We start from the raw sequence: 134835 nt of genomic DNA on the forward strand, positions 1-134835 counted from the left end.
AATATTAAATAAAAAATATGAAAAAATATCCAAATAATTTTTCAAAATTGACATTTAAAATGTAAAAATTACCTATAAAATTAAAATTTTCAATCCCGATCCCGAATTTTTTTTTACTAATTTTAATAATGATTGATGTAACAAAATCTCAAACACCCATCTTCCCTTTTGAGCATTACGTAATGAATGAACAGTTCCGAAATCAGATCATTAGTGTAACTTTAAAATTTTCATTTATATTTTGAAAATTATCAGTTTTCTTCACTGTATAGTACTTTTTTATTTTTAAAAAATAATTTTTGAGTACAAATATATATGTATTTATTATATACCTATCAGAATTATATTTTTTTAACAACGATAAAATATGATGCATACATTTAGAAATTTGTTAAACTTAAATATTTTAAATAATATTCAATCATTTAAAGAAAACAATATTTGATGAATAATACTCAACAAAAATTATAACAACATTATGTCATATAACATTCCAATAAACTAATATATCTCAATACAAATAACGGTCTAAGATACAATGTCACGGTCAAGTCTAACAGCTGTTTCATTTCAGTAAAACAATAACGTGTTTGTCGCAAGCAAGTTGTTCCTCAAGCTGTCGTGTAGAGCTTGATGTTTTCATGCAAATTTCATCTGTGAATGTGGATAGATTGAAAAATTATTTATGGGAATTTTTTTGCAGCCATGCATTCTTTGAAAATTATTCATGGGTTCAAAGATAATCATTGTAAGCAAAACTATGATTAAATATAAATGGGGTGAAAGGTTAAAGAGCTTTAGATGTATTATTTAGTATAAGGGAAAACGGATTCTGGATAATTTTTAAACGATCAAAGGATGCTGAAAGTTATTTTATAACTCAAGAATATAAAAACTTACCCAAAGTTTTTAGTCCTGTGAATGAATTGCGCGTAACTTTTACATTATCTAAACTTTGCCTTTTATATGAGATGGGAATTCCAAGGGTATTATTAAATGAATTTTGTTTCTTATAATCATCATATCCTACGAAAAGATTTTTATTTACCGCAACTGGATATTTGAAAATTGGTCTGATTAATTGCTCGACGAGTCCAAATAAAACTGTTTTTCTCTCGTCAATATTATGTTTAGCTGGATTAAATCTAACACATAACTCTCCTAAAGTGGCACCGTGTGTCATTGACGCGAATAATAAAAGAATATCTCTTATTTTCGCTTTTTTTAGTTCCGACTTAGAACATTTCTCAATGGCACGTTTTTGAACATCTGTTGATTTTGCAAGTTGTTTAAGCTTCGGGGTGGGTCTATATATATTAGAATATTGAAAAGCAGGTACTAATACACACACATCTAACAAAACTAAATGCTTAACACATTGAAGTACAATTGTAATCGAAACATCCGCCAAATAAGCTATTCGATTTATATGACGAAATCCATTGATATAAGGCACAATCTGTAAAGAAAAATTTAAAAAATAAAATAATAATTATGTATATGTATATGTTTAAAAGACGAATACCTTTTTGGTAGTCAAATCCCAGGATTCCAAAGAATAATTCTCAAAGAAGCAATCAAGCAAAACAGGAGCCTTGTGTGAAAATTCACCCATATCATCAATTTCGTTCAATTTATCGTTATAGTATGGTACAACACATAAAGGAAGAACATTTTGCTCATCTAATAACATGCAGCTACCATATTCATTAATTTCTGACCTAATACAATTAAGCATCAATTCGAGTCTTTTAGATTTTTCAGTATCAAGCTTAGATAAAAATTTTGTGGACAACTCCAAAGAAAGCTTTTTAAGAAAAATTAAAACAAAGAAATATAAATTATCAATTAAACAATATAATATCAAGTTTAATTAATACGTACCAAATATTCCGTAAATTTTTTAATTATACTTTCAAAGCAAAATGTTCTAGTAAAATTCTCAAAAACAAAACATAGGTTGAAATAAAATGCATTTCGAATATACGTCTTGTTATCAATTTTAATTGGAAATCCAAGAATTTTGAGATTGTTGAGTGAGATGCTTATGAAACAGTATGCTAGTTGAACTTTTGGTATGACGTAGTTTGATACTTTATCTTTAGATGAGAAAAAAATTAAATACAATTTTGAAAAAATTATATAGATAAGGTCTAATTATGTTAGGTAGTATACATTTATTAAAGAAAAATCTAATGCAGCATTAAAACTCTTCTAAATAAAACTCTTACGTTGATAATAATGTACTTTTATAATAATCATTAATATATTGATTGTCCTAAAATCATCACAAAAATTGTCAATCAATGATCATTTTAAGAACCAATTAAATTTGTATTAAATGTTATACTTCACAAGTGTCCGCAGAAAAAATTCCATGAAAAAAAAAATTGAATTGGTTTTTACCAAACCGAACTAACTTCGACCTCTGGTTTAAATACTTATAATATCCACGATTGTTAATAAATGCGTGATTTGGTAGATCTGGTGTAAACAATGGGAATTCTGAGAATAACATGACTCGGTGTCTTAGACCCTCGAAAAAATTTCCTACCAATTTCTTTCGGAAAAAAATTCCATCCAAAATCTATCGATGTTTAAAAAACCTTATATAAAGATTTAAAAACGTTTAAATGATTTACCCATGAGTGTAAACTAAAAACGTAAAGTGACAGTTGACATTTTTTTTAGTGTACAAAAGTAAGTTTTAAAGGATTTTAAAGTAAAATTAGAGGTCACAGAGAGTTTAAGAATAAATCTAATTATTAGATTTTGTTTCGAAAAAAAATAAATTAAAAATATTTCTTATCTGTTGGATGTAGTATGTTAATGGCTCCTTAGCAGTAAGGAGCTTACTGAAAAAATAAATACAAAATTACCAAAAATTTCTTTTGTGATATAGTTTTTGGGAGATTGATCAATAATCTTCGTTCCAACTGTTGCATGAAACTGTAACAAATAACAAAAGCAATTAATTTGTTTTAATATAATAAATTTTAAAATTTACCTCGCTAAGGAATATGCATTTAATGACATCATCTCTTCTATCCATTTTCAATTGAAATATCACTAAATCTATACGTTTAAAGTTTTAAATTAACTTAATTCACTTTGTACGTATCAATTTGTTATCAAAAGAAAGGAAAACATAAGCATGTAAATAACAAATTACAGTCTTCGCCTGATTATTGTAAACATTTTTTTCCATTGGATATGCCAATTTTTTTTGTTTATTATCTAAGAGATGAATTCAATTTAAGCACATTTCTTTATTTAAACCATAATTATTAAATACCTTTATCAATTTTTTCAAATATCGTCGTCTATGTTTTTGAAAGAAAATAAAGCAGCATAAAGCATCATTACCAATGAATATATTTAATAAACTTACTCAAAAAAAAATTGTTATTAATAGTTTTTTGAAATATTTAGTGGAAGGCATTCCAAATGAATCATTAAAATAGAATAAAGCCTGATTTACAAATCATAATTTGAAAAAAGAAAAAATAAATAAAAAATGGTGTAGATAACTAAAATTACTACACTTAAAAGTAGATTTGGTTGAATAATGATAATTTTTTTTGAAGCTAGATCATTCATTGTTTAGTTCTTTGTTTGTATCATTTCTTTCAAAATTAAGAAATTATTAAAAACGCTGAAAAAAATGAAACTTATTGTGATTTTAGCTATTATTTTGTGTTATGGAAGAGTTAATGCTGATGGTAATGTTCAAAAATTATTTAATTAAATAATTTTTACGACAGAATTATAAAAAAAAAATTTACCGTAATTTCATAATACTTTTATCTGTTAAAACATTTTTAATTCCATCTTACAGATATTGAATGGATAGTTTACAAAGATTCTCCTTGCTTGCTTGCTGATATGAACATCAAAGCCAATTTTTCATATAATGCTTCAGGTAATTAAATAAAATTAAAGTAAATTGGATAATGAGTCATCCATACAAATAATCTATATTGCGTTTCAGATTCCAGTGTCAAGAACATTCTCTATGAAATTCCAAAGAACTTAACTAAAGTTGATTCATCCATGAGCTATTGTAATGAATCGGAAAGTCTTTTAGCTGTTAATTGGAGCAATGGAAATCGGTTTGAAGTATCATTTAGTAAAAACAACAAGTCATACGAATTATCGAAATTTCATATATCTCTAAATGCATCAGATGTGTTAAAAGATTCATTCGGTAAGAGCTGAGATGAAACACATTTGTTAATATTTTTAACAAATTTAATTTTATAGACAATGGCACCATCGAAATTATGTACGAACGTTTGATCAATGATTCATCTTTCGATACACCGGCAAACTTTTCGTTCCATTGTACCAGAGAACAAATATTAAACTCTACAAAAAATGATGGATTTTCTATTATTCTATCCCAAGTTCAGTTTGAAGCATTCAGAAGTAATAATAAGGACAAAAAATTCTCGTTAGCAAAAGACTGTGAAAGCAATTTTAAGCCTGATATTGTCCCGATTGCTGTTGGGTTATCACTTATTGCATTAATAATAATTGTATTAATTGCATATATTGTTGGAAGAAGAAGACAACAAGCTCGAGGCTATTTAAATATAATGTAATTTATCTACTCAAGAAAGAGTTATGTATGAAAAGTTAAGGAAATGTTTGCGAATAAAATATTGATTCATTTAAAAGTATTTATTGATGAATTATGTATCATTCAAATAGGTAATATAAAAAAAAATAATTTATGGAATATTAGCCAAATAATCTTTAATTGTTGTTGGATCCAAACGATGAAATCCATTGGAGTCACAAATTCCAACTTCTATGTTTGACTCGTTCATTTGGCCTTCAAAACCTTCTTTTAATGTCAAAATAGCAATATGAACGGCATCGTCCAGTTCCAGATCCTCAGTATAACGCTTCTCAAGGAAAGTTTTTCCATTAATAGAATTCTTTCCCATTGCAGTAGCCTTCCAAGCGAAATAAGCACCAGATGGATCACATTGAAACAATAAAGGAATCATTTCATCATTATTTGTGTGAGATGGCTCCATTCCACATATTAAAAGTGACACTCCAAATGGTCTAACACCTCCTGATTGAGTGTATTCTTGCATGACGCCTGCAATACGTTGTACTAATTGAGACGTTGGAATACTTTCATTGTAAATCATGTAATAATTCTGAGCTATTTTACGAGCCTGTCTGACGAGAAGACGATAATCTGGACCCATTCCACTATAAACGATTCCAATATTATCAGTGATATTCTCAATTTTATGAACTGAGTTTTCATCATAAAGCAAAGACTTTTGCTTATTTTCGGTAGCAATTACGATCCCATTAGATGCTGTTGAGAAAACGAAAAAAACAATTAAATTTTCAATATAAAATATGATAAAAAAAATACCTTTAATTCCAACAGTACTAGCACCAGCAGCAACTGCATTCAAAGCATATTCAATTTGGACAAGTTTTCCAGAAGGACTATAGAATTAATTTTTTTAGTATAATTAGGTTAAGATGATTTTGCAATTTTTTTATTTAGCTATTTTTTTGAACTAAATATACATTACCTAAATGTTGTCAATGAGAATGAGTATCTCTCGGATGCCATTGCATATAATAACAAGCTTAAACTTTGATAATGGACACAATTAGTTATAAAAATTTATTCCTGTTTTCGGCTATTGTTGTATGTTTATATTCTGCAAGCTAGAACCTTATAAATTTCTTTTGTGGTGAAAATGTTGACTTTTTTTGCTTGTGAGTTTATTGTTGTAAATATGAGTGTATATTTTCTACAATTTCACTGATTGAAGTGATATTGTCATAGAGATTCCATTCACTCAGAACTCTCAGATTCAATGCCAAATAATTCAATACTACCAATAAAAAGAAACTATTTGATTTTTTTCAACCGTTATCCTGAAAACACCAGTTATTAGGGACCGAATCAGATAATTTTCATTCTTTTTCTACACTTGTTGACTAAATATAGAGACATATAACGAGATCGATTTGGAAAAATCACTTACAGAAATACCGATTTGCTATTTCCGTTATTCCTTCTGAATTCAAAATTCAATTCAAAACCCGTCAGTTTCAAATTAAATTTGATCGTTATGACTAAAACGAATACAAAAGATTTTTTTCTCTCTCCATTCTTAATATCTTTTACTAATATTTAAACAGTATAAAATATATCAAATTTTACGCTCATACCATATAATAATAATAATATATCCAAGTAAATCAGTTTATTTATTAATTTTCAACGGTCAAAATAATTTTAAAAAATCTAAAACGCACACTAATACTTGCTACCTATCACAAACTTAAAAACCAATTAAAATAATTAATATAAATACTGAACATACCTTTATAAGTTCAATCATTTAATCATTTTCATAATCGCTAAAATTTATTTAAATCAGTGACGTTACTGGAGAACTTAGCAACACATAAAAACATCTACTACTTACTGCATTTACTTGTGAAAATATTTAAATCCACGGATCAATCTCTTGAGAATATTACTTTCTTCTTCATTACCTAATTTCATCAATTAACCATAACAATGGATTTTTCTGCATTTAAATCGGAAAATGAGTAATTTTTTGTAGTTGTACATTTTCAATTGCAATGATATTTTATAATACTTTTATTACCCTCAAATGTCAACTAACTTATGTATGAATAAATGAGTAAATCGTTTCAGATGCCTAAAAATCTTATAAATGTATTAGACATGAAATATAAGACGATGTAGATTATATAAAAATATGCCGGGTAAATAACTGGATACATGCAAAGATCTTTGCCTGATCAAGATACCCGACATCATTTTTAACTCTGGTATATCAACCTTAGCTTACGTATACAAAAAGTATTTATCATGTGTCATCCAACAGAGTTGATATGAAAAAAGGGAAAAATTAAGATATCAAAAATATATTTTTTGGATTAAAAAAATTGTTTCAATTAAGCATAAGCACATTTATTAAAAATGTCAATGGAATAAAGGTGATAAATACATTGTCGAGAAATTATAAAAAAAAAAAAAACAAATCATCACAATCTATATGAAACCTTGACTCGGTTTCTGTGGCTGTTGATTTTTTTTTCGTGTGTGTTAATACAATAATTTCAAAGTAAAGTACCATCTCATAACGTTATATGCATATTTAATTAATTTTCTTGTCACATGAGTTTAACCATTATGGCTTTACGATGACAATAATTACCGCTCATTAAATTCATAGTTTAAGATAGGATACTAATAAAATTGATGCCTTTTCAATGTTTTTATTAAGACAATAATAATCTTGTTCAATATCTCAATACACAAAGTTTTTTCATGTCGATTCATCCAAAGATAACGATGAACTGATTGACCCAAGTAAACAGATGAATTCTTAATTTCTAAATGCCAACTTAGTTTTGTTTTTAATACCGAATATATTAATTTGTTAAGCACCTAACCACTTTAAAATTCTTTAAACATTGGCAAACACTATAATGAGTAGAGTGCCTTGTTTCATAAATCACGATGAAAAGGATTTAAAATATTGACTATTAGGACTTTAATATGAACCCATCTCTTGTACCTCATAAGAAATTATCAAAAAAAAAACAGTATTTCTATCTAAATCCAAGATTTGTATTGTAGTGAAAAAATAGGCTAAGTCTAAAATATATTTTGAAAATTTCGCAGGTACCAATTAAACCCCATCAATTAAAACCTGAAGAAAAAAACTACTGATAACTTTCAACGGACTTTAGAAACCAACGAAACAAAAATAAATCTAGGATTTCAAAATCAATTGTTTAATGTCTGAATTAAAAAGATTCTGCTAACATTCTGACTAATTTTGTCCAATAAAGGGAGATACAATTGTTTTTCATGCCCATCAAACCCAATCTTAGAACTTCAAATCATATATACAATCTTTATAAATATCATTGATTTTGCAAAAAATACATAGGTAGTAAGTATCTATCATTCATATCATACATATATACACACATGCTGTATACAAGGTTTTTCAAATGTATGCACGTCTCTCTCTAATGATGTATCCTTTTTTAAAGTACTTTTCGGTCATACAATAAATAAATTTTCCCCACTTCCAGAAATATCTTCTTCGCGTTGATGTATATAGCTGCACAAACTAGCAAAAATAAAACAAGAATTCGAAGTTGCTGTTGTTGTAGTGATGCCCACCTATAAAATCAATGCCAATCGTTGAAATTACTTTTGTTTTCGTTAATCTTTTGAGTGGTATAGACATCATTTTTAATTTATAGAAACATTTTTTTTTAATAACGTGTCAGTGATTTTTTGTTCTGTAATATATAAAAAATATTAAGGTAAGCAAGGATCTTCATAAGTGATCAGAGGTGTGAAATTATATCAGTGCAATTGTAATTATCATTTTATTATTATTATAATTTTTTTTTGTAATTTTATCAAAATAATAAGAAAATACCTAAACGTGACAATTTGTAGTGCATGTATGTTAACAATATGTGGACAGATGTTCATTAAAAATTAATGACATAACTAAAAGAAGAAAAGATTAATTGATGAAGTTCCCCAATTTAAATTTATGTAAAATTAAAGTGTTTTTATCCAAATAAATATATTTAAGCACTTAAAATTGCTTAAAACAACGTCGAGTAAATCACTTGAATAAATGTCAATTATGCATGAACTTTAAGCGTAATATTTGGATAAGAAAACTCTTCTCTTTTTTGTCTTCTCAGTTTGTTTTAAAGACAATTTTAGACATGATTAGATAATAAAATGGGAAAAAACGGTCCATTGTCAATTGAAATGTTACTAGAATGATTTTTATGTAATTTGTACAGCACTTTACAATATCCGGTAATATTTGCAAGCGATTGTGTAATTGCATAGATGCAATTGTATAATCTGTCAGAAAAGATGTTTAAAGAACGTGAGAAAGAATTGTATTTTTTTTACAAACAACTGAATGAATCAAGCTTGAGATTATACAATCAAATTTCTTTCGCATCAAGTCTTATTGCATTTAATTTTTGTAGATGAAATTCACACTGATTACTCTGACATTATGCTGTTGTCTTGCAATATGCTTTGCTGCAATAAGCGAAGTAAAAAATGGTGGAAGTAAAACTGGAGATCCAAAAGGACGGTTCTTAACACTTCCAGTACCTTCAAAGTGCTCAACACGTAAGTTTTATATCTATCAAATAAATTATTTAAAAAAAAAAATGGATTCAATCGTTTGCAGTTATTGTCATGAATAATATCCCGTGACATTTAAAAGGAAATTTTATTGTTCATCGTCTAGCTATTAAACAATTATTTGTCACATTGAATTTTTTTTTTATTTTATCCACGTTTTACATATTTGTTGAAGGCATACATATGATTCGAAAAAAAAGAGATGCTGTAAAGTGTTTCATCTCAGGCAAACGGGTAACGAAAACCTGTTTGAGCACTTGACAAGAAGAAAATATCTCAATATTAATAAAATTAATGATGCAAAACATGTTTTTCGTGAATTTTTTTTTTGTATTTATAACACTATGTCATCATTAACTACATGAATTATACTAATTCCATCTTGACACATTACTATTAATCATAAAAGGTTGAAGCACTCGCTTATTTGTTCACTTTTCACTCACCACATTCATACCTAAATGAATTATTATTATGAAAATTTAAACTGCAAATATTTTTGTGAACGCTTAACACTTGCATAACTTTCGTCTTCATGCTGACTATTCCCTTACTATTTAAAGTTAAGCACGTTTTTAAAAATAATAATAAATCCATATCATCATAATATATTAAGATCATAAAAGTGACAAATGGATGTTAATATGATTAATTAACCGGTTAAAAGCGCTTCCTTCATGTTCTTATATTCTATTAACATGTTCTTGTTAATTGAAAATTAAGATTATGAGTGAATGATTATTTGGGACATCTTGCAGACCTTCACAAGCATCTTTAAACTTTTAAAAAGTGCTTTAAATGCCGGTATATATATATACATTTTTAAATTTGTATTTGCCAGATTTTCCTTTCATTTTAAAATCTACAACAATAATACGAAGAGACTGTAAAAGAAAAAAAAAAAGACTTAAAAAGTCGGTCAACACTGTTGATGTTCAAGATTATGCAATCGATCGAATATTATCTTTCGCACTATTATATTTTAAATGTTTTTTTTCTGTCTCTCAATTGACTTAAGAATCCATTCGTAATAAACCTGAATTTTATTATATGAATAACATTCACTTATTTATGTTAATTATACAGGTCCTAAAAAATTCAACTACAAAGGCCACAATTACTTCTACAGTGGACAAATTCCAGAACTCGCCAATAAACGTGTAGATTGGCTAGAGGCACGTAATATTTGCCGCGAATATTGTATGGATGCTGTATCTATTGAAACACAAGAGGAAAACAATCTAGTTTATAAATTAATTCAAGAAAATGATGTACCATACATTTGGACATCTGGACGATTGTGTGATTTCAGCGGTAATTTATTTTAATAAATAATCTTAGAAATACTTATTTAATTAAAAACTATAAATTCGATTATATTGTTAGGTTGCGAGGGGCGCAAAGACTTGTTGCCAAAGAATCTTAATGGATGGTTCTGGTCAGCTAACCGTGAAAAAATTCAACCAACAAATCGCATTCCTGTTGGATGGGTAAATTTGATAATTAAAAAGAACTTAATATTAAAAGATTAAATTTATATTCTATTTAAAAAAAATATATAGGGATATAATCCTTGGTCAAGCACTGGACACAAAAAGGTTTGTTAAATGCCATATTTCCTCAAAATCTATATACGTTTGTATAAAAATGTGACTTTTTATTTTAAGTGGAGACACATGTATACATTTGGATTATTGAGCTAGATGTTATATTTATTTGATTTCCAAGGCTAACTTGACTACTTATTCATTAATTTTTTTTTGTCCGAATCTTCTTGACATTTTTCTGCAGGTTCCGCAACCAGATAATGCAGAATTTGACATAAATCAGACATCAGAATCATGCTTGTCTGTCCTCAATAACGTATATAATGATGGAATTGCATGGGTAAGATCTGCATACATTATAATATAATGACCATTTACATAATTATCATTATTATTTGATTTTCGACATTTTAGCACGATGTTGGTAAGTATTTTAAGATTTCATAATACAGATATCATGAATTTAATATCTCATACACGATCTTCTCAGCATGTTATCATGAAAAGCCTTTTATTTGCGAGGTAAAATTATTATTTATTACTCTTCGTTTTTTGTACAGAAAAGTATTAATTAATCTTTTTAATTTTTGAAATCAGGATAATGATGAACTTTTGAATTATGTTGCTGCTACAAACCCAGGCTTACGTCTCTGAGGGTTTTAGAGAAAAAAAAAGATATAACAAATTCCATCCCATGCTTCTTTATTGAAAGGGCAGAGACTCATTTTCTACAGTAAAAAGTACCATTTTTTATTTATACTATCTGTTTTCGCTTTATATTTAAGTTGTGTCTGATACAAAAGTTTTTCATATTATTACTATTTTTGACACAAAATAAAGAGAAAAAAATATGGAAACTAAAGAAGAAATTTAAATATTAATACATGTTGAATTAATTTCAGAAAGGATTTTCAAAATAAATAAAAGACATTATTATAATAATAATAAATACAAATTCAAGAGATTTCCGTTCATTTGTGATCTTAAGTGCATAGTGTTTTTTTTTTGGTTTAAATTGTATGGCATTGATGAAAATTGACAAATAAAATGAATTTATAATTCATCATGAAATTCTTCTATGTTTTGAAGATAATCTCCATAATCCGTTGCTTCGCTTCCAACAAATATATCATATTTGTTTATAATTTCTTTGTATGATAATCTGTCATCATGATCGTCATCTGCTGATGCAAAAAGATGTGATGTTTCCTCCGTTGCAACCTTCAGCAAAAGACATAAATTTGAAATTTATTATTAGCTTTTAAATTTATTGCGAAGAGTTAACATTACCTCATCGTTACTTGGTACAATCCATGATAATATTTCGTTACTATTTAAAAATCCGTCATTGTCCTTATCAAAATCATTATCAAAACGTTCTTTTTCAGAAAGTAGCCATTCCTTGTCATGATTTTTGGCATTGTCACCAACAAATTCTTGAAAATTAATAAGTCCATCTTTGTTTAAATCCTTATCCCGGAGAGTTTGTTTAAGTATAATTGGAAGCATTTCTGACGATTCTTCTGGACTATGAAATAGTGTATGCTCATTAATTGACAAAAATCCATCTTTGTTCAAATCTGCGGCATTAAACATTTCTCTATCATCCTCTAATAGTTTTTTCTCTTCTTCATTATCAATTGTGTTGCGTTTAACTCCATCGTCACCATATATTCCATAAACATCTTTCACATATTCTGACCAAGAAACCTTTTCATCATTATTTTCGTCTAAATCCTCAAATCTATCTTCGGACTGAAATGGAACGAAATGTAATTTTTTTTTAGTTTGACTTTATTATTTGTTAAGTTTACCTCTTCCTCTGATAATTTTTTGAAAGATCTTAATATCCATGCTAGATTAATGAGTAAAATAATTGAATTAAAAGAAAACATATAACTATATTTAGTTAGTTACCTTTTAATTCGTGTCGATCAATAAATTCATCATTATTTAAATCCATTTTTTTGACTAGAATTGCTAATCGCCTTTTGGACTCTTCTACAGGTAAATCATGAAATTCCTCAGCTTCCTTTACGCTGCCAATAATGGCTTCATGATCAAATTCACTATGATGATGATCTGAAATATTTAATCACATTAATAAGACTTACTTAGGTATGAATTTATAAACAGCAAGTATATGCGAACCTTCATTATCATAATGCATATGGTCTCGTGGACTAAATGCTCCGTCTTCAAGTCTTTCTTTTCCAAAAGAATGTTTATGAGAAGAAACTTCTACCAAATTTATGAAACATATTGCAAAAATTCCTATGAATATTAGATGTACACGATTGTTCTTCATAGCTACTAGTGAAGAGTTTGCGTTATCTTAACTCCAAATGTTAAGATTTAAAAAATTATTAGATTTTTCTTTATTCTCAGTTGGATCTGTTTTGTTCACAAATTTGTTATGCCTGCCTGCCTACCTACTTTTTGTAGAAAACTCATTTTTGTAGACTTAAATATATGTAAGAATAAAATACTTGCAATGAATAAAATAAGAAGATTAATGATTTAGGTAGCTGTCATAAGTTATATTATATATGTTTATTCATCACTAATAAAAAACTTTTAACAAATGTTATCGTGCAAATATTTCTTTAAAAAAAAAAAAAATAGATTCGTTCATTGAAATACTGAAAAAATGTAAACATCTCATATAGGCAATTGCTTTTATCAATTATACATGATCATGAATGAGTAAAATGCTAACAAACATTTAGATATATTTAATAAAAATTGAGTAAAATGTTCCTTTATACTTCACGTTGTAATGTAAAAATTGTTTCAGTTTCTCCGCAGCTAGACACAACTTTATAGCCTAATTGTGCTAAACTATTGATCACTTGACACACAGTATTTTTGTACATTACACCATTTTCAACCTGTTTGCATGGTGAATTAAATCTTTTTGCAAGTGCCTGAATTTCTTGAGCTTCTAAACCAAAAACATGTGTATCACTAAAATTTAAAATCAAAGAAAAAAAAAATTGTTAGAATTTCAAAATACAGTAGAACTATTTTTAAAAGTTGTACCTAGCATAAAGTGATCCTTTAACAAAGATATAACAATAAATGTCATCGGAATGAGCTAAAACTGGTAAAGGAACAACAACTTTACTAGCGTGTGCTTCATTTTGTGTAGTAGCAGATTGAGGGGATGTTTGCTGATTTGGTGATGCTGACATATTAATGATAATTTTATATTAATATTAATGATAATTTGTGTAGCAGTATCTTTGTATTATTTTTTAAAAATAATTTTCAAATATTTCGGCTCAAGATTAATTAAATGCTTTATTCTGGAACATCAATTTTATGTGTATAATCGTCAGGTTCTGGCTCAGAAAATTCTTTTCTCATTGTCCACATATACTCATTGTAATCCTGTTTAACTGCTGTCGAAGAAGAAGCAACAACTCGATACCCAAGGACCTTAATAGGATTGCATTTAAAATGGTTAGTTTTCTATATTAATAGAATTATATTTTTTCTTTACTTCTAATGCAGATAGGATAATGCAAGGATGAGCTAAAAATACAATAGTCTGTTCGTCAGAATATCCTCCGCAAGCAAAACGGCTAGAAAATTGTTCTATGTCGACAGCTACAGAGATCAAATAGCATTTATTAGCAGTTTTTACATTATAAAAAAAATCAAATACAATATTGACAGAAGGATATTAGATTTTACAACTATTAACTAATTAATTGAGTCTCACATTCAAAATGGAGAACTTCAAACAAGTTAATGTTGTAGCATAACTACTTTTTAAGCTAATAAATCTTTTACGGTACTTACGTTTCAAGCCGCTTACCATCACTCGAAATTTTTCATTAGTTTTTTGGCTATAGCTTGCTAAATTTCCGCGTACTATTATGATTGGCATTTGACCAGTGTTTTAAATCTTAAAAATTTTAGGGACGAACTCTACAAAATTGTTAGTTTGATAGATAAATAAAACTACCTTTTGACAGGTAGTATAGTAAATTTATAAGGTATATTTTAAAGAATTGTATATTCACACCGCATGCCTGACTATACTTTCTTTCGTAATTACTTTAGTTACGGAATTCCTTAATTCCTTCTAATGATAACATACACATTTTTAAAAAAGTAAATCAATAATAGATTGTAAAGCTGTCGTCTTTTTGAAAATGAGATCTCTTAGATTAATAATTATGACAAAACGATATTAATTAAATAAAAAAGTTTTAAAGCAGTCGGTGTGGATACAATGAAAAATTCAATATTTTTCTTAATTTCGTTATTGTGTTATTGCTAATTGTGTTAAAAAGAAAATGCGACTTGAAACATTGAAGTACTCTTAATTAATTTTTTATAGAAACCTTAATTATAATACACGAATAGTAAAATTTCGTCTATTTCATAAATTAATTACTTACTGCAGACAATTTAAGAAACTTGGAGTAAAACTTTCTTTTCTAAATATTATTAATAATATTTTCTTTAACAAAATATTGTCAAAAAATCAATAGGCTGAATAAATTAGTTAATTTGTTAACTCTCCAAAAAAAACTTATAGCAAATCCATGGAAAAATTAATCAAATTTCCTATAATTTTTTACATCACTAACAAAAGTGTTTTACTAGAAATAAAAATTAGTTTCAAATAGTTATCAATTCGAATTCAAAGTGTAAAAATGGGAGACAGTAAAATAACATACGTTCAATGTGATGGATTAGTAAGTTTTTAAAGCATTATTGGATATGTTTTGATTGGAGTTTACTGTTTATTGCTTGTTTTAATCATATTTCTTGTTAAGAAAAAAAAATTAGCATGCGTGGATGATTGAAAAAATGTCAAAAAAAAAAAATGCTATAACCTGAATTGTTTATATTCATAATTTAATGTTTCAGGCCGTAATGAAAATGGTGAAGCACTGTCATGAAGAGTCGCAAGGAAACATGGAAATAGCCCAAGGGGCTCTTTTGGGCTTAGCTGAAGGAAATAGACTGGAAATAACAAATTGTTTCCCCTTTCCGAAATCTACAGATGAAAATGTTGATGAAGAGGAATATCAATTGGCGATGATGAGAAGATTACGACGCGTCAATGTTGATCACTTTCATGTTGGATGGTATCAATCCTCAGATGTTGGAAACTTTTTGTCTTTGACTCTTTTGGAATCACAATATCACTATCAAACGAGTATTGAAGAATCTGTTGTTGTTGTTTATGACACACAAAAATCTGCAGGTGGATTTTTAACATTAAAGGCTTATAGATTAACACCACAGGCCATTGCAATGTATAAAGATGGAGATTTTACACCAGATGCATTAAGACAACTCAAAATCGGATATGAGAAGCTGTTTGTTGAAATTCCAATTCAAATTAAGAACTCGCCACTTACAAATATCATGATGCTTGAGTTGCAGGAAATGGTTAAAGAAGAGGAAGGTTCTCATTTTCTAGATTTGGGTACGGCTGGCGTTTTGGAAAATCATATTCGTGCTATGATGGATAGAGTTGATGAACTTTATCAAGAAGCTAGTAAATTTAATAAATACCAACAAACTGTCATGCGTCAAGAACAAGATAAACATCGCCAATTGAATAAATTAGCACAAGAAAACGCTTCAAGAATTGCTAAAGGTGAATCTACAGTTCCAGAAGAAGATATTCTTAAGCAATTCCGGCCACTTCCTGTTCCACCACGTCTTAATCCTATGATTATATCAGGACAAATCAATACCGTTTCTCAGCACATTAATCAATTCTGTTCACAATCGCTTGCTAAACTCTATCTTACTCAAGCATTGCAGAGTGCAAAAGAATCGAAGGAAACTAAATGAACAAATTTATGACCGATATTTCATCTTTTGTAATAATCCTTAAATATGCAGAAATAAACTCGTAAAATTCCATAAAGGACAAAATTTTGACCTTTTTCTCGTGAAAATAAATTTACATTAAAATATAGGTACACAAGACAGTAAGATTCCTATTCAAAATTTTATTTTGCAATCAGTTCTTAATAATATTAAAAGAAGTTTTTAAAGTAAGATTAACATTTAATTTAATTTAAATACGACTAAGTCATTGCACGCACACATAAAGTTTAAAATAATGTATGAAACAAAAAAAAAAAAAAAAACAATTTTATGTAAAAATAAGTTTTTACATTATAAGTTGTAAGAAAATTAATACTTGTGCGTAATAAAAAATTACGTTATTGATTTTGTCTTTTAAAACATGTCAGAATATCCAAGCATGCAAAAACAAAGGATATAAATTAACAATCATATAAGGAACAAAAAAAAATTTGACTAAAAAGCGCTTGAATATAAAATGGTTCTGTCTTATAAACAAACTTATTCCTAAATTTCTTACAATTAAATGAAAGTAAATATAATGACTAGAATCTTACTCATCATAAAATTTAAGTTATAAAAATGTTCTTCACTCCTCTAATTATTATTATTATAGGCATTAATTTCAAAATGACTAGAAAAATGTTTCCTTTTAAACCATATAACAGTCGTAATAGTTTGGATAATTATTGAGAATAGTGTCAGGCGTTTCACATATTGACTCAGCAAGATAATCTGTTATTCTTGATGGTAACTTTAACATTTCTAAACGATCTTTGGTTCTAACTAATTTCATTATAGCTGCACGACATCTGTCCTGTAAATTCGCAAAATCTCTTTTTGTATTGCATAAAATCTGAAATGATAAAAAAAATGATCTCAAAAAACATGTAAAATCTGATTAATTAGTATCTTAATCTTACCATTTCTGTTTTTGCGGCCGTTGAACAGACGACTGGATAAAGTGGTTCACGAACTTCATTTAATCCACGAAATGCTACCCCTAGACATAACTCGTCCTTATAGTATGTTAAAGTTCCAGCGATTCCATCAAATAATATTCCAATTTTGGTGGCTTCATTTTCTTTAAATCGGTTACAAAACTGTTTCGCTACACCGTTATGCCAAATTAGCCCTTTATGTGATAATCCCCACTTAAATTTTTGGTTTATGATATTATTAATATTTTTTAAAATAAATATTCAAATGCTCAAGAGTCTTACCCCATTTTTGTCTTCTCCAAGAAGATTCGTAAATGAGTTTACATGTAATCTGGCAGCCTTCGTTCCGATACCAAACATCATACTAAAATTTCACATAAATAAAGATGTAAAAATGGTAAAAAATAATTATTTAAGACGTACCTTGTTCCGAACACTCGCCTACTGACTTTCAATTCCCAAAAATATCTTCCATTATTCAAAATTCTAGTGCCTCGAATACCTAAAAAAATATTGCATTCGTTAATAATATAATAAAAAAATAACATTAAACATATATTTTTACCGGCAGTTCCTTTACTCCAATTCGGATGAAAATGTGCAGTTCTGTTATTGTTGCTTAAATAAACTTCTTGAGATCGGTCTCGTTTGCTAAACGTCCATACATCATCACATCCATGTATAACGAGAGGATGGCTTTCATGTTTATCGTGATTATTATTACTTGCACTATTCGTCATATCGAGCATATCATGTGACATTTTCTAATTAAATTATTTCAGCTTCTTTACAAAATAAAATTAGATGAATACATCTAAAAAAAGAGAAATAAAAAAGGAATAATTTTATTTGAAAGCGCTCACAGTTTAAGAAACAAAGTACAAAAAAAATCGATATTTCATATGAAATCATGAAGACAGTATAAACTACTATATTGGAAGGATTTTATGGTAAAAGTATAATCAAGTAATTGATACTTACATATGCAATGAGTTGATTTGGCAAACAAAACTATATTATTATAATTATTATTATGTTTTATTTCATTCTAAGCCATATTGATCAAATTTATGTTATGAAAATCCTTATCGTTCATCTTGTTCCTAGGACAACACCATAATGCAAAGTTATGAAACTAGATATATATTATTATAAATATTAATTTAAACTTGTTCTGGTAATAATTAATTCCACTAAATAAGATTTTTTCTTTTTATTAATTTTAATGTCTACTTATCAAGAATTCTTAAAATGGAAAATGGGAAAATGTTTAGCAAACATTTATACAATCTATGTTGCGCATGATTGTATTAGTGAGGGTGGTTTTGAGCAGTGGGTGGAATGGGATGAAAATTTCGAAAATTCGATAAACAAAATTCATAAATTATGCTATTAGTAATAATTTGTATATTATCAGATAATATTCAGGTAGTTATTTAGGTAGTTATTTTACTAGCCATATGAAAAAAAAAAATATATATTAAAAACATAATCGCATGTCTACAAAAAAAGTCTTCAAAATTTTCGCATAATTTTTACGACTTTTTAGATTACTTTAAAAAGAAAAGATATACCTACCTAAAATTAATTAGTACCTAAATAATTTAATTTTTCCAGGAGAAATCATATTAAAATGATTAAATATTTGTGTCGCAATTGGTCTATACTAGCATTAATTATTTTGAGTGGAATTGTGGTTAGTAATAATGTAAATAGTCAAGAAACTAATCAAAAGTTTGGAAGTAATGCACCGACAATGACATTTTTATATTGGTATGTTATTATTAATTAATAAATTTGGATAGCACAATATGTGTAAAATTAATATTGCTTTAAAAACATAATTCTTTCATTAAAAGTAGCTTCGTTCTGTTCTGTAAAAGTTAATCTTTAAAGTACATATTGAACGTGTCAATGATGAATTGCTGATAATTAAATTATTTTTTCTAGTTATTCGTGTGGATATCGTAAAGCATTTGAAGAATATGAGCATATTCTGTTAGAAAAATACCCAGATATTCAAATAAAAGGAGCAAATTATGAACCTTCTGGACTTAACATGTATCTCTCAAAAGTTCTTGTAATTGCAAAATATCTTTTAATGGCCCTAATTGGAAGCTCCTTTGACCTATTTGGATTTTTTGGAATTGCACAGCCAGTGTTCTGGACTTGGGCTCTTGAGAATAAATTGTTCGCTATAATGATGACATTTTTCTTTGGAAGTAAGTATATATTATTGACGTAATTTATTTTCAAGTCTTATCGCAATTTAAATAAACAATTTTTTATAGATATGCTGGAAGCTCAGTTAGTTTCAAGTGGAGCATTTGAGATTTCGCTCAATGATATTCCGATTTGGTCAAAATTAGCAACTGGACGAATTCCTTCCCCACAAGAATTATTTTCCATTATTGAAAGTCATTTACAATTTACTGATAATTTTCTCGAAAAGAATCCTGAATTTGTGAAGTAATTTAGAATGAACAGATACATTCATTCATTAGTTAGAAGGATTAAAAGATATGTCCATCTAAATGAGAAATAATTACCTAAAATGACATCTTATCATTTATCATTTTTCGAGATTGTTTCAATAGATTATTATTAAAATCTTTAATTTTGTTATCCTAGTAACTTTTTTTTGTATCCATAAAGTTATTAAATTTTCTGATTTTTTAGTTATACTCTTGAACAAAATAAAAAAAAAAAAAACAGATTACCTATCTTTATGAAATTATGTGTTTAAAGCAGTTCTAAGAAAAAAGCTTTTGAAATAAAATTTATGAACACATTTATTTATTTTCAATTTTATTTTTACTTATAGCAATTTTTGGTGCATATTGAATTCTTTATTTTTATTTTTTAATTTTAGCTTTGAAATTATTGCTGCTGATTTCTTTGATAATTTCTATTTCGGTTTTGACGCGAACGTTGAGGAGGTCTTCTTCGTCTAGGCGCTGGCTGAGGATTTTCTAGAGGTATATTTGGTTGAACAAATGATACATCTCCTCTTTGTTGTGGATAGAATGTTTCCGTTTCTTTTTGTGAAAATGCTGATGCATTTGGAATTGTTGGTTGTGTAGGGCGTGCTCGAAAGCTTCGATCCATTTTTCTACATACGGTACATCTGCTAACCTTGCTGGTTTGATCAGCTTTCAATGTTTGAGGACGAGGTTTTCTAAATTGCTCATGATCCTCTATAACCGAAAGCCAGTATGATGTAATGCCATCATATATGTTACATGTACCACGACCGTGACATTCAATAACCGGTTGAGCTCTGAATTCTTCAAGACAGGAGCCAGGAGAAACTAAATTTTGATGTGAATTGCCATGAGTATCAGATGTTTGCATATAATAACTATATCCAATCCATGCTTCTTCCCAACTTTGAGGGCAGTCTGGTATTTCCATACTTTGACTGTGAAGAGCTATAAGTTTAGTAGTTGTTTCACAAACAGCGCAACGTGAAACGTATTTTTCCATTTCTTTAGATGGAATTGGCGTCATTGACATTGGCATTGGTTCTCCTGTTGTAAGCCATACACTGTCATCATTATTTTCTGCATAGCTACAGACATTATTTAAATTACAGAACATAAATGGCATGGTTGAGAATTGTCTTAAACATGATCCAGATTGACCCAAATCTTGTCCAACAGCACGACTACTTCCAATTACTGATACGAAAGAATAACCTTCCCATAGAAGATTTGTATTGGCAGGACATCTTGGAATAGCTATGGTTTGGGAATGACGGGTAAATACATATCCTCGACTTCTTGGTGGTGGTCCTGGTGGTGCCGGATCGCCATTTATACCAGGTGGACCACGGAAACCATCTACATAAGTTTGAATTAGTAGAATATAAACTTAAAATATTTTTAAATTTTATTACCTAAACCATCCAATCCTGGTGCTCCTCTAAAACCTGATGAATGAATTTTAATTTTTTTTTAAGAAAAAGCTCTACCTATTTAATAAACAAAAATTCTAATTTTATGTACCTTTTTCTCCCTTAAAGCCCTGTGGACCGGGTAATCCTACAAAATATATATTAAACAATATTCATCTAATATATTTAATAATGCTTACCAGTTATTCCTTGTAATCCTTGATAACCCTTGAAACCAATACGTCCTTGAGCTCCTTGGAAACCTATCCAAAAAATATTTTATAGTTTTAAAAGCTAATTAAATAGTTGAGAAAGTTATAAAAATACCTTGAGATCCTTTTTCTCCGGGTTCTCCCTATTATTTTAATCAGTGATACAAAAGTGATACATGAAAAATTAGTTAATTTAATCAATAAATTTATGTACCTTCACTCCTTTTATACCATCGTAACCAGGGAAAGGTCGTCTTATTGAGCTTGCTGCATATGGTTCTCCTTTGTGACCTTTGTCACCTTTTCTGCCTATAATTTAGTAATAACTCATGTAAAAAAAAGTAAAATTCGTCAAGAATATAACTTACCCATCAAACCCTTTTCTCCAACTTCTCCTTCAAAACCAATTAAACCTCTTTCACCTATTAGATTTAAGAAGAAAATTCAAATAAATTATTTGTAAAAATTGTTTTTAGAAATTAGTTTACCTTTTAAACCACGTGCTCCTGGAAATCCTACATTTCCAACATCTCCGGTTTCACCTTTCAATCCATCAATTCCATCGAATCCAGGTAAGCCAATATCTCCAGTAGGGCCTTGTTGGTTGAATAAATTAGATTGTATTATTGAAATGATTTTACAATTTGATTAAATTTTTTATGTTTAACCTTTTGGTCCTCTTCTCGAAATTCCTACATCTCCAATTTGACCAGGAAGACCTTCATCTCCTCTTAATCCCGGCAATCCATCTAAAATTTTTGGAAATAGTATTATCATTTTCAAAATATTTATTAGTATTTCCTTACCTAAACCAGGTAGACCAGGTGGTCCTTGTAATCCAATATCACCAGTCATTCCTTTAGGTCCATCAGCGCTGTTAATTATATATTAGGTAATTAATTATATTTCTACAAAAAAAAAAAAAACATTACCTTGTTCCAGTTTCACCAATTAATCCAGGTAGACCATCTTGTCCATAGTCGCCAGGTGCGCCTGACAAATAATATAAAATGTTAAAGATAAATGATGTTTTTATAAGTTTTTCTCTTTATGCTGTACCTTTTGAGCCTCTGATTCCTTGTCTTCCAGATATTCCATCTGAACCAGGTAAACCTAATAATTTTTCATTTAAAATAAATGTATTAACATAAACTTAATTCTTCATGTCTTCTATGATTTTTTTTGTTAAAATTAATCTTTAAGTATTATTTATTGAATTAGGAAATATGATATTACCTTCTTCACCAGGTTCAGCCCATTCAGCAATTAATCCACGCTCTCCTTTAAAACCTCTATCTCCTTGCATGCCTTTTAAATAAAATTTTGAATTAGTCATTTTTACATTTTTGGTAGAAAAATAAATATATTACCTTTCAATCCAGGTCTGCCATCCAAACCAAAAGCTCCCCTTTAATAAAGTTTTTTATATGAAAATGTTCATGAAAAAATTAATTTTATTTATTTTTACATCATTCCTAAATCTCCTTTTTGTCCTTTTCTTCCCATTAAGCCAATGTGTCCAGTAAAACCTTTAATACAATATTTTATTTTATTTAAAATATTAATTTAAAAGTTAATCTTGAAATATTAACCTTCTAAGCCAATATCACCGATATCTCCTTTTGTTCCCCATCTGTGAAAAGTTTGATATAAATATTTTATTTTTTAAGCCATTTTAAATTAACAAATTAGTTTCTTACCCTTGACTTGTAAGACCAGGTAAACCAGGGAAACTAAAATAAATTATAACATTTTAATTTTTTTAGAATATATTTTTTAAATTGTAGCATTAGGTAAGGTTTTTCAAAACCTCGATCTTGACAAATGTACGTGATCGTTACTGAGGCGTAGAAAGAATTTTTTTGAGGTAAAGGGGGCGGAAGTTTCAGAATTTTTTTCCAAAAAAGTTCCCCGTGACGACGCCTTAATCTCGGTATCGGGGACATTTAGTGCATAGGTATCAAAATGCTTACCCTCTATCACCAGTTTCTCCTTGAGGACCTAAAATTGGAAAAGAGAAAATATTGATTTTCCTCTTAATTGTATACTAGTGTATTTGGCTTAATTACCTGGTTCGCCTCTTTCTCCAGTCAAACCTCTTTCTCCCTTGAAAGCAAATCCTGCATCACCCATGTCTCCTCTGGGTCCCTTTAATTACAAAAAAAGTTACATCAAAATATAATCATTAAATAAATCAATTTAAATATATCTTACCATTAATCCCATTTCACCAATGATACCAGGAGAACCTTTTATTGATTAAATTTTGCATTTATAAGATGTATGTATAAAAATGTATAAAATTTTTACCTGGTATTCCTCTTCTACCATCTCTTCCCTGATTAGTAAAAAGTACGATTGTTAATATTTTGTTGTGTACCATTAAAAAAAATAATTTTATTAAATCTTAAGATATACACCTTAAATCCTGGGAATCCTGCCCGACCAATTTCACCAGTTTCTCCTATAATTTATTTTTTTAAATGGCGATTTATTATTAAAAATTATAACGCAACAAATATTTTATATACCTTGTTCTCCCATCAAGCCATTGTCGCCTCTTATTCCTTTCATACCTTTATTTCATTTTAAAAGTAAAGTAAAATTAAATTACATGTTTAGTATTAAAATTTAACGAGTAAATTTTTACCTCTTCTACCATTTCTTCCACTTTTACCAGGAAGACCTTTAAGTCCAGGTGCGCCATCAATAATCTAAATTAATAAATCCTCGTATAAATCATTAAGGCTAATTGGATTAAAATATTATCTTACCCTTCCAGCATCACCTTCTTCTCCCTTAAAACCTAAACGACATTTTTTTTTATATCTTTCCTAATTTCAAATAAAACTTTAAATTTACCAATTTTTCCAGGAAGACCATCGAATCCTATAAAAATAATTTTTTTTACTTTTCAATTTTGAACAACATTTCTTTTAACAAAATTACCTCTCAAGCCATTTAATCCTGGACTACCTTGTTCCCCTTTGGGTCCACTGAATGATGCTTCACCTAAAATAAACATTTAGAGTACATCAATTCATTATTTATCGCTTTAATTAAATTAAAATTTTCTAAAGTTACCTTTTTGTCCTTGAGGTCCAATGATTCCTGCATCTCCACGAATTCCTTTCGCTCCATCGAAACCGGGATAGCCTTAGAAATTTTCAAGTTACACTTGATAAATATCATATTACACTCATATATTAATAAAATTACCTGGGAATCCTTTATCACCCTGTTCACCTTTCAGTCCAAATAATCCAAATGGACCTCTCTTTCCTTTTATTTTGAAAACAATTCATTAATGTTGTTTTTTATTAGAATAACCAAAGTCTAATTACCTGTGAATCCTGAATTTCCCATATCACCCTTCTCTCCATAGCTTCCTATTTCACCAGGTAATCCAACGATACCCATGACACCTATTTAATCGAGAAATTTTTTTATATAAACTACTCTATCCTTTCACAAAACATTTAACTTGCCTGTATCTCCTTGTGGTCCCTCATCTCCTATAGGACCCAAAAATCCATCAAATCCAGTGTCTCCACGAATGCCTTTTAATTTATTATTACAATTTAAAATTGATTTTATTGAATAAAAAAAGTTCTTTTTTACCTGGTAATCCAGTTGCTCCAACAAAACCTTCATCTCCCTTTTCACCTATTGATAAAATATTCAATTAAATAATTCCGAGTGCTCAAAATAAGAGAACCATATATCTTCTCATACAGAATTGTTAAATAACGAAAGTTCTAAGAGCTTTTATATGATAAGATTTTTATATACTGAAAGATCAAACATTTACCTTTCAATCCAAAGAGACCATTTCTACCATCAATTCCAGGCAATCCTTCTTCACCGCGATCACCCTTAATTCGAATATTTTGTTAAATATAATATTTAATATTAAAAAAAAAACTTATAAATTAAAACTTACAAAAATAATGTCTCCTCTAGCACCTTTGTTTCCAGTGATACCACGTCTATAAGTAATATTGAATTTAGATTATATTTTATTTTGTAAAAAACAAAACATTTAAAGACCGTTCAAAACGTTAATAATGAATATAGTTCAAATTTGTCATAAAAATGAGTAAACCTCATCTAATATTGATACATACAAGCCTTCTGCTCCCCGTTCTCCTTTTTCACCTTTAACACCTTTGATACCAGGTTGTCCTCTTAATCCAATAAGCCCTGCAATTTATTTATATTTTAAACATTTTAAAAATGTTTCAATTATATAATAATACCTTGATATCCTTGGTCTCCTTTTTCACCTGCTTCACCTTCGTCACCATCAATACCCATCTCACCAAATAGAATTGCAACACCAGGTAGACCACGAGAACCTAAAAGAAGGAATGATATATTTATAAAAAATCATTTTTTAAGATTTATTTTTTTAGTCAAATACCTTTTAACCCAGTAAGGCCAACGACTCCATTTTCACCAGGCAAACCGGGAAGACCATCTTCACCTCTAGGTCCATAATTTCCTTAAAAAGCAATATTTTATAAGCCATGAATCATCCACTAAGAATAATATAATTTTTTAATTACCTGGAATACCAGGATATCCTTTTACACCGACAGGACCCTAATTGAGAAATAAATTACAGTTACAATTATGATTGAAAAAATTTTAATAAAATATTTATGAACTAAAATAAATCTAAACCAAGCATTTATTATTAATTAGGTTATTATTAATTTTAAAACTCAAAATAAAAAAAACTAAAAGCATTTACTTCTCGTATTTCACCAGGTAAACCTCTAACTCCAATTAAACCTTCATCTCCTCTTTCACCCTTTTCACCTAATGTTGTAATGAATTAATATGATGCATATTTGTAAATGTTTAATAATGTATTACCTTCAGCACCAGTCATTCCTTTGGAACCCTAAAATTTCGTTTTACATGAATCATATTGTGTATAAATAAAGATATTAAAAAATGAGCAAAATTTTACCGGTAAGCCAACTGGACCTCGGGGACCTTTGAAACCTCGCTTATCCAACAAAGGAGGCCCAACGTAACCCATTTCACCTTTTATTCCTTTTTCACCACGATCACCAACTTGTCCACTAAAAAGAATAGAATAGTTAAACTATAAATTATAAAAATGCTTTAAACTTACGTTCTTCCATCAAATCCTCTATCGCCAGGTTCTCCACCAAAAGCAAACATATCGGCATTTTCTTTACAATTAAAAACAAAATTATTAAATAATTGAATGAAATTAAAAATTATAAAAAAATACCTCCAGGAAGACCATTTCTACCATCAAATCCGTCTGTACCATTTTTTCCGGGTAAACCAGCCAATCCCTGTTAAATTTTCATGTTAGCAATTTTGTTTTAGAAAATACAAAAAAACGGAACCTCTAAGCCATTATATCCTTGATCTCCCATTTCTCCATCTAAACCTCTTTCGCCTAAAATTGTGATAAATAAATGAATAATTATTTAATGCTTATTATAAATTGAATTTACCTTCAAGTCCATTTTCTCCTTCAGGGCCTTGTAAACCTTGATTGAAAAAAGAAATGATAAAAATGTAATAGGTACATAAAATATAATTAATTAAATTTAATATTTCTTACCAGGATAGCCTAAGAGCATTTAAAATTGAAAAAATAGGAAATAAACAAAAATATTAAAATTTTAGTAAATTAGAGACTTTCATACAAGATTTAGTTCTAACCTCTATCTCCGATATCTCCAAGCTCTGGTTTAATTAACTCTCCTTCATATATAACTGTTCCTTTGTGTCCTTTTGGTCCCTGGACACCTTGAGTTTTATGAATTTTAAAAATTAAGAACACTTCATTCTAAAATAATATTTGTTCCTTACCTGGTAGACCTGGTTGCCCTGGAGTACTTTTGTAGATAAATTTTTTTATTAGTTTATTGAATTTTATTAAACATATATCTGGCTTTACCCTTGAATGCCGGGATATCCTAATAAAAAAGTTATTCCAATTAATTTAGATTTTCAAAATAATGTAACACAATATATGTCTTACCTCCTTTGCCTGCTCTACCTTTCATACCCTTATCTCCTCTTTCACCTGGTAATCCTCTATTTCCTTGCAAACCTTGGAAGCCTCTTCGTCCCGATTCTCCTCTATCTCCCTATTATTTTTCAATAAAATAAAAATTAATTTATCTAAGTTGATTGAGCATAATTACTACATTTTACCTTTGCTCCAGGTAATCCAGGTGGACAAAAACCACAATCATCTCCTCTTAAACCCTTGTCACCTATATTTAAAGTGTTATGTTAAAAGCTAAAATTTTAAAAAAATTAAATTTACCCTTTTCTCCATCAAAACCGTCAAATCCAGGGTCACCTAATTTAATTAAATGAATACATTTTAATTTTATTTTTGTTTTCAAAATCTTGACATATTTAACTGTTTACCCATTGGTCCCTAAAATTATAAAAATTAAAAAAAATTATTATTTTTTAAATTTAAAATATCATTTAGGCATTACTTGTTTTCCAGGCAATCCATCAGGTCTAAAAATTTAAAAATAATACATTTGAAATTATTTAACAAACGAAATTTAAACAAAAACTTACCCTGGTGGTCCTGTTATATTATAACCTATTCCGGGCAATCCTTTGTCTCCAGGAAGACCTTTAATTATATTTTTTAAATGTAATATATGCTTAATAATTAATATAAGATGTGATTACCTGGTTCGCCAGGACCACCTGTTTGGAACAAAAAGAATAAAATTTAAATTATATATGTATGTTCATTGTTATTGTTTAAACTATTTAAAAGTTTTATTAACCTGGTAAGCCAGGGGCGGCATCTCGACCCGGTTCTCCTTGTTCACCTTTATCTCCAATCTTGATGCAAGAAAAAAAAAATAAATAAATAAATAAATTAATCAAGTTGATTTTTCATAATAAGTTGAAACTTACAACATCTTCGCCTCTATATCCCATAGGTCCTTTTGGTCCTACTGGTCCTGGATATCTAAGCATGGCAAACAATAAAAATATTTAATCTTAAATATAAAATGAACATTTATAATGAATACCCAGTTAATCCAATAGGTCCAGTTAATCCTGCTTCACCATCATCTCCACTTTGACCTTTTTCAGAAGTTCCTGGACGACCTCTCAAACCATCAGTTCCAGGATCACCAGGCATACCCTAAATATATTTTATTAAAAGATTTATTCTCTTTATTATTGTAATAATTTACCTGATCTCCAGGAAGACCACTATTTAAAAAAATTTATATAAAATTATGAGAAAAATTCTTAGTTTTTTTGTGCCAAATATATTACCGTCGTCCCATGTCACCAGGTATTCCTAAAAGAAATAGTATTCAAATGTTAATAACCTCTAAACTACTTTAACTAAAGTTTAAATATTCACCTGATATTCCCATTGGACCCGTTTCACCGATTTCACCTATTTATTATTCATTTATATTATCAATTAATATGAAATTATTGTACTGAAAACTGATGTAATATACCTTGAGGTCCGATCGGTCCAATACTAATTTCATCTAGTGTAGGATCATATCTACCGGGAGGTCCAGATGGACCTTGTCTTCCTGGCATTCCTTCGTAACCATCATCACCTATACACATTATTTTAATATTACAAGAATTAATTAATTATTTAATTTATATAAACAAGAATATTAATATTAAATAATTACCTTTGTCTCCTTTCAAACCTTTTGATCCATCTCTTCCAGCATATCTAAAATTTTTATCAATATATTTAATCATGTACAACTATATTTAATCATTTATGGTATTACCCAGGAGCTCCTTTGGCTCCTTTTTCACCTGATGCTCCTTGTGGACCAACTTTTCCAGGTTTTCCACGGTCACCTTTATCGATCAAAATTGGCTTTTTTTAAAATGGGATCTTATTCAAATATGAATTTAATAATGTTACCCTCGTTTCCTTCTGCTCCTTTGTAGCCTTTTTGACCTCGAAAACCTTTATACATTTGTTAGATAAATATGATATGATAAAGAAAAAGAGACAAAGAAATTATGCTTACCAGCTGGACCTGTGATTCCTGGCTGACCCGGGGGTCCAGTCTATAGCAATAAAAAATATTTCAATTTATTTGATTTGATTAATTAATTGATAAAATATGAGTCATTCGCAAATGATGCACAATTTTGGGATTTGCTATGTAATTTTTTTTGGTTGTGTTTTCACAACGGACAAACCCTGATACCTTTGACTCTTCTTTTCAAATGCTTTAAATTTAAAATCACTTACTTCTCCTATTTCTCCTTTTGATCCTTTTGGACCTACTTCACCTTTTTTAATATTGGTAATATTTGGACTAATAAATTCAACAGATCCTGGTTCTCCCTTTTCTCTGTAATTAGTTTTGAAATTTTCGGTTTAATTTTATTTCTAATTTGATCTTTGTTTTTTGTAAAATCTTAAATTTTACTTAGATATTTAAAATGTTAAGTAGGTAAGTATATATGTTACAGTTAAAAATAGATAAATATTTACCCTTTGCAGTAAAGATTATATTCTCCAGTTGGCCCTTTGAATCCCTTTAATCCTTTTTCGCCCTTCCTTGCTACATATCCATCTCTACCTGGATAGCCCTTTTCACCCTTTAATCCATCATAACCTATAAAATTTCAATATTAAATATCGTTTTCATTGGATAATAACAAAAAGCATTACTAACCTGGTGTTCCTTGTAAACCATCTCTTCCTATGATTTAAAATTGATTTTATTCGTAAATTTTAATACTTAAATAAATTGCAAATGATCATACCATCTGTACCACGTTCTCCTTTAGTACCCTTAGAATTAATACCTCCTTCACCTGGATCACCTCTTAAACCTTGAATTCCAATTTCACCTGAAAAATAATAAGGAATTTATTAATAAAGAATTAATAAAATTTAATCTTGTAAATATTTTACCTTGTTGTCCGCGAAGACCATGTTGACCTTAATAAATTAATCCTATGAAATATCATTTCTACATACGATCAGAATAATATTAAAAATTACCAGGTGTTCCTGGAATTCCCTGTTGACCATCAGTTCCATTGCATCCATCAAGTCCATCGGGACCTATAAATAATCAAAATGAATGAGGAATTATTTAAAGAGGCAAACAAAGTTGGTAATGAGTAATAAATCTTTACCTCTTGGTCCTTCTTCACCGTGCAATCCAGGAAAGCCTATACGTAAAATTAATATAAATTAATGTTTTTCTTAAAATAATGGAAATGAAATGCGCACCTGCTCTTCCTTTCAGTCCAGGAAATCCTTGATCACCCTTTGTAAATATTATGTTAACATTTATGATTATAGTTTCTGTTTAAGAGTCTGAAACATGTAATTTGGTACTTACTCGGATTCCCTTTTCTCCGATGTCACCGACCTCACCTTTAAATATAAGAATATATAATTATTATTTAAATGTTTTATTGCGTGTATTTAAAATTTTACCTCGATCTCCGTCTTCTCCACGAACACCAGTAATTCCATCAGGTCCTATATCACCCTATAATTTTGAATAAAATTTGAATTAATTAAATAATAACAAATGATTCATATTGGAAAATGAATCGCATCATTTTCAGTTCGAATCAAGTAAAATTTTAACTGTTAACGAAAATTTTATGAAAAATAAATTGTTAAATGCTTTACAGGAGGTCCTTCAACGCCAGGTAATCCAGGTATTCCAACACTTCCAGGTGCTCCTTTTAATCCATCACAATCACACAATGTGGTATTACAAACCTGTAATGATTTTTATTTCGATTATTAATTTTATAATATGAAATCTAAAAAATAATATTTAAAACGGAAAAAGCTTTCAATGTTGAATTAAGTATATGAATTTTGAAAAATAGTGTAATAAATAAAAAAATACAGATTTATTTTAATAATTTGTGCTTACTTTTACATAAAATAAATTCAATAAAAATAAACAAATATTAAAGCTTTTAAGAATTAAATTTTCATACTTTTTCCACGGTTACCGTAGTTTGTTAGTTTTTCCATTGGTAAACCTAACTATCAAAAATTATTTTTCTACCAATATTCCTTTTTAAGATTATTTGTTAAAGTTTACTTAACTATGCTAAATTGCAAAAAAAATTACTTTTAAAGCTTTTCAAATTGATTGAAAAATCCAAAACTTTTTTGTAAAGCTTTTATATATTAGCTTCAAATTTTAGAATTGAAATAAAAATTTGAAATTCTCAAAACTTTTTAAATTTATTAAATCAAATTCCCAGAATCTATTGAATCATATTATTCAAAATAAATTAAATATATTTTAAACGATATTAATAATGAGAAATACATATTATTTCATTGCATTAGTGTATTCGACGAAAATTAGAATTACCTTAATTTGGTTAAAGTTAATTCCAAAATTAAAGTATAATTAGGAGTTTCAATATCAATATTCTTAAAGTGCAATGAATTTTTGTTCGAGGAATTCTAGCAATTTTAAATATTTTTTATCACAATCAATTTTTGATTTTGCTCTTTTGGAATAAATTTGTAAATAAAGCATTTCTATTATGATTTTTCGAATGTTTTCTGTTTGTAACATATTTTTTTACAAACAAATTGAAGTCGCTTCCTTGTAACATTCATATGGCTGCCAAATAGACCCAATTTCATTCTTAAAGAGCCTTGGCGAAGCTTTCTTTATTTGTGTTGTTGACGGTGAAATTTTAAAAATATTACTTTGACAACAAATAATTTGCAAATGGAACTTTAAATCACTTTCAAAGGAAAAAAATTCAAGCTCCATGCTTGATAGAATGCTACAATTCTGATATGCATATTGCTAAGAAAAAAACATTTTTTTGTTAATTTTTTTCCGTTGGAAAGTCAAAATTTATAACAGAATGAAAAATCACATTTAAAGCTTTTACAAAAACCTTTTTAAAATGGAGTATAATTTTTTTAAAAATAAATTGATCATTTTTAATGACAAGAAAACCTATTTAAATTGACAAAGAAGGCGTTTAATAATGAATAGTTAAGTGAAACTTTTAAAAAGTGTCGATCATTTGATGTAATTTTTTATTCTCTTTATAGAGTAAGAAATGTTTCGTTAAAATTCATTCATTACATCATATATAAGCGTTAATATATAGTAATAAAAAAAGTTGAGATTTAATGGGATGCAAATTCCAGATGAGTTTTTAAAAAGATTTTCATTATGTATTTAAACTAATTTAATGACTAGAAAATCCTTAACGTGTTCGAATAGACAAGTTTTGGAAAGAATTTACAGTGAGAAGAAAATCTCACATCAATTCCACATCCCAATCATTATTTTTAGAAAGAAAAAATATTTCAGCTTGGGAATAGCAGTTGCAGTGAAACATGAAACATAAACATTATACATATGATTGCATTGCTCATCTTCAAAAGATCGGCATCATCTTCTTCTTTATTTTTCTTGACTGTCTTCCTTCATAGCACATTTCTTTGTATATGTAAAGATGCATATCGATCATTATTTCTGTTGAATTCGCAGAATACATATGTTCATTTCGCATCATATTACAATGGCTAACATTTAAAAATGCACAAAAATGAATCGTTTCTGTTTAATAAATTAAACGGAAAACAAATTTTCTTCATAAGTATATATCTACATTTTTGCACTTTAAACAGATTTATCTACTATAGCGGAGATTTAACGTTGTCCTATAAAAATATTTATCATGATTATTTTACGACAAATGCATTCTAGAATTGCATCCGGAGATAATATTTAATGAGAAAATTCTAGTAAGTTTTTAATATGTAATTTGTCTTTATATGATTTTTTTTATCTAAAATTTAATGTTGCAACAGTGTTAAGAAATATATATATTATATACATATATATATATATATATATTTTTAAAAAAAATTAGCATCAAGAAATAATAAACTAAATGACAAGTTTCACTTGAAAGGTCAATAAAAAAATTTATGTGACTATATATTTTTGATAAGAATTTTGTTTTATATAAGAAAGATGAACAAATCTCAATTTCACATGGTCAGTAGGACAGTGATTTGATTAGAATTAAGTACTTAACGTTCACATACCACAGATTCTGATGAATGAATTAAGTATCCTAACAATAAAACTATCCATAAGAACTTATTTATCATATTTGTTGATAAATTGTTATATTCTAACATTTTATGGCACTTCTTTAATATCTTTTTCTTTTAATGATTCACTATTCATTCATTTGTATATTTTCTTAGAACACATAAAATAATTGCAAATGATATATATAATATTATTCTATGTGCTTCGTCGGAAGTCCAGTTTACAATTATATATAGCCTAATTTATTAAAACTTATCATTATCATAACACTTTTATATAAAAATAACTGATAACGCTAAAAGGAAACGACTGGACTATATTTTTTGTCTCAAAATTTTCATCCGATCGAATAAGCGACTCCCGCGAGACTGAGTGAAATTTCTTTTGAATTAAATTTGGTTTATGCTGTCTCTTCATCATCATACTCGCTTTGTTTTTTTCTGTTCTCAGAGCATTTTCTTTTCTAATTCTCTCAGAACTTAAAAATAAATCAGAAGAAGACTAAAAATGCATTTGTTTAAAATTCTCAAATATCATTTAAACTTTATTGTTTTATTCAATTTTTCTTGTCATTTAACATAAATAAGCATAAATATCTAGAATGGTTTTTATAGAATATTCAATATAATTTTGCGGCTTTTCGCTGATTTATTCTTCAAAAACTTTAAGTACTGCAATACAATTTCTTAAATATGATTCTCAACATATCAAAATATGAAAGGATCTCAGATCTACACTCAGAATACTCTTTATTGAGGACTACGTCGAAATTTTGCAATCGAATTTCAATCTTCGTCTTGCATCGCGAAACACCGGATAAAGCAAAAAAGTTCAAAATATAATCAAAAACTAAGTGGCAAAAAGCTATAAGCCTGGATCCTTAAAATTCGAAAACTTAATTATATTAACCCTTATTAAATTCTAAAACATTCATTTAAAATCCGTGAATTTTAAAAATCAGCTAACTAACTTCCGCGGAGTTTAAATTTCTCCATCTCTAGAAGTATTCAGAGTTTTTTAAATCGTGTAAGCTTTCGTGAGAACACCCTTTGAATATGAACGAATTGGTAATTTATCTATATTATTCATTGATTTCCTGGCAGTTTCTTTGTTATTCCCGTATGTTTTTAACGAACTTCTAAAATCCTGAGATTGAAGACTCCAATTTTCTTCCGAATTTGAACCTTTTAACCAGAATGTCTTCATATTACCTTTTCCTTTAATATATGTAAATCCTCTTTCGACACAAATAAATTGATTTGTTTTTCTCAGCAACTCGAATGTTGGACAAGAAATTTGTATCTTTAAGGGTTCTGATGTACTTTCCATTCGTGATGCTATATTAACTGTATCACCAAATAAACAATAATGCGGCATTTTAATTCCAACAATACCAGCAACAACCTGACCTGAATGAATGCCTATTCTCATCTTAAATAAAGCTCCGGGACGATGACGTATTTCAAGCACTGTAACCCTGTAGATAAGTGTTAAAGCCAAATATGCAATTTGAACAGCATGATCAGTATTTCTTTTCGGTGCACCGGAACATACCTTTTCAAAATAAGTGATTGCTAAACACCATCAGTAACAAAAAAATATAAGAAAATATACCATATACGCATCGCCAATTGTTTCAACTTTGTAGCAATCGAAATTGGAGATTATCTCATCCATCAAAGAATATAAGTCATTAAGCATCTCCACTACTTCAAGGGGAGTACTTGTAGAACAGATTTCTGTGAAATCGACAAGGTCAGTGAACATTATTGTTACACTGTCGTATAATTCTGCAATTACAGTTTGGTTGTGTATCAATGATTCTGCAACTGATCTGTAAACGTTTCAGAACATTATTTATCGCAAGTTTTGTTAAATAAAATATTCATAATACTTTGGGAGCATCCTTAATAAAAGATTTTCGGTTCTTCTTTTTTCTTCCATCAATTGATTTGTTCGTTTTTGTACAAGCTCTTCCAAATCTGATGCATATCTTTCCATTAAGGACATAATATTGTCAAAAATATTTGCCTTTCTATAAATTATTCAAAGATAAAAAACGAGTTGTAAAATTGAAAAAAAAATAATAATTTCTTACAATCCAAATTGTAATTCCTTTAACTTTAACCGAATCAATCTCATATCAGGGCGCTCATTAGGATCTTTCTGCCAGCATGCCATAATTGTGTCTCTTATGTAGTCGGGGGTTTTTAAATTGTTCATTGAGGGTCTTATATGCAATAACGGATTTTTCAGTTTATTGATTATATTTTCATAAACAGGAATTGTTTCATTATCAAATTTATATCCAAGTCCATACGGCCCTTTCTTTCCAAATGTTTCGTATAACAAAATTCCAAAGGAATAAGAATCACCTTTTTGAGTACCATCATAGATTGAGTGACCAGTTTGTAGCAATTCTGGTGCTAAACTCAAATTACGCTTAATTATATTCTCCAAATTTCTATGAAATTGATAAAATAAATTTAACATTATTTTATGTAAAAGCATAACTTACCCATCAACAATTACATAGTCGCTTTTGAATTTATTTAAACCAAAATCGGATATTTTGCAACACCATCTTGAATCAATAAGACAGTTGCTAGTTCTTAAATTTCCATGTGCAACAATTTCACTGTCATGAAGGTAAATCATTCCTTTTAATATATCAAAAATTAGGGAGGAGATGAATATTTCATCCAATTTTACATCATCGTTATTTAGAATATTTTCCAAACTTCCTCGCGTGTAGTATTGTGTTATAATATAAATGCTTTGATTTTCAATCGAAACTCCAATAAAAGAAGCCAAATTTTCATGTCGTAACTACGTAAATCATAGAAGTAGATAATTGTTTAGAAAATCAGAAAAACAATGCTTTTTTCATATATATATATGAAGGTATAGGTACTTCTCTCATAAGTTTTAATTCTTTTTTAATATTTCTTGTCAACTCCAAAGATCGTTTGCAAATTTTTTTTATTGCTACCAAGTTGCCCTTATATGATCCTATACTTAAATAATAATTAATTTAAATTTACGTTCACACTAATTCGTGCAATATTTATTCTGTTATACCTACGGTTGTGTAATACTTTTTATTACTTGAATCTCCTGGATTAATACTCATAACACGAAAATGATGAGGTCTATGTCAAGTATTGTCTTCAGTACAATAGTCATATTTAATTTGAGAAATTTCTTTAAGATCTACTTTCCAAATAATTGATTGAAGTTTTTGTTCATATCGATACTGCCTAATGATACCAAAAATATAATAAAGAATTTAAAGACATTCGTTAAAAATATTTATAAAAAAATAATAAAAACCTGATTAGAAATACACAGATAAATGCCAATAAAGTGATCAATAAGCTAGATAGAATTATTAAACTTTTGTCAATTGGGCATCCTTCAAATCCGCAAATAGGTTCATCGTTTGGAGGGAAACCACAATTCCACATGATTTGTTTACCAGGAATTAACTTAAAGATTGGCAAACTACTTTGATTTTGAATAAAATTCCCAATTTTTTCCATTCGGTATGTTCCATTAATAAGCTGAATTCCGATTAAAGAAAAATTTCCTTCTGCATTTCCGTTTTCATCGATAAATACATCAAATCCTTGTTTAGATGAAAATGTATTATTAAATACATATTTTTGCATTAATGATCGTCCGTCTTTAAGATTTCCATTTTCTTCCAAAATTTTAGTGGCAGCTTTTGCATAAACAATTACAGCATCGTAAAGGTATACAGCTCTCGCCATGAAAAATATGGGATAAATTCTATCATGAAATGGTACGTTAAATTTTTCTTTAGCCTTTTCTCTAATTGCATGATAAAAATTTGTCAACTTTTTAGTTGGAGATGAAAGTGCAATTTGTAATACTGATTGATAGACTTTTGGATTTAATGTTATATTTTTTGATCGGAAACGTGATAAAATATCTGTGAAGAAAAGAATGTAACAGATTATCGGTTCACGTATAATATTCATTATTTAAATTATATAATTTTACAGTAAAATGATGAAATTAGAATGAATAAAAAGTATGTGTTGCTTACTGTATCCATGAAAATTATTTAAATGAAGTTTTGTTTGATTACTGCTAAATTCATCATTAATCATAATTATCATGTAAGTTCCTTCATCCAAAATTTTACGTTCTTCTAATCCTATCATGAAAGCTTCGAATGCATAATGTCCACCAACAAACACATAAACTATTAAAATACATAAAGTTAATTTCAAAACGATTCAAAAATGATAAGAAATACTTCTTGTCTTAAGATAAGTTTCCTCTATGATTTTATCCATAGTTCCTTTCTTATTACTTAAATAATCACTAAACTTTTGAAAATCTGTCACGTTTAAATTATTTGTATGCGATAATGCCTAAATATAAATTATTTGAAATTTATTTTGAAAAAATATTCAAATTGCAAACCTTTATAGCAGTGCTTATATCCATACTCCATTGTCGAGTGTCACTGATAATTACAAATTTATTCCAATGATAAGCTTTTAATAAGGCAATGACACTTTTTGATATTTTTTCTGGAGGACCAAGAGATGTTCTTGCGAAAGTCGGGAAAAGTGTTTTGTTATTAACCTTAATATCAGCACATGACTTTTGGATATTTTAGAAGTAGAAAGAGAAAATAATTTTTTTTTATTCTATTAAATTTTAAAATTAAAAAAAATTACAAATGATATTATTGGAAGATTCCATGCTGCTGCAACCAATGCTTCGTTATAACAGTTTTCATCAGGACCTATGAAACCCACTACATTTTCCTTCAACATCAAATCACTCATGTTTCTAGAAAAATGTGTTTAATACTTTTGATAAATAGAATGAAATTCGATACAAAGTACATACTTTAAGATTTCGTAAGGAAGATTTTTTCCAATATTTACTGCAGTATATTCCAAAACTTTTCCTGGTAAAATTCTATTGTCTGAATTTACATAATCAACAGCTAGTGGAAGTGCACCCAAAATTACCTGATTTATATTCAAATTTAAAGCCATATAAAAATAAATATGATTATCCTTTGAGATTAATATTGAGCTTAAGAGTAATTACCTTAGACGATGTGTATTGAGACAAAAGCCCCAAACGGATTATAGAATCGTTTTTATTAATTTCACATTTATGTAAAAATACTCCTTTAATGTTAAGCACACTTAAGTATAATGTTAAAGTAATGAACGTTATAGACATTTTTTTCTCCTAATTTATTTCTTGAAAAGCTCTTCTACTTGTTGAATATCTGAAAAGATCTGAAATTGAACTGAGACAATTTATCAATGCTTCTACCGTTTTTATAGACAAATTTCATACATTTAGTTCCTTATAAAACGGTTTTGAGAGACAAAAAAGAAAATTCTCTGAGAGAAATGATATTAAATTTTTCTAAATGAAAATCATTCTTTATTATTGCGAATTCTCTCCAACAAATAAATAATTGAATGAATGTAAAATCTGATTATTTTTTCCGATGCTTCTAAAATGGAAGTTTATGAATAAAAATTCATAATTTAAAAATACTTTTTTAGAGTCGAACGATTTACTACACCAGCATATTGAGAGTATACTTGAGATTTTCCAGTTAAAGCAATAAACTGCTCAGATACTTCCACAGCAACCTTAATTTGAGCTTCTTTTGTACTTGCTCCCAAATGAGGTGTAGCAACAACTTTGGAATGTTGAATTAGCTTCTTGGTAATATCACTAACTGGTGGTTCTTCTTCAAAAACATCAAATGCTGCTCCACCACATGTGCCATTATTTAAAGCATCTAAAATTGCTTGCTCATTGATGACTCCGCCACGAGCTACGTTCACAATTTTCACGCCCTTCTTGCATTTATTTAAAGTTTCAGTTGATATTAAATCTATAAAATTAAAATAATACTTATGTAATAAGATTGCTAATTTTAATAATTTTTATTTTTGAATAGCTACTTTTGGTTGAAGGAAGCAGAGGAACATGAACTGTAATATAATCTGCTAATGGCCAAATTTCTTCTAATTCCTTTTTTTCGATTCCAGCTAATGCAGCTTCTTCTTTTGTGGTTATGGGATCGTAACCAATAATTTTCATTCCAAAAACTTTCATTCTCATTCCAACTTCTCGTCCTATTCGACCTAAGCCTAAAACAGCAAGTGTTTTGCCATACAGTTCTGTTCCGCTAAATAATTTGCGGTCCCATCTTCCTTCCTTCATACTAGCATACGCTGAACAAAATGGACGAGCTAATGTTCCAATCAAAAAGCATGTCAATTCTGTTGCAGCTATAGTATTACCACCTGGTGTACTGAAAATTAATATGAATCATTTAGCAAGCATTTTTTCAAATACAACTAGTAACTAGGAAGTAATTTTTTATCAGGTCAAAGATTTTTTCATTTCCTATGACAATTGATAATTGAAGAATTAGCATTAGAAAAGTAAATATTTTTTAGTTTCTTACTTCAAAACAACAACGTCGTTATTCGTTGCAGCTTCTACATCTATGTTATCAATTCCGACGCCAGCTCTTCCAACAACTTTCAACCTTCCTTGTGACCCCGAAGATAATACATCAGAAGTTATTTTGGTGTCTGATCGAACAATTATTGCATCATATTTCTAATGAGAAACAAGTGAAAATATCGAGCATATAAATTTATGCAAAGTATATGGAAATTCATAAATGTTCTAATACATTTACAAAACTGAACATTTCAAAAAATATTCAATTTTTATAGGTATTTGCATTTATGACTTTCAAACTAATGAATTCCACGTTGGCATGTAAGTACTTACTTTAGCTTCTTCAATAAGAATATCTTTCGATAATTTTAATTTGTAATCAACTTCGATTCCGTTTGCTTTTAATAAATCAACACAAGATTGATCTACAGCATCACAAACAAGAACGTTTTTAATATCAATAGGCATTTTTCTATGAAGAACTTAGAACTGATCATGCAAAAAGACACAAAGCTACTGATGTATTTAAATAATGTAACGAGAATAAGTTCTGAGTGATAAGAGAGACTTAATGAAATGAGAAAACAAGAGAGCATAGTATGCACTTTACACTCAAAACTGGTTACTGCATTCAATTATCGTGTCATTATTCCTTCTTCTTGTTTTTGAAATAAGAACCCTGAAAATGCTATAAATTTTTTTTTTTAATACCTAAACTCAATAATTACTGAGTTTTGCAGGTAAATTAGACAATATTTTCCATTTATTTGCTTTATATGCATTTATTTTGAAGAAATATTAAATAAATAATCTATCAAACTTTTTCGTGGTGTTGATTTTGGCATATTGAATTTGATTCCATTTGTGGAAGTATCATGTCCATCTAATAACATCACAAGAATAAGTGAATATAGCAAAATTCCAGCGATAAGAATTAATCCTTGCATTGTTTCCTTTCTATTAAATTTGTGACTATTTTCTTTTTCCATGCTTTCTATTTTTGAATCAACAGTACATTCTTCATGTTCTTTAGTTGTAGTTGATACCTTTTTTTTAATAACTTCACTCAGTTCATCAATTTTATTTTGCATTTTTTTGATAGATAACTTAGTGATTCCCTTTTGTTTAATTTGATTCTTCTTTCTAAAAAAGTTCTCTTTACTTGGTTTTTCATAAAAATTTTGCTTACACGTCAGTACAGTTTTTGATTTATTTACTTCGTTAGCATTGTTGACAATTCTTGAATCAATTGAATTCTCATCTGATATTTGGATTGGTTCTCTCTTAAGAGTATCTTCATGCTTTGTATTTTCTACTATATACTTAATTTTTTGTTTATGGATGACCGCTGATGGATGCTTGATGAACTGACTTCCTCCATTCAAATGTTTTCCGTAGAAACCAGACATTTGGAAATTTTCAACAAATGATTATAAAAATGAAAATGAAAAGTCTACTTTGATTAGAATATCTGGATAAATTAATTATTATAATTGAATAATATTGTAATTGTTACGAAAAATATATAATTGATGTTGCTGTAGAGACTGTTACATTCACTTTTTGGTAATGTGTTACAATTATCATTTTGAAAGCATATCTCACAGTGCTCATGATCATTGATACATTTAAATTTTTTTGTAGTGGATAAACTAGAGAAGCATCCACGTGACACATGATTAAATTCGTTTGTCCATGTAAAGCATCCTCGTTGTTCATATGTAATGTTACCTTCACAAGAGACATTTTTCAAATTTTGTGGTTTATTTAAGCAATCCTCATTTTCTTCAGATGTACATTCAATGCAATATTGCTCAGCCTTTTTCTCGTTATTACAGCCATCTTCTTTGCAAAGTGAGCATGAATTGGATAATTTACATACGTTAGAATCCAAAGTGCATCCTCTGATTAGTGAAATATTCGAAACTTGAAAGACGAAACATGATTCTTCCTGATGATGTAAAACATTTTTTGTACATGGCGTTTTAGAGCCATCAGTAAATCCCCAAAGACATTTAGGATCTGTTGACGTATCACATTTAATGCAATTTAATTTAGGTGGCCGCATAATACTATTCATATTGCAATTTGATGTTTGACAAACATCACATTCATTAGGATTTGCTTGACAAAGATTACTAAAAAAGTCTGAGTCCGATAGACATCCTCGAGAAGTAACATTATTTTTATCTACTATAAGATAGCATGAATCACGAAAATAAAATTTCTCACAAGGATGAATCATATCATCCTTTACATTTCTTGAACATTCTGACGATGATAAACCTCTGCATTGATAGCAGGAAATTCTATTGCTGGGAAATATACCACCATTGCACAAATTTTCTGAACATTGTTTACAATTCACAGTTTGAGGGGAGCACTCAACAGTAGGATCATCGATTTCCAGAGAACAACCTCTGTGTGTTGTAGAATTTGGTTTTACATAAACTTTGCAAGTATCGAAATAATTGTCACAAATTTTCATAGGTAAATCCTCTTTTAATGTTGCACAGTTCGAATTTTCAAATGAATTGCACGTAAAGCATGTTTGCAGTTTTTCCTTAATGTTGCAATTATTTCCAACACAAGTTTTACAATAATGATTTTTTTCACATTCTTGCTTTAGACTATCATTTACCCCTAAATGTGATAAGCATCCGCGTTTTACTGTATTACCTGCAAAATATAAATTTTCATAACTTGTGACTAATTAATGAAAAAAAAATTTTTTTTGAACCTTTTTCATAATGATAACAACCCGTTTGGTGTGAATTTCTACAATCCACTTGCTGTAGATTTGAATCAACAATAATACATGATTGTCCTAATGTTGAATCACATTCTATGCAAGTGTGATAATTTGCTGGATCTCGATTTTCACAATTTTCATCATCACAAAATAAACATTTTGGATTATTCAAACATACACTTTCACGATTACATAGGTCTGTATTGTTGCATGTCTGGTAAACATTAATGCTTTCATCCATTTCTGAACCGCATCCTCGATAAATTACCGAATTTCCGTCAACAAACGTAACACATTCATCACCTTCCTCGCATAAAATAGTTGCAGTTGCATTTAAATTTGATGGACAGTTTTCATTGAATTTTGAATTGCAAGAAAGGCATCTAAGACAATCTATATAAAATTTAATTAAAATTGTTAGGTATCATCGAAATAAAATTTTAAACTTACGTGATGTCACTACTAAAATAAGTAAAATTAATATTATGTTTCCTATTTTTTTGATACACATTTTAATATGAATTTTTGAGATCTTTTCCTTTGGACCTCCAATAAAATAATGAATAATTTTTGGTAGAATAGAAAATTTTATCTTTATAAGACATGTAAACATGCATTTTCCATTACTCGTTCAGCTAATTGTACAAATTCGATAAGATATTATACTAAAGAGTATCAATTAATCATTCAGCAAAAGTTCATAAATGACATTTAGTTTTTTAGGTATTATACTGGCAGAGAAACTCAGAAACACAATATTTATTCAAATCTGATAACATAATCAAAGCATTTCAAGTTATTCATAATAGATGATTGATAAATGTCAAAAATCGGCTATCATGTGCTTGTCAGTTAATCAGAATGAAAATATAAATTATCAGCACAATCCGAATATAATCAACTGATTTCATTATTTTCTCTTTGCTAATAGATAATAAAAAACTAAATTTAGAGATCAATTAAAAGTTTAAACATTATACCTTAACAGACTACAATGTATATTAAAACAGAAAATAATAATTCAAATGTAGCCGAGACACAAATTCTAATGTTTTATGATAATTTCCCCCTAAAACATTGAAAACATGTAAGCATTAAAAACAACATTGTATATAAAGCAATATTTCGATAGCATTTCTTCATTATAACATTAAAGCTGGCAGCAAGCAGAACGTTACACGTTACTAGTTTGATGTGAAGAAATCTTATTTTTTGTTTATGAAAAAAGTCTATATAAAAAAAGTTTAAATTTGTGTTTTTTCTCTTCGTTGACGATTTTAAAATGGCTGCTGCAACATCAGTAATTGTACTTGATAGATCAAATAATACAACTTGTACAATTAATTTACATGGTAAGTATAACAAAATAATAATTTTAATATTATACCCGGCTCATGGAAAAAAGTTTTCTTGTCTGAAGATGAAAAATATGAAAAAGTCTAAAAAACAAAAAAAAGTGTTTCAGTGTGAGTACGCGCAGATTTTCAGATTTGGAACCAAACCAAACTAAGAGTTTTAAAAAACGCGGTTTTTTTTATATTAACTAACTGGAATTATTTTGAGAGACATATGAAAATTGAATTTAGTATTTGTGTCTTTTAGGTAAAATGTATGATGTAAAATTATTCTATTAAAGTGTATGTGTGTAGATCAAATGTCCAATTTAATTATTATATGATCCTACTTAAAATTACTTAATGGATGATTTAAAAAAATCCTGACAAAAATTTCAAATCGATTCGCCAATTTCAAAGGTCTCATGTGGTAATCAATTTAATATGAAGGAATGACTTTTAGTTTTTCATCACATTTAATTAATTAGAATTTCAAAACTAGATTGCAACTAAACCTTTTTAAAACTAATACATTATACTTTCAAAATCATTGACTCTGCAATCAATGAAAACAGGTCTTATAGTTGAAGGTCATTTTAAAATCTAATAACTGTTAGATCAGATTGAAAACTAAATCATTGATGTTAATTTAAGTATGAAATTAATTTATAGGATTTTTGGAACGAAGACTTTTATCTTTAAAATTTTTAAAAACAATTAAAATAGAACAATTTATTGTTTATAGGTGCGACTGTAGTATCATGGAGAGTTAATAATCAGGAACAACTTTTTGTTAGGTAGGTTTTCAATAATGAATTTATTTTTAAATCGCGAATTTTTAATTAATTAAATTTGAATAATTTAACATTACTTTAGCAAATTGGCCGTTTTTGATGGTAAAAAAGCTATTCGAGGAGGAATTCCATTTGTTTTTCCACAATTCGGTGCATCACAGTTTGGTCCAAATCATGGTTTTGCAAGAATTGTCAGATGGACTCTTGAGCGTGGACCGGAAAGACTTCCTAATGGTGATATTGAAGCAGTACTAAGCTTATGCGATAGTGATTTTTCGCGTTCAATGTGGAACTACCCGTAAGTTTTCCTATTCTCCAATTTCTCAACATAAAACTGAATTTATGTTTATTTTAGATTTAGAATTACATACCGAATAATATTAAGAGAAAAAGAATTACATTTTCATATTGGAGTTTTTAATCCAAGCAAGGAATTAGCTTTTTCCTTCAATCTTTTATTGCATACATATTTAAAAGTACCAGACGTTCGTAGATGTCAAATTACAGGTCTTCATGGTTGCACTTTCATTGATAAGGTAAAGAAAAATTTCGTTTGTTCAAATAATAAGTAATTTAACGTTTATCAATGTCAAAACAGACAAGAGATGGTGCAATCTATCAAGAAGGGCGAGAAGTTGTAACTGTAAATGAATGGACTGATCGAATTTACCAACATACTCAACAAGAGCACATCATTACTAATGTTGTGTCAGGAAGAAAAATGAGACTTCAAAAATACAACTTTCCAGATACAGTCATTTGGAATCCATGGTTAGATAAAGCAAGAGAAACTCCTGATTTTGGTGATGATGAATATCCGAATATGGTAATATAAAAATATGATAACTAAAAATAAATTAATAATAATATAATTTTTTTTTCTCATTATTTTAAAAGGTCTGCGTAGAAGCTGGTCATGTAAGCTCTCCTGTTTTATTACTTCCAGGAACAGCTTATGAAGCTTCCCAGATTTTACAAGTAATTGTAAATCCGAAGCGGTGAAATTCAAGGAAGGCCCAGCGCCTTCAAAATCAGAATCAGCCTCCTACTCCAATTCAGCAGCCTCAACAACCGTCTTCAACACATTTACCACATACAGCACAACATCTTTCATTTAATCCTTTTATTAGATAAACATAGTTTCATGTGTTTAAATAAAAAAATAACATTAAAAGATTTTATATTTCAACTACATATTTAAAGCATGAATGAAAATTCAGAGAAATACAAAACGTGATTCATTGTAAATAAATTCTTAAATTCCTTTCTCATAACATTAAAGAACGTTACATGAGATGCAAAATCTTTTTTTTTTATTCAACTAATTTCAATTGAATCAAGTCTTAGACAAAATTTAAATTGAAATTAGGGGAAGAATTGTTCACACCTGCAAGGCAGTTGGTTTTTATATATTCGGATATATTCCTAAAATCAAGTCGAGTTTATGAGAAAATTGATTACTTCTTAAAAATTGATCTGATTATTAAATCGATCAAATTAAAAATTAATTTTTGTAAATATTTAAAATTTAGTACTTGATATTCAAAGATATTCGGATGATGTATTATGTAGCTGCATCTAAATGATATCTATTTTTATATGACTATGAAATTGTGTTTGAAATTTCAAAGAAATGTTGATAAATCAATATTAAAATTTTAACAATTTCTAATACTACTATCACTATCGATACTTTAGGAACAAAATTTAAGTCAAAGTAAAAAATTATAAATTATCCAATAAAATTAAAATTAGACATTTCAAATAAAATACCTACATAAACATTTTTAAATTCATGAAAGTAATTTTAAATAATGGAACGATTTTTTCACAAATTTTAATTAATAAATCCAATGTATACGATTGAAACATAACCATTAAAATAAATCTAGAGTGATCGTGAAATTAATAAACTAATTACATGTTATTAGAATTTTTTGCTCAATTTTGTCTACTATTAAAAAAAATATACTTCCTAAATATAATAATAATAGAAATAATTATGCACAAACCCCAATATCTTCCAAACAGAAATAAAAATAAGAATGTTGTCAATTTTAAAACTTCCAATAAGTGTTAATAGGTTTCTCAAAATTAAAATTAAAATCACAATAAAAAAGCTGATATTATTTGTTTGAATCAAATGGGTTAAAAATTAAACATGCACAAGAATTTAGAGTATCTATAAAATTACGAAATATTTCTGAATAAATTACAAACAGAGTTAAGTTGTAAAAGCAACCCTAAAAATCATTTTTTTTTCTTCTTCTAAAATTCAAGTTATTGTAATTTAATACATATTCAAATACCTATTACCTATTTTAAATAAAGTTCAAGAATTATTTTTAAAAAAATATTTATATCTTTCAAAATCATTTTCAGATTAACAGCATAAATATGACGTCCATTAATAAATTCAACACATTATAATTTTGATTTCATTACATTTTATTAGACAGTATAAATTTTCATTTAACTTACAATTTCATATGATACAGTAATGGAAAACCTTTTACATTAAAAAGCTATGTTTCTACAATTAAAGTTTAAAAATACATTAACAAATATTCATAAGTTCAAGTTCATTTAATAAATACTTATTATAAATTTTCGGCATGATCCAGTTTAGCTTACAATTATAAAAATCAGTCTTTAAATATTAATTGATTTCGGTCTTTGTTTTTGCAGTTGAAAATTCATATAAACATATTTCGTTGCATGAATTAAGAAATGTTATGTGCTTTTGAGGAAGATTTTCTTTTAAAAAAACTTGTATCATTATACTATAAGTTTGACTAGCGCGTTATGTATGGAAATGAATCATTGCGGAATATTAATCTATTTATAAACAATCATACCTTCATTAAAAAAATTATAAACAATTATGTAAATATTGGATTTAAACAATTAGTTTCCTTCGTTCAAAAAGTTTTCCTGAATTATGCTGAGTAATTTTTTCAAAATTTTCATTCCGAATCTTTAATAAAGAATAAGTATTGTTACTCTTTATCTTTTGTCTCATTTTCAAAATGATAATAGTGATGATGGATATGGACAAAGCGAACAGAAGACGGTTTAATCAAGTTTTTACTTTTGTCAGGTTGAGTTTCAACTTTTGTATTATCATTAATATTTGCATAAATGCTAGGTGATTCTTCATTTTCATCCCCTTCAGATGAGCTAATTAAATTTTCACATTCTTTTAATTTTTCTATATCATCTATATAAATGTTTGGATATGCAGATAAATTTTTGTTCTTAATAGTATTAATGGCATCCTTCTGCAATTTCGAGCAGCGTGGTAATGGTTTTTCGTTTCTAGGCGATGATACTTTTGTGGCCAATGGACTTTTAGAATCATAAAGAGCCTCAGACGATAATTTCTCAAATTTAATTTGATTAAGAACATTTTTATCTGAAGTTGTTTTTATTTTTGTAGCAGTTTCCCTCTCAAGAAGCCACTTTTCAATGTCATTTAATTTTCTTGCTAATTTCTGTTCTGGAGTAAGCGTAGGATTTAGCTGATTCAAGACTGATGTTTTAAGAGTTAATGCAGGTTTGTTTATTATACATTCAAATTGGTTTACTTTGTTCGCCTCATCAATTTTAGAACAAAGTGTGCTGTGCAGATATGAATCAAAACCACAGTGATTTATGTTGTCATGTATATTTTGAGCTTCCATCATAGTGATGGTGTTTGATCGTTGTCTGCTGAAATTTTCGGTATTTGGTGTTTTCCTAAAATGAAATGAAATTAAATTAATATTTGCAACATATGAAAATATGGAAGTAAATCATCTTACCTATTGCTTTGAAAACATAATTTATTTTTTTCCATGCTTTCCCGAATTATTTCTATGAGTTCATTTCGTCTTAGTTTACTTCCATTATTTAATTCAGTTGTTTTATTAAGTTTTTGATTTTGATTTTGTCTCCATTTATACTCATTTCCCACAGACAGAGAGCGAATACGGGCAGATTTTTCATTATACTATAAAAAACAAAAAAAGTTATATATTAAATGTCTGAAAATTAATGATTACAAGTCATTAACTACCTTTTGTTTTTGAAATCGTTGCTTTCGAACATTTCTTCTCTTATTAGAATTATTTTTATTTTGATTTCTAGATTCGTCAATTCGTTCTAAATGTGATTTTTCTGATAAATTTGCATCTAAACAATTTTTTGTGTCGACATTTTCGGTTTTGATATTTTTTGATAAAATTTTGTCAATCGTGGGTTTAAAGCCTTTTAAATTGTTAATCGATTCGTATATATTATTTTTGTCTTTCTCAAAATTCTCACAATTTCTCGATATATCTTGTGCATTAATATCATTTTGTAATTTAATCACTATATTTTCAGATTCAGGTTCCTTTGGAAAAACATTAGTCCTTAAATATCTTTGGGTAGATACTTGTTTTCTTATTTTTTGATTATGATCATTACTTTTTATAATATCTTGCGGCGACATTGTTAACTTAACATTAATCACTTTTTTGCCGTAAAGAGGAGCAACTATATTCTTGCCTATTGAATCATAAATTGTTGATACTATGCTAGAAATATCTTCTTTGGTTATGATTCCATGCCCATCTAAATCATAAAGAGTAAATGTGAAGTTCATTGGTTGTGATTTTTCAAAAGAATCTTCTAGTGATACATCGCATGATATTTTATTATATTTCGATCTGTTTGTCTCAAGTTGTTCTAAATTATGCGTTGTTGCAATACTGTGACGTTTCTGTAAGCGTTCTTGATGATCGTTTCGAAGTCTCTCCTTTTCATCATATTCCTTTAATGGTCTTTTACTTTTCATTAGATTTCCACGGTTCTGTGTTGGTTTAACATCATGAACATTTGTTGAATCTAAATTATGCTGCAAAATATTTTCTTTTTGTTGCATAAAAATTTCCCCATATTCTGAAGTATGTATGAGTTCTTCTGAGTCTGTTGAGCATTCATGGATAGCTGAAAAACAAAGACAATGATAAATATAAACATGCCCTCTATTAAAATATTTTGTTTCAAGAGCAAAGCATAATGAACTTTATATATATATATATATATATATATATACATATAAATGAGAAGACGCAATTGATGCAGTACATTATCCTAAATGTATCTAAAAATTCAACTATTTTGTTTTAAAATTTTTTGAAGGAAAAAGTTGAGAGAATACAAAATATAATGTATATAAGACGATATATTAATGCGCAACATAGTTGAACAGAGTAAAAACGTTTCTCAAAAGCTGACATGTCGTATTGCTTCATGTGTGTAAGAATAAAATAAAAGAAAAAAGGCCGATATGTGATTTAAGATTTGCTACAGTATTATTTTCGTTTTTCTCTTCTTCTTTCATTTCTTTTCTTTTTAGAAGCGGCTTTTATGCCTATTACTTTTGTATTTTTTCCTTCTTTCTCGTCTCCTTCTAAGGGTTCCCGATGTCCGATACCCGGGAAGTCTCAGTCTAACTTCTTTAAATTTGTTGCATTCTGTTTTAAAAGTATTTTTTAGTTGGATGTGGAACTAAATTATCAAATATTTTTAATCTATCTTGTATGTGCCTAAGATTTTGATACATCTCAAACAATCAAAAAATTCATTTTAAAGAGATTTATTACTGAGGAGAGGGATCGGGGTTAAAAAAACGATTTTCCTCGTTACGTAATAAGTGACAAAGAGGCCATGTGGATCTCTAAATAAATTTATGTATTTAACAATAAAGTATGTAAAAATTTTATATTAGCAGATGGGCAACTCTCCTTCATAATTAGGTTTTCAAACAAGATTTTCGACTGAATTTTTCACTGATATTTTTTTATTAATTAGCTAAATATTACTATTTATCGCAATTGACGAAATACATTATTCGATTGCTGACTAAAAATTTCAATTCACTTTTAAGCATCCAAACTAAATTCCTGTCTACATCTAGATCAAAAAAAAAAAAACCGTGACTTCAGGAAACCCTATCTCCTTCATTCTCATCACCGATCCTATACTTTATCTTTCTATTTTTTCTTTTCATCGTCCCGATCTTCATTTTTTCTCTTTTTATATTATGCTCGTTTTTTACAGTCATATCGATTTGCTTGCATTTTGTCCACAATCTTTTGTATCTAAAGTATTGATTGTTAATGGTCGTTGCAAACTTTTGTAAAGCACAACGGAAGTTACTGAGAATTTCTTTTACAATGGTATTTTTTTTTTTGTTTGTAAAGTCAGAAAAATATTTTAGTGCTTAAATATATCCAAAATGAAAGAAAAAAAAACTGAGAATTTTAAGATTGGAGGAGTCGTAAGAAAATTGTTATTTTTTATAGTTTTACATCTCGATAGAAAAATAATGATCAAAACTCGCTTTGCCCATGTGTGTTAGAGTAAGCAAGAAACAACCTGTTGCGTGATATTTCTTTGAAAGCGGTATCCATTGACAAGATAAAAAAACGGAATCGTGAAAAGAAATCGTTTGATAAAAGCGAGAATATTCATCAGAAAACATACGAATGAACATTACAATATTTCTTCTTTTTAATGCGTTCGGTATCTTAAGTTATTTTCTTTTCTTTCATTTTCCATTTTCGTCTTTATTCTTTGATTCTTCTTAATTCTTTTTTTAGCTCGAAGAGTTGCCTTCTGTTATTTCATCTTATTTACTTTTTTTTTTTCCTTTACATACACAGACTTAGCTTATTGAGTGAATGGAACGATAACTAAAACTGAAACATAAATGAACATAAAGCCAATTTTTAAGCATCTTCTCATTTTTCTCGTTTTATGCTTTTTTCTTCTTCGAATTTTTTTAGTCTTTTAGGGGTCGTTCGGTTATTATGTAGCTCAGAAAATGAACCCTCCATCACTCCTCTTTTCCTCTTACAAAATTATTTCAGAAAATTAAAAATTTTAAAATTCCAGAGCTAATCATCGACATTCACAACCACCACCTCCACCCCCTCTTTCCGTTCACGTTTCGTAATTAACGAACGGCCCCTTATTATTTCGCTTTTAACATTTGTCGGCGTTCAAACATAATGATGATTTTTTTTTCTCTTTTTGATGGAACGAAAAAATTTATAATGTATAGATTTTATAAAGAGATTTAGAGAAATTTTACTAATTTCAATCTACTTCACTTTAATCCGAAAATGTTTTTCTTTCTCCTAAATTCTGTTCCTTTACTACTTTGCTCTAAAACATTCAAGATTCCAATCGAATTTTATAGAATATGTCTTTTACCTTTATACTGTCTAAATTGTTTCCACCATTTCACTAAATTTGCCATTGTTTCTCTAATGTGTTCCACTCAAATTTAAATTTTGTCTTGTGTAACTTTTTACAAGATTTTAAAATCTCAATTATTATGAGTATTGTTTTTCACAATTAAACTTTTTATATTATTTATTTATTTATTTTTCAAAAATTATTATTTTTTTAATTTTTTTTGTAAACACTGTTTCACTTAACTTTTAAATATAAAATCATTTTTTTAAATTTAATAATTGCTCTTAATAAATCCCTGTTGTAAATAATTTCACATTTCAAAAAATATTTTTACAACAATATTTAGGTGTGTATTCAATAAAACATCTTCTTCGCAGAAGCTTCAATGTAAAACTGAAGAGATCAAAGCATTTTTTCTACTTTTCTTTATCCATTATTATTAAGAGAGATTTTTTTTGTTACTTGTTTTTCTCATATTCACACATTTTTAGTATGTTATTTTGGTTTTTAGCTCTTTTTTACGCTCTAAATTTATTTATGCTCGAAAATCTCATGTGAATATATCAAATTATATTTTGGTCTCTTTGAGAAAGATTGTCTTAAAATAGAGGTGATGTATACTTTAGGGGGAATAATGTTTGAGCATTTAAAAAAATTTATGCAGTTACATAAAAATTTATTTAATATTTATTAATAATGTATTTCATGCTAAAACAAATAGGTAAGATAATTGTAATTCTTTCACGATTGATTATGGCATTCAATGTAATTCAGATTGTATATTAAGGACTTTATGAAGAAACGTTAAAATATCTGTTGCTTCTTCAATTTTCTTCGTAACAGGTTTTCCAAAACCATGACCTAGAGACAAAAAAAAAACACAATCGTGGTAATGATTTACATTAGGGTGATAAAAATATAATGCAAACCTGATTTTTTATAAACTCGTAGTAAAATAGGGTTTCTTTGAAATTTAGATTGTTTGACAGCATTCTGAAGAGTTGCTACAAATTTCAATGAATGTAGTGGACTCACTCGATCGTCATGGTCAGCAGTCAAAATTATAGTGGCGGGATATTCTTGCTGATAGTTTTCTGGTATGTGAACGTTATGAAGAGGAGAATATTTTAAAAGATTCAAAAAATGCTGTTCCTCATCTGGTGAACCATAATCACTAATCCAAGCAGATCCGATTGTAAACTTGTGAAAACGTAACATGTCGAAAACACCAACCTAAACGTTTTAAGAATAAAATCATTTTAAAATATAATCTAAGCATTATTTGATGAACATACTTGAGCGACCGCAGCACCAAATAAATCAGGTCGTTGATTAATGCAAGCTCCAACCAACAAACCGCCGTTACTTCCTCCTTGTATCGCCAACATTTCCTTCTTAGTGTAATTATTATCAATTAAATATTTTGCTCCAGATTGGAAATCATTAAAAACGTTTTGTTTATTTAATAAACGTCCATTATCATGCCATTTCATTCCGTATTCATTTCCTCCTCTTATATTTGCATAAGCTAATGTTCCATCGAAAGTATCAATGAATGCAAGAAAAGTTACACTGAATGTTGGCTGCAAAGATATTCCAAAACCTGACAACAAATAAATTAATTAATAAATTGCAATATATCGTTTAAAATTTTTTAATATGCTTACCTCCATAGCCATACAGAAGAGTTGGTGTTGGCTTAATTTCTTTTCTATTTTTTCTAACAATGAACATGGGAATTTTTTCTCCATCTTCACTACTTGGATAAAATATTTGCTCAACTTTATAAGCATTTCGATCAAAGTTAGGAATTTTAGTTTCCTTAAAAATTTTAGGCTCACAATTAAGGTTGTCAAAGTCAAAATGATAGACAATTCCTGGAACTAGGAAACTAACGAATTGGAAAAATATTTCCGAACTATCTCTGTCTCCAGAAAATCCTTGAATGCAGCCATAGTCTATTTTAAACTCAAAATCAAACTTTCCTGTTTCTAATGAATGAACATGAAGAACAGATCTCACATCTACCATATAATGAAGGACGAGTTTATTCTTATTAACACAAACTGCCCAATCAAGAACATTTTTTGGATGGTCTTCAATTATCGTTTTCCATTCAGCATTTGGATTATTAAAGTCTATGGCAATAATTCGGTAGTTAGGAGCATTATCATTTGTCCGAAAATAAACGATATTCTCATCATTAGTGATGTATTCATAGTCGTATTTAAATTCTGTAACGACTTTAACAAAATCCAATTTTCCTGTAATTTCAGGAGTTTTGCGTAAATCGGCAAAATAAACTAAATTTTCATTACATCCAAACATTATGTAAAAAATCAAATAAGAGCCACAATCAGATACTTCGCTGCTAAATCTCCATTTAGGTTGTTCAGGAAATTCAGCTACAAGGATATCATTCTCTTGTTTATCTCCAATTTTATGATAATATACTTTTTGGTTTTCATTTGCATTCGTTTCGCATCCATCAGCAACTCCAAAAACTGGAAATGTTCCATAAAAAACTCCTTTATTGTCATGAGTCCATGTAGGCTGAAAAAACTTGCTGTACTCTAAAACATCATCAAAATCTTCATTTGTTTCGACATTTCGGAATTTAATGGTAACCCAATCAGATCCAGATGATGAAAGACCGTATGCAACTCGACTTCCATCTTTTGAATATTTCATGCTTGTTAAAGCTACCGTACCATCAGATGAAAGAGAATTGGGGTCTAAAAATAATTTACTTTCGCCAGACAAACTATCTAAGGAGTAAATGACATTCTGATTTTGTAAACCAGTGTTGTAGGAATAAAAGTATTTTTTTCCATGCTTTGAAGCAACACCATATTTTTCAAAATTCCATAGAGATGTCAGTTTCTTATTAATTTTATTCCATGCATCAGTACTTTCCAAAAATGGTTGTGAGATTGCATTCTGATCATCAACAAACTTTTTTGCTTCTTCCGAATCAGGATTCTCAAGACATCTATACGGATCGCTTATCTTAAAGTAAATTAATATCATATTAATGTTTGTTTATAAAAAAAAATTATTTAGCATTACTTTTTTTCCGAAAAATGTTTCTTCAACTTCTTCTCTTTTAACTTGTGGATATTCGATAGCACTTGAGTCCATGATTGTTGAGTAATCTAATCCAATTATGTTTAATTTCCGTATATATCTATTACGATTTAAAAAGCTTTTTATAAAGATTGCAGATTTTTGCTTGATCATTTAATGAATTGACTTTTTTATAGCAAATTTTTATAAATTGGTAAGTCAGTTTTTAAATTTTAGAATCCGTTATTTTTATATAAAAAATTTAATCATGCTAGTTTTCTAATAATCTATGCTTTAAAGCAAGAATTATATTTATCATCAGACGAAAAAATGCTGATAAATAACGAAAAAAAAAGAAAAGATATGAAACTTAAAAATTTATTTAATAAAGTTTCCGTACCTATGAAAAGATTTTCGTATGAAGTTGATTTCGAATTATCACTATTCTAGTATTGTACTTCGTGACTGTCAGACATCTGAGTGTCAAAGTTAAAAAAAAATTAAAAAATCCTTAAGTGTGGTATATTAGTGTTAAAAATGGACGAAATTTTGCTTGATGAACAATTAAGAACCCAATTAAGCTTGCAAGATCAACCTGTGGCTATAACTCAGGCTCAGCAGCAGCAAAATCGTAAGAGAAAAGTTAAGAAAGCGTCTCAACAAAATGCTGCAAAACCTTCAGGCGAACCCGTCGATGTTAGTGAAAGTCTGAAGAATGAAATTGAATATATGCCAAATACCATGAAAACTCCGATTTCTATCCTACAAGAACTTCTGAGTCGGCGAGGTAAATTTTCTTCGCCGAAAAAAAAATTCCATTTTATTGATTTTAATATTCGCACCGTCGACATTAATTTTTTTTCGAATTTTCTATGATTAAAATGATTTCTTTTTTACTTCAGGAATCACTCCTAATTATGAGCTCGTTCAGATTGAAGGAGCTGTCCATCAACCATCATTTCGATATCGTGTATCTTTTAATGATAAAGATGCGATGGGAGTTGGACGAAGTAAAAAGGAGGCAAAGCATGCCGCTGCTAAGGCACTGATTGATAAACTCACTGGCACGAATATATCAGACCAATTTTATCAGCAAAAGAGCAATTTTAATGCTAATGGCTCTTCCACTGCTCAATCTAATTCGAGTGCAACATTTGATGAAAATAATCAGATGGGAAATCCAATTGGTGTTTTGCAAGAGTTGTGCATGCAAAAACATTGGCCAGCACCAAAATACGAAGTTGAGGTACAACTTTTAAAATAAATTATTTTTTATCATCAAGTAATTGCTTTTTTTTCTCTTCAGGTTGAGATAGGCCTACCACATGAGAGACAATTCACGATTGCATGTACTGTTTTGAAGTTCCGTGAAGTCGGAACAGGAAAATCAAAGAAAATTGCAAAACGTCAAGCTGCTCAAAAAATGTGGGAGCGATTGCAAAATCAAACGCTTGATCAAACTGAGGTCATTCAAGCTTGTATTGATGATGCCAATGATGAGGTAATAGCAAGAGATTTTTCAAAATTTAAGAAAAAAAAACATGATGGGTCTTGAGTGGAGTTTCTTAAAGAAGATTAAATTTTGGAAGGTCTTTCAATGTTATATACTTGCACCAACATCGATGATCCATCATGTTCCTACATGTTTGGTTGGTGCTCATTTTTTGGTGCTATGAAGATTAAAGTTTTATTAATTATCTTAAAAATGTGGAGATTATCAATGATGATCATATGTAATATTGAAAGATTAACCGAAAAACAAAACGAAAAAAGTTGATTTTCCACTCAATTTTCATCCAGAAACATTATCAAATTTTTACTTATGATTGCTTTTCTTTCTCTTCTTTACTTTCATACGAAAACTTTAATCTTCATTGGCATTGTGTTAAAAATATAATATCAACTGAATCAGATGAGGGTTGCAAATGCTTTTTCTCGTTATTCACATTTAAAGGAAGCTAATATTCCAACGCTGACCAATCAGCACAGCTACAAAGTATCGCAGTTTCATAAAATGTTAAAAAATATGTATGGAAAATCATTAGCAAAACTTCAGGTTCAAAAATTTAATATTTTTTAAAAAATAGTTTGTTGTATTTCTGCCCTTTTTTTGTAATGCATACAGAACACGTGTCTTAATGCAAAAGATGTGAATTATGTGGTATTTTTGCAAGAAATAGCCACTGAACATCAATTTGAGGTGACATACGTTGATATCGAGGAGAAAACAAATTCTGGACGTTACCAGTGTTTGGTACAATTGTCAACACTTCCGGTTGCTGTTTGTCAAGGTAATTACGATAATTATTTTTATTATTAAGTATCAAATTAAAAAATTATTTTTTTTAGGCGCTGGAGCTAATTCTAAAGATGCACAATCAAATGCTGCCAAGAATGCTTTAGAATATTTGAAGATCATGAGCAAAGTATAAATGTGAAGAAATGACAACTTGAAAAGTATGAGAAAAAATTTTTTTTAATCTTCTTACTTATTACACTTATTAAATTTTTTTTTCTATTTTCATTAGGTGTGTGAATTGCTCGACTTCAAGTATATATTAAATTCATATATATATAAAAAAATTTTAAAAAAGAAATTCATGCTTCTTTAAAAAGTAAATTTTTTTAAAAACCATACATATTAATCAAATTACATGAAATTTCTTATTGCTTTTATTATTTTTCATGATTTGAATTTCAACCAATAGAAGAGTATATGAAAAATATTATATTAACTAAACACATAATAATCAATTCAAGTATATAAATATAAGTGGATTGTCAAATTTTAATTTTTAATAATGATGATTAATTATTATGTGTGTGGATAATACAAAGAGAAAATTCATAATATCTTGAAAGAACATCAAACTAAGGATCTTGCTGATCTAGGAGAATTTCCATTGTATTGTACAAGCTTTATAATTGCAGATCACTTAAATTATAGTTTTTATCTGTAACTGCAATTATTAAGAAGTTGTAAGGCATTAATGTCACACATTTGAGTAAAAAAAAAAAAAAAACAAAACAAGTCTTATAAATACTTATTTCAAAAATTAAGAAAAACTTAAAACTTTTTGTCTTAGAGTGTTGGGAGAAAAGTTGTGGAAACTTTTTTGAATTTTTGAAATAAATACCTACTGATAATTAATGAATAAATAATAATAATCATTAAAAAATGAATGCGTTTTTATTCAATCAAATTCAATTTCAGTATATGTAGTTATTCATGTTTTTAAATTACTTTTCTTCGAACATTTTTCTTTTTGATGCATAATGGATACTTTGCAATAATTGCAATATAATTCAAAATGAGATATATTAACAAAAAAATTAAGTTTATCTTCTATTAGATCGATAATTGCTGTTACGGTGATGTGAATTATTACGAAAATTGTTGCTGCTATTACTTCCACTCCGTTGGTTTCTGTTAAAGTTTTGCTCATTTCCAAAGTTAGGATTTTGATTATTCATAGTTGTAAAGTCTTGTGGATCAAAATTAAATGGTTGAAGATTTGGAGGAGCAATTCCTAATAAACCTGGTCTCAAACTAGCAGAAGGACCAATAAAATTAGGTGGCTGATGCATTAAATTAGGTGGTGGTTGTTGCATTATATTGGGTATCATTGGAGGCATTTGATGAATATTTGGTAAGACTTGAGGAGTTGTTGCAATTGGCATTTCTTTAATTTCTTCAAACTCTCCTTCAGCATTCACAAACACACCAAGTCCGATTAATATTTGACCAAGTCGAGGATTTTGTGTGATAAATGTTGTGTCAAAAATTTTACTCGATGATTTATCAGAATGAAAGACTTTCAATTGTTTCGACAATTCAGCTAAAATATCATTAACAATCATTTTCTGGGATGAACTCAATTCATTATAATGCTTTGAATTTTGCAAAATTGTTGATATTTGTAATCTCTTAGTACCAGCATTACTTGCATTACTGTTATTAGAGTGTACGCTGTCTGTAGTGCCAGAATCATTAAGTTTTCGTTTTCTCGGATCTAGATTAGAACTACTATTTGATTGATTAGATTCACCAAGGTTACATAATTTTTTCAATCGTGGATCCTGTATACTTTCCATTTTTTGAAAACTTCGTTTAATTTCACTATAATCAGGCTTGGGAATTTCAACTATTTTTACTTCATATTTGTTAAAAACATGTGTTCCAAATGAAGCTTCAATCTCAGTTGCTGGTATGTAGTTTGTCATTGGAGCAAATGGAAAGCGAAAATCAACATCGCCATTTTCAGAGTCTCTTAAAAATGGTGGAACTCTCATATCCTTATCTTTTCCTAATTTAATAATATTAATGTCTTCATCTTCTGACGGTGATTCGATCTCATAAATTGATGTACGTCTCAATTGTTCTAACTTTTGAATACTACTGCTACTTGAACCTTCCTTATATGTTGGAGAGCTTAGTTCAACGATCGTTTCACTTGGTTTTTGAGTTGAACCACGGACTCGAGGATCACGATGTGATACTTTTTCAGCTGGTGCAGCTTTCTCCATTAACTGTTGAATGGAAGAACTTATGTCGACTTTTGATAGCACCGATGATGAGTTAAGAAAAGCGTTCGTATCAAAAGATGGTGGAAGTAGTGGAACATTCGCTGAGGGCATATTCAATTTAATTTCAGATTGATCATCTTCCGATTGAGAATCTTTTTTTTCTTCAGTTTCACAATCGCTTGCATAATCAATTTTCAATCCGCCAGGTTCATCCTCGTTTTCTTCATCATTACTATTCAAATTTGAATCTCTTAAATATTGCGAATAATCAATTGTGGATGACTGTGGAGGACTCATTATTATAGATTGTGTAGAAGTACTTGGTTTATTATCTTGCCCTTCCATGTCCGATTGATTTGGTGACATGATAGTATCAGGAGATTTGAGAGGTGTTGCAACATCATTTATATTGTTCATATTGAAAACACGCATGTCAACATCTGCAGATGTTTCCTCTTTTTCGGCATTATTCTCTTGAGTAGGCGAATGATCATCAGTTTCTTCAGAAGTTTTCTTTGCTTTGTTATGCATATTAATTGCAGTTGCTTGAATCTCGCCTATGGTAGCGAGACTTAAACCAATGTCATTTATTTGAGAAACTGTTAAGTTATTAATATGATTTACTATTCTAACTCCAATAGATGCCATAGTTTCGATCTGTTTATCACTCAAAATTCCTCTCATCTCCGACAAAAGCATATCACCTGGCTCACTGAGAGCAGTTGCTTTAGTTGATGATGAACTACGCGATTGTTGTGAAGTAGATTTTCCTTGTTGATCTTTCTGTTGCTGCCATCGAGATGATCGGGAACTTTCTTTTCGGTTCTCACTCTTGGATGAAAATTCTTCTGGTGGGTTTAGCTTCATTTCAAGTAAAGCAGGAATCTTGCTTGAAGCTTTTTCATTTTCTGGCAGTGGTATATTATATTCTTGACATAATTTTACATGAGTCTGCGAAATCATTTTGGTTGCATTTTCTCGACCAATACGCGGAAAATCTCCTAAAATTTCTTTCGGTGCCGTATCCAAATGTTTTAAAAGTATCTGCTTTAAATTGTCGCTTAGAGGCTTTCCATGCATAAATTTACAGTCTTTATTGATGCACTTAAGACCTAGATAATAATATTTGCAAGGGAAATCTCCATGCATGTAAGAGCATTTTTCTTTCTTAGCACAACATTCCATGAGCCAAAACTTGCAAAGTTCCATTTTTTTGGGTTGACGCACTTCATGCAATCGTTGACAATCGTCCTAGAAAAAATAATATTACATTCAATTAAGACTTGTAATAAATAAAAAAAAAATGTTGTAGCATACATCTGGGCAATGACCATATTCTGCAAATCTCAAACAGACTTCCTTTTCAGCATCGCGATTTCTTCTCTCTTTTCTGTCGCGATCTCTATCATTTCGAGAACCATATTTTTCGCGTCTTTTATTTCGTCTATCTTCATAAGCCGATCTATGATAATCATCTGAATCGTAGCTACTATATGATGTATAACTATGATCGGAATCTGATCCGGAATTGTCAGGGCTACCTCCTACCATGTATAAATTATCACTATCACTCAATTTTGATCGTTTCTGGAGAGTTAAGAAAATAACAAAATAATTCATGTTTAATATACAATAATTAGCAAGGATCTAGAAACATAAAAGAGATAAGTAAAATATCATACTTTAGACGAAGCGTTATCACGTTTTTGATCTTTTCGCTCTTTTCTTTTACGTCGCTTTCTGCTGCTACGACTGGATTTCTGTTGCTGTTGTTCAGGTTCAGGATCAAGTTTTCTAATATTTGGCATAGGCGGTTCAAGGCCTTTCTCTTTCAAAACATTAGCAATTTTAGATTCGATACTGCACATGAAATCATCTTCTTCCTGATTAGATCTTTCTTTTCGACTCGAAGTTTTCTTAGTGTCATTGGATTTTCGCGACGGCGGCGGCGTTGGAGATTTTTCAGGCTTTTTAATCGTTTCATTTTGTGGTTTTTCACTTACAACAATTTCACATTCATCGTCACTTTCAATTTCGCCATCTTCTAAATCCTCGCAATTCATGATACTGTAAACAGAGATAAAAAATATTTCATTCATACATACATTTCAGAAAATGACATTAGACGATATAGATTTGCTATAAACTGGATGTGCAGCATTATTTTTCTGACATTAAATTCTAGTAAATTAGACTTCTCTAAACATATATAAATTAAATTAGGTGCTTAGTTGATACAGTCGATCAATAATTATGAGAGGTCTTGTATGTGTTGCTGAGTGATGAAAAAATATGACTCATACATAGATGAAAATTTACTAATACATATGCATAGCATCATGGTACTTTCACTTTTCCTAAATTTCCCGAAATTTTCAGTATTTTACTCGCTGGAAGTCATTTTGGATTTGAATTTATGTTTATGGGTCATTTAGGAATGTTTTTAATATATTTTGGAAATGTAGTTAGGCAGAATTAAGTCGTTTAATGACAAATTTATGTAATCGAAAAAAAAAAACATTTTTTGTTCTTAATACCTTTCTTCACTGGCCATATTTGTGATTTTAAGCAATTATTTGACTGCTTTTTAAATGAATTTCTAGTCTGGATTACTTAATAAGTCGAAAAGATTAATGAAAAAAAAGGTCAAGATTTCACGAAATGACGCTTCAAATATAAATTTCAAAATTGCTCGTTTTCTTTGTTTTCTTCGGTTCAAATTTATATTCTTTACAATGTTTGCTCCCTTTAATATTCTTTAAACACACAATAAATTATTCTATTAGACTTAAACCATGTTTTTCCATTAATTTCATTATTATAATAGAAACCTTCTTGAATGATTTTTATGAAATTTTTAATGTGAAAACATCTCAAATGATTTGTGAAACTTTTGAAACGTTTTGGACATTTATGTTCAAATTTGTTTTGACAGTTTTACTTTTTGACATACATTTAAAGTTTCTTATCCAATAAGCACAAATGTTTTTGTTTTAACATAGATTATTTTTTTAATTATTTGTACTTTGTTGGTAGGTATTTTTTAAGAAACAAAATTCTTTGCAAAACTTAAATCTCAGCTTCTCACATGCAGGTAGTTTACTTGGTATGGATTTATCGTACACTTAGGATTATTTAATTACGATAATGAATAACAAACCTTTCTGAACGGAATAAGTGAGCTACCCCCCATAAATTTCCAAATTTTACAGTCGTTTTGAACTTAAGATGCACATTTATGGTTTTTAATTTGATCTTAAAGAAAATACAAACGTAAGTTGAATAATTTTTATTCAAGTGTAAAAAAGAAAATTTACAATGCTGTTTATAATTCTACATATAGACTAGTTATCAATACTTTGGTAATACAAAGAAAAAGAAATAACTTATAGATATAGTATAAAAAGCAGTTAATTATTAATTAATTATTCCTTGACATAGCTTCTTCCAAACAATTTAAGAGATCATTAGAATCAATTCGTTCACTTGCCTCAATTTTCAGACATTTTAACTGAAAAAAAACAACAAATTAAAAAAAAAATTAAAAACTTGTGTGTCCAAAAACTCACCAAAATTTCACAGATTTCAGGCGATATTGAAGTCATGAGTGAATTGTAATCGAGAGAGTGTGTTTGTAGCTTCTTAAATAAATCTTCTTTACCAAGAGACTTAAATGCTTGATTTCCTTTACTCAAAATTTCACACATTGTTATACCGCAAGCATAAATATCACTAGCATATGAATAATTGATTTCAGACTTGCTTTTACAGCTTGAAATAATTTCAGGAGCTGTATATCTTAAATGAAGTAAATGGCCATTGTATTCATAATAATCACTAGTCTCTGTTGAAGCTTTCGATGTAAGTTTTAAAACGTCTTTCGTGACGATACAGTTAATTAAAGATATGTCGCTAAAAAGAATTTTTTTGTTAATTTTGTCGTAAAATAATAAAAATATTATAATATTACCGATGAATAAGCTTTGCTTTCTTGTGAATTGCGTTAATGCCACTTGCAAGTTGATGGCAAAATTTCAGAAGTTCTTGGAATGAAATGTCAACTTTCTCAGTTAAAAGAGATTTCAATTCATCATCATATTCAAGAATCATTCCATAAATCTTCGATTCTTTTGATAATCCAAAAAGCTTCACTACGTTTTCCGAATCAATATTGCAGTAAAGATCAATTTGTCTTCGAAATTCATTCAACGTCCTTTCATCTTGATCTCTTCGAATTGTTTTAATCAAAACTTTAGTTTGTTGTTGCATTTTGATCTCGTCTGTTACAGCATTCTCTTTTATGATGATTTTGGACGGAAGATCTGCATCACTTAGAAACCCTAATAAAATTTCCATTTTAAAATTGCTATCGATTCCAATTTTTTTAATTTCTGTAATTTTCTCATGTCTAATATCAAATGTAAATGATGATGATAATGACTTGACAAGAGTCTTATGCTTTGATTTTTCCTCATGAGTCTGATAAATGAAAATGATCGGTTAAAATGAGCTTATAATGAGTTTAGTTATAGTAGAAAAATATGAATAATATATATATTAATAATCTTTGGTAATGCTTGCACTTACATCATTTTCCTCGTTTAGCTTTAGATTTTCCGGATCAGTTTCACTTTGTCGTTTCAAACCTCGTCTTTGGCGGCACCAGATCATTAAAACAATAACACATATGATATAGATAATGGCAAGTGAACAAGTTATTAAAACTGCTTTGTTTGACAACGGATTATTGGTTTCGTCAATTTCCTCATTTTCTTCCTTTTGCATATCAGCTTCTACAAACAACAAAATGGAATAAAGTTTAATATTTATGAACAATCTACAGCGAGAATTATTATTATTTACGTTTAACTGTTAAGAATGTTTCACTTCTTTTGAATCCTGCAGAATTGCCTATTGTGCATCCATATCGACCGCTGTCATCTAAGTGAGATTCTTGAAGAAACAGTGATCCATTGTCATACATTTGAAAACGTCCATTAGAACTTATCATTTTTGCGTCGAAATCCCATTTTATCGTTGGCATTGGAGATCCTGATGCAGTGCAGTGTAATATTACTGGTTCTGATTCAATGACTACTAATTTTTCTGGTGGAATTACTTCAAAAGCAGGCAAGATTCTTACTTCAATTTGATGGGAGATTTGCGTGTTATCATTAGATGCAATGCACGTAAATATGCCTTCAATTTAAAAGATTAAGCAATGATAAAAAATAAAATAATAATAAGCAACAACAAATGAAATTTCTTATCACCTTTCATGCTAATTTCAACATTATTAAAAATTAATGTTCCATTAACATCGACTACATTATTTGGAAGTTCTTCATCTTGATTCTTTTTCCAAAAAATGTTCTTGCTGCCAGACGCCTTGCAATGAATTTTTCCAGTTGATCCGAGCTCAAAATTTTTATTAGGCATCATATTTGTGGTGAATTTGAGAGCTTAAAAAATACAAAAAATTTATTAACTAAATTGTTTAAAAAGATAATGCTCGAATTTATTTACCTTCGTTCTTGTGCCTTTTATTTCTGTATAATTTAGAAACTGTTTATAGAAGAAAGAGAAAAACATTAAAAGATTTTTTTTTTGTAAAGAGAAACGGAATAGCATCTTTCAAACATATGTTTTTACACGCTTTTTTCCTTTGAAGTTGTGCGAATGCATTAAAATATATACGTTGATAGAAAAAAGTTCAATGAAATTCATGTTCTTTAATGTAAATAGTTTATCCTCATAATCTTCACAGATTTGATTACATTTTAGATGTGGCTTTCTTATTATTTCAGGAAATGTAAAAATAATTTCCACATAACTGTTATGAAAAGATTTTTCATTAAAAAAGTCATTTTTGATTCAATTTTAAATAAAAAAAAATCATGTACTTAGTTCAAATATCAAATGTATAGAACGAGAATAAGAGAGAAAAAGTTTGAGTAAAGCAAGCAGCCCTAACATCAACAAAATACATAAAAAAGTCGTAAAATTTTATTACTCTGTGAAGAATGCACAAATAGGTAGGGTTCGTGGTAAGTTGGAAAAAAGCAGTACTTGATATGAAAATTTCAAAGTGTAAAAATTATTGAAGCTTGTTTTTTAGTCAGCGAATATGCCCTTAAATATAATATGTCTACAGCGTCTATATATCTTACCAACATCTCGGTTTTCGATTTTTTTTGTGACTGCAAACTTTGCTCCAATGCTTTTTAGCTCAATCACACATTTGTAATAAAGTGGTAAATTAGTATCCAGTCTCTTCAAAACTAGTTTATTCCTTATCACCTCATATTGAGAATCATTCCTTATTAGTTTATCTGAAATTAAATTCAATTTAAAATAGTATAAATAAAATTACATTTAATTATTATGGGTTTTTCTAATTTACCATCATAGTTGTACCATTCGTACGATATGTCATCTATAGTCGAAATTGTTGAATTGCATAAAAAAAGGATTTTTCCTTCATTTGTTCTTTGCACATTAATAAATTGAGAGTCAACAGTCGCGTCTTCAAAGAAAGAATATCAAATTAGACATGAAAACAATGCGCAGCTTATATTGTGACTTACAAAATAGACAAAATGTGAGCAGACATAAAGTTTTCGAATTCACCAGACTCATCACTGATTTTTCTGATAACTTTTTAATTTTGAACGATAAATTTTCACTTTAATCTTTTATAAATACTTTCATTCATAAAATGTCCCAACTTAATATTAGATAGATTTAGGCAACTATAATTTTTTTCGTTGTAAGTTCATGTTGTCAATACAATGAATTGTTATGTTCTGAATAAAATTTTGACTTTCTCTGTGTATATATTCTTCTCATTCTCAAAATTTATGTTTGCTCTCTTACGCAGTCTCGTTTTTTTCCTAAAAATGCTCATAATTTATGACTCAGACAAATACATTCATACGTAACGTTTAAAAAATTCTAAATCGTTATGTTAAAACATTTATTTTTATTTGCTAATTCTCTCAACTTTTTGCTTAGATATTAAAATTTATTTTCAAATTTTTCATTAATTTTATGATGATCTATGAAACAATAAACTCCATATTTTTGTCTTTCCATTCATTGAAAAATTCATGATGCAATGAAAATACATGATTCGCTAAAGCTCTTTTACTGAATTGCTTGTGACAATAAATACAATTGAAATGTTTTGTTGTTTCCGTGGTGTGAAGTTTTTCGTGCATCTTTAAATATCGAGGGAGTATAAATGTTTTTGAGCACATAGAACACCGAAATGGTTCATGGCTTGATTGATAATGCTCTTTTAGTTTCTCGCGTGTTGAGAAACTTTCCTTGCAAATCTTACAAATTTGAACTTCACTGTGTAGCTGCATGTGAGTTTTCAGATGATATTTCGAAGCCATCTCTTTGTTGCACACGGTACATTTAAAATGTTGCACTTGAACTCCATGAAATCTTGAATGTCTTATTAAAAGAGTTTTATTTATGAAGCTTTTCTCACAATAATTACAACGGAATGGCCGATTCCCACTATGCGTTGTAAGATGTGTTATGAGAGCTTTTTCACATGCCAATTTCTTATCACAAAGCTTGCAAACATATTCTATTGGATTCAAATGACGTGACATGTGTTTGTTAAAACTGTTCTTTGACATTTCCATCATACAAAAGCGACATAAAAAGTTTTTATCATCACTCGATGACTGAAATTTACATATGTGATTTTTGTTTTCTTCGTATGATGAAAACCATAGATCACAATATTTACAATGTCTCACATCTACAGTTCTGAAATCTTTTTCCGGACGCTTCCGCTTGCGATTTAAACAAGAATGTTTTGCAATGCCCGTTTTTGTAGTAAATTTTTCGCCACATATCTGTATATAGAAATAAATATATTAAAATTTAAAAATAATATTTTAAGACAATTTCTAAATCTACCTCACAGACAAAACGATAATCTTTGGTATGAAGTAAGAGATGTGTTTTAAGACTTCGGGCAAAAGAAAATATCCTTCCACATAAATCACATTCAAATCTACCAACTTTCTTTACATACTTCTTTTTTGGACACTCCTTTTCTTCTTCTAATGATTTTGATGTAATAAAGCCTGTTTGATCATCTAAAAGTGACATTTCTGCATTATTTTCTTCTTCCACTTTAAGCTCTTTAAGAAAGGATCTATTTGGTGATTTAGGAGGTAAAAATTCCTCATTTTTATGAATCTTTTTAATATGCGTTTTTAAGTTTCTTGGATTTACAAATGACTTTGAACAATATTGACAATCTAAGATGCCTTCATGCAAGTGATTACTAAATGTCTTCTTGCTTAATTCCTTATTACAGATCCGACAAATGAAATTTTTTGGGTCACATTGTAAATATATGCAATTATGTTGCTTTAAGGTTTCCTTTGATCTAAAAACTGTTTCACAATATTTGCATGCTGCTTTTCCTAGAATAATATTAAGTTACTTCTTTCAGTTAATAATATCATAAAAATATTAGTGAAGCTCACTAACCAGTTAATTGGTGAAATTTGTGACATTGCTTTTTACTGTTGCTAGTTTTAATATCAGAACCAAATGTATCTTCAAAGTTCATCGAATCCTCATTAATTTCTTCATCTTGGAACTTTTCTTCCTCAACATTATTTGTGTATTGATGATCTGCATAAACATTATACACACTTTCGCTCTTTATTTCATCTAAATACTCGTCTAAATATTCTTCGATAATGTACTCTTCCTCAATATCTTGTAAATTAGAAGCATTACTGTAAATTGGAATTAAAAATAAGTTATTAACAAAATTATAAGTTTTCTGTGGATGAAAACTTACTCATTTTGAAATGTTTTTAAATCAACATTAGAATTTAATATTTTATCAATTTGTGACTTTTCTTCTTTATCTTCGACAATAAAAACATCTCCTTTACTATTTTCCACTATTATAACACTGGACTTTATCATTTTTAGCTCTGAATAATTAATTGAAAGCTGTTTAATGAATTAAAGTTTATTGAAAGTCAACAACAATAAACTGAGCAAAAGTAGATGTGATTGTTTGGCAAAACTTAAAACGCATTTTTTCCTATCTAATATTTATGATTGTTGCAAATGCTATGTAGGTATCTAAAAAGTTGTAGGTAATTAATAAGCATATATTTTATATACATAAAAGAGATAAAAATGAAGATTTCATTTGGACATCAGGACAGATAAACTTACTAATGATGTTTTTTTTGTAAAGCTAAAACTGAGCAATATTTTCAGCTAATAATAATATTCAGCAGCAACGTTTTTGTATTAAACTTAATTTATCTAATAATTTTCAGCTAATGTCGGGCGAACGAAGCGAAGCGAAGTGGAAATTTAACACGTAAGAAAACAGTTAATTGTAGAAAAATATTTTAATAAAAATTTTCAACGTTTTTGTTAAAAAAACTTTTTAAAAAACACGCTTTTATTAAACTTAATTTATCTAGTTTAAGTGATTTTAAGCATAAATTCAAAAAGGAAATGGCTCCAACAATAATAAGAGTGAAGCGAAAGTTTGACGAAACTCAAGAAATTGACTCGAGAATTATATTAAACTGTAAAAAACAGAAATTAAGCGATAAGGTAAATTTTCCAAACTTGTTTACATAGAATTATTTCGATAATCTGTGATATTATAATTTATTTTAAGGATGTTGTTTCTCATTTTTCATTTGTTGGAACTGTTGAAGAAGTAAGTTGTTGAAGAATGTTAATTTTTACACTTAAAGTTTAATTTTTTTTCCAAATTTTAAGGAAAATGTCATTCCAAATCATATGCTCAAAATATCAAAAAAAGATGCCGAAGTTATTGTACAAACCAAGAGTAATCTCAATAATTCTGGATTAAGCAATCGTGTGTCTGAAAATTTAGAAAAATCAAAGGAAAAGCGGTTTAAAGTTGTCAATTTTATGAGAAATTGTGACAAATCTGCTGATCAGGCACTAAATGAAGAACAAATTATACTTGACGTTGAAAGAGATTATGAATCCACTAATGAGAACAAAACGGCAGATGATCTGAGTGCAACAAATTCGAAATCATATGTCTATGACATTTATGTGGCACAGGATGACTTTTCATCTGTACTACAAGCTGATATTATAGATCTAAACGATTTAAGGTAAAATATTTCAATGCAGCTTTAAATCACCCACAGACCAGAACACCATGCAAATGTCTCAATAATCACCGAAAATGAATATCACGAGTATCCAGAAACATCATTTGAAAATATTTGTGAGGTGTTTGGAATTCAGAAACAACACAAACATTTTCAATCGGCGTTTCTGGAAACCCGTGTTTTTCATTTTTGGTGATTATGGAAAAATTTGCGCGAACGTTCTGGTCTATAAATGATTTAAATATATTTCATATATATTCGAAATATTTAACGTTTTTAATTTTATCTTTAGTATTTTGGAATACAACGATTACTTATATTCATGTCCGCGATTAACTAATGAAATTGATGACAATTTACACGACGATTATGATGAGGATTCAAATGATGAAAACAATTGGCGAAATGACTATCCCGATGAAGAGGATTTGTCTGATTTTAGTGTCGATGAGCGAGCAATGAGAAGAGCTATGCAAAATTTTGGAATCGATAATGATTTGTCTACTAGTGATGATGATGATGATGATGAAATTCACGAAACTAGTAATGACGGTTTCGTGTACTCTATAAATGCTGAAGATAACGATTTTCACGACGATTATGATTATAATTATACTGGTACTAGTTATGCAAAATATCGAAAAAGAATGTTGAAAGAGTTGCAAAGTGATTATGAAAATTCTAGTGATGATGATTAAGGAATACTTAAAATTAAGAATAGTTGTCAATTTTTAATATCTTTTTTCTTATTGTCTTTATTATCGGTAATATAAGAAACATATTCAATACATTTTATCAAGTTTTTTTTTTTGAATTATTATTAATTTCATATTTTTGTTTCAAAAATGTAAAAAAATTATTTCAGATATGACGAAACATCTTTGAAAGAAAAGCCTAAATGGACCCAAGCTTAAATAATATTATTTAGTCGAACTCAAAATATTCGATAAAATTGGAGAATACCTTGTTTTAAAATTATTATTTACTTGGGATTAACATAAATTATCCGTTTTATGATTCGAGCATTTTTGGTATAATTCTATTTCTCATAGTCTATTATTTTTTCTATTTTTACTTTTAATTAATTTTTTGAACACAGAGAATTCTTGTTTTTACTGGATTTTTTTTTTGCTCAAAAATTCCCGTCTCTATTTAATCATTAATAATAAAAAATGAGGGAGGGCTTTGGCTAAAAAGTCGTACTGATAATAAATTTAAGGCTTCAAAATGAAATGTCTATCCAATCAACAATCACAATAACTTTATTAGCATTTATATTCACACTTTATGGATTTAGAAAATAATCAAGTCATTTATGGATCTTTGTGATTAATAAATAATTGATCCATTCAAAACTAGATGTCTTGGTATTTTTCAAAATTGCGATAAAATATTAAGCTTTGTATTTAAAACAAAGGAAGTGTATGTAATTGAGAATAGAGTGATCAAGATGAGCTTTAAGTATGTTACTATTATTTTTTTATATCTTTTCGATATTTTCTAAAGCATTTATACATAATATCAGCTTGATTTTGTTAAACCCAATAACATTAAGTACGGCTAGCATATTGAATACTATTTCCTTCATTACTTGCATCGAACGATAAGCGAGTACTGTTATCTATTTTTTTTTATTTATTAATAGAACACTTAAAATGATTTTTTTCTTCTTCTCTTTTTAAATTAGATCGATTAACATGAGAATGGCTAATTTGAAATTACACGTTTTTAATGTAAATATCGTATACTGCATTTAGTCTTAGAATGCATTATTGCATAATTTTTGTGTAAATATTAAGTATCTCTACAAAAGTCTATTTAATTTTTATTTAAAAAAATTCAATTTTTAAACGGATGCTTCTGCTGCTATAGATACGTTAACACTTGATCCATTTGGTGATGTTCCATTATTGGTAGAATTATTCATTCCTTTACAGTAAAATTTTTTATGAGCGATGAATGAACGAGAATATGTGAAAGAAATATCACAATTGCTACAATACTTTGAATCGTTTGTTGACTCTACACAGGGCGGAGATGATGTATCCTCCAATTGCACTAAATTCACGATATTCGGTGATTGGCGCAATTCTTCTGAAGTTGGCTTTTCTGGGGATTTTGAGTTACTTATTAAGTTTGAAATTGTCTCATTTTCATGTTCAATTTTAATTATATCATTTGAAATCGGTTCATTTGATATTTCGTCTTCAATTTCTCCAGAATTGTCAATACTTCTTACATCATCTTCATTAATTTCCTTTTTTATCATACTGTAAATGATACAAACTTATTAATCATACTTTCATGATATGTAAGAGCATAAGTTTACTTTGAACATATTGCGGTATTCATTTTAGTTTCCTGTTTTTCACAGTTAATTGCAATTGTTTTTGGCTGTGGCTTTAAGCAATTCTTTTTGTTATTTTCTTGTGGTGATGGATTTTTACTTGCTGGAGGAATTTCGGTACTATCATCATCCAATATGCACGATATATAATTTTCTTCATTGAAGTCTCCCGTTTTTTTGTCTATGTGCATTCTTATATGAGTTCGCATTCCTCTATAAAATCCATAAATATGTGAAGAAAAAAAAATTATTACTTTTGAATCGACTTTTTTATTTATTAATTATCCTACCTCAAAGTGTTTCCTTTGTATCTACATATAGTGCATCGAAATGCTTTTACACCACCATGACTTTCCATATGTCGCCTTGCTTCAGATGAATTAGGACTAACAACTTCACAAATTGGACATTTATAATGAGCCCCTTGTATACAATTTTGAGATGGATCATGAATAGTTTTACATTTCGTACATTTCTCCTTTTGTAATGATTGTATTGTAGATACTGAGCTAGGCTGTGCTTGGAGATCATTCGATTTTGGACAGTAGAACTTTTGGTGAGCATTTAGATTATCAAGCGATGAAAATTTAATTCCACATGCTAAACAAATCAGTTGTTGATAAGTTTGAGGAAGATTTGAAATAGTTGATGGTGGAGATATGGGTGGATTTGATTGTTCTGTATTGCTTCCTTCGCTCTCTTCTAGATTTCTAGACGAACAGTAGTGCTTCTTGTGTGCAACATAATTCTCGTATTTACAAAATACAATATTGCACTCTTTACATTTAGAAATTCCAGTTTTAACAAAAATTTGAGCAGGAATTTGTGTAGGTGTTGCGATTCCTGGTTGTGATGGAGATATTTGCTGTGTATTAGTAGGCTCATTCGTACTAGATAATCTTAACGCTAATTCCATACTTTGTTTAACCAATGGCGGAATGACATTTAGTGCTGGATCAGATAAGCGTATTGCTATGTCTGTTGGAAATAATGGTCGCATTAAAACAGAATGCGGCGTAGAAGAATTCGGTGACATTGAAACACTACTACCACGTGGACTGTTTGATCTTCTTGACGGTGTTAATGATGGGCTTCCAGGAAGCGATGGTGCACAAACAATCTGTTCAGGAGTAATCGAATCACCACTAACAGATAAATTTTCTTTTCCTTCCATCATTGAATCAAATTCCATTCGAAATTGCTCAGCTGATATGGCTGAAGATATAGATAAGCTTCGTTCCCGTGAATTTGGAGACGTCCGTCTTACTGACAAATCTAAAGGTGTTGTTGATTCACGACTATTTTTTTTAAATAGAAAAAAATATTTTAACGTGTAAAAATTTAAAACTTAAAAGATAAAGAAACGTTCATCATACTTTACAATTCCATCACGTTTGTTTAATAATTTTAAAGCTTCATTTGCAATATTTCCTGTACTATTTGGTTTAGAAATTTTTATTTCATTGATAGCTGCTTGTGATACCGATCTTGGGGATGTTTGTTGAGTAGTAGTATTTGATGAACTTGCTACAACAGTGGATGCAATAGAATATGCGATTGGTTGTAATGTGCCATTTTGAAATATAAAACAAGTTGAATCAGGATTTGTCACTTGTGCTACAGTAGATCTGTTTGATATGAAAGGAGATTTTGAAAACATGATTTAAATTTATTTGCTTGATTTACTTACAAAGGTCCAGGTATAATGCTTGAGTTTCTTATAAGTGAATACGGAATTATTATGATAGGATTTGTTGGTAATGCCAAAAATGGTGATGTAGAAGTTGGAGGGGTTTTTGATGCTTCTGGTGGAGTTTGAGATTCAGACTTTGAATTAGCTGGTGCGTTTGGAACGATGACTGGTGAGAGAATAGCTGGAGCTTGTCTAAATGAAAGATATATTTTTAAAATACTGTCTATTAAATTAATGAAATATTAATATTTACCCTTGATGCCGAGAACTACAATAATGCTGCACTCCACTTTCAGATAATGAACCCTGAAAAACCATAAAACAAAAAATAATTTAATAAAGATTCATTACCAAACATTTAATTGAATTTGCAACTAAAATTGGACTAAGATTTTTTTAAAAAAAACGGCAAATTCGTTTAAGGGGACTGTCAACTTTTTGAAAATTTAGTATTAGCAATTGAGTTTTCTTTATATTTCCACTAAAACTACAAATCTGTTAGATATATTCAGTGTAGTTTATATCTAATATAGTGTAGCTAACTTAACTAAATTGTGTATTTAATGAAAAAATTTTGAAGTTTTAATTTTTAGTGTGAGTAACACATGAAGAATTTTCTATCAATTTTTACCATATTGTAACACATTTGAGTAAAATAACTAATCTAATGTTCAAATTTTGCTTTGAAAATTAAGTTCTTCAAAAAATGAAAAACTTGGAAAACGAAATAAAACATACAATTGACTCCATGAAATTAGCTATTAAAGCAAATTAGAGCTCTATATTGTCTGATCTAGTATCTGACGCGAGATACTTTTTATACATAATTCGTATTTGATGAATTTTAGCCACATATTTTTGTATACGAAAATATTTCATTAAGTAAAGTATATTGACGTAAAAAAATTATTCTAAACAACAGGCAACTTATACATACATGATAAAAGATAGCGGAAATGGTGGAAAAACTATTGAATTTAAAGAAAGTTCTATTTTTTTAGAAAACATCATCTGTGAAATCGCCCATACCTTTACTCCTTGTCTAGATGAACAATAAAACTGCTTGTGAGCTCTATATGTTTTCGTACTTGAAAACCGAATGTCACAGTCAGAGCAATAACGATCAATGACTGGTTGAGAAGGTCCAATTATTGAAGCAGGAACAATTATTTGACTAGATGTAGTGTCATCACCATTAGAAGTAGCTATTGAGCTTGGAGTAGGTGATGTTTGGTGCATTCTCATATGGCGATTCAATGATACCTTTTTATCAGCACTATACGAACATTGAGTACAAGCATACTGTTTTCCTGTTTTGATAGCTTTAGTTGGGGGCTCAGATCCATTCGTCTCACAAGATATGTTTGATGATTTGTTTGGATTTTCATCAGCATCCTTCCGATGAGAACAGTAATAAGTCTAGATATTGAAGAAATATTTATTAAAGCTTATTTAGTTTTTTATTTATTTATTTGTCTATGTAACATTTCAATTTAGATTCAATAATTCTTAATAGGTTATTATAATTATTGATAAATTATGGTTACCTGATGAGCTTCTAATGTCGATAGTGATGAAAAACGGATGCTACATGGCGCACACATATAAACGTTTTGTCGCGGTAAAATTTCTAAATTCTTCACTAACATTTGATTTATATTATTGATATTTTCTTTTGATTTTTGTGATCCATCACTTTGCTGTGATTGAATTGGTAAATTAACAGTCTCACTAATTGTATCAAGATCCTTATTGGGATTCATATATTCTTCATCAGCATCTTCATCATCGCCTGATTTTATTTCAGATTTTATATGTATTTTTAAAAATTCCTTTGCATCTGGATTAGTTGCGGGATCTGAAGCAAGTGCTATATTTAATCTAAGTGCAGGAATTATTTGTGTGGGTGATTTACAAGTTTTATTTTCCTCAAAACTTTCTGCACCCTCATTATTTTCAGATAAACTAGTCTTCAAAAGCTCTTTTTCTGAATTCTGTTCCTCCATTTCGTCCATTTCATTACTTGTTGTCTGTTGTGCTGTGCTTCCTTCATTGGGAAATTCTTCATCATCGTCTCCTAAAGGAAGTATACAAAAAAATCTAATATTAATTACAGTTTAAAATATAGAAAAAACGACTTGGTTTTTCATTCCAAGAAGCAAATTAAGAAGCCATTATTTTGAATTCAAAACAAGACATTTATGAAGGGAAGTGTTTCTTTTTTGTAAAGCATCGCATGGCGGAAAGAAACGACTGCTTTATTACACAAAAGTTTAAATATTTTACATGTTATTTATTTCAAAAGTGCGCAATAAATACTAGCTTTTAGCGACATCATATCATTTCCTGCATGTATTTTATTCAAATAAATGTTTCTTTTCCTTGACGAAAAACTAGCCTTAGTTTTTATTCAAATCATTATTATTTCGTTATCACCCAATTTTTTCATGCATTAAAATATTAATCCAAAAAATTTATACTTAGCAGGAAAGTAGGTTGGTATATAAATTAGATAAAAAAAATGCATACGTTTAATGTGTTTGAAATGCACGATCATAGTTTAAACTTAAAAAATTCCCTATCGACGTAAGATGATTCCCCCCGCTCGTGTCCTGATAAGAGACTTAAATAAATGAATAAGACACGAAACAGAAGAAATTCGTCAGAAAACGTTTGAATATTGGAGAGAAGGGAAATGGCACAATATTATCAATTCCACAATGAACGTTTGAGATGACCTTAAGACAAAAAAAAAGAAAAAAAAAAAAAAAACGAAAATGCAAAGATTTTTAAAAGTATTTTTAATGATAATATTCTTAGGAATGGAAAAAATGAAAATGGAAGTGTGGAAGTAAAGGTAAGTAATAATATTGAATTCGAATATTGTTAAAACAATTTAAAAACAGAAAAAGAACAATATAGGAGAGAAAAGAATTATAATCAAGATTAAAGAAATGTAATAAAAATACTTAAAACAAAAACGAATGCTTAATGAACGTGGTGAGCGAAGAGGCGAGAAAAATTGATGATGACGTTTGATAAGAAAAAAGACGTAAAAATCATACTGAAATGGTCTTTCAGGTGATTCAAGAATTGAATTATGAGCGACGGACATAATGGAAATTTCTGGCATACCACGCAAAATTACGGCACTTAAGAGCTTCAATCTAAGTAGATTTTAATCTACAATTTTTGAATTATATAGTGTATTCTTGAACATGTCATCATCATCATCATCTCTATTGTGATTATTACATCGTGTTCAAAATTAAACACATTAACAATCACACCAAACATAAATGAATAAGATACTGTTCTTTTTCTTCAGAGCTTTTTCTAAGAGCATCATAGTTCTGAATAAAAGTTCACTTTCGTTTTAGCTTCAAATGATGATGTATTTTAAAATAATCAATAAAAACTCTCCACATACTTAAGTTAGTCTTAATATGGCTTAATTCTTAGTAATGAGAATTAAAAACAACAGCACTATTTGTAAAAAGAGACAAAAAGTTTTTGTTAAAAAAAAAATGATTTAAAGGCTGGTTCTATTTTGTCCTGCAGATCTTAATATTGTCTTTATTTTAAAATAAACTATTTTTGACATTTTTAAATTTTTTAATAACGCAGGAAGAAAGTCATTCGATATTAAAACAATTATTGACGATTTCTTAACCGCCAATTTTTTCACTCTAGTTTATTAATAAAATGAACAGTCAGAAAATAAAAATAACATAGACTATGTGTATGGAAACAAAAGCACAGGATGATATAAAGTAATAAAAAATTTGTCATTTGTTTGGATCTTACGACATGAATGTTTTCTTGAGATAACAAATTATCTGATACAAAATATTTTTTTTCATAATATTATGAACATAAATTTTATACAGACAATTAAATGTTTCATATTTCTAAATAACCATAGTAAAATATTTTCTTCTGATTTAACACAAGGAAAAACAACAAGAATATCCTTATCTTTCAGTTCTCACTCGTAGAAGTATTCAAAACTCTTTTACTATAATATTAAATAGTATTAATATGGTCTACAGAAGAAAGATATAATAAATGTATGTAAGGATAACAGTAAAAATTGCTAAATCCAGACGAATGAGGAGATGATTAGAACGACGAAAAGCGATACTATTGTGCTTGGCAGCGACAATGATAAGAAAATATAGCAAATACAACTTTTGCAATATGAAATTAAAGCTTGGTGAGTAACATGATCCTACTTTTCGTCCAGTATTTTAATTGTCTGTAAGGTACCCTAAGTACTAAAAAAATTACTTAAATTTAGTGAAATTTTATATGTAACTGATTCAGATAGTTTTTTTTTTTTTAATTTTTGAAACTGGTCGTCTAATTGTTAAAAAATGAGAAATAAAGTATAACCAATAAATATCAGTGTTACTGCTTATTGTTTAAAAATAATATAATTTTGTTAATAAAATAGCTTAAATTAAATTCTGCTCCTGATTATAACGGCTATTTTTACTAGTTTGGTTTTTGATTTTCTGCCTTATATGTTCAAATTTAATCATGCTTTTCATCAGATTTTTGAAACTTTTTTCAAAAAGGTAGCTTAATAAATCATTTTGTTCGTTCAGATGGATTTAAAAATCTTTAAGTATCGCATCTTTAAAATAATTAATGATTTTTTATTTAAGTACAAAATGTACAACTTTTGACGGGAAGTTTTTAAAACGTCCTATAGTATGAATTGATGAATGAACCAGAAAACTGTTTTTCAAAAACTTCTTAATATTTGTTAATTAAGACTTGAATCCTACTGGTTAGCTTCTTGTATCTAAGAGTTGTAGTAATTTTATGACTCAAATACCCCGAAATCTGACTCGAATCCCAATTCCTGATTCACCACATTTTTGAGTGAGGTGGGAAACCTACTACTGGGTCTTGTTTTCTAGTTTTAGAAGTGATTTGATCCTACAGGATCTGGTTTTTATCACTTGATATAAATACCTAATCAAAAATGTAAAATGAATTTGGAATAAAATTTTGGACGCTTTTGGCCAGTTCAATTTTTGAATCTTACAATGCTTTTGATTTTAAATATTTTCCATTGCAGTGCTTGATTCAAGTGATCAGGAAAAAATGGCAAAGTTATTGAATTATGAATTCAAAAACTCCCAACTTTTGTCATTTCTCTGTCTTTTGACGGCAAACGAGAGCCTTTTCAATAAACCGCATAATATCATCAACTTCTATGTATACATAGGCATATAATAGAGTGAGCAATTCACCATTGATGATAGATTAGAACTTTCCATTGGCAAAAAAATAGTCAAGTGGTAAAACGATAGAACGAGAAAAGTGAATAGATGTGCAATCCTTTGTCATTCAAACATGATTTTGAAGTATAGGAAAAGAGATGATTGAAATCAAGATAGAAATTTATATACAAATGATTTCGTTGAACAATGAGCTTATTAAGTGATGCACTTAAAACAATAAAAGAGATTGGACATGCCATATACCAAATCGCTTTAATATATATCCAATTTCGTATGTATATTCAAATATATTGTATATCGTCAATTGTTTTTTGCCTTTTTACTTTTATACATAAATATATGTATTTACATATATGTATGTACATATTTTGCAAAGATAAATTCAATGTGTTAGCTTCATTGCACAAATGTATATGTTGATGATGGCAATAGAAATAGTGAATAAATGAGATAAGCACTGTCAGAAATACTAGTACGAAGAACAATTTTATAGAGTGAAAAAGGAATAAATTTAATGTGAATAGCAAGCACAGAATTTTGCACAGATAACAATAAGAGATGCCGTATTAAAATTGAGAAAGAGTTTGAAGTAGAGAAAGAATTTTTCTCATTTCTCGTTTTGCATTTTGTGCAATGTAGTGAATAGATAAGAAATGTTTCGATTTTCTACTCTGAAGGATTCTTTTTTACATTTCCACATTACCCTGAAAAGAAATAGAAGCAGCATCGTCCAGAGATTCTTCAATATATGCAACGCAAATATTACTCAATCACATTTCAGATTCCATGTATTTTTTTTTTCTTCTCTTTTTTTTCTCTTATCATCTTCCTCTTACTAAAAGTTTGCATTTATTTTCTATTATATTCATTATATTGAAAATAACATTTTTGGATTTATCAAAATGAGAAAAGGATAAACATTACATTTTGCTTTTAAGTCAGTTCAATTTATTCTAAATTTCGGTATTCATGTGATATCCGGAAGGGAAGTCAAAAAATCATTATTTAAACTTTCTTGATTTTTTTTTCTTCTTCTTGTGAATTCATACGTAAGTTATTGTTGATGTATGTGGAGCAATGAATTGTATTTACTTGCTAGCGGCTTCTTTAATGGTTTATGAAAAAAATATTTGTAAAGTATTAAGTACGCATCAATGCAGCACATTTAATCACTGATATCTATCATTATAAAGCGTCGCTGATTGGCGTAAATCATGTGAGAAAAAGAATTTTTTCTTATTTACAATGGATATAAATTTTTAAGATCCGCCTACTTTTGCACTTTTGCATTTCATATAATTTTAAAACCAGTTTTATTACGGGCAATGGTAAGATGCAGTTTTTTTATGAATCTTAATTTTAAATATTCGAATTGATAACTTACACCCTTGTTAAAGATTTTCATTAATAAAAGATGAAAAAGCTTAAGAATAATACTGTAATATTCTTAAAATATAAAATATGAAGTGCAATTTTTGCTTCTTCATATTCTTGCTCAACAAAATATACAAAATGCAATACACTGAAAAGTATAATTCTTTGAAACAAAACTTTCAAATATGTAAATTTTTGGCTGATTAGATTGATTTGATACAAAAAAGTATACTTCTTATCTATAAAAATGTTGTTTAAATCAAACAGTACTTCTTGAAAGGATTTTGAGTTTCTCTAGAATAAAATAAAAAATAATAAGTTTTGAAGCCTGATCGAAATATGTGATAGCCTTTCCGTTTTTCGAAATATCGAAAAGAAACAAATGAGAGGAATGAAAAGGAGGAAAAAAAAAACATATACTCTTTTAAGTTGATGATGATAAGAATGAAATATTTATTCTGATTTTCAGTATTGTTTTCAGACGAACAATGCAACTTTTCCATCTGATAACAATTTTCAAATGCTTTCAAGTATGCTGCAAAATGAGAAACTTTCTGTAAACTCTGAATCGATTTTTTCGGGCACATAAAATTATTGTTGTGTACAGGAATCATAACTTTGTGTTTCATCTTGGGAATATTCAAAAAACAAGTTAATTTTTTAAATTACTGTAAAGAAGCGCATTTAAATTAATTTTGTTAGCTTACTATATTGCGGCGTCATCGCAGATATGTCACAAAAAGTTTGGGGACACAGTAAATTTACATTTAATAGGATAGGCTCCAGCAGTTACAGGAAAAAACTTTACGCGAGAAAATTATATTGGCTTGTCGCGATTGGAGACTCAAATTTACCATACCGCATTTTAATAGTTTAAAAACTTGTAGATTAACTACACCTATTAAATATCTTTGAAACATCCTGACTCCCCTTTCGCCATGATGGGAAGAAAGAATTTATCTGTTATAAAGGCTTAAATGCGTAAAATGTAGGACTTTTATATATTATCAAAACTTTTGAAGAAATGGACAGACAAATAAATTTCAGATTCAATAATAATGTCAATAAAAATTATAGTATGGGGTCGCAAATTTCAATTCATATATTTATATATGAAAAAATAAAACCCAGTAAGAATAATTTTCAAAACTATTATTAACACACTACAATAATAACTAGGACCATCATGTCCAGTCCATTAAAATAAAAATTAAGCTTAGCTGTTATACAAAAAATCATCATCGATGCATTGCAGTGCAGGTGTACATAGTCAATATAATGATAGGGTTGAGATTTAAATAAAATTACTATTTTAATAGAGTGTGAAAATTCTTACACAATATGAAGTCATTGATATTTATTATATTTTAAGCCAATTTGTTACATTTAAAACATAATGAGATACAACATATGGAAGAAAAATTGCAAGTTTATGATATGATATGCTATTAAGATTTAATAAAGTATAAGTGAAGAAACCTTAGTGAAATATATTTGAGAGCAAATTGTTTTAAGTCAAAGTTCATTTTTTGTTCAAAAGAATGTGCACCATTTTATCTTTGCTTGTTCATCTTAATGCTGCTCTTGTTTCACCATAATTTATAGAAGTTGCCAATAATGAAAGACATCAAAATAGCATGTATCAATTTTTTCAATCGCATAAATTTCTCGATTCGTATATATGTATTCACACTAAAAAATAAAGCCGGCTAAGGAAAGTGCCTACTTCGTGTAGAAAACAAAATGCAATTTGCCGTTTGTGTATTTCTGCAGGCTAATACAAAACGAAATAAGGAAAAGAAAGAAACGCTGGTGTGAAATCTCATATTTGATGCAATAAATTTCAGTCTAGTTGTGCAAAGTGCACGAAAAACATCGAATTGTGAGAAATCAGAAAATATAAGCGCAAATGGAGAATGAAGTGAGAAAAGATAAGTAAAAATATAAAAATTGTTAATACTTGAAACACCCATAATACTGAATAAGGACTATAACATGAAACCAATAAAAATACACTTTTATCTCGATTAAAGCGATTATATTTTGATCCATGAAAGTGTGAAATCATATTATGGTCTTCATTTCATAAGCAAAGAAAATATAGCTTCGTTATTCTTTGTATTATATATTTGAAAAACTATAACGAGGAGAGATAATTTCATAGAGTTTGCTAATGCCATTAAATTTTAGTTAATTTAAGTGACTTCAAGAATTAGTGAAAATTCATTGAAGGTTTTATTTGACAAATTCAGATATGAAGGATTCATTTTTAATTCTTTACATTTTTGAATAAAGATTTCCATAATATTTCAAGCCAATATTATATTAATATATCTGCAGTTCGTTCTCTTGTACACTGTTTGTCTTTCCTTCCTTTGCAACTCTGTTATCATCACATTTGCTTGCTTATCAGACATTCCCATTTATAATTCCGAAAGCAAAATGAATGTTCCCTCAGTATTGTTGCTATATTTCTCTGTATATATGTATGTATACATTCAACAAAAGCATTCTTTTAGTGCGATAAGAATTTTTGCGCTATCAGTATCTGGTACACCCTCACTCACTTCCTCCATCCAGAAATTATACAACAACACTATAATATGAATATATTGTTTGTATGTATGAAGCAAGGGAGAATTGTGGGTAGACTGACAGTATAGATAGTGCTGAATAATGAATTTTGTTTTTGTTATCTAGATTCAGCGCCATCGTTGCAACTGCCTTGTCTATGAAATATCAATACGTACATACAGTCAACATTTCCATCGCCACTTGATTGATTGTCGAATATTTGTATTAAAAGATTTCCATTTATTGATAATATTGACGATGATTTCGATGTATGTATCAATGAAAATTCTCTTATCTCTTCACATAATTTTTGTTATTGATGCCACCATTCCATTGTTGGAAATAAAATTTCCTTAGATAGTCTAAATTCATCTGGTCGTCTAAATTAAGTGATAAAAATAAAACACAAAAATTCTTAAAGAAACTCTTAAAAGTCGAGCAAAAGATTTTTTAATCTAGGAATTTATCTATCTATCCATTCATTCATACCATATGATTTAATTCATTTATTTATGAAATATTTTTACTATCAGCATATACCCAAATTTATATTATACCGAAGTGTCTGTTGTATATTTCTTTTATCTAAATTACCACTAGAGAGCTCTACTTTTAATGGAAATGACCCTGGATATGTATTGCAAGATAACATCGATCTAGAAATTGTGCTTGTGTGTGCTTTATACAACTCCACAAGAATTTTCGTTTCGTTTCATTTCGTTGTTATTGTTGTTGGTGTTTTTTTTTCCTTATCAAGAGTTTCGATCTCTCGTCGCTTATACAATTTCTGCTTGCCGCTCTTATCTGGATATTTTTATCGAAAAAACGAGAAATAAATGAGAATTTTTCATTTTGAGATTGAAATGAATTGATAAAATGCGATTCTGAGTATTTTTGTGTGGCTTATCTATCAAGTGAGATCGGCTTGGAATAAATTTTATATTATAGATGGAGAGATGACTTGATTCAACTGACAAGATATGAAAATGTTGATTCCCCATTCTTTTGTAAAAGTTTCTTGTTTAGCTTAGTACAGATACTTCAATTTAGGTATACTACGATATAAGGTTGAAGAATTTGAAAATGAGTCAGCAAGATAATTCACAAATAGCTATGTTGCCATATTTTGAAGCATTATTATTGGTTTGTTCAATCTTTAATTGAGATTTTAAAGTATAATATTCATATCAATCTAAAACCATTCATTAATAATATCTTGTTTTGATAAAATGAAATTTCAATGATGTCTGGTTTTTAGCTTCTCTCTCTTGTTGTTTGTTTGCAAGCTATTGAGCAACCAATCGACAAAATAAAAACGAATAAGTAAATAAATAATAAATTTATCGTAAATTCATTTATTGTAATGGATTCCAGCCAGAAATATCGCACTGAGAACAGAATGTAGATAAGTTTATTTATTGGTTATTCACAGTTTAATACTAAAAAATGTTAAAATGAAAAACTCTCTCAACAGGGTCGACATTGAATCGGTATATAAGCTTTTTTACGTTATCATGTGGTCAATATTGTTAGTCACTTAATACGCGCCTTTTTTGTTATCTCTTTTGAGCTCTGCCAGTCTTACTGTCTCTATTTCCATTACCGATTTAGAGATATTGAATTCACATTCTGCTGCCTGCTTTGTATTGAACGTAAGTATATATTTTTGGATTAAATTTTTATTCTATCTTATATTTTTTTTTCTTTTTCATCTCTTTCCAATAAACTTTATGTATGACGAAACTCTTAAACCATCAAATGAATGAACAAGTAAGTTATAAAAAACCTTCTCTTTGTGCATCATCATTTGATTTTCCCTTCTTCCATTTGCTTAATTCTTAATCTTGTGTGCTGGTGTGTGAGATAAGATTCTTCTGAAAATTCATTTGAATTCTTTCTGGCGTTAAGTAAGAAAAATGTTCCTTATCAGTTCCATTAAGAGAGAGCGGGGGAATGAGATGAACGATTTTTTTCTGAGTCCAACAACCCATCAAGACTGATTTTGTATCTTAATCGAAATGCCGGCTTTTAAGTTTTATTTTTAAATTGAAATAAAAATGAAAAAATCTACAGAAACAAAATCATATTCGTCTCCATTTGGATTCATCATAATTGAAAATCGATATAAATAAGTTGGTTTTATAATTATTGAGATTTTTATCCAGAACACTGATTTTTTTTTCAAATTCAAGACACAATATGTTATTAAGAAAAGTGAAATAGATTTGTGTATTTTTTCAAGAAATCAATAAATTATCATTTTACTGATCATTTTATGTTCTGGTTCATTAAATTAATTCCACGCTGTCATTTAATGCTACTTATTCCAGAGTTCATAACAATAATCACAACTTATTCACGTGCAACAGTGTCATAATGAAATTTGATGATGATAAAGAGTATTTTTTATTTGATTAACTTGATGTTGCTTGCTGTTTTGTTTATTTAAAATAGATTATATTGTTTCGTACCAAAAATTTAAACCATTGACTTCTAATGATGAGTTTTTACAATTGACGAAATGTTAGACGACGTAGTAAGTGAGAATAAGTGAATGAAAAAGGAGACAGCAAACGTTAACAGACAATTTTATCTTTCGGAAGGATCTTTTATCGCAACATTTTCTACATGGCTGGAGTTAATGGAATTATTTACTGAATATATTTTTCTATTACATGTATATGCTTATCTTTATGATCCCAGAAACTCGATTTGGATGAACAGAAAAAGGATTCCAAATTTCTATTTTGTTGTAAATGTTTGGAGTATATACATTACTGCTTCTTCTATCATTTATCTTCTAATCTTAATCGAACTTCTCATAAACATTATGATTTCAAATTTTAGTTGTATATGATTGTAAAAAAAAATATTTTGAATATTTTGCATATATTTATATATATTGAATAATCTCCATCAACAGTTTATATAAATAAATAATTCTGCATCAAAATTTCAATAGAAGTAAAGCCTTCAAACACTTCAAATTTTCTAAATTTCTTTGTAAGAAATATTTGTTGATAACAATTGTTGATAAGAATTTTAAGTTTTCAGAAAACACTTTTTCGCGCTATGATAACAACAAAAATTAAATTTATGTGTCCGTATTTTTGTAGTGCTATCAATTTGATGGCATCACTGAAAGCGATAAGAAATGTCGTTTCGTGTAGTATTTTTATAAAATGAAATTGTCAAATACTTTGTTTAATATCTTTTCTTGCTTTTTAAACCGAATAAGTCAGTATATGTATATATTTATTTAAACAATAAATTATTTTATTGATATCTTTACTTACTTTTTAAAAGAGGTTTCGGATTAGACTGCTTTCTTCTAGACATTATGTTATTGAAGTTTAAAATATTCCGCTTTACAGGGTTCATTCAATTTTGATCAGTTTTTGCTGAACCATCAAAATAAAATCACTTAATGTCCAATTATTGTTTCATACAATTTGAGTTATAATAATATTTTTACTCAAATTTTGATTTCACATCATTTAAACACCAATTTTTTTTTTGACCTATACACATTTGAGCATAAATTTCAGATTTTTTAAAAATGCAATTCTTTACAACTTTATTTTGTTTATTAATATATGCATTATTTTTTAAATTTAATTAAAGCACCTTTTATTCTTAAACGAATTATTTTTATTTTGTTAGTACGTCTTTTTTGTAATATTCTTGCTATAAGACTACTCCATTCAACAATTTCCACGCAACTAAAAATCAACCGACTGAGAATTTTCTCTACACCACATTTTCGAAATTTCGAAATTATGAGAATGCTTATGAGAGAAAATGAGAAAAAAATGCATGACGATGAGAAATGTTCTCAACAAAAAACACGTGTTTGAAATGAGAAACACGGAAAGAAGATGTAAGATTTTTTCTCATCTTAATTTTTACTTTGTAATCACACACTTGATAGTTTTCCAAATATATTTTAAAACTCATGACTTCAAATCAATTTTTAAAAAAGTTTAAAAAGCAACATTTTTTTTTCTATGGCATATAAATTGACACATGTTATCAAAAAACATTTTTCTGGAAGTCCATTGTCTTAGTTTATAAGTGCTTTGTGTAAGGAATAAAAAGTAAAACTATTTAAATTACCCGATAGTGAAAATGGAATTAAAGTTTTCTTTTTGTCATTTTAATTTTTTTTTATTCAGTAGATAAGCTTTAGCAGTCAGCAGTTAATTTATATTGATAAAAGCAAAGAACAATACAAGAAGTTTGTGACTAATTTTTTTCTTTAACATTTTACAAAATGTTTACTCGTACAACTTTACCATGAGTAATATTTTGTCACGAAACAAGTCTTGTCGACATGTGAGGCAAAAAACTGTTCTTGGTATTTTTTGCATTAGTATGATTTTTACCTTCCCAGCAAATAAGAACTCTTTCTTTTTAAAGAAGTTAGTCAACACTTCGAGTTATTAAAATGATTTAGGTGTAAGAATTAATATTTTTTTGTTTTATATTTTAGAAGATTTAGTAGCAGATTTTCTGTTCTTTTTTTGATGCAACATGAACATGATATAAATTTTACCTTTTGCTAAATAATGTCAATTTGTTTTTTCCAACTTTAAACAGTTGCATGGCCCAGGGTATAAAAATCCAACGTCCCTAACCATAATTTGATCATAATTTAATATATGAAAATTTTCACTGTTAAGGATTGCATGAGAATCTTGTCTGTCTGGGAAGGAGAATCAAAAAATGTTCAAATTATCGATAAGACTGAAACTGTGTTAATTAACTCTTTAAAGGAAACTTCAATACACATTAATGTTATAATTTTTATCACAATATTTTGTTGTTTTGCTTACAATCAAAAAGAGACATCACGTTTTAGATGTTCGAAAAAAGTCGTGCAAAATTTATCGCTGAACTATTAAAATTTCTACAATAACTTGTATTTCCCTCAATTTTTAAATATGCTCAGTCAACTATAAACAATGATGAAGCGTTGATATTATTTTTTATTTTCATCTCAAAATCAAGGTTTTGTTTAATCCAAGTAAGGGTGTTTTAAAGAGTTATTATATATTTTTTTGTATGAAACAATTGTAGAAGAATTGATGCAATCTTAAATAAAAAATATTTATTTCATGGAATAAAGCTCTTATGTGGAGACAAAAATATCGTTATTTTAATAACTCTGCCGTTACAAGAAAAAGAAAAAATAAAAAAAAAGCAAAGGAAGAAACATTTATAACAAAAAAAGCAAGATTAGAATAAGAACTGTTAGTAAAATCCTCTTGCCATGGATGATGATACAAAAAATACATAAAATGGATGAGTCAAAGATAGATAATGTCAAGTGTAATTTATATTCGTCAATGTGGTACAAACTGATAAGAACTCAGGATACAAACAATAATAATACTAAGGAGAGAATATCAAAACACGATGTAACAAAATTTATATATTTATATCAAGTAATTTGACAATTTGAAAAAAAAACGTCGAATACTGTCAAAGTATTCAAATCAACACTGTGTTTTTTATTTTGTAAAAAATAGGCTTTAAAATGTCACTTTATAGAAATACATAATGTGTAAATCACAAAAGTGTGTAAAGTTATCATACCTGGAAAATGAGAGAAGCTATTAAATTTAAGCACAATCAGAAATCAAGTGTTTCTATCAGCAGTAAAAAATCTAATTTAAATTCTTGAAAGTATTGAGAGACTTTAATATTTTAAGACTCTTAGACATATACGCACACAAAAAGACAAGGAAGAATCATACACAACAAAGTTCGCTTGAAAATGATATATCGTTAATAGCAGACATTAATGCACTTATCACATTTTAGTTATCTTAATTAAAAATTTATCTCTCCGGTTTCTTAGCTCTAACGAAATGGATGGAAAAAGAAAAGATAAAACATTAATGGATGGAAGAAGTCGGAGGTTGGTAATAAAGGCAAAAAGCATACTTAAGTAGATTGTAAAGCAATGATTAACGCGATGTATGAATAAAAATATTATGACCTTCTCTTTTTTCTCATTTTAAAAAAGGAGATATGTACAAAATCCTCCGAAATAAAAATTCGATTCTTTTTTGTTCCGATTTTACCTTAAAGAATGAGTAACAATTCAATGGAAATATTTTCTTATTTTGAAAGAATTTATATACATATCTTGAAATTGAAATCAGTGATTTCTTTGTATCAACAAATTTTCTGTTGCAATTCAGAAAGGCTATAAAGTGCATGCGAATGAATATTATGCAATTAGTATAACTGTTTGTTCCTTTCAATTGTTTTATGCTTTCTTGTTGCAGTCAACACATATTTGTTTTGTTTGATTTAACATTATTAAAATAAAACCTTTTGTTTTCTTCAAAATAAGTTTTAAATTTTAAATGAGTACCTTCCGAGGTACCTACCTATTGAAATTTCATCACTTTGAGGAATTTTTATAAAAAATTATTATCTTTTATTTTTTTTTAAAAATTGAGTTAGAATTTGTAATAAAAAAGATAAGCATATACATGCAATAGAAAAATATATTCAGTAAATAATTCCATTAACTCCAGCCATGTAGAAAATGTTGCGATAAAAGATCCTTTGGAAAGATAAAATTGTCTGTTACCGTTTGTTGTCTCCCTTTTCATTCACTTATTCTCACTTACTACGTTGACTTCCAGCTCATCAATTGTAAAACTCATCATTAGAAGTCAATGGTTTAAATTTTTGGTACGAAACAATATAATCTATTTTAAATAAACAAAACAGCAAGCAACATCAAGTTAATCAAATAAAAAATACTCTTTATCATCATCAAATTTCACTATGACATTGTTGCACGTGAATACGTTGTGATTATTGTTATGAACTCTGGAATAAGTAGCATTAAATGACAGCGTGGAATTAATTTAATGAACCAGAGCATAAAATGATCAGTAAAATGATAATTTATTGATTTCTTGAAAAAAATACACAAATCTATTTCACTTTTCTTAATAACATATTGTGTCTTGAATTTGAAAAAAAAAAATCAGTGTTCTGGATAAAAATCTCAATAATTATAAAACCAACTTATTTATATCGATTTTCAATTATGATGAATCCAAATGGAGACGAATATGATTTTGTTTCTGTAGATTTTTTTCATATTTATTTCAATTTAAAAATAAAACTTAAAAGCCGGCATTTCGATTAAGATACAAAATCAGTCTTGATGGGTTGTTGGACTCAGAAAAAAATCGTTCATCTCATTCCCCCGCTCTCTCTTAATGGAACTGATAAGGAACATTTTTCTTACTTAACGCCAGAAAGAATTCAAATAAATTTTTTAAAGAAATCTTATCTCACACACCAGCACATGAGATTAAGAATTAAGAGAATGAATCGAAAAAAAAGTTGGGATGCTATAGTTATATCTTGAGCTCGAAACGCTTTTCTGTTCAATAAAAACATCTACACCAAGAAATTTCAATCCTTTAAATTACTACTGCCACTAGTCAATACAAAGGAATTTTAATTTTTTTTAACCACTTATAATCCTTTTTATTTTGTTTTTATTGTTTTCACATGATTTATTCTAACAATAGTTGATATAAAATTTATATAACTTATTATTTGATTTGGCTGAATTAAACTCACTCAAATATTTGATCTACGCCTTACACTCAGTAAGAATACTAAATTTATACTAAAATTGATTTTTGTAGAGATAAGCCACACAAAAATACTCAGAATCGCATTTTATCAATTCATTTCAATCTCAAAATGAAAAATTCTCATTTATTTCTCGTTTTTTCGATAAAAATATCCAGATAAGAGCGGCAAGCAGAAATTGTATAAGCGACGAGAGATCGAAACTCTTGATAAGGAAAAAAAAACACCAACAACAATAACAACGAAATGAAACGAAACGAAAATTCTTGTGGAGTTGTATAAAGCACACACAAGCACAATTTCTAGATCGATGTTATCTTGCAATACATATCCAGGGTCATTTCCATTAAAAGTAGAGCTCTCTAGTGGTAATTTAGATAAAAGAAATATACAACAGACACTTCGGTATAATATAAATTTGGGTATATGCTGATAGTAAAAATATTTCATAAATAAATGAATTAAATCATATGGTATGAATGAATGGATAGATAGATAAATTCCTAGATTAAAAAATCTTTTGCTCGACTTTTAAGAGTTTCTTTAAGAATTTTTGTGTTTTATTTTTATCACTTAATTTAGACGACCAGATGAATTTAGACTATCTAAGGAAATTTTATTTCCAACAATGGAATGGTGGCATCAATAACAAAAATTATGTGAAGAGATAAGAGAATTTTCATTGATACATACATCGAAATCATCGTCAATATTATCAATAAATGGAAATCTTTTAATACAAATATTCGACAATCAATCAAGTGGCGATGGAAATGTTGACTGTATGTACGTATTGATATTTCATAGACAAGGCAGTTGCAACGATGGCGCTGAATCTAGATAACAAAAACAAAATTCATTATTCAGCACTATCTATACTGTCAGTCTACCCACAATTCTCCCTTGCTTCATACATACAAACAATATATTCATATTATAGTGTTGTTGTATAATTTCTGGATGGAGGAAGTGAGTGAGGGTGTACCAGATACTGATAGCGCAAAAATTCTTATCGCACTAAAAGAATGCTTTTGTTGAATGTATACATACATAAATACAGAGAAGTATAGCAACAATACTGTCGAAATATTCATTTTTAACCATACATCAGAATATTTTGAAAAGTCAATGGATTTTAAATTAAGAGTCTTATTCAATTTTACTATTTTTAAAAAACCATTGCAATAAACATCAATTTTTATCATTTAGATATTTTGTTTCTCTTCGTATAATAAAAGAGATATTTCTCTCAGAGAGAATTTAGTCTCTTTATAATTCTCTTTCGAAATTTCCTTAGTTTATTCGGATTTCAAGTTATTAGTGGGTAGATAGATGCTTCGAATCATCATAGTTTCTATAAGCCAAAAATATTCTTCATCATTTTATCTGAAACAATTTTTCTTTCTTTTTCAGAAATGACATCAACATAGTTTTTTTCGCAGCGATAATTTGTAACATTTTTAGTGTCATCATTTCTGCAGGTAGACATACCAGCATTTAATTTAAAAAAGTGTTATCATCATTCAGTTTTTTTTTGTTTCCTGTTCCTCAAAAACGTAATTTTATATGCTATGCTGGTTGACTTTTAAACACTTTTTTAAATGTAACAGAGAGATAATCATGGAAGTGTAGTACATTCTTAAACTTGTACGAGCGAAAATGTATTTTCCCTTCTTTAACGTTTGAAATTAATCATTTTAGCCTTTTATTTATAATATTTAAATTCATAATCGTGCTCCTCAATAATTTATTTTGATAAAATGTTATTTTTTTCAAACTCAGAAAAAAAATTCAATTTCCTAAAGTTAATCTTTAACATAGTAGATGAAATGAAAAATTATCAAAGACTTCCTTCATCATTCTTCAATAAGCAGGATGAGTTTCAACAGCAAAAAAAAAAAAAATGTTTACCGTGAAAAATGTAAACTCCCCAATAAATCATTTTTTGCCTAAGAATGTGATAATTTTCATAAATTTTTCTTTTCAATGTAAAGGCAAGCATGAAAATGAAAAACGATCAGATTCATACTTTATTTATTTCCAATTTTTATAAGCAATTCATCAATGCAAGGAAACTTCCGCTGCAAGATATTTATCATCCCCTCTTTTTCAATTTTTCTAAGAGTAGAATATACAAAATTAAGCAAAGATGCTGCATAACAAACATTCACTTGTAGAAAGCATACCATTTATAATTTTTTGGTATAAATTTAAAATTTTGCCATTTATCTTATCGTTTTTTGTTTCTCCAATACACGAAGAAAGCTATCTAAAACTGAAATGCAAAATAATTCCATGAGATAAATTTTGGTAATCTATCATAAATTAAATTATATAAAATATAAAAAATAAAGAAAAAGATTTGTCTTTATGGAATTTCCCATCATCATTTCTACAGCTTTAGAAAAGGGTTTACTGTCATAAAAGATGTTACTTTTAATTTCCGAGATAAAGTTACTTTCCGACAACTTTCAGGAATATAGTATAATTGAACGGAAATGGATTTTAAAAATGATGGACTTACTTCGCAATCCTTTATAATACTCAATTCATTATATTTTGATTATATATTACGAGAATGCTTCGAAATTTCATCCACATGATTCAGATTTTCTTTGATTAATTGTAATAAGACGTGTTCTGAAATTCAATTTTTCTTGATGCTATGATATTTTTTTAAAAGTATAAAAGTATATAAATTTTTTCTAAGTGAGTGTACTGAAATTTTAAAAATCACTTCTAAAATTTTATAAATATCATTAATGATTCTTGAATATTGCTATCAAAATTACGTCAATATATTATTTTTCGATTACATGGTAATGGACTGGTTTGTTCAATACCGATATTTTTATGTTGTTTGAAAGGTTGGGTTTGAATTTCACTGATAAAGGACATTTCATTCGCTTTTTATTGACGCACAAAAGATGCAAAAAGATGCTATAAAAGTCTCAAATTTTTTTGATGATAGAAATAAATGTGGGTTGAAAAAAATATTTAATATCATCCTCAATCACAAGAAATGATGGAATGTAAAAAAAAATGGCAAGGGACATCTTTAGAATAATTGAATTGTACCATCAAATCATCAAATGCTCACTTTTTCTTATGATTGACGTGATATTTCCTTCATTTTATCTTTTATTAATGCAAACACAGAAGAAAATTTATTATGACAAAATATTTATCTGCTGTCAGAAGTCAATCATCCTTTCAATTTGATGTGAAAATATGGACAAGAAAAAAATATCAAACAAAAATGTTAAAAAAAAAAAATTGAACATTTATCCGAGGGGTTATTTTTAAATACATTTCTTTATTTTATAAGACTGAAAACATTTACCTACCTAACTTAAATCATTATCTTTTAATCTAATTAAATTTGGTTAAGTGCAACGAAATTATATTGCTTCTTAATCTCTCTTTTGAATATTGAAATTTGTATTAATATTGTAAGGTAATAAATATCCACAACAGCCAGTATATTGGCGTGGAAGTCAAAACTACATTTACAAGTAAAAGAATTAATTGATTGTCATGTAACACGTTCATGCATTGTCATTTACCATTTTGCACTATTTATTCAATTTAAGGTTGATTTCTTTATTAACATACAGGTTTTTGCAATGAAACTTCTTTCTTGTATTGTTTTTGATTGGTTCTATACCAAACGTGAACAGATTATACAGGTTGTGTCTGAAATTCTAAGAAATTGATTTATGGCTTTGATAGAGACTTAAACTTTTCCAACTAATCTTTCTCAACGTTTTCCTTATTTTTGTTATACAACTTCTCAATGTAATAAGTACCAGATAGATGATTTCAACTGAATACACGAATCTGTGGAATTATTATTTAAAGTCATCGCTCCTCTTTTTCAAAATACTTAGTATATTTAATTAAAGTTTATACTTGTATACAAGCGGTGTATATTGGTGAAGATTGTGCTGATTTCGATGTAACAAAAATTCGTTCTAAAGGAATAACTATCGAATTTGAAAATCTTGAAAATAAATGAGTGAATAAGAAATCGAAAAAAATTTGAATAATATCATTACCAATCAATTGTGGTTGGGATATAGTGTATGCATTCACATACATTCTGCTACATTTGTTGTATTTTTATCGGTTTCTTATGAAATACAAGAGCGTTATATTTTACTTTATATTAACTTGTAGATTTATGGTATGAAAATAAATATTAAAAGAGTTGAAATTGTCATCATTTAAAGTCTATCTTAATTGAAATTAATTAGGTTTTATTAAAAAATCTACTACAAAATTTTATGATTTTACTCTAGTTTCCTTTTTCTGTTTAGAAATTAATTTAACTAAGTAAAAAAGCTATACGATTTGAATGATTTTCATTCATACCTGATTCTTTATAGTCTTTAGAATATTTTCAATAATTCTACTAAATGGTGATTGCACAATCCAGATAATACACAAATGAAATGACATTTTCACTGCCGACCGCACAACAGCACTTGATGGTTTTCAATTTATTCTTTCAATAGAACGTTATTATCTCAAAAGCAAACGCAATGCTACCATTCATCTGTCAATAGTTTGCAATAAGTTTTCATTTTTAGTTTTTAAAATTCATCCACTCAACTTATCCACAGGAGACATACATATATATTTTTGATAAACACAAGAAATTTTAAAGTTTATGCAGTGTCACGTATAAATTCAATGTATTGAATTTATTCAATATACATATGTAGTTTAAACTAATTTTTGATATACTTTAAATTATGCGGCGGATATTTTTTAATATATATATATGGTTTTTTGTTAATAATTCCTCGAACGGAAAGCTTCCTAGCTTAAGCGCTATAATGAAAACAGAAAAAAGTTGAAAGATTTATGTTTACAAATATAACGGAACATAAATTCAAATGGTATTAAAATAAATTTCTTCCATCTTTGACCATAAAGAAAGACACCCTTTTTAAAAATATACATGTTTTATACAAAATTCTAATATTTCATTCCTCATTGCATTTCCTGAGGAAATTGAATTTCTTGTTTAATGCAAAATATGCTTTGAATTTTAAATTAAAATGTTTGTCGAGTCATAAAGCTTTTCATATTTTAAACTGTGATTCCTGCTTAAATAAAACTTCCACGAAGTTCCTTAAAATTGGAAAACAAAAAAAAATGTACTTTTTAGTTAATTTGTATAAATTTTGATTCTTTATAAAAAGAAATATGCAAAATTTGGTGTTTTATCCTCATAAAATGAATACTCATACAGTTCAGATTACCATAAATTAGATCTTTATAACTTACTCAGATATAAAAAGAATTTAATGAGAAATGAGTTTAAGATATGAGCATTTTCAATAATAAATTTAATGTATGAATTTTTATTAAAAGTTACTCAACTGTGATTATTAACAGTAGGGAATGCATGATACTGATAATGAAATTGAAGGAACGAGTGAAAATTTAAACAACAAGTATTCCAACATATTTAAGATAATAATAAGTCCCATAACAACACGTCTGTGCTCCACCATTCCTACAGTAAATGATAATAAACATGTTAGACGTGAATAAAAGAGCAACATTAATGTAATCACTAGAAACACATTATGCTTTTACTCTTATTCTCTTATAGCATAACTCTGGTAGATACGAGAAGTGGTGGGAGAGACAGAAAAATTTCTACGATTATTATTATGAGATATTTGTTAAGTCGCATAGAATGTGAGAGATATTACACTCTAAATGGAAATTTAAAACACTCGATTCAAAGTTTTTCCCACATCCAATGATTCTCAGCTCCCAACCAGACCACCCTATATTGTATTAAGAAGAAGTAACAAAAAATAAAAAAAGAAATGTTCTTGTTGCTTCATAAAATATTTGATATTCACCAAAGACTACAATCGAATGTGAAGAGAATGAAATGTGTTATCAATAAGATAAGGAAGCAGTCAGTTCTCTCATCTTTACTGAGTATAAAGAACTTTTTTTTTCTTGTTTTTAAAAACGAAAATATGAAAATAAGAAGGGAAAATAAGATGAGAACATTTTAATGTGTGTATGTGTCTGAAAAAAAAGAAAGAGAGACAGAAAAAAGGAAAAACCAAACTGAATGTGAGAAAATGAATATATAATTACATATATTAAGATTTTGTGCAACAGATAAAAGATGATATGGAAGAAAGAAAGGAAAGTTGAATTGAAATAAAAACGAAAATTTTATAACAAATGAAAACTCAAGATAAATTTTGATTTATTTAGAGCTTGAAGATGAATTCTAATCTCATCTTACTCACCACGCCATACTTTTATATTGCAAAAGTTTTATTTGCTATATTTTCTTATCTCTCTCGCTACCAAGCACAATAGTATCGCTCTTCGTCGTCATAATCATCTCCTCATTCGTCTGGATTTAGCAATTTTTACTATTTCTCTTACATATATATTTATTATATCTTATACAGCATTTCACATTTAGATTATTCAGGATTCACAAAAGAGTTTTAAATACTTCTACGAGTGAATACGGAGTGATAAGAAACATTCTGTCATTTTTTGTGTAGCTTCACATTAAATGTTGTATGTTTAATCAAAAAAAGAATGATCATAGCTATAGAAGCTTTTTATTGCGGCTATTTGCAGAAATGATTGTGGTTAACTGCCTGAATGGCTGTGATACACAAGAGGAAAAATTTTTTAATCTGATGATTTTCTTATCTTAAAAGAGCAGCCATTGCCATAAGATTCAAAATGACGACAACTCGCACATTATTCTTTATCACCCAAGTTTTCCCTTTTCATAGTCATACCATACAAAGTACATCTCGTATGCTTGAAAAATATTACTCACTGTCCTGATACTCAAGAATGAAAAGGATTTTTATGTAAATGTATATTGAAATCTCCATCATTCTTACTGCTTTCCTGATATCATACACAACGATCTTTTGCTTCCATTCTCTCTTTGTGTTAGCCCGTTTACAGCATTCAATGTGTTGACTTTTATAATAAAAAATAATTTTATGTATTTTGTGAATGTCATATAACACAATTCTTATATCAAAAGAGAGTAAGCAATGGGGGAAATTCGAATTCAGAGGACGGAGTTGATGGTATTTGAAAATTTCAACATTATATACAGTTCCTTATCTTTACTCGACCATTCTCTCCTTTTGCATTACATACTTTAGTGCTACTTTTCACTGTTCTTGGTGAGCCAAAACTGAAATCGTATGTATTCCAGATGTTTTCCCTTAATACGATATGTATGTTAAAAATACCTATATTAATAATAATCCCTATTAAATATTTATACCCGATTCATACAGAGACAGTAAAGTATGAACAATTTAGTATTTTATCAAAATAATAACATCGAAATATCTTTTTTACAATTCTTGCAGTACCTATTAAAGGTCAAATGTTCAAAATAAAATTATTACATCTGAATTAAATGTGTCCACAACTTGTATTAATTCCTATTGATTTTTTTTAAGAATTTTAACCAAATCAATTACATAAAATCGAAAAATACGCACCCTGACTTTAATTTGCTATGAATAAAATATTTTATGAAAATAAATTCGATATGTCGCGAAAAGCAGTCATTGCATGAATTGCGAGTGTGAGGTTTTTACGATAAGAACCAGAGTGCTGTGGTGCTGTGGGTTTTGATAAGGATATAACAACATAAAAAAATACTATTATATTGCTTTACTTTTCACTGTATAGAAAACCAATATATATATATGTAAGTATTCTCTATAAAATATTCTAGTGCTTTGCGTGGTCCATCAATACAGAAATGAGATGAAAAATCTAAATTCTACAAGCCTATCTTTATGATGTGTTTCGCAAAAATGATCAAGTTTTGAGCATTTAAAGAAACTCTTTTTAATGTTATTTTAATTCAAGTTTAAGCAATTAATGTCCTAGCGCTTTTAATTGCATAAAAATTGAACTTTAAAACACAATACCATTAAACTGAATGCTTTGTGAACTAACACTTATCATAGTGTGCTTATATCAGAAGTGAAGCATTAGGAGAAGGATTTTCATATCCACGTAAAATTATTGGAAGCGTATGGAAATTCTTTCAATTGTCGATGCAAAATCCGCAAAAAGTGTGCAATATAAATTGAGGATTTCATGGAAAAAAATCCATTAGCTGCTAATCGTTGCCAATAAATCAAGATTTTTTCCTTTCATCGTATATTCTTTCTGAAAAAAGAATGAACGTAAAGAGTGCAGTGCAAAAAGCGACAAATATTGAAATAGCAACGAATTCCAATTTCCAAGATTTAATGGATATTTGAACATTTAGCGAAATCACCATTTATGTGAATAAATAAATGGATTTTCCTTACTTTTTATGAATGTCTTCGATACTATTTAGATTTTCGTAAACGCTTTTCAATTTTTTCACATTTTTCACATAGCAGTATTAAATTTTTTTTTTTTCCTTTTTTTATATTTAAAATAAAAAATGTGATTTCTCTTAAGCTTTGACGTGTCTACATTTTATGTATATATTCTAAAAACTAAAATGACTTTTGCATAACTCTATCTCCATAAACTTTTCGTAAAACTACAATTAGAAAATGTAGCAGGATGACATATCAAGTTGCACAAAAATATGTTATCTCATGATAACACTTTTCTTTCTTTCTATATTACTCTTCTTTAAAAAAAAAGGAGGAAAAAAAAGAAGGAAAAATATTGTTGCAATTTTTCGTATCAATACAGTAAAAAACTTTGTGAATTTTAAGCATTTTTCATTCATCTGATAACTGCATTCTATGAGGAAAACTTTTCCAGTTTTTTCATGCTGGTCTTATCTGAAGTGAAAGGCGAAAGCTTGTGCTTCCAGCAAAATGCTGATAATTTTTTGTATAGCAAAATCGTATGGTCTTACGTTGCTGCTTTTAGTATATATACCTTCTTTTTAGTTGATTTTAAAAACAGATAGTAACAGCATACAAATATATGAAATCCAAAAACTTAAATTTAAATAAGTTTTTATTTATTTTCTCAGAACCATCTTATAATTTTATTACTTTAAAATATCTTTTAGTGATTTTATTTAATTCTTAAGTCATTCAGTTTTTTTTTTTTTGAAAAAAGAAAAAAATCAATCATTCATTTCTATGCCACAGACATGCTTTTAGTAAAATGCAAATAGAAAGACATGCATCACCCGACACCAACAGAAGCAAATGCGAGTGAAGATAATAAATTTTACTTCTACTCTAAATAGTAAGCAAGATGATTCGTGCAAAAACATTCTAGCTTCCATAAATTAAGTCGTTATACTAAATCTTCTCGATGGATTTTCATTTTTTTTCTCGTAGTTATGAAAAGAAAAAAAAAAAATCAAAAAGAGGAAATTAAAATTTCATAAAGTTTCTCGTTTTTGCATATCAGTTTGCAAAGGTATGAAATGGAAAAATCGAAAAAATTATATGAGAAAATTCAGAGTAAGAATGGGATAGTAGTAAATCACCTAACATACTGAAACAATTTCACTTGTCTATTGTTTTTCCTTCTCATCTCATATGACCTTTTAAAAATATCCCGTCCTAAACATTTTAAAATTTGAATTTGGAGTTAAAAATAAGAATAAAGAGAAAAAGAACATTATCAACATCAATCAGCGCAAACAATGACAAAGTATGATGTAAGAAACAAGGAAAAGATGAATAAACTGTAGATTATGATGTAAATTTTATGCTCCTTATCATTGAATAATGAATGTGTACTTTCTCGCGTGATGTCCTTAACACGCCCCTTCATCTTCATTTACTGCTTGAAAAATTATGATTTCTCTTTAAATGGTTTTTAACCGCAGAAAAAGCAAGTAATAAGATAAGAGATGATGATGATTAATGAATGAATTACACAAAAAACTTCCATTACTTACTGTTTAAAATTTGTGACATGTTTTTTTTTTTTTACCTTTATCGAACTTTAAATGCAGTATGATAACAACGAAAAAGCACAAACGGACCTGATTAAAAAAATAATTTTACTAAATTTTAAAATACCTAATTTATAAACATTTATAAGGATGATTGTTTTACTATGTGCTTAATATAACTGTAGAACTAAAATTTAAAGAGCTTTTGCTATAAGCTTTTTTTCAAATATTTTAAAGACGTTTTTACAAATTATTAAATGTTGGAAACAAATTTTTATTTATTATTTCTAATTTTAAATTCGCATATGATTAAAAGCTTGGCAAAAAAAAAAATCTTCATTATCATTTAAAATATTTATTTTCAAAAAATTATATCCTTATCATAACAAAAGTACAATTAGGTAAAATATTAAATTAAGTTTAAATATTTTTGAATTTAATTTAAGATTACTTCTAATTTCCCACAGTGTTTTTAAAAATCCTGATTAAGAATTACTTATTAATCGCATTTGATACAATCAAATTGATAGTTTACAATTTGGCAGAATTGATGTTTTTTAATTTTTAAATTCTATATTTAGATTAAATAAATATCAAAGAAGATTCACCATAAAGATTTGAATTTTTTTCAATCACACCTCCAGTGAATGACGTATATTTATTTTTTTCCTTGAATATTTACCGCACTCAACGATGAATCGAAGAGAACATGAGTATCACGCGGTGTTCACGTTTTGGATGCATGATAGGTAACAATAAAAATAATAAAATCATGGTCATGTACGTACATTCTCGAGCCCCCATTTTTGATTGGCCAATGAGTTGTATGAGTGAGAAGTTATTTTACAGGGTGTGTTTTTTTATATTATTATTGTACTTGAATGCAGTTCCAAATTTTAAAAAATCAAATACTTAATTTCAAAAAATTTATTTTGAATTTATTTCATTTACCTAACACAAAAAAATACAAATTAAATAAAATTATACATAAAAATAAAATAAAAGTTTAATTTTATTGACACCCTATACCTATCACAAACACATAGAAATTCAACTTATAAATGAATCAATTCTTCTCAACAAGCTTTTACTAAATTTTCAACGTTCGTGCAATCTAAGTCGGACTCCTGCTCTGTGAAGACGAGCCTAAAAATTGCTAATTTAAAAAGGAAATAACTAAAAAGTGAAATAAAGTGAAGAAGAATTTTAATTAATAGACAATTAAATCTTAATAAATAATTTAATTAATTATTATTATAATAAAAAAAATAATAATAATAATAAAAAAAAGAAAAATGTCAAAGAATATATCTAGTATGGAGATGGAATTGCTTTTACCTCCAACTCCACCAATGGATTTAAATGACTCTAATTCAAGCTGTTCAAATGAATTTAAAGTGAGTTTTATCAATAGAATTTTTTAAATGCCATCATATTGTTCATCAGAAAATTTAAAATAGTTAAAATTTTACTCGGAAAATATAGAAAATCTAATTTGTGTATACTGTCACGTATGCTTGTATGCAATGTCACTATGCGCATTCAATAAGAATTTTAAACTATCGTGGATAATAAAAAATAGTGAAAAATTCCTTCGATGTTCTTTTTAAAAAAAAAATAATAATAATAATATCTAATTGGAATTTTTTAATTTATTTCATGTAACTAAATTACATGTTATTAAAATTAAAATTAAAATTCAAAAAATTAGTAATAATAATAATAATAATAATAATTTACAAACAATTTAAAATCATTGAAAAAATATTTAAAAATAAAATTTATTCCTAACAATTATGAAAAATTGTAAAAGACGTACAGACAGTGTGAGAGAGACAGCAAGAACATTTTCTGTTTCTCACAGTCAGCATTTCATTCATGTTGAACACGCATTTATCAGCTGTTGTTCACGTGAACATTTTCTTTTGTACATTTTCGACTTTGAACTCTTTCATGACGTCGCCTTGTTAATATTAAAACGGGGTACAAAAACAGAGAGAATGAAACGCAAAACAACAAAAAAATTATTTTGAACACTTAACACACCCATTCAATATATAGTCTGTACATTTTCTCGGGCTCGTTCTATTGTTGATGTCGTTACTGTATGTTTAATTCTTCATTTAAATTTCATTACATACTTGAATGCAGTGAACTTTGTTGATGTTTTTTTTTTCTTCTTTTTCTTATTTTATTAAACGTATAATACTAGACATTGCGTCATATTTATTGATGATTTATAACTCATGACAAAATTAGAATCTAAAAATAGAATTTGTTCATTTTATTTAAAATGAATATTAGATGTTTAGCTAATGCATACATTTTTTTATTTATTTTAATCACAGAAAATTGATGAATTCAACTCACTCAAACGGAAATTAAACAATAATGGAATACCAAAAGGGTTAATAACACCAAATCCATCTGATGAATCTGACAATGAATCTGATTTACCACCTCAGAAACGTTTATGTTCGAGAAACTCTCTATTAACATCAGAACCTTCATCATTTACACCTCCACCAGAAGAAGTAAGCAGTTATTCTAATGTAGAATATGAAAGAAAAATTGAAACAATTCCAGCACAAAGAGTTAGTGTTATTATGCGTGCAAACAAAGATGGAACATGTATATCTGCTGCAAGTGAAGTCATCAACCCTAAGTATGATGACGATGATATTAATTTAAATGTTTTTCGTTGTGTTAAATATAAAATGGGAAGAAAAAGCAGTTGCTCATCTAGTTTCATTTATAATAATCATAAGGATATTAAACCTATGGAAAGTAAAACAAGAAACATTTATGAGTCATCAATTCATGGAAGGCATGAAAATAATACAACAGATTTTACACCCATTTCATCCGAGAAAAAATCGCCAACACTTTTACTAAAAGTTTCTCAAAATATTGATAACAATATTCAGCAAATTCCAATGATTGTACCAAAAATGGCATCACAGAATATTTTTTTCACAGCACAGCCAAGTAGTAATAATATTACAACAACTAGGATTTTACTACTACCATCGACTAATGTATCATCCACAATGATTACCACTCCTACAACACAACCTTCAAAATCATTGAATTTATGCATTCAACAACCTGCTCAAGAACGTCGTCGTATATTCGAATGCAGTTACCCTAACTGTGGAAAAAACTACTTCAAATCAAGTCATTTAAAAGCTCATACTCGAAGTCATACAGGTGAAAAACCTTTTTGCTGTAAATGGTTGGGTTGCGGAAGACGTTTTTCAAGATCAGACGAATTGTCACGTCACAAACGTACTCATACAGGAGAGAAAAAATTTTCAGTAAGTCTGTTTATTAATAAGCTTGTGAATAATAAATCATTAATTTTTTTCTTCTCTTCTTAATCTTTTCCCAATAGTGCAACGTTTGTGAGCGTCGTTTTATGAGATCAGACCATTTATCAAAACATGTTAAACGTCATAATAAAGAGAAGACTAAAACAAAATCAAACACGAGTTTACCTAACTCATTAAGCCCTACACTATCTGTACAAACTCCACGACCAATAATTCCTGCAATTGACCTGTCAAATACAAACCAATTAAAGTTTAGTATATGCTAAGTTGTTATGATCTCATGACAAGATTTGCATTTCTTGCTCCTTTGAGTGGCAAATAATTTTATCGAAATAACATGAAATTTTAAATTTAATATTGTTTTGATGATGCAAATATATGCAATTTGTAACTAGATTTTATGAAATGTCCCTTTAAAAAATATCCTTTACTAAATATTTGTTGTAAAAAATAGTAAACGAAATGGGACTCTCAAGATGAAGAAATCTGTGATTTTTTAAATAAAGATTTAATATCATTTTGTTAATCATTCAATGTTAAAAAATAATAAAAGAAATATAATATAAAAAAATTAACTCAGACTACTTTTTAAACAAAACAGTTTTATTAAATGTATTCTCAGGTGAATTTTATATCCAAAAGTTAGTTTCATTTTTTTTATATATATTTCAGATCCAATAAAGTGAGTTTGAGATGTGGCACATTTCAATTCAGTAAAGATGTGAAATTTTAAAACTGAGATAAAAAGAGTATCACGACACTATCACGTTCTCCACATTCTTTTTAATTCGTTCAAAAACATATTGTCAAAACACTTTTGAATATTATCAATTTTATTCAAAACAGTACTGAAGGACTTTAATAAAATGTCTGGCTGAAGGGTATAATTTTATAGATTCAACAAATGAATTTATGCTTCTAGATCAACAAAATGCTGAAATTCTCTTACATCATCATTATTTTTAAAAAAACATATTAATCTAAATTTAGTCTGTTCTATTTTATTCTTGCTTCTTAATATGTAGGATAATGAATATAAAAAATTGAATTAAATAGTTATGAAGATATTAAATTTTAGTATTCGTATTGAGTAACAAAAAAAAATTAAACTGCCAGCAAGACAGTTTCTTTAGTGGGTTCAATAAAGCTCGAATTACAAGCCTGACGAACTGCTAATCCCCAAGTTTCTAAGATGTGTGTTAAAGAATGTGCAGACGGCAATTTTGAAATTCGTGCCTTTAATGCTTTTTTAACTCTAATAAGAAAATCAGTATCATCGTATTCATGATCAATAATGTTGCACTGCGGTGAAGTTAACGGATAATCTTCAGGAACGTAAATATTAATTGGTGGAACTGGTGGCAATTGTTTATCATCTAAACAACAAATAAGAGCAACCACTTTCGATCCAACGGAATGTGTTGTCTGGTCTAGGTTTATTTTGTATTTTGAATCAAGACGAGCTATTTCTCGTTGAAGAATATGTGAAATAGAAGGCGTTGTTGATGAATCAAAATGATCATCAGACAATCTTTGCTTTTTTGCTGGTGGCAAATTTTTGATATCTGGCCCAAACCATGCTTCTAAGCTTGGCTTAAATGTTCTATGCAAAATATGATTTCCCAATGGTGACTGTAAACTGTTGACGATTGCATCATACAATGGGTTGTTTATAGACGAAGCTGGTGGATCTTTTAAAGCACCAAATTGATTTTCCAAAACAATCTCACACTTTACTAATGTTTCCAAAGGTATTCTTGTGTGTGGATTAGATAGTATTTCCAAAAGTTTTTTTAGTTTCGTAATTTTCTCGGAGTTAATCCCATCTGAGCCTACACGAGAAATAATTTTTTTCAATGGTTCTTTATATTTAGTCAATCTGTTATATTTTTCACGATATATTTGATCATCGGCTGGATTCATAGGACTCTGCACTGCTTGAATTGGCTGGCCTGGTGTGTTCATTGGAGCACTCGGCGATGGAGCCATTACATTTGTTGACATAGAAGCCCTTGTTTGATTTGACATCTGTGGTGATGGCACCATTGTAGAAGTGATGCCAATTGGTGACGGTACTGACATTGGTGATGGAGATTGACGAAGAAAATTAGGGGTTACACTTCGAACTGGTGGGAAAGCTCCTGCAATTTCTTGTTTTCGCATTTGTTGCATGTTCATTTGAATCTGCTGCTGATTGTTATTAATCATTGGATTTGGTTGATTTGGAACTTGACCAACTACTTGAGATTGATTGATCCCCATAGAGTTAACCATTTGATTTTGAACTGGACGAATTGAATTCATCATACCAGCATTATTCGGATTATTCATCATCATCATCATTTGATTCTGATTAATCATATTATTCATTTGCTGGTTACCTCCCATATTACCTTGAACAACTATTTGTCCTCCTTGATTCATCATATTCCCTTGAACCGAACCCATCATTTGGTTCATTGAATTTACTTGATTATTCTTAACTTGTGTTCCAGAAAGATTTGGTGGCATATTTTGATTCATTTGCATTTGATTCATTGAATTCATTTGTTGCATCATATTTCCTTGGTTAATTTGCTGTTGTGGTCCTTGCGGACGAATTAACTGTGCTTGATTTACATTATTTATAGATTGCTGTGCTTGTGGTTGTTGCTGTACGACATTTCCTTGTTGAGGATTTTGAATCATATTAGCTGGAGCATTTGCTTGCTGCTGCTGATTCATCATCTGAGAATTGGTATTCCGTGTTCCTTGAGTAGCAAGATTTTGTAATGCATTAATTGGATCTTGAATGTTTGGATTGTTAATTTGCTGCTGGTTCCCTAAGTTTTGTTGTGGTCCTACTTGTGATGAATTTCCGCCATCTATATTTTTATTTTTATTGTCTACATAATATTATGAAATATTTTTCACAAATTAAAAAAAATTGAAAAACAAAAATACTTACTCATTTCTCGTACGTGTATTATTAATCGAGCAACAAAACTTAAATATTCATCTTTGCTTCTTGCTTTACTAAATACATGATTTTCCATGTCAACAGTATTCTTTTTCGGTGTTAGATCTGATGAACTAATCGCTTCATTGCTAAAAAAATAATAAAATTTATATTTGAGTTTTAAGTAATTTATGAAACTTACATTTTATTAACGACAGATTGCCTAAATGAGGGACTACGCCAAGAAAGATCTTCATCCATTTTCGTTTAGTAAAAGAATAATTTGTTTTAGGAAATTTAAATTTTTTTATAAAACTTTCTTTGTAAAAAATCTTTAACGAGGGGATGGATACTTAATAAAATCTTTTAGATGATTTCAGTGATTATGTATAAATTTAAATATTATTTGATCGTTATTTTATTTTTTCCTAAAAAAGAAAGAAAGAAAGAAGTTTATTTATGTCTGAATTTCCTTAATGAACATAGTTAATGATACAGTACTTGATTATTTTTCATTTAATTTGATACCAACCTTTGCAGTTTTAATTCAAAATCTTGTAAGAGTTTTTCTGATTTTAGTTGATTTTTGGTTCAATATTTATCGTCATGGTTATGGGTTGAAAAATGTCAGCTGAAATAAATCAAAAATTACTTAAATAAAAATGAATTTACTGATGAATTGGCATCAGCTTGGAGTCTAAGCTGTCATTGTCAAATAGACATGGCATAATTGTAATTATCATTTCTGCTTGGTTAAATTGTGGATAATGCTTAATGTCGATTAATTAATTTTTTTTGAAGAAATACAAGATAATAATTTAGCTTATATTCATATCAAATGCAATTACCAGCTCAATTTTGGATTTTTGCAATTATTCAAACTACCAATCGATGCGGTTTTTGTAAAATTCAGGAAAATTTGAAGACGTCCAAAGTCCATTCACCAAGTTTTGATAAAAATCAAAGTTTATAATTATTTAGCGCGTAACGTAGATCAATTCTTTTTTTAATGATACATAATATTTGTTAATACTTGCCTTAATCACAATTACTACTAATATTTTTAGCTTATCCTATTGCCGCTAATTTTACTTTAGCTTTATAGAATGCAACTGGGTCTACGATTATTTAATAACCTATGTAAAAGAATTTTTTTGGAAATTTTATAACGAGTGAGGGGAAGGGGTTTAGAAATTCGTTTTTTTGCGTAACGTAATAAGTGAAGGATAAATTGGACAAAACCCTCGAAATGTTTTTTATATTCGATATTTTAATTTGCAAATTTTTTATTTTAAAGATTTTTAATTAGCTTCTCAAGTCTAAAGTAATCAGACGAAGATTTTTTTTAAATTTGATGTACCTAGTTGTTGTTGTTTAATGCGTACATTAAGAATTAAAAAATTACAAAAGTCCTCGTGTTATTGATCGAGGGACTTAAGCGCATTTTTGTCCCAGCGATCAGTAATTGATTAATAAGTCACTTCCAGATCTAAAAAACGAGATCCAGTAGGATCTAGGTAACTTCCAGACCTACAAAGCAAGATCCAGTAGGATCCAGGTCACTTCTAGACCTACAAAACGAGATCCAGTAGGATCCAGGTTACTTCCCGATCCACAAAGCAAGACCCAGTAAGATCCAGGTCACTTAAAGACCCAAAAAAAACAAGATCCAGTAGGATCCAAGTCACTTCCAGACCAACAAAACAAGATCCAGTAAATTCCAAGTCATCATACTAGATTTTTAAGAATGTCGTTATTTAACGGATTCTCATAATTTAAACCAAATTGCCGGTTATTTTTCCATTGTTCTAATTTAGACATATTTAAACTTTGTTCTGTAAACACTGTAAAAACATCGAAGAACATTGAAAAACACTGTAAAACAATGAAAAAACATGTTGTTGTTTTTGTTGTTGATCGAAATGAAAAATTGTTAATTATAGTATTTATACTTTGATTTGAAACTTTTAAATGCATTTGCCCGCAATAAAACAATAACACGGAGCTCTAATAAAACAAACCTGAGCTCTACGATGTCTAATTGCTGAGATAAGCACCTAGCCCGAACGAACGAACGAATAAAGTGCATTATTAAGCTACCTTTTTTCCATTTCAAGATTTTTTCGAGAAATACATTTTGTCCTTTAAAACGGAATGATTTTTTTTAATATGTTGTCTTGCTAATCATAAATTTAATTTTTCCTGAAACATAGAAGTACTGCAAGAGCACATGAATATATGATGTAGTTTGTAAGTATGTTTGGTAAAAGAGGATATATAAGACACAAAATCTATTCAATTAGACGATATTTCACTCGACAAAAAGCCGAGATAATTGTCACAAGTAATGCTGTTAGGAAGGAAGGAAATAGATGAAGGCATGTAATAAATTAAAAATGCATTAAAGGAAGTACTTTCTGCATTTTGCAGAAACACTCTGTTATTTTCATCTTTTGAAACGTCGCACATATTCTACTTTTCTCTTCTTGTTTCTTATTCCGGTAGAAAACCACATGTGTGCAGTAGCTGAATTTTCACAACTTATGTGCTATGATAAAGATGTTTCATATTGGATGATTAATGTTTTTGCTTCTTGTGTCTTTTTCAATATAATGCTTTCATAGAACTTGAAAACAATATGATTAAGTAAATTGGTATGATACAAAATAAAGGAAATTAACATGATAGATACTTATTTTACTTCAATGATGATGCACTTAAACATATTTATGTTGAAGTAACTAGAAAAATATTTTTAAAAAACGTATGTATGCGAATATAATCTATTTGGCTCAATAAACTCTAAGGAGACAAAATATTTACATTAATTTTAAATAATGACGATAAATTCAGCTACAGCCACAATTTAAATTGAGTTTTAAATTGTAAGGATTTTTCTTTTTGATAAGATACCAAATAAGTGTTGACTAATCTCGAAATCACTCATTGAAAATTTATCTCATTTCCTTTTCATTTCGTATTTTGCAGTGATTATTTTTCTTGGTGTATTTCACACAAAAACTCCTTTAATGATGTTTATTTAAAGAATATTGTAAAGAAAAATTGAATCATTTCCTTACAAATTATTTTTGAATTCTTTTTTCATCCTTTAATTAAAAAAATTAAACATTTCTGTTGATAAAACTTAAGAAAGTCGGGAGATATAAAAAAATTGTGGTCGATTGCACTAAAGTAGATAATCCTCTATTATACAAAATCCTTCCTTACTGCATGTAACTTTTAAAACTCTTAAACATTTCAAGATATCCTTAAAAACTGAATTGTATGATCCAAAATCGAAGAATCTACTTTGGATTTTTGTTTTGGCGACATTAATGAAAAATAGTCGTAATTTGATAGAATGCAAAACTTGTTTCAACTAAAATCTTATTTTATAATGGACGATAATAGACTTTTTCATTATAGATTTTTAAACTGCTTTTTTCACACACAATCTTTGAATAGACCGTAGTCCATTATATACAAATGGAGGATATTTTTCCATTTTCTGACCTTTTTTTATTTTTTTTCGTTCTCTATAAATTTTTATTTTATTAGAAGAATGGTTAGCTAAATACAGTAAAAGGGCAAATAATTGAGAGAAATGAAAAGGATGCTTTTGATTTGAAGCACTATCATTGTTATTTGGCATTTATATCCTTAGATGGTTAGTGATTTTGCCGTTATTATGGGACTATTATTTTAGTATGTTCTCATTTTTAAGTGGATTAACGTTTCTATGTAAATAAATGCATAAATCACAAAGACGTAATTTTCATTTTATTTTGCGCTTATATAAAAGAGATATTTTTTTTAAAAAAAGAAGGAGCGATTTAAAGAACTTAAAGATTTAGTCAGATCTATTTCGGTTCAAGGAACTGCTCAGAAGCATACATGTATATAAAAATTAAGGCAACACAAGAGAGAAAGTACTCTCAATAAAGGAAAATAAAATGTTTATAGAAATGTTCACTATAAAATCCTCACTTCCGCAAAAGCCTCAAATTCATGGTATGTCAGAGAATTAAAGGCAAACAATCAATCAAATACAACTCAGTGATGACTGTAAAATTGGCTTTCCTACACACTATTAAGTTCACTGAACTGGAAATGAATCCAATTTTGCCAATTTTGTCAAGAAGAAGTGGCTAAGAAAAAGAGAGAAAGAGAAGAAAGGAGGCATCATGAAAATGATGCCAATGCTTTTGTGGTATCACAGAGTACTTTATTGATGTACATATTTTTTTTTTTTTTGAATAATTTTATAAAGCTTATCCGCATCAAAAGTATATATGTATGATAGATTACTAAATAAGGCGTGATTAATTTAATTTTATCGTATTAAGAGTGTTCGATTGAATCCATTTTAAAGCTTACATGATTTTTAATTTCTTCCTTTCTAATAAATAATTAGGAAAGTTAACATTATTCTAGACTAAATCTATTTGAAAATATTTTTGAAAAGCTGTTTAATGTAAATGATTATGACTAAAGCATTAAAAAATAAAAATGGTACAAAATTGTGCTGATGTTAATGACAAAGTTGAAGAAAAGCGTAAAAAGTATTTAATTAGTAAAACTATTAGTTAATATATTCACGAGAGACTATGCAAAACTTTCTGTGACGTCTATCAAAATTATTTATTATATATTGCTGTGAGGCATTTACAATAGCTATCAAGTGTAAAAGTTTGCTCATTTATATGGCAACTTATTCATTAGCAAATTCCCATCAATGACTATTTTATAATGATTATACTCTAGAGAAATTCAAAATATTACTGGTTTAAAAATGATTACATTTTGTATACTCATATTGGTCTTAAAGCTGATAATTAAATTAAAATAAACTAGCAAATATTTCAGGAATTAAAATTATAAAATTTATAGACTAATGAAGTTAAGAGAATTATAATTTATTTTACGATCAAACATTCTGCAATATGATATTATACTGGCTATAAGTTTAGTATAACAATGCTATTCAAACGCACCCATATATAACCCTTGGAGCGTTTATGTAGATGTTCCCTCGTTTACTTCCCACCCGCTACCTTCATTTTGACTCTGATTGATTACATTGATCATCATTGGGGAATTATTTGTTGGATATATCTAAAATTGATGTCAACACCACATACATGAAAGAAATGAAAGATTATTGGGCACATGTATAAACAGCACAAAATATTCTATTTTGATAATGTTATGTTGAAATGAAGTTACATTACTTTTAGAGTGCTTTGTCAACTCATGAAAAATGATGAATTGTTCTACTACTGATCTTTGGCTTTTAGGTGATATAAATCGAAATGATCTCACGAGAGAGAACTCTACATGGCTCGTTACAAAATAATTTATTATCATTATACACATTGTTGTGTATATTTTAGATATCAGGAAGAAAAAAAAAACCTTTTTGTTGAAATCCTGTCACTTGTATAAATATGGTCGCTCAAATCACTTAGAAGATTCCGCATAAAATTAACGAGTGTGCGCAAAAAACATTTTTCTACTCATAAAAGGAGCATTTCTCATTACTCGGTCAAAGAAAGCTATTTGGGACGAAATGAAAATAATAAAAGCAAACTGGCAAGAGTAAATATCAAAAGTTCTGCTTTTTATGTCATAAAATAGCGTAAAATAAGATTCTTCGTATATTTATTTACGTAGGTTCCTCTTCTAATTCCCGATGTACTGAACATTTGGTTAAAATAAAAAACAAAACAAACAGAATGCGTGAACATCTGGCATTTCTAGTGTCATGTAATTGTTGATGTCTATACGCAAAAGTTCAATTAAAAATCGCAAAATTAAACACTGTGAGGAAAGAGGAAAACTTTCGACTGTAATTTAAAAATTCCTATACATATATAATTCCTGTAGCATTAACTTGAACCGAATTCCAAAATAAAGCTTTGGGGCTTTTTATGAATTTAAATTTTAGTTCTAATCAAGTTTTTTTAAGGAAATTTTCTCTTGTAGGATGAAATTCTCGTTAAAATTTTTCAAACATATGTATATAAAATAATCATTCAACATTGAATGTATCTACTCCAACACAATATATTTATTGTTTTGTTAGGTCCCAAAAGAATATTAAAATCTTTATCATAAATGTTTTGAACACATGTTTGAATTATTATTGTAATATATTTACTTAAAAAGCTATTAAGGAATTTTAATGGGATTAATTAAGACAAAATTGCTAAGGATCGGTTTGAATCCCATGTAATTAAAATTCATGGTCATAAAGCATATGTTCTACTTTTATAACATTTTATTTAAAATCCTAAAAACTAAATTTTTTAAAACAATTAATTGAGCAAATACATTTTGATACCTGCAATTCCAAAGTTTTATATGCATAGGAATTCTTCAGAAATAAAGTTATCAGGAAAATTTATAGATTTCAATTTAAAACATAAATAAACTCTTGACTGAAAACTTTAACTCAGTTGTGAACATCATCTGAAATGCCATGAACCGTATGGTGTGTTCGGTTTCAGTCGAGGCTTACCATTAAGGTGTGCCGCAAATAATAGAAGGTTGTCCATCACTGATTTTATAAGAAAAATAAGTTTTTAAAATTAACAAATCTTAAGAAAATATTAAAAGCACTATGTTAAACATATTTAATATGAATTCGAAAATTTCACACAAAACCATTTAGATGTGAGGTAAAATAAATCACTTCGAACTCAGACAATTAGGTTTGTTCATTTCCATATTTAAACGGTTTTTCAATGAACAATTTTCTTCGAGTTTTAAATAAAAATAGAATGAAAAATGAGCTGTCGATATCAACGTTATGGAAATTTTTATATTTTCCTCCTTTTTTCCTTTTTTTAACTTTCTCCATTTATTCTTTTATGTCTGAGCAATATTTTTTTTTCTTATTTTGGAGAAAACTATGAAAGAAAAGAAAATTCTGTCAAGAAGTAGTTTTTTACCGTAGCCGAAAATGAAAAAGTTTTATCAACTTTTTCCCTTTAATACCTTGATGCATAATTTTTGTCCTTCTCTGATTTCCCTTTGTTTCAACTAGTTTTCAATGAGAGTAAAAAAATTTATTTGCACCCACTTTTTTATGTGACTGGGTGTCATCACCATCCTTATGTTTTTCAATATAAAGTTCAGAAATTTATGAAATTCATTGATATTACCTTAATAAATATTGTCAGTATTGACCATTCAGCAAAAATACATAGACGAGGGAAACAAATGGATGCTTGAAGGATGAAACAATCCTTTCTTCTGTAAATTTATTATTTAATATTTTGTTTTTATTATAATGTCCAGAGAAAAAAATATTTCTCCAAGATATGGGATAGTAAACTCTGTGAAGCAATATCCATTATTCTTATTTATAGCAAACTTTTTATGATGAAGAAGTTAAAATAAATTACAAAATATAATTTTTTCAGCCAAAAAGTTAATACTAGTATCATCCGTTCAAGTAATTATGCATGTCTTTGCTTCTCCGATTTCTAAAAATAGACCAAAAATATATGTCAAAAATTATTGATGATTTGCATATCTAAAAAAAATAGTTTCATCTCTACCATATTCATTACAATAATATATATATAAATTGTCTCGTAATTGCATAATTTCAAATGTACAGGTCGAGTTTAAATAATTTTTTTTATTAGAAAAGATTTTGTTTTTGACTCACAAGCAAAGCATTCCCAAAATTTGATAATCGATAACTCTTGCTGATTACTTCCGATATACAAAAAATAATGTGAAATGAAAATAGATGTAATTACAGAGTAGATCAGTTTTAAAATTCCCGCTGAGATATTGAATTACGTCGCAAAGATATGTACATAAAAATTTAAAAACATATTTATACCAAGGACATAAATGGAAGTAATTTAGGTAAAATATAACTCTGGACAGACTAACTTCTCTCGTAGCCGAAAACATCTAATGGCTGCTAAAATGATTTTAATACAAAATTTAAGTGAAGCCTTCTTTATTTGTGTCGATCGGGATTACCCACTACGTATAAATGTTCTTCTAATTGGAAGTATTTTAGCTGTGAAAAATTTATGATAACGGAAATTTTTTGGATCAGCTCATAAAAACATGGACAGGGATTGATACTCGTTTGATTTTTCAACAATTTAATAAGAATGTCATGTAGAATCTTATATTTCCGATCTTAAATAGAATGATTGTTTCATTAAAAACAAAATTTCATTTTTCAATTGAGGAAAAATAGTTTGAGGTGAAAAACGCGAAGAACTTGTTGATTGATACGAGCAATTTCTATTGAACAAGAGTATCCGATTTCTTATATTCAGATAGTTCAGAGATCAAGTGAAAATACTTTACGCCTAGTTATTTTCCCCCTAACTTCTAAATAAATGGTTGTAAAATTTTATTGGAAGCAAGAGATAATAGATAAAGAAAAACTCCATCTGTTGTTGCACATCTGTAGATAATTGTATTTGACAATCAATATTCATTTGTTCTTTGAAATAAGATAGAAATCTTAATAGCGAATTATTTAAAATATTTTACTTCGTTTTACTATTGTGTATCAAATGCTGATTTGACCTTACCATAGACAAGCAAAAACTTTTCTTACTGTTTTCGTCTTTGAAATTTAAACAAAGAATTCTTTAGAAACTTTGTTCTCACCGAATGGAAAAGTTTAATAAAGAATTTAATTTTTCATCCACTTTCTTTTCTCCAGCATGACGATGACATTATTCGTAAAAAATATTCTTTTATTGAATGAAGAAATGAAAATTGTGCTTTCGAAAAATTGATATGGGTTTCCAGTGTGCTTTCACAACTTGAGAAAGTTCTTTGCTGATAAGACAAAAAAGAAAAGATGATGACAAGAGAAAAAATTCATCATAAATTAATTCTTTTTTGCAATAAAAAAAAAACCTGAGTGAAAAATATGAAAGAAAAGAAGAAAACTTTTCGTAACAAAATTGACAAGATTTTTCCTATGATTTTTATTATGTTCACACCGTGGAAATATTACTTTGATCCATTTTCAAACTATTTTATTGAATCTTATTAAATATTTGCAAATGTACAAGTTTTAATTTTTAAACCACACTTAAAAATTTAATAATTTTAATTATTTTATTTTATTTTTCTTTGAATTATAAAATATATATTCACGGACATACACCTAGTATAATAAAGTAATTTGATTGAATTAATTAATGAAAATACAATATTACAATTACAATATTAACAATATAACCTATAGGGATAAAGGGCTTTTTAATATAATTTAATTTTGGCAATAAATAAAAAAATTGTTTATAAAATTATATATAATAATAAAAAGCTACAGTACAAATAATCGTACTGATGCTACTCGATCTTATTTTGGGATTTTGAGATTTTTGACGTGATTTGTATTTCATCAAATTTATTTTTCCTGTTTGAAACAATTTTTTTCAGTCAGTTATTATTGTTCGATAGTTAGGACTTGTATGAAAGCCTTATATCCGTTCATTGAGAACCAAATAGCCAAAAATTATCTTCTCTCGTTTTGCTAGACGTGAGTCGAAGTGGCTATGTGACGGAATGGTTGAGTAATTCAGCACCTAGTTATTGTCCTGTTTTGTATGCAGTCTACTGAAAACAGAGGTCATAACTCATTCATCTGAATAGCTAAAAGTTTTTAATTTTTGACAGAAGATTGTACTAGATAACATATTGCATTCAAATACTAAATTTAACTATCATTAACAAAACAAAGTATCTTGTCTAGTTGATTAAACTTGCTGTTCCAATATTGAAATCTAAATTAAAATGATTATAAAATTTTCAAAATTAAAAAATTATAATGAGTCATAATTTATTTCTTTTTTTCATTTAAATCTAAACGATTGAACATAATAAGCTTCAATTAGAAAATTTCTTGTGGATTTGAAGAAAAGGCAATGTGAATAATTCAAAGAATGATTTGTACGGAATCTTGATGAGGCAAACGGATCTTTTATAATAAAAAAATCTAGACCGATATCTTATGGACCTTTCTAAATCTTTTGACTCAAAAGTTTTGAGTTAATGATAAAGGCGGAAAATTATTATGCTAAACCTAAGGGAAGGAAAAAATAAAAAAGCATACGAAAACAGCTCTAATTGATGATGGATAATTTTTGTTTTAAAAATTAATGAAGGGAGCTTGTAATTTCTAATGACCGAAATGTCCTGAAAAAATGAATATTTTCCCTTCATTTGCGATAGCGAAACAAAATGGCTTGAATGACTTTGAACTTTTCGCATTCCGAGCCACCAACACAAGAATCATTAAGAATGATAATTTTTCACCCAAAATGCTTTTAATCTCTGCAAGTAATTAATTTTACCTGAAATGAAATATTTTTTATTATTCTTTTTTTAATTCATTGCATTGCTCACGATACCTGAAGAAATCTAGAGTAACACAAAATTGTTTAATAGAAAAAATGGAAAATGACTTGATGGAGCGTGTTTAATTAAAGAAGTAGGTAGTATGAAAGCCATATTCACAATAAACTAGAAAACAGAAAATTAGAGAAAAATTAATGAAAAGAGAAAAGTAAAGAAATGGTTAAATAAACAGTTTTAATTTCATAACGTGATAACAATCAGAAGAAATAAAAGTGTTTTTTATTGTCACAAGTGTTTTTGTTACCAAGCGCAAAAAAGGCATTTTGATAAAATGAAACGAAAAGATTTATAATATTTCATTAAAACAAATAAAGTATAATCATGCAAAAGCTTACATATCTTTGTTTAATTTTTCGTTATTTCTGTTAGACCAAAAAATCTTGTTGTAATAAATTCAATTCGAATGAACATACTAAAGGATTATAATTAGTTTTATGAAAATGTCCATGTATACAAGCTTCTATCGTTGAATTTCTCAAGCAATAACTTATATTTTTATACAAAACTTTACGTTAAAATCATAGATTAAATAGTCACATAATTTGATTAATTATAATTATTCAGACAACTAAAATATATTTTGAATGAGTATATTTATCGAAAGATTAGTTTCTTTTAACTTATTAAAATTTCATAAACATCCTGTTTATCATTTTTTCATAAATATTTTGAAAAAACGTTTACAAAAATGGATTTTATATAAAACCAATACAGTAGAAGTTTTCATTGATATCGTTTCATTTATTCGTAAACTTTTGTCATGTTGTTTTAAAACAGTATGCAAAATTTATCACAGGTTTAATTTGCTTTGACTTGTACATTGAAAAGCTTTTAAATGAACAAAATGAATTTAAAATTTGTTTGAATACATGATAGAATTAGCAAAAAAGGTAGTATACACTAGGATGTGAAACACATTTTCTTACATCTCGTGTTATTAGAATTTCGAAATATTTAAGATTTCTATATTCAAATTTATATAACAAAAAATTATTAATCAACTATAGACAGAATCTTCAAATGTTCTATCCAGTTAAACAAAGTTACATACTTCAAATTTAAATAATCGATATTATAAAACAGAATAATAAGTAGAGGACCATAACATAATGATTAAATAACTGCATTTTTCAAGTAAGTTAATAAAAGATAAAGATAGTTCAGAAAATTCTATATTTACCAAATGTACAAAAAAAAAAAACAAAAACAAAAAATAAAATCAATGAAAATAAAGAATAGAACATGCAAGTTTTTAATGGTTTTTTTTTTATAATTTTTATGTTCATTTGTTTCAATGGCAATGATGTAAAATCATAGTAAAACTCTGTGTAGAAAGCAAACAACATTTTGTATGTGTAGTTTACTTTTCTTTTCTGCCTTTTTATTTGGTGAGAAAATGAACATCTGTAATTCATTTTGCAGAATGAAAAGAAAGCATAGGAGAAAAAATCTTGATATGTTGCACGGGGTATAACAATAAAATAATGTGGATTCTATTTTGCTTTGCCTTTTTAGCAGTTTTTATGAAAAAAAAAGAAAGAAGAAATGGAAAATTCTCATGTGGTTGTTTCTAATTGTATACTGTATAGTTGTAAGTAAGTGAGTGAGTAAGTATAAGATAATAATTGAACGATAGTGGTAAAATAAAATGAAATTGCTCGCTACTTTATCAAGTGTGAGAAAGAGTGAGTGAATGAATGTGCAAAACTTTTATAAATCCGAGTTAAAGTGTTTGGCGCTTTGAATCTTGAATTATCTTTTCCTTTGGAATCTTATTCTCTTCATTTGAAGCTTTATTGTCTTAATCTTTGTTTTGTTGCCATTTTTTTCTGTTTCGTTCTTTCTCTCTCTTTTTCTCTTATTTTATTTCACCAACAATTTTCAGTATATTTTTTCATTTATTCCATTATATTATTCTTTCGTGTTTCAAGAATTTCTCTTCTTTCTTCATCCTGTGGAGATTTTTCCAAAAGATAATGGTTCACTTGTTAAGATTTTTCCTGAAGTCCTTGATAAAACGCTATGTTGCTTACTGCTACTGCTGCTGTTTCTTATTAGAAATGAAAATATAACACACAACATTGTGCGAATAAAAAAATAAATGTAGATACGTATATAATTTCTTGTATATATAAATACATACGAATTAATTTCTATAAGAAAAAGTTTTTGTTCACTTATTTTGCTATGCTTTTTGTTACGTAACAATAAAGTTTTAATTCAACTTTTATTTTATGATGGCAAGTGGCGAAATTTCTATCTAACAAAAATGACAATGTGTAAAATATCAACACTGCAAGCATACATTTTATCAATTTACACAAGAGTTGAGACATTTTTTTCCTCCCATTACGCCGATATCTAGTTACTGCTAGTTTCAAAACTTTTTGAAACTCTTCAGTTCTATTTTCATTCCATGTGGATACATATGTGGGTGTATTGTATGTTTGTATCAAAATAAATTTAGTATTCATAAATTTGATATATAAAAAAATTCATGTAGAATATAAAAACTTGTGTCGAGAGGAAACGTAGTAGAAGCCAAAACACTTTTATACTTCGTTTCCTGCATGCATATAGGAATAATATAAAAGTATAGATATAATGAAAAATTTAAAAGCTTTTTTTTCTTGCTTCTTTCTATCTTATTAATATTCCAATAAGAAATAGAGAAATTCAAATATAAACGAGAAAATAAGGATATGATGCCTAGTCGTATATATTTACACCATTAACAAAATTACTAATAAATTTTTGTTTAAAAACAAAACATGATTTATAATTTGCAATCAATTCATTAATTAAAAAAAATCCTTAAATCTAATAATTCTGTATATTTTCAATCATTGAATGCATTTGAAAACCATTTGGATCATCTTTGATAAAAATAATTTTTTTTTTCTAACAGCATTTTAGCAGGATAAGTTCGATGTGAATATTAATATTCACTATTATCCAAAAGATATGGAACTGCATATCGATGTAACATAACAAACTGCAAAATATTTCATCTATGTGAGAATTTTATATTTGTGGATCTTTTCACATAAAAAATTATGTCTGCAAACATATTTGAATATTATTATAAGAATTTTGAAGTTTTGTTAATATTTGAACACTTTTTACAATCAATATTATTCCATTAACATTGCATTTGTGAATGTGAGCAAAATATAGTACGGGTTTGATCATGATGCCAAATTTCATTTGACTGTCATAAAATGTAGAATATTTTATAAATTTTTCAAAGTGAATGCAACTCAAATTACTTAAAAAAAAAATAAATTAGCACGAAATTCAAATATAATAATACAAAAAGGAAGTTAAGCACATCTTTCAACTTTCATAAAACATTCATTTTTTTTCTTCTCGATATTTCCAGTATTTTGCATATACATATATGTTGTTATTGGAAATAGTTTATTCATGAAACTGTGACAATTTTTCAACTTTTGTTTAAAATGTATATATTAACTCTTAAATTATTAATACAAAAAGTTGACAAAATATTCACATTAATTTCACAGAATTTTTTTTTATTTAATGATAACAATATTTTTCTCTTTATATTTGAATGAGAAGAACACTTGGAAGTTTATGTCTGCTATATAATACGAAAAAGAAGAGGCTAAAACAAAGTGCACCGTATCTATTTGCATGCTTACGTTTTTCATCTCAGTTAGGCGAGAAAAGCAGAAGAGAAAAAGAATGAAATAAAAAAGTTTATTCAAATGAGAGTTAAATAAATAAATTAAGCTTTTTCAAGACAGAACAATATAAAAGTTTGTCATGCATTTTCAACTCGTTTTCTTTCCTTTTGCCGTTTCGTTTAAGCGATTATACTGGAAAAGAAAGGAATTTTTTTAAAAATAAATTCTTAGCTGTTAAAAAGTTTAAAGTTTCTATTCCTTAAGGGTATTATGGTTGTTTAATTATGTCATTTAGTTGAATTGTTGTGAATTTTTTTCTCTTTTTCATCTGCACTCAAAATTTCAAAATGTTTTCAATAGTTAAGCCATCAATGTTTTTAATGAAATCATCATTGTACCTAGATACATAAAAAGAATCGCGAAGCATATTTATTGAAAAAAAAAACTCCCTTTACTTTCTTAACTTTTTAAATAACAAGAAATAGAATGCTCTCTTTCCATCCATATCAGGATGAAAATATTTAAGTGTATGCAAATATATGTTAACATACGCTGTTTTAGCACATATCGAAACATGGTTTTTATTAAAATATGTGCTTGTGCACCCACAAAATTCACAAAAATGTATTAAATGAAAACATTTTATGTATATTTACAGCGATTCAATGCTGTACAAGCATATAAGCATATATTCAACGTCATTTTAAAAGCACTATAAACACTCATTTGTGTATTCAGACTGTATTCACTATAGTGTGTATTGATATTATATTTAAATATTCCTGAACATTTATTCACTTTTGTTTTTCATTTTGTGCATATATTTGAATATTCTATACTATAATAATTAAATTTACCAATATTCAAATTGCTGTTTATTTGCTAAACGATGCGATATATGTGGGAAGAAAACTAATGCCAAAAAAATTATAATGAAAAATATAATTTTGAATAGTCTACATCAGTATTTAAATAAAATAACAGTAAATTTTGGCAAAGCATTGAACATGTGCTTCAATTGCTACATTAGAGTACTACGAATATTATATAGTTACTTTACTTGCTCATTAATTATTTCTTTCTTTTATTCTTAAAAATTAAAATTCATATTTATAGATAATTTATTAGATAGCAATAATTATAAATAATTTTCGATTTAGGGAAAACTGAAATTTCCATTGTTCGTTTATGAACTCATCTTTATGCACTTCAGAAAAGAAACAAAAGTGAAAAAGAACCAGTTTTTAACAAAATATAAACTAAGATACTGGATTAGATTAGGAACATATACTTTATACAATTTTTTATGATACTCATATATTGTTTATGATTGTGCTAGTTTTTACTGTCAAATTAGAAAAATAGGACTCATGTGGATAAATGATCGATATAGAAGAATCTAACATAACTGGTAAATCGAAACACATGGGACCAACTATTTGACCTTGATAACAAAAAAATATCTCAATCTGTAAAAAATTTCGTTGAATTATTAATTTATCTTTCAAATGATTTTCTCACATTTTTATTATGTGGCAAAACCTACGTGCAAGCTCAAAAATAAATCTGGAAACTTAAAATTGGAAACCAGAAGCAGACCGACTTTAAACTGAAATCGGTATCGGCCTGAGGCCGAATTTTTGATCGATAAAAAAATCGACACAAATTAAATATTTTTTTTTTTTCAAAATGTTTCATGCTTCTTCGAAAGCTTCCTGGGTCGCCGTAAAGAAAAAAATTCAGTTCCTTTTGTTTCAGACTATATCAGTAAAATGTTGATTTCAGCAAGTAGATTTTCAATTTCCGAGTAAAGATAATCGCTATTATGTTTGCTTGTTAAACCAAAATATGTAATTTTCTGAAGCTTTTAAAGCCAGAACATAAATGCGATTTATATTACTTATTCATTAGAAATTGAAATTAGTTTATCATGATGTACTTATAATGTAGCATCTTTAGATTCTCATAATGTAATTGCTTATGTTCAGAGAGAAGTCATCAGGGAAACATTTTAGTAGATGTAAGAAACAAAAGACGAAGAAATATTTAAAAATCGCTGGATAATTTTTATGTTTCATCCAGTTTCATCGCTATTCAGAAGATGTAGAAAGTAATGTTTAAAATTATTTAATATACATTTTATAAGAATATCCAAGTTTTATAAATAACAAATTACCCATGAGATGAGAGTGAATGAGATGCTGTTTTACTTTGGTCAAGTATAAAGCAAAAGTTTTTTTTAAACGTATTAAAAAATTTATCATCTCTATTGTCAGTATTTGCTCAACATAGTGTACTCATTCATAGTGTGTTTTTACAGCAAAATTGTTTGCAATTTAAACCACAAACACTAAATCAAATTGCTTTAACTGATGCCGCCATATCTATGCCTGAATGAACGTATACGAGATTGGATGATGAGGTTAAAGCTTTATTTGAAAATATCTATGTACACGCTTACCCATTCATTTATTTATTCACAAATTCAAACACACATTTCAAATTGAGGTTTTCTTTGAACCTTGTTAAAAATAATGATTTTGAAAACACAAGTTAGATTTTTTCCGCTAAATTTAACACCTATGATTTTTTTACATAATGAAAAGATGATTTGAATTTTCATTCATATTTTGTTTATGGTCACTTTTGCATAGATTGATCCTTAATTTATCTTTTTTTAAATATTTCTTGTTGTTAGGTATTTTTAAATGATTTTCAATCATTAATTTTTCTATTTGAATTCTGTGCGAGGAAAATACCCTTCCGTGGGTTACGAGTGACCACATATATATTGGTTTTTTTATTTTATCAAATCTAAAAATTCATAATAACATATGATCTCTAATAAAACGTTTATACGATTCAAATTTTCTTCTAACAAATTTATACGTGTGTAAGCAATTATGTATTCACCTTTTCACCATTTCACTCTTTCGTTTCCACATATAAAAACAATTTTCCGTATGTTTAAAAATTCAGGAAGATAACGAGTTGGGGAATTTATTGTCTTAAAACCTCAAAACCCATAAATTTTTGTGTACTTCTGCGTTTCCTGAATGAATGTACTTACATACTTATATTCATATATTTATGCAGCTTATATCATGTGCGTTGATCTTATTTTATACTAATATATATCCTTATATATTTATATGTTACCTGCAAAAAAAAAATACTCATGCTCGTAATCATACCACAATAATATTTAATGCAGATGACAAATAATGTTTTTAAACATAAATTCTTCCAATATTACGTTTATTTTTTTTTTCAGAGCAGTCAGTAAAAAAATACATTATCGAAGGAAAAATGCTGCGGCGGAAAATGCGACAGCATGAGTTGAAGAACCGCAATCATTTTTGACTGGTTTAACTGCTGATTTTTTACTGCCTTTCATTCATTCTTTTTTCTTCTACTTGCCATGTAATTTTTTCCAAGTTTTTATGTGATAAGCGAGCGCATTTCATCAGTAAACCCCATTGTATTATTATATGACGCGCCACTCTCAATAACCTCTCCATATACAGTAGCAGCATAATAATTAATAATGCTTGAAAAAAAGAAGAATAATGAAAAAGATTGCTCATATTCCCTTGAGTGAGTTCATCTAAAGCAAAAACGAAAAAAAAAAAAAAACTTGAGTAAGGATTGTAAAATATCATGAGAGATAAATTGCATTTTACAAACGACTTTGACGTGATCAAGGGTTGTATGAGACTTGAGTGCATTTTATTTTATTTTTCTCTTTAAAATATGAAAAGGATTAAACGTGAATGTAATTATAAATGAAGTGAGGTTATTATCTCTTTCATGCTATCATATTAATTGAGCACATTGTCGAGCTCATTTCAATTCTTCACTAATTCTCATTTACGTTTTGAAATTTTTATCTTTTGTTTTTAAAAAATGCTGATTTAAAATTTTGTGACTCTTTTGAATAAGAAAATTAAATAAGTTATAAAATTCGAAATAATATAACAGTATAAAACAAAATTTCATAATAAAGTTATCCCCCTTTTTTCTCTTTACCAGTAAACAATTAAGATTATTTAAGAGTAGATGGATAAAAAGCAAACACTTAAATCTGAAACGCTAAATAAATATTTTTGCGGCAATCCTTTTTAAATATTTTTCCAAGGCTTCTGAATATAAATCTTTGCAGAAACAACTTAATCTTGTTGATTTTTTGTTACCTCTTTTCGACCTTTACATTTTTTTCAGCTTTTTACCCAACTTTTTTTTTTTCTTTTCACTCTGCCGAAACAGTTTCTGCACCTTTCACATTCTCTTCTATCTACTACATAATGAAATAAATTTTAATGTCACATTGTATTTTTAGGCCATCTTTAAGAGGGTTCTTGCACATTTTTTACTTATGTTTTTACTACTTATATAAAAGCTTAATAATGAAAAAAGTATATGGCTTGTTATTCCTAGGAAAGCGATGCTTTTTTATAAACTTAACCCATTCGTATGAATCTTTTTATATGTACAAGTCAGGATGAGTATAATTGTACCTAGTTAAAATAATATACAATATACAAAAAGGCAGAATACGAAGAAGAAATTTAAAAATGATAAAAAAAATTCACTCCGTTTTATTTAAGCACTGGGGACCCAATATAATTTTTCATTTTCGGTTGAGAGAGAATCGTACGTGTTTGTGTCAAAGGTATTTTTTTTTCTCAATATATACATATATTATATCTATATATATATACTCTGCTTCTATTCTTTTTCCCGGATGGCAAGAAAGAAAATTATTTTATTTCTAGATGGTTGCCAAAAGAGGCATCAGGATCAGAGCATAAAGAAAACATAAGAAAAAATGATCTATGCATGCAAACAAGAACATAAACCTTATTTATATTCAAATAAACTTAGTTCTTCATCTTTATATAAAATATCAGATATGTTAATTTTGTTATACTTCTATGTATGATATATAGTTTCATTATACTAGGTATATGTAAAATTTTTTTTTGCAAAACTTATATTAAGAAGCCAATTAAAAATCTATAGGTCAGTATCTATAGTATTATAGATTTTTACTTGCCTAAAATCAGCATATAAATTCTTTTGAATCTGAATAAAACTAGATAAAATATCACTAGTATTTCTAATTTTTTTTTTGTATTTCTAATGAACACACTTGATCAAAAAGATCATATAACCCGCTAGGTGGAGCACAAATGGGTCCACATAACTTTCATTTACATTGAACATGCAAATTTTCAGAAAATTTACTTCACACAAATAAAAATCTCATCAAAGACTAATCCCACAAGAAATCAAAGTCTTTCATTACCACGGGCTCTTGACATTTTTCGTAAATTGAATATAAGGCTGTTGTACCGATCGAACATTGATTGAAATCGACACTTTTGTCGCAAAAGCGGAGTCCAAGTACATTACGGGACTTTTACTAAACTGCAACTTATTATAATTTGAATATTTCAACCTTTGAATAAAGATTTGATGTAGCTTTAGAAGAATGTTACAAAAATTAATTAAAGAAAATCTGAATCAGTGAGATGATGTTGCGATTAAAAGTAAACGAATTTCAGAATACGGTTTGGTTTTTGTGATGCTGATGGTGATATCGTTTAATTGTTTATGAGATTCTAGGTCGACTTGATAGTGACTATTTGAAGATGAATGATGGAGCAAAAAACCAATCTCAATCTATCTGCCATCCTTTTCATGATGTAAATTTACTTTACTTTGAAATATCATCTATACCAAACAAAAAATTGTTATAATACTTCGTTAAATATATGCATATAACGGCATATAACATAAATCTTTTGAAACTTCAATTTAAATTTTTATTGTTCTTTGAAAAACAGATTATTTAAATTCTGCCTTTCCTTGCTTTATATACAAGTATGAAGAAAATCAATTGATTCACAAAATGCTCGTAAACATAAAAGTGCGTATATAGTATTTACATCGAATAAATGCAAATTAAGGATGTATATATACATTTATAGTTGAATTATAACATAAGTAATTTGAGTGTCTGTAACGGATTACATTTTATCGATATATTTTGAATTAAAAGGAAGTACAAAGCAATATTTAAAAAGCTTTATTGATAGAAATAAACTTAATATTCGTACATATATGGAGACACATATAATGTACTTTTAAATTTTTGATAAACGCCTCAAAATTCATTTTGAATTACAAAAGAAGTAAGAATAAAGCCACAGATAGAGGGAATAAGAAAGATGCAAATTCAACAAAAAATATAGCAGAATATATTTTTATTTATTGATAAAAATAAAGCAATTAACTTTTTCTTTTTGAAATGTTCTTAAATGACATTTAGGTTATGTAAGTAAACATGCATTAAAAGTTCTTAATTTAGACAACCAGGGGAAAATATTTATTTACTTATGTGAAGGAAAATCATCAGCATAAGATATTTTCTCTTTGCATAAAAAAACAACAAAATACTTGTTTACAAACAGGCTTGAGAAAAGATGCGCTTGACTTAAGAATGCGAAAATCAAAAGAGCAACTTTTTGTAATTTTTAGGAAAATAGCTTTGGGATGTTTTTGTTACCAACACAAAAGAGTTTTTTTTTGCTGTTTATATCTTTCATATTTGTATGATGTGGAAGCAAGAATTTGAGAGGTTACGACATATTATTTAACATGGCACTTCTTAGAACACAAAAATGAGTACATTGAAGCAGAGTTCTGAATATTTCTTTTTAAAAAATAGCCATATTTTGCATTTAAAGTAAGCCAATAACTGAATATTGTAGAGCCTGTTAATTAACACATTGAATACCATAGACAGAACAAGTTAATAATATAATAGCATTGATGCCATAAGTTCATGAACATAAAAGAATTCCATTTATTTTAAATGTGTATTGCTGTCATTAAGGAAATTGTAAATTGCTTATTTAATAGTAATATCACAGCAGAAAAGAATGAAAAAAATGTATAATAAGAAGAAGGAGATGAAAAAGATGACGAGAGCATCGTGGTTGAAGCGGTGTGGAGAGAAAATTGAAGTCATTAAATATTTATTTGATTCACCCCAGGAAAATGACGAAAGCGACAGAAGAAACAATGTGGTTTTTCGGTGTAAAAGCTAAAGATGGGAGCTAATGGAATCAAACCGCAATAGGTAGAAGAAGATCATCATTTATGTATAGTGGTTTTCTTGTAAATCTATTTTGCTAATATTATGGCAGTTCAATATACTTCATAATTTCTTTGATATGATTTTTCTAAGCTTTAAAACTTGCTTAAAGACTCTGATTATACCTACATGAACGCCTTTTCTCATTGGTTTATTATAACAAAACCTTTTCCTGTTATCAAATTCATTCCCAATATGGTTATGTTACGTTAAATAAAAAAGGGAACGAGAAAAAAATCCAAAATTAAATTGATTGGAAAAAATTGCATTTATCTTAATGTTAGCACTCTTTCACTCAATGAAAGACAATGACAATATGTGTAAGATCCTTAAATAGAGAGATAGGAGAAAAAAATATACATCTATATACGTTGAGACAAGAATACAAACCATAAACAGATTTCTCATGTATGCTTCTGTATGTTTTTCGTCATTATTTTTATAACTAAAAGGATTTTCTTAAATCAAAAGTCGTTAGTTGTCATTTTTACAGGAGGGAGTAAGAATAATGTTTATTAGATGTTTTAGTAAGTTGAAGGGAAGTACAGCTCCTATCCCTAGCTTTCATGAAAAATAGCATCATTTTATACTGTGAATCAACTCTCAAGTGTTTTAACATTTTTTCTTTTGGTTTCTTTTTCTTACTCCATCAAAGCGATTCACTTGACATTTCGCGATTTGAGCTAGGCTTTCTGTTGCTACAGCTAATACTAATACTGATGTTCATTTCATTTTCACCCAACGATTCCCATTGTGAATGAATGAATAAGAAAGAGAAGATTAATTTGGAGACATTAATTTTCCAATTCTTTTCCTCCTTACAATGATTTCCTTTTTACAAAGGAGATCATTTTTCGCATTTTTGGTTCCATTCTTTATGGAAAAGTGGAAATGGAATAAAAAAAAAAGACTCTGCATAATAAATTTTCTTTTTTTTCGATTCAGTTTCGTATAATATAAAGACATCTTAATTGTGTGTTTTTGTGTTTACCAAAGTTCACATACTCATAATTAAAACAACGACTTACTCATTAATTTCACAAATTCCTCTTAACTTTTCGTTATTTTTTTTTAGTAATTCATTAAAATAGTAGAATGATTTATTCAATTACAATCAAAAGGTGTTGATTAAACGTAGACCATTGGGAACTTAAAAATCAGTTTGTTGAAAACAGTTCTAAAGCAGAAAAGAAGAAGATGATGATGTAAGAAGAATATCAAGTTGATGGATAAAATTTGATATCGTTAGAAAAAATCGTTTAGTATCAATAAAGTTATATTTTATGAAAATTATTTTATTTGTAATAATAGCATAGCCGTACATATGAAGAATTCATATCGAATACGAGCAATGTGTCATATGGAAACATTTCCTCACTAGAAAGACGAAAAAAGCAAACTAGAATAAATGTGTTGAAAGAAATGAAACGAACGTTTTATATATAAAGCATGAAAGAGACATCATTAAATCAGCACTAGGTTACCTGAACAGAAAATTTAATGTGTTGCGGTTCTAAAAGTGTGGCATGGCGGTTGAAAGCATATGAAAATAAATTAAATTTCATGGTGAAAGAGCAAATCAAATCAATTTAAATTGAAAGAGACATAAATGGGATTTTCTGTTTTTGAAAATGGCTCACAAAGTTTATGTCAACATAGAGAGATAGAAATACAGAATAAAGAATTTATATAGATACTATAGCTACAATTTTTCCCTTGCTCATTCTCTCTCTATTTTCACATCTTCCTTGTCTTCCAATTGAATGAATGTAGTATAGGTAGATTTCAAAGTGAATGAAGTTACGTCAATAATCGAATTAGATGAAATTTTTTTCTATGTATGTGTATATCTCTCTATATTGCAAAGTATGTTGAAAATATGAAGTGACAGATAATTTCATTTCAATGTCCATTTGTGGTTGTTATTTTATAATGCTTGAGACACATTCATTCATTTGAGATTGATAATGAATAGCATTTCGCTATTGGGTGCTAAGCATTTGTACACTTGTGTTTGCTCTCGTATAAGTATCTACTTTTAAACTTGCAAAAAAAAAAAAATAGATATCAATATTCATAATGTGCTTTTATTTCAAGTTTTAAACAAACAATTATATTTTTTTATTTGCATTGCAAACAAACATTAAAGTGAGGGAGAACTTCCGATAACCATTTATCAGAAACTATAAATTGCATGTAATTGCCTGCATTTGACATCAGTTTGTGATTGTAAGATGTGGAGAATTTTTAATATTGTGATATTGACAGTGTGCTGTTTTACAGTCAGTCATGGTGCGGTACAATTTTCCTTAAATTTCGCTCGGTCAACAAACAAAGTTGTGGTGGTTGATCATTATTATATGCTAGAATATTCTATTTATAGAGGTGTGTTTTGCAACTTGTCAAGAATTAAAACTAATGAATGATAAATAATATACAATATATTTCATTAAAATTAGATGGCGAACGTTTGCAGTCTGTAGTATTAGGTACTGGACTTGGTGGTTATGTAAAAAGTCGTAAAACACCTAGTGGTTTTGTACTTTATGGTCGAGGTGATGAAATAGAATTTTCAATTGAAGTGGATGACTATAAGTTTTCACAATTGAGTATAAGTAGAAGAAATATTCAGTAAGTATTCTTCAGTTATATACTAATAATCTTGATGATAAATTTATATATACTGGATACATCATAATTTTTTAATTGAATAAAAACATCTATAGAAAAGCAGTCAGTGATTGCATAGATCTAGCTTCTGGCTCTGATGTTCATTGGTATGGTGGAAATCAGCAACGTTGGCAATATTATCCAATTCAGAAATTAGTTCATAAACACAATGCATATGTCACAAAGGAAGAGTTCAATCAAGCAATTGCGGAACGTTATTGGTTCAATTCACAAGGAATATTTTTTTACGTTAACCTTGATGCACCGCTTTTTATCGATCAAAATAATCAACATCCTGATTTTATGTGTTTGGAAGCAAAACGTGCACTGCCATATGATATATATCATACCAGATTTGATTTCACGTATCATATAGGTATAGGATTAAATGCGCGTGATGTGCATATGAAAGCAGTAGAAATTTTTTTGGGAAAGCCTTCTGGTCATCCAGCTTTGGAAATGGTACGCGATCCGATATGGAGCACGTGGGCGCGTTATAAGACGAATGTAGACGAAGCAACAGTAAGAGAATTTGCTAGTGAAATTCTTAAATATGGTTTCAGCGGACAATTTGAACTGGATGATGATTATGAAACATGTTATGGAGCACTTGAATTCAGGCAATCTAAATTTCCAAATATTAAGAATTTGACTGATGATTTGCATGCAGACGGTTTTCGAGTTACCTTATGGGTTCATCCGTTTATTAATAAGGACTGCACAAATTGGTATCAAGAGGCACAACAAAAGAAATATTTTGTAGCTGATCATAGTGGTAATATTGAAACACAATGGTGGAATAGTGAAAAATCTCAAGCTGCTTATATAGACTTTACAAAAACAGATGCTGCAAATTGGTACTATACTAGGTTAAGAAATTTGCAGACTAGTGCAGGTATTGATAGTTACAAATTTGATGCTGGTGAATCATCTTGGGTACCATCAGATCCTGTTTTGAATGGAACGGCTAAAGAACACCCATCGAAAATAACTAGTGCTTACGTTCGAACAGTGTCAAAGTTTGGTTCACTTGTTGAAGTTCGTTCAGGACAGAACACTCAAGATTTGCCAATATTTGTACGAATGATCGATAAAGATACAGAATGGACTCTAAATAATGGATTGCCAACATTAATCACAACTCTGCTTCAGGTAAGACTTGTTAAGTTCATTAATACAAATTTATGTGAGTATCAACAATTATTCTATGCAGATGAATATGGTTGGATATCCATTTGTTTTGCCCGATATGATAGGAGGAAATGGTTATAATAATATTAAACCAGATGAAGAAATTTTCATAAGATGGCTTCAAGCTAATGTTTTTATGCCCAGTTTACAATTTTCTTATGTTCCTTGGGACTATTTAACTTCAAGTGTTGATGTGAGTAAAAATCAATAATTTATTTTTAAATTTTATTGATACATATATGTCTTATCATTAGATTGTTGAGCTATCGAAAAAATTTGTAGATTTGCATGCTGAGTATACTCCATATATTATGAGTTGTTTTGAAAAGGCTGTTCAAATAGGAGCTCCTGTGAATCCTCCAATTTGGTGGATTGCACCTAATGATAAAATTGCTCAGAGCATCAGTGACGAGTTTTTATTAGGTGAAGGAATTTTGGCTGCCCCAGTAATTGAGCAAGGTTAGTATTGACAATAAAAATTTAAACACTATCAAAAAAAGTTATTTTTTGTAGGTGCGACTAGCCGTGATATATATTTACCTGCTGGTGAATGGCTTGACGGAAATACAAGAGAGATATATCGTAATACAGATGGCATATGGTTACGCGATTATAAAGCTCCACTTACTGTTTTACCTTATTTTATTAGACAGTAACTACGATTGCGCGGCGATGATATGAATTTTTTGTTCTAAAATTAATTGAACAGAATGGTTTCATTGTTCATTAAAAATTTATTAAGCAAAAAGTAGAGGTTTTTGAGTAAAAGTAGAATAAAAACTTTGTCTTTTATTGGCAAAAACCAGTCTTGATTGCTGCTTGTTTCTGTCGTTTTTTACTCTATTCCTCTTATTTTTTTTTATCACGTGTGGAAAATGAATTGACATTTATGTATAAAAAATTGTTTTTTTTCTCTCTCCTTTAAAACATCTTCCTTCCCCTCACCATTACACTTCAAAATATGTATACAAATTCAGAATAAAGGACCAACTTTTGCTATTAATTATTCTTGATATGTATGTTGTAGAGAGCCAGTAAATTGGCAAACATTGTATGTATGTATATATGTTGAAATTTCAAGAGCTTACGGAAATAGTTTGGCTGACTAAAAGTTTTTTTTTCCACTATCATCTGTATGCCGCATTACATGTAAAGCGTTGAATGAATGAATGAATTGAATGGGGAGCAAATGTTTGAAAATTTTTGATCATAAAAGTGAATAAAATAGCGCAACCAAAATATGCATAAAAAGTGCAATAAAAAGTACTCGAATCAAACTCGAATAGACTCTTTTTTATATTCAAAATGGTTTTTTGTTACTCTCGTGGCAAATAACCGCACATTCATTGCTCTTTTAGCTTTGAAATAAATTTTTCGTTTGCTTCATTCTTCTTTCGTTGTATGCATAATTCTTTTTATCCAATGTTTTAGATTCAAATGCTAGAATTCGCTGGAAGTAAGGAAAAAGAGCCGTAAAGCTCTTCGTTAACCGTATACCGATAACGATTCATTTGATTTTCTGTTTGGCTTTCTCTTATATGCTATACGGCTCATCTGTTTCATCCCCACTCGTAAAGATTGTCCAAAGTCGCACATTGAAATAAGAGAAAACGGAAAAAGAAAAGGAAACAAAAATAAAAAAAAAAAAACTAAAAATCACAACACACAAAACCAAAAACTTTTTTCTGACCCGTTTACCGTTTACCCGTCGGTTTCCCCTCCTTAGATTGATGAATGATGCTCATGGAATTTTTATGATACTTTCGGGCATACTGCGGCCTTTTTCATCTCCTAATTTTTTTTAGCTTTATGTGTAACTGGTTTTTGTGGTATATCAAACGATTTTCGATGAGAGGGAAATGGATATACTAGATTTTTTTTTTTTACTTTTTGTTCTTCTGTTGATAAAAGTTACTTATCTTTATTGAACCATTCTGATCAGAAGTCATAATTTATGCTCTTAAACTTCAGCATTTTTCTCTTTAAAGTAGATAAAACCAAACATTCTGACTTGATAATTTTTTGACACTTTTTTCCTCAAATTTTTGGCGACGTTTTTGTAAATTATGTAAGAAATATTATTAAAAATGCACACAATTCGTTAAGCGATTGACATTATTATAATTATTTAAAAATAAAAAGTTCAAATCAGGGATTTCTATACTAGTCTAAAGTTTACCATAGATTAGGAACACGTTGTGAGTCTAAAACAATTAAATCGAATAAATTCAAACATCTGATTTAAGAGTTTGAAAATTTTAATCATATCCTTTATTTTATAAATTATCTACAGCAATTAATTTTGATTAATGTATGAATGTATATTACTAAAAATAACAAATAAGGATATGAATACATGTTATTTATTATTTATGTTGTAATAAAAATAAAAATCGAAATGTAAAAAGTAAAAAAATGGGAATTTTCACATCATAATTGAAAATGTAACGTTAAAAATTTCTTACTATTAATAAATAATATATTAATAAAAAAATTGATAAATATAAGATTTAAAATGGAAGAAGTTCTTTTTATATGCATTACTGCACAACATTAAC

General features: G+C 28.2%; 26 protein-coding genes and 2 long non-coding RNA genes across 36 annotated transcripts; 10 read left to right on the forward strand and 18 right to left on the reverse strand.

Annotated features, from left to right (window-relative positions):
* Window positions 1–320: 320 nt before the first annotated feature.
* On the reverse strand, window positions 321–3166 carry LOC139090525 (GATOR1 complex protein NPRL2-like). The gene is made up of 6 exons (XM_070640256.1): window positions 3008–3166; window positions 2880–2949; window positions 1885–2099; window positions 1526–1807; window positions 901–1459; window positions 321–654 (listed from the first exon to the last, which is right to left on the reverse strand). The coding sequence occupies exons 1-6, from the start codon at window positions 3050–3052 to the stop codon at window positions 566–568; spliced, it is 1260 nt and encodes a 419-aa protein (XP_070496357.1). The 5' UTR covers window positions 3053–3166; the 3' UTR covers window positions 321–565.
* Window positions 3167–3587: 421 nt separating this feature from the next.
* Window positions 3588–4682, forward strand: Lamp1 (lysosome-associated membrane glycoprotein 1). The gene is made up of 4 exons (XM_070640291.1): window positions 3588–3722; window positions 3839–3922; window positions 3992–4207; window positions 4264–4682. The coding sequence occupies exons 1-4, from the start codon at window positions 3665–3667 to the stop codon at window positions 4602–4604; spliced, it is 699 nt and encodes a 232-aa protein (XP_070496392.1). The 5' UTR covers window positions 3588–3664; the 3' UTR covers window positions 4605–4682.
* Window positions 4669–5803, reverse strand: Prosalpha2 (proteasome alpha2 subunit). The gene is made up of 3 exons (XM_070640290.1): window positions 5568–5803; window positions 5402–5478; window positions 4669–5341 (listed from the first exon to the last, which is right to left on the reverse strand). Exons 1-3 carry the CDS (start codon window positions 5606–5608, stop codon window positions 4734–4736), a joined length of 726 nt encoding a protein of 241 aa, XP_070496391.1. The 5' UTR covers window positions 5609–5803; the 3' UTR covers window positions 4669–4733.
* A 2428-nt stretch (window positions 5804–8231) lies between these two features.
* On the forward strand, window positions 8232–11639 carry slf (C-type lectin domain-containing protein slf). 2 transcript variants are annotated; one of them, XM_070640216.1, is made up of 9 exons: window positions 8232–8364; window positions 9061–9208; window positions 10310–10537; window positions 10610–10713; window positions 10786–10821; window positions 11015–11110; window positions 11185–11194; window positions 11261–11292; window positions 11368–11639. In XM_070640216.1, the coding sequence occupies exons 2-9, from the start codon at window positions 9061–9063 to the stop codon at window positions 11422–11424; spliced, it is 711 nt and encodes a 236-aa protein (XP_070496317.1). In that variant the 5' UTR covers window positions 8232–8364; the 3' UTR covers window positions 11425–11639. The 2 variants fall into 2 exon arrangements, with proteins under 2 accessions (XP_070496317.1, XP_070496318.1); XM_070640217.1 differs by lacking the exon at window positions 8232–8364 and adding an exon at window positions 8397–8418.
* A 101-nt stretch (window positions 11640–11740) lies between these two features.
* On the reverse strand, window positions 11741–13209 carry LOC139090501 (reticulocalbin-2). The gene is made up of 5 exons (XM_070640214.1): window positions 12922–13209; window positions 12688–12852; window positions 12585–12625; window positions 12061–12525; window positions 11741–11991 (listed from the first exon to the last, which is right to left on the reverse strand). The coding sequence occupies exons 1-5, from the start codon at window positions 13076–13078 to the stop codon at window positions 11824–11826; spliced, it is 996 nt and encodes a 331-aa protein (XP_070496315.1). The 5' UTR covers window positions 13079–13209; the 3' UTR covers window positions 11741–11823.
* Window positions 13210–13289: 80 nt separating this feature from the next.
* On the reverse strand, window positions 13290–15305 carry LOC139090505 (uncharacterized). Of its 3 annotated transcripts, XM_070640220.1 has the most exons (4): window positions 15183–15201; window positions 14578–14706; window positions 14276–14382; window positions 14055–14211 (listed from the first exon to the last, which is right to left on the reverse strand). In XM_070640220.1, the coding sequence occupies exons 2-4, from the start codon at window positions 14663–14665 to the stop codon at window positions 14074–14076; spliced, it is 333 nt and encodes a 110-aa protein (XP_070496321.1). In that variant the 5' UTR covers window positions 14666–14706; window positions 15183–15201; the 3' UTR covers window positions 14055–14073. The 3 variants fall into 3 exon arrangements, with proteins under 3 accessions (XP_070496319.1, XP_070496321.1, XP_070496320.1); XM_070640218.1 differs by lacking the exons at window positions 14276–14382; window positions 14578–14706 and adding an exon at window positions 13290–13737 and having other exon boundaries at window positions 13813–14211; window positions 15183–15305; XM_070640219.1 differs by lacking the exon at window positions 15183–15201 and having other exon boundaries at window positions 14578–14973.
* Window positions 15306–15340: 35 nt separating this feature from the next.
* eIF3h (eukaryotic translation initiation factor 3 subunit h) lies at window positions 15341–16680 on the forward strand. The gene is made up of 2 exons (XM_070640215.1): window positions 15341–15482; window positions 15658–16680. The coding sequence occupies exons 1-2, from the start codon at window positions 15441–15443 to the stop codon at window positions 16594–16596; spliced, it is 981 nt and encodes a 326-aa protein (XP_070496316.1). The 5' UTR covers window positions 15341–15440; the 3' UTR covers window positions 16597–16680.
* Window positions 16681–17083: 403 nt separating this feature from the next.
* SP555 (SPRY domain-containing SOCS box protein SP555) lies at window positions 17084–19028 on the reverse strand. 2 transcript variants are annotated; one of them, XM_070640553.1, is made up of 7 exons: window positions 19009–19028; window positions 18537–18658; window positions 18121–18369; window positions 17979–18057; window positions 17838–17919; window positions 17538–17768; window positions 17084–17470 (listed from the first exon to the last, which is right to left on the reverse strand). In XM_070640553.1, the coding sequence occupies exons 3-7, from the start codon at window positions 18314–18316 to the stop codon at window positions 17267–17269; spliced, it is 792 nt and encodes a 263-aa protein (XP_070496654.1). In that variant the 5' UTR covers window positions 18317–18369; window positions 18537–18658; window positions 19009–19028; the 3' UTR covers window positions 17084–17266. The 2 variants fall into 2 exon arrangements, with proteins under 2 accessions (XP_070496654.1, XP_070496652.1); XM_070640551.1 differs by lacking the exon at window positions 19009–19028 and having other exon boundaries at window positions 18537–18773.
* Window positions 19029–19116: 88 nt separating this feature from the next.
* SelT (selenoprotein T) lies at window positions 19117–20259 on the forward strand. Its single transcript, XM_070640676.1, has 3 exons — window positions 19117–19328; window positions 19506–19777; window positions 19847–20259. The coding sequence occupies exons 1-3, from the start codon at window positions 19189–19191 to the stop codon at window positions 20026–20028; spliced, it is 594 nt and encodes a 197-aa protein (XP_070496777.1). The 5' UTR covers window positions 19117–19188; the 3' UTR covers window positions 20029–20259.
* A 70-nt stretch (window positions 20260–20329) lies between these two features.
* vkg (Collagen alpha-1(IV) chain viking) lies at window positions 20330–34136 on the reverse strand. Its single transcript, XM_070640675.1, has 79 exons — window positions 33769–34136; window positions 31351–31443; window positions 31150–31204; window positions 31052–31086; window positions 30940–30976; window positions 30843–30878; window positions 30706–30768; window positions 30616–30642; window positions 30465–30551; window positions 30374–30400; window positions 30190–30313; window positions 29944–30046; window positions 29717–29756; window positions 29608–29652; window positions 29468–29540; window positions 29363–29406; window positions 29174–29281; window positions 29071–29106; window positions 28980–29004; window positions 28895–28913; window positions 28727–28842; window positions 28608–28662; window positions 28475–28532; window positions 28374–28391; window positions 28257–28314; window positions 28169–28193; window positions 28095–28104; window positions 27988–28023; window positions 27873–27934; window positions 27697–27805; window positions 27613–27631; window positions 27525–27550; window positions 27375–27461; window positions 27274–27282; window positions 27164–27199; window positions 27053–27105; window positions 26932–26998; window positions 26809–26869; window positions 26641–26755; window positions 26544–26571; window positions 26419–26486; window positions 26231–26267; window positions 26086–26166; window positions 25922–26020; window positions 25790–25865; window positions 25606–25651; window positions 25474–25537; window positions 25284–25328; window positions 25151–25222; window positions 25007–25087; window positions 24882–24944; window positions 24747–24818; window positions 24612–24674; window positions 24525–24551; window positions 24437–24468; window positions 24313–24376; window positions 24194–24238; window positions 24083–24126; window positions 23973–24000; window positions 23877–23911; window positions 23732–23810; window positions 23636–23663; window positions 23363–23395; window positions 23255–23295; window positions 23131–23191; window positions 23033–23070; window positions 22899–22970; window positions 22722–22775; window positions 22595–22655; window positions 22469–22536; window positions 22331–22411; window positions 22151–22258; window positions 22031–22084; window positions 21877–21971; window positions 21778–21805; window positions 21651–21713; window positions 21563–21598; window positions 21454–21486; window positions 20330–21397 (listed from the first exon to the last, which is right to left on the reverse strand). Exons 1-79 carry the CDS (start codon window positions 33862–33864, stop codon window positions 20436–20438), a joined length of 5358 nt encoding a protein of 1785 aa, XP_070496776.1. The 5' UTR covers window positions 33865–34136; the 3' UTR covers window positions 20330–20435.
* Window positions 34137–34406: 270 nt separating this feature from the next.
* Gyc32E (Guanylyl cyclase at 32E) lies at window positions 34407–36999 on the reverse strand. Its single transcript, XM_070640643.1, has 7 exons — window positions 36860–36999; window positions 36693–36790; window positions 36297–36607; window positions 35877–36242; window positions 35673–35813; window positions 35393–35612; window positions 34407–35332 (listed from the first exon to the last, which is right to left on the reverse strand). The coding sequence occupies exons 1-7, from the start codon at window positions 36909–36911 to the stop codon at window positions 34796–34798; spliced, it is 1725 nt and encodes a 574-aa protein (XP_070496744.1). The 5' UTR covers window positions 36912–36999; the 3' UTR covers window positions 34407–34795.
* LOC139090681 (guanylate cyclase 32E-like) lies at window positions 36992–39013 on the reverse strand. The gene is made up of 8 exons (XM_070640482.1): window positions 38876–39013; window positions 38669–38793; window positions 38494–38608; window positions 38234–38416; window positions 38064–38181; window positions 37851–38009; window positions 37176–37733; window positions 36992–37038 (listed from the first exon to the last, which is right to left on the reverse strand). Exons 1-8 carry the CDS (start codon window positions 39011–39013, stop codon window positions 36992–36994), a joined length of 1443 nt encoding a protein of 480 aa, XP_070496583.1.
* Window positions 39014–39237: 224 nt separating this feature from the next.
* On the reverse strand, window positions 39238–40768 carry LOC139090867 (D-3-phosphoglycerate dehydrogenase). The gene is made up of 4 exons (XM_070640720.1): window positions 40601–40768; window positions 40266–40423; window positions 39757–40109; window positions 39238–39686 (listed from the first exon to the last, which is right to left on the reverse strand). The coding sequence occupies exons 1-4, from the start codon at window positions 40733–40735 to the stop codon at window positions 39331–39333; spliced, it is 1002 nt and encodes a 333-aa protein (XP_070496821.1). The 5' UTR covers window positions 40736–40768; the 3' UTR covers window positions 39238–39330.
* A 254-nt stretch (window positions 40769–41022) lies between these two features.
* Window positions 41023–43585, reverse strand: LOC139090866 (uncharacterized). Its single transcript, XM_070640719.1, has 3 exons — window positions 43470–43585; window positions 43008–43412; window positions 41023–42946 (listed from the first exon to the last, which is right to left on the reverse strand). Exons 1-3 carry the CDS (start codon window positions 43528–43530, stop codon window positions 41748–41750), a joined length of 1665 nt encoding a protein of 554 aa, XP_070496820.1. The 5' UTR covers window positions 43531–43585; the 3' UTR covers window positions 41023–41747.
* Window positions 43586–44166: 581 nt separating this feature from the next.
* Window positions 44167–47435, forward strand: LOC139090868 (uncharacterized). The gene is made up of 6 exons (XM_070640721.1): window positions 44167–44371; window positions 45099–45150; window positions 45230–45445; window positions 45503–45683; window positions 45746–45973; window positions 46045–47435. The coding sequence occupies exons 1-6, from the start codon at window positions 44302–44304 to the stop codon at window positions 46147–46149; spliced, it is 852 nt and encodes a 283-aa protein (XP_070496822.1). The 5' UTR covers window positions 44167–44301; the 3' UTR covers window positions 46150–47435.
* A 271-nt stretch (window positions 47436–47706) lies between these two features.
* On the reverse strand, window positions 47707–52578 carry nkd (naked cuticle). Its single transcript, XM_070640718.1, has 4 exons — window positions 52393–52578; window positions 49205–50118; window positions 48951–49138; window positions 47707–48885 (listed from the first exon to the last, which is right to left on the reverse strand). Exons 1-4 carry the CDS (start codon window positions 52436–52438, stop codon window positions 48147–48149), a joined length of 1887 nt encoding a protein of 628 aa, XP_070496819.1. The 5' UTR covers window positions 52439–52578; the 3' UTR covers window positions 47707–48146.
* Window positions 52579–53038: 460 nt separating this feature from the next.
* Window positions 53039–55620, reverse strand: LOC139090864 (prolyl endopeptidase). The gene is made up of 5 exons (XM_070640716.1): window positions 55447–55620; window positions 54045–55386; window positions 53673–53980; window positions 53307–53610; window positions 53039–53238 (listed from the first exon to the last, which is right to left on the reverse strand). Exons 1-5 carry the CDS (start codon window positions 55615–55617, stop codon window positions 53138–53140), a joined length of 2226 nt encoding a protein of 741 aa, XP_070496817.1. The 5' UTR covers window positions 55618–55620; the 3' UTR covers window positions 53039–53137.
* Window positions 55621–55902: 282 nt separating this feature from the next.
* Window positions 55903–58603, forward strand: loqs (loquacious). Of its 3 annotated transcripts, none has more exons than XM_070640287.1 (7): window positions 55903–56230; window positions 56346–56689; window positions 56750–56944; window positions 57398–57499; window positions 57569–57734; window positions 57793–57900; window positions 57972–58603. In XM_070640287.1, exons 1-6 carry the CDS (start codon window positions 55981–55983, stop codon window positions 57873–57875), a joined length of 1140 nt encoding a protein of 379 aa, XP_070496388.1. In that variant the 5' UTR covers window positions 55903–55980; the 3' UTR covers window positions 57876–57900; window positions 57972–58603. The 3 variants fall into 3 exon arrangements, with proteins under 3 accessions (XP_070496388.1, XP_070496387.1, XP_070496389.1); XM_070640286.1 differs by having other exon boundaries at window positions 57356–57499; window positions 57972–58602; XM_070640288.1 differs by lacking the exon at window positions 57398–57499 and having other exon boundaries at window positions 57972–58602.
* An 11-nt stretch (window positions 58604–58614) lies between these two features.
* su(sable) (suppressor of sable) lies at window positions 58615–62831 on the reverse strand. Its single transcript, XM_070640285.1, has 4 exons — window positions 62508–62831; window positions 61653–62037; window positions 61288–61557; window positions 58615–61221 (listed from the first exon to the last, which is right to left on the reverse strand). The coding sequence occupies exons 1-4, from the start codon at window positions 62522–62524 to the stop codon at window positions 58783–58785; spliced, it is 3111 nt and encodes a 1036-aa protein (XP_070496386.1). The 5' UTR covers window positions 62525–62831; the 3' UTR covers window positions 58615–58782.
* A 96-nt stretch (window positions 62832–62927) lies between these two features.
* LOC139090655 (uncharacterized) lies at window positions 62928–64855 on the forward strand. The gene is made up of 3 exons (XR_011544440.1): window positions 62928–63002; window positions 63065–63243; window positions 64576–64855. It is a non-coding gene; the product is annotated as an uncharacterized lncRNA (long non-coding RNA).
* Window positions 63273–66755, reverse strand: LOC139090654 (tyrosine-protein kinase-like otk). The gene is made up of 10 exons (XM_070640455.1): window positions 66558–66755; window positions 66374–66496; window positions 66141–66302; window positions 65497–65535; window positions 65244–65432; window positions 64834–65169; window positions 64558–64763; window positions 63941–64449; window positions 63540–63882; window positions 63273–63481 (listed from the first exon to the last, which is right to left on the reverse strand). Exons 1-10 carry the CDS (start codon window positions 66607–66609, stop codon window positions 63392–63394), a joined length of 2049 nt encoding a protein of 682 aa, XP_070496556.1. The 5' UTR covers window positions 66610–66755; the 3' UTR covers window positions 63273–63391.
* Window positions 66756–66973: 218 nt separating this feature from the next.
* LOC139090645 (oocyte zinc finger protein XlCOF6-like) lies at window positions 66974–69005 on the reverse strand. The gene is made up of 4 exons (XM_070640439.1): window positions 68810–69005; window positions 68491–68744; window positions 67909–68423; window positions 66974–67844 (listed from the first exon to the last, which is right to left on the reverse strand). Exons 1-4 carry the CDS (start codon window positions 68938–68940, stop codon window positions 67029–67031), a joined length of 1716 nt encoding a protein of 571 aa, XP_070496540.1. The 5' UTR covers window positions 68941–69005; the 3' UTR covers window positions 66974–67028.
* A 253-nt stretch (window positions 69006–69258) lies between these two features.
* Window positions 69259–70920, forward strand: fs(2)ltoPP43 (female sterile (2) ltoPP43). The gene is made up of 5 exons (XM_070640537.1): window positions 69259–69274; window positions 69435–69591; window positions 69659–69700; window positions 69763–70130; window positions 70423–70920. The coding sequence occupies exons 2-5, from the start codon at window positions 69490–69492 to the stop codon at window positions 70826–70828; spliced, it is 918 nt and encodes a 305-aa protein (XP_070496638.1). The 5' UTR covers window positions 69259–69274; window positions 69435–69489; the 3' UTR covers window positions 70829–70920.
* A 78-nt stretch (window positions 70921–70998) lies between these two features.
* On the reverse strand, window positions 70999–87307 carry ush (Zinc finger protein ush). 2 transcript variants are annotated; one of them, XM_070640461.1, is made up of 10 exons: window positions 86670–87307; window positions 76086–76247; window positions 75718–76028; window positions 75200–75589; window positions 74424–74476; window positions 74168–74362; window positions 73854–74105; window positions 72768–73775; window positions 72460–72690; window positions 70999–72400 (listed from the first exon to the last, which is right to left on the reverse strand). In XM_070640461.1, exons 1-10 carry the CDS (start codon window positions 86752–86754, stop codon window positions 71977–71979), a joined length of 3111 nt encoding a protein of 1036 aa, XP_070496562.1. In that variant the 5' UTR covers window positions 86755–87307; the 3' UTR covers window positions 70999–71976. The 2 variants fall into 2 exon arrangements, with proteins under 2 accessions (XP_070496562.1, XP_070496561.1); XM_070640460.1 differs by having other exon boundaries at window positions 75718–76247.
* On the reverse strand, window positions 83062–85475 carry LOC139090663 (uncharacterized). The gene is made up of 3 exons (XR_011544443.1): window positions 85160–85475; window positions 83550–83753; window positions 83062–83395 (listed from the first exon to the last, which is right to left on the reverse strand). It is a non-coding gene; the product is annotated as an uncharacterized lncRNA (long non-coding RNA).
* A 14717-nt stretch (window positions 87308–102024) lies between the features above and the next one.
* Window positions 102025–104825, forward strand: cbt (Kruppel like transcription factor cabut). The gene is made up of 3 exons (XM_070640428.1): window positions 102025–102315; window positions 103267–104235; window positions 104313–104825. Exons 1-3 carry the CDS (start codon window positions 102214–102216, stop codon window positions 104514–104516), a joined length of 1275 nt encoding a protein of 424 aa, XP_070496529.1. The 5' UTR covers window positions 102025–102213; the 3' UTR covers window positions 104517–104825.
* A 406-nt stretch (window positions 104826–105231) lies between these two features.
* MED15 (mediator complex subunit 15) lies at window positions 105232–107595 on the reverse strand. Of its 2 annotated transcripts, none has more exons than XM_070640430.1 (3): window positions 107391–107595; window positions 107198–107337; window positions 105232–107114 (listed from the first exon to the last, which is right to left on the reverse strand). In XM_070640430.1, exons 1-3 carry the CDS (start codon window positions 107447–107449, stop codon window positions 105355–105357), a joined length of 1959 nt encoding a protein of 652 aa, XP_070496531.1. In that variant the 5' UTR covers window positions 107450–107595; the 3' UTR covers window positions 105232–105354. The 2 variants fall into 2 exon arrangements, with proteins under 2 accessions (XP_070496531.1, XP_070496530.1); XM_070640429.1 differs by having other exon boundaries at window positions 105232–107135; window positions 107391–107550.
* Window positions 107596–130776: 23181 nt separating this feature from the next.
* On the forward strand, window positions 130777–132933 carry tobi (target of brain insulin). Its single transcript, XM_070640483.1, has 6 exons — window positions 130777–130801; window positions 130876–131047; window positions 131143–132238; window positions 132300–132470; window positions 132532–132736; window positions 132791–132933. The coding sequence occupies exons 1-6, from the start codon at window positions 130777–130779 to the stop codon at window positions 132931–132933; spliced, it is 1812 nt and encodes a 603-aa protein (XP_070496584.1).
* The last annotated feature ends 1902 nt before the right edge of the window (window positions 132934–134835 follow it).

Source organism: Chironomus tepperi, unplaced genomic scaffold (assembly GCF_022539635.2).
Source record: "Chironomus tepperi strain 1889 unplaced genomic scaffold, CSIRO-AGI_Ctep_v1 contig_219, whole genome shotgun sequence".
Classification (NCBI taxonomy): Eukaryota; Metazoa; Arthropoda; class Insecta; order Diptera; family Chironomidae; genus Chironomus; species Chironomus tepperi.

What these genes read in the sequence shown, in the direction of transcription:
- eIF3h (XM_070640215.1), top strand. Translation starts at nt 15,441, where the DNA reads ATGGGAGACAGTAAAATAACATACGTTCAATGTGATGGATTA. An exon ending in ACGTTCAATGTGATGGATTA is followed by an intron (nt 15,483 to 15,657) that starts GTAAGTTTTTAA and finishes TTAATGTTTCAG; the next exon opens with GCCGTAATGAAAATGGTGAA.
- LOC139090867 (XM_070640720.1), bottom strand. Translation starts at nt 40,735, where the DNA reads ATGCCTATTGATATTAAAAACGTTCTTGTTTGTGATGCTGTAGATCAA. An exon ending in TTCTTATTGAAGAAGCTAAA is followed by an intron (nt 40,424 to 40,600) that starts GTAAGTACTTAC and finishes GTTTCTCATTAG; the next exon opens with AAATATGATGCAATAATTGT. An exon ending in TCTGCTTCCTTCAACCAAAA is followed by an intron (nt 39,687 to 39,756) that starts GTAGCTATTCAA and finishes TTAATTTTATAG; the next exon opens with ATTTAATATCAACTGAAACT.
- nkd (XM_070640718.1), bottom strand. Translation starts at nt 52,438, where the DNA reads ATGGCAAATTTAGTGAAATGGTGGAAACAATTTAGACAGTATAAAG. An exon ending in ACAATTTAGACAGTATAAAG is followed by an intron (nt 50,119 to 52,392) that starts GTAAAAGACATA and finishes TTTGTTTTTCAG; the next exon opens with CTATCCATGAATGCTCAACA. An exon ending in AACGATTTCAAAAACAAAAG is followed by an intron (nt 49,139 to 49,204) that starts GTAGTTAATGAC and finishes TGTTTTTTATAG; the next exon opens with TATAATGAAAAATCTGCCCG.
- LOC139090868 (XM_070640721.1), top strand. Translation starts at nt 44,302, where the DNA reads ATGGCTGCTGCAACATCAGTAATTGTACTTGATAGATCAAATAATACA. An exon ending in TTGTACAATTAATTTACATG is followed by an intron (nt 44,372 to 45,098) that starts GTAAGTATAACA and finishes TATTGTTTATAG; the next exon opens with GTGCGACTGTAGTATCATGG. An exon ending in ATGATGAATATCCGAATATG is followed by an intron (nt 45,974 to 46,044) that starts GTAATATAAAAA and finishes TTATTTTAAAAG; the next exon opens with GTCTGCGTAGAAGCTGGTCA.
- LOC139090525 (XM_070640256.1), bottom strand. Translation starts at nt 3,052, where the DNA reads ATGGATAGAAGAGATGATGTCATTAAATGCATATTCCTTAGCGAG. An exon ending in AAAAATTTACGGAATATTTG is followed by an intron (nt 1,808 to 1,884) that starts GTACGTATTAAT and finishes TTTCTTAAAAAG; the next exon opens with CTTTCTTTGGAGTTGTCCAC. An exon ending in GGGATTTGACTACCAAAAAG is followed by an intron (nt 1,460 to 1,525) that starts GTATTCGTCTTT and finishes TTTTCTTTACAG; the next exon opens with ATTGTGCCTTATATCAATGG.
- SelT (XM_070640676.1), top strand. Translation starts at nt 19,189, where the DNA reads ATGATTAAATATTTGTGTCGCAATTGGTCTATACTAGCATTAATTATT. An exon ending in ACAATGACATTTTTATATTG is followed by an intron (nt 19,329 to 19,505) that starts GTATGTTATTAT and finishes TATTTTTTCTAG; the next exon opens with TTATTCGTGTGGATATCGTA. An exon ending in GATGACATTTTTCTTTGGAA is followed by an intron (nt 19,778 to 19,846) that starts GTAAGTATATAT and finishes AATTTTTTATAG; the next exon opens with ATATGCTGGAAGCTCAGTTA.
- LOC139090654 (XM_070640455.1), bottom strand. Translation starts at nt 66,609, where the DNA reads ATGAGTCTGGTGAATTCGAAAACTTTATGTCTGCTCACATTTTGTCTA. An exon ending in TGTTGAAATTAGCATGAAAG is followed by an intron (nt 65,170 to 65,243) that starts GTGATAAGAAAT and finishes TTTAAATTGAAG; the next exon opens with GCATATTTACGTGCATTGCA. An exon ending in CTGAAATCTGTGAAATTTTG is followed by an intron (nt 63,482 to 63,539) that starts GTGAGTTTTTGG and finishes GTTTTTTTTCAG; the next exon opens with TTAAAATGTCTGAAAATTGA.
- LOC139090645 (XM_070640439.1), bottom strand. Translation starts at nt 68,940, where the DNA reads ATGATAAAGTCCAGTGTTATAATAGTGGAAAATAGTAAAGGAGATGTT. An exon ending in TTAAAAACATTTCAAAATGA is followed by an intron (nt 68,745 to 68,809) that starts GTAAGTTTTCAT and finishes TCCAATTTACAG; the next exon opens with TAATGCTTCTAATTTACAAG. An exon ending in ATTATCGTTTTGTCTGTGAG is followed by an intron (nt 67,845 to 67,908) that starts GTAGATTTAGAA and finishes TTCTATATACAG; the next exon opens with ATATGTGGCGAAAAATTTAC.
- LOC139090866 (XM_070640719.1), bottom strand. Translation starts at nt 43,530, where the DNA reads ATGTGTATCAAAAAAATAGGAAACATAATATTAATTTTACTTATTTTA. An exon ending in TATTTTAGTAGTGACATCAC is followed by an intron (nt 43,413 to 43,469) that starts GTAAGTTTAAAA and finishes AATTTTATATAG; the next exon opens with ATTGTCTTAGATGCCTTTCT. An exon ending in TTGTTATCATTATGAAAAAG is followed by an intron (nt 42,947 to 43,007) that starts GTTCAAAAAAAA and finishes TATATTTTGCAG; the next exon opens with GTAATACAGTAAAACGCGGA.
- LOC139090864 (XM_070640716.1), bottom strand. Translation starts at nt 55,617, where the DNA reads ATGATCAAGCAAAAATCTGCAATCTTTATAAAAAGCTTTTTAAATCGT. An exon ending in AAACATTTTTCGGAAAAAAA is followed by an intron (nt 55,387 to 55,446) that starts GTAATGCTAAAT and finishes ATTTACTTTAAG; the next exon opens with ATAAGCGATCCGTATAGATG. An exon ending in ACGAGTTTATAAAAAATCAG is followed by an intron (nt 53,239 to 53,306) that starts GTTTGCATTATA and finishes TTTTGTCTCTAG; the next exon opens with GTCATGGTTTTGGAAAACCT.
- tobi (XM_070640483.1), top strand. Translation starts at nt 130,777, where the DNA reads ATGCTAGAATATTCTATTTATAGAG. An exon ending in TAATCACAACTCTGCTTCAG is followed by an intron (nt 132,239 to 132,299) that starts GTAAGACTTGTT and finishes TATTCTATGCAG; the next exon opens with ATGAATATGGTTGGATATCC. An exon ending in ATTTAACTTCAAGTGTTGAT is followed by an intron (nt 132,471 to 132,531) that starts GTGAGTAAAAAT and finishes TCTTATCATTAG; the next exon opens with ATTGTTGAGCTATCGAAAAA.
- Gyc32E (XM_070640643.1), bottom strand. Translation starts at nt 36,911, where the DNA reads ATGAGTATTAATCCAGGAGATTCAAGTAATAAAAAGTATTACACAACC. An exon ending in AAAGTATTACACAACCGTAG is followed by an intron (nt 36,791 to 36,859) that starts GTATAACAGAAT and finishes ATTTAAGTATAG; the next exon opens with GATCATATAAGGGCAACTTG. An exon ending in AATTAAAACTTATGAGAGAA is followed by an intron (nt 36,608 to 36,692) that starts GTACCTATACCT and finishes TGATTTACGTAG; the next exon opens with TTACGACATGAAAATTTGGC.
- ush (XM_070640460.1), bottom strand. Translation starts at nt 86,754, where the DNA reads ATGAACCCTGTAAAGCGGAATATTTTAAACTTCAATAACATAATGTCT. An exon ending in CGACATTAGAAGCTCATCAG is followed by an intron (nt 75,590 to 75,717) that starts GTAACCATAATT and finishes TTCAATATCTAG; the next exon opens with ACTTATTACTGTTCTCATCG. An exon ending in CATCTAGACAAGGAGTAAAG is followed by an intron (nt 74,477 to 75,199) that starts GTATGGGCGATT and finishes ATGGTTTTTCAG; the next exon opens with GGTTCATTATCTGAAAGTGG.
- Prosalpha2 (XM_070640290.1), bottom strand. Translation starts at nt 5,608, where the DNA reads ATGGCATCCGAGAGATACTCATTCTCATTGACAACATTTAG. An exon ending in TTCTCATTGACAACATTTAG is followed by an intron (nt 5,479 to 5,567) that starts GTAATGTATATT and finishes TTAATTCTATAG; the next exon opens with TCCTTCTGGAAAACTTGTCC. An exon ending in TAGTACTGTTGGAATTAAAG is followed by an intron (nt 5,342 to 5,401) that starts GTATTTTTTTTA and finishes TTTTCTCAACAG; the next exon opens with CATCTAATGGGATCGTAATT.
- vkg (XM_070640675.1), bottom strand. Translation starts at nt 33,864, where the DNA reads ATGTTAGAATATAACAATTTATCAACAAATATGATAAATAAGTTCTTA. An exon ending in TGGACTGAAAGGAAGAGCAG is followed by an intron (nt 30,879 to 30,939) that starts GTGCGCATTTCA and finishes TTTTACGTATAG; the next exon opens with GCTTTCCTGGATTGCACGGT. An exon ending in CGGTTTTGATGGAGAAAAGG is followed by an intron (nt 27,935 to 27,987) that starts GTAAATTTAATT and finishes CTTTAAATATAG; the next exon opens with GTGACAAGGGTTTAAGAGGA.
- MED15 (XM_070640429.1), bottom strand. Translation starts at nt 107,449, where the DNA reads ATGGATGAAGATCTTTCTTGGCGTAGTCCCTCATTTAGGCAATCTGTC. An exon ending in CAATCTGTCGTTAATAAAAT is followed by an intron (nt 107,338 to 107,390) that starts GTAAGTTTCATA and finishes TTATTTTTTTAG; the next exon opens with CAATGAAGCGATTAGTTCAT. An exon ending in AATACACGTACGAGAAATGA is followed by an intron (nt 107,136 to 107,197) that starts GTAAGTATTTTT and finishes AATATTATGTAG; the next exon opens with ACAATAAAAATAAAAATATA.
- Lamp1 (XM_070640291.1), top strand. Translation starts at nt 3,665, where the DNA reads ATGAAACTTATTGTGATTTTAGCTATTATTTTGTGTTATGGAAGAGTT. An exon ending in TTTTTCATATAATGCTTCAG is followed by an intron (nt 3,923 to 3,991) that starts GTAATTAAATAA and finishes ATTGCGTTTCAG; the next exon opens with ATTCCAGTGTCAAGAACATT. An exon ending in TGTGTTAAAAGATTCATTCG is followed by an intron (nt 4,208 to 4,263) that starts GTAAGAGCTGAG and finishes TTAATTTTATAG; the next exon opens with ACAATGGCACCATCGAAATT.
- SP555 (XM_070640553.1), bottom strand. Translation starts at nt 18,316, where the DNA reads ATGTCACATGATATGCTCGATATGACGAATAGTGCAAGTAATAATAAT. An exon ending in TTGGAGTAAAGGAACTGCCG is followed by an intron (nt 18,058 to 18,120) that starts GTAAAAATATAT and finishes ATATTTTTTTAG; the next exon opens with GTATTCGAGGCACTAGAATT. An exon ending in TTGGAGAAGACAAAAATGGG is followed by an intron (nt 17,769 to 17,837) that starts GTAAGACTCTTG and finishes CAAAAATTTAAG; the next exon opens with TGGGGATTATCACATAAAGG.
- cbt (XM_070640428.1), top strand. Translation starts at nt 102,214, where the DNA reads ATGTCAAAGAATATATCTAGTATGGAGATGGAATTGCTTTTACCTCCA. An exon ending in GCTGTTCAAATGAATTTAAA is followed by an intron (nt 102,316 to 103,266) that starts GTGAGTTTTATC and finishes TTTTAATCACAG; the next exon opens with AAAATTGATGAATTCAACTC. An exon ending in CAGGAGAGAAAAAATTTTCA is followed by an intron (nt 104,236 to 104,312) that starts GTAAGTCTGTTT and finishes TTTTCCCAATAG; the next exon opens with TGCAACGTTTGTGAGCGTCG.
- LOC139090681 (XM_070640482.1), bottom strand. Translation starts at nt 39,013, where the DNA reads ATGTCTATAACGTTCATTACTTTAACATTATACTTAAGTGTGCTTAAC. An exon ending in CTCAATACACATCGTCTAAG is followed by an intron (nt 38,794 to 38,875) that starts GTAATTACTCTT and finishes AATATAAATCAG; the next exon opens with GTAATTTTGGGTGCACTTCC. An exon ending in AACTTATCTTAAGACAAGAA is followed by an intron (nt 38,010 to 38,063) that starts GTATTTCTTATC and finishes GTATTTTAATAG; the next exon opens with TTTATGTGTTTGTTGGTGGA.
- LOC139090505 (XM_070640218.1), bottom strand. Translation starts at nt 13,964, where the DNA reads ATGTCAGCATCACCAAATCAGCAAACATCCCCTCAATCTGCTACTACA. An exon ending in AAAGGATCACTTTATGCTAG is followed by an intron (nt 13,738 to 13,812) that starts GTACAACTTTTA and finishes TTTAAATTTTAG; the next exon opens with TGATACACATGTTTTTGGTT.
- slf (XM_070640216.1), top strand. Translation starts at nt 9,061, where the DNA reads ATGAAATTCACACTGATTACTCTGACATTATGCTGTTGTCTTGCAATA. An exon ending in ACGATTGTGTGATTTCAGCG is followed by an intron (nt 10,538 to 10,609) that starts GTAATTTATTTT and finishes TTATATTGTTAG; the next exon opens with GTTGCGAGGGGCGCAAAGAC. An exon ending in CAAGCACTGGACACAAAAAG is followed by an intron (nt 10,822 to 11,014) that starts GTTTGTTAAATG and finishes ATTTTTCTGCAG; the next exon opens with GTTCCGCAACCAGATAATGC.
- loqs (XM_070640286.1), top strand. Translation starts at nt 55,981, where the DNA reads ATGGACGAAATTTTGCTTGATGAACAATTAAGAACCCAATTAAGCTTG. An exon ending in AATCATTAGCAAAACTTCAG is followed by an intron (nt 57,500 to 57,568) that starts GTTCAAAAATTT and finishes TAATGCATACAG; the next exon opens with AACACGTGTCTTAATGCAAA. An exon ending in TCCGGTTGCTGTTTGTCAAG is followed by an intron (nt 57,735 to 57,792) that starts GTAATTACGATA and finishes TATTTTTTTTAG; the next exon opens with GCGCTGGAGCTAATTCTAAA.
- LOC139090501 (XM_070640214.1), bottom strand. Translation starts at nt 13,078, where the DNA reads ATGAAGAACAATCGTGTACATCTAATATTCATAGGAATTTTTGCAATA. An exon ending in TGATCGACACGAATTAAAAG is followed by an intron (nt 12,626 to 12,687) that starts GTAACTAACTAA and finishes TCATTAATCTAG; the next exon opens with CATGGATATTAAGATCTTTC. An exon ending in AAAAATTATCAGAGGAAGAG is followed by an intron (nt 12,526 to 12,584) that starts GTAAACTTAACA and finishes GTTCCATTTCAG; the next exon opens with TCCGAAGATAGATTTGAGGA.